The sequence below is a fragment of the Lithobates pipiens genome, unplaced genomic scaffold (genome assembly GCF_037356315.1).
Source record: "Lithobates pipiens isolate NorthernLeopardFrog02 unplaced genomic scaffold, aLitPip1_a1.2 Scaffold_25, whole genome shotgun sequence".
Lineage (NCBI taxonomy): Eukaryota > Metazoa > Chordata > Amphibia > Anura > Ranidae > Lithobates > Lithobates pipiens.
Window position 1 is genome coordinate 145,577,545 of NW_027507787.1, and position 144,179 is coordinate 145,721,723.

Consider the following 144,179-nt stretch of genomic DNA (forward strand, 5'->3'; position numbering starts at 1 on the left):
AGCTTGGCAAACATTTTCAAGTCAGAGTTAAGAAGCGAAATAGGACGGTAATTCACTGGATCATGTGGCGCTTTCCCGGGTTTGTGAATGGTGGAGATGGTGGCTTTTAAGGATTCTGTAGGGATCTCCCCGATTGCGAGCATTCTATTAAATGAGTTGCATAGATGTGGGATTAGTGGCTCAGCAAAAGTTTTGTAATATTTATTTCCAAAGCCATCTGGGCCCGGAGCCTTGTGTAATGGTAGTCCTTTAATGGCATTCCGAATTTCCTGGGTCGAGAAGGGTTGGGCTAAGTCTGCCGTTTGTGAGGCGGTTAAGGAAGGGAGGGTCACGCTGGAGAGAAAAGTCTGGATATTCGCATCAGTGGGTTGCATCTCAGTCGGGGAGTCTTTTAAGTTGTACAATTGTTGATAGAATGAACCAAAGCAGTTGGCTATGTCTTTGAGGTTAGTTAGTCTATTGCCCATAGAGTCTTCCAAATATGGGATTGTGGATTGGGCCGTCTTTCACTTGTATTGTTGTGCCAGGGTTTTCCCCATTTTATTTCCCTGAGAGTACCAGGTGAGCCTCAGTTTTCGCATATAAAACTTGCGTCTATTCTGCAGATAAGTGCTCAATTCTTACCGGAGTTTACATAGTTCTGCATGGCTGGATGCAGAGGGTGATTGCATGTTACGCTTCTCTAGGGTCTTTATGTTGTCTAGGAGGGTGTTAAGGGTTGCGGTGCACTTTTTCTTCTCCTGGCCTCCCAGTCTTAACAGGACCCCTCTTATAACCGCCTTATGAGTGTTCCAGTATGTGGTGTCATTGGAGACAGAGTGCTGGTTCAAAGTAAAGTAGTCGTCAATGGCGGATTTGACCTGTTCCCTAATGTCCTTGGTACTGATTAGGCTGGCGTTCAATCGCCACAGCATGATTGGAGTGGTAGAGGATGAGAGATTGAGGACCATTGAGATAGGAGCATGGTCTGACCATGATATTACCCCAATACTGGTGGAGGAAACTGCTTGGAGCAGCACTTCGGAGGTCAGGAACAGGTCAATCCTGGAGTAGGTTCTTTGGGCGTTGGAATAAAATCTAAAATCTCTCTCAGTACCATGTTGACACCTCCAAGGGTCATAGAGATCTTCTAGGCATGTGATGGAGGAGAGGGTTGTAGACCATCTCCTACGAGGGGTAGAGGAATCAAGCGTGTGATTTAACACCACATTGAAGTCCCTGCATAAAATGATTTGATCTTTTGGGTAGTGTTGTATTTTGGCAAGAATGGATTTAAAGAAGGATTTTTGGTGTGAGTTAGGAGCGTATATGTTAACAATTACCAAGGGCTTGTTGTTAAAGTGTGCAGCTAGTATCAGGAATCTTCCTGTGGGGTCATGTTCTACGTTGGAGACTGTAAATGCTACTGTGGAGCGAACTGCTATCATTACACCTCTGACTTTCTTGTTCGTGCGGGAGTGGAAAATTTGTGAGTACCGTTTATTGGTACACTGTGGTGGGTTAAGGGAGGAGAAATGGGTCTCCTGGGTGCATAATATGTCAGCTCGAGAAGCAGTCGCTTCCCTCCATAAGAGGGATCTTTTGAAAGGACTATTTAGGCCTTTGACATTAAGGGACGTGATTGTGAGGGACATGATAGACAGACCGCAGTTGTCAAAGTGGTACTGAGGTTGATCGTGTCCTATGTGGAGGCAAGTAGTGGTTAGTTACACGTTATGAAAATAAGAAACCGCTAACTTTAACTGCAACTATCAGGTGTTAAAAAGAGATTAACAGAAAAGCAAAAAGGAAAAGTAAACTGTTCTGAGGCTTCTATATCGTTAACCGGCTGATATAGAGGTGTAATTCACTTTGTTGAGTAGTTCCGTTAGGAACAAAGAACGTTGAAAAACGATGTGAAACTGTAACGTAGCTGTAGAACTGTGGAGGATGCCGTGTGCTTTGCACACTGTAGCAGTATGGCGTGGAAGGTTCAATGGTAAAGAGACGCTCGTCCACAATCAAGCACGCCGCGTCCCTGTCATTGCGGGCCAGAGACAGCGACGAGTCAACATCTCAAGAAGAGAAGAAGAGAAGAACAGAAGAACAGAAGAAGAGAAGAACAGAAGGCGGCGAAGACAGCGGGGGAAGACAGCGGCGAAGACAGCGGCGACAGAAGACCGGGCCACCGCCAGTAATAGAGCTGGTAGAAGGAGCGGAGGCCCGGCAAGAAGAACCGAAAAGGGGGACAAGACCCCGAAGAGGGGGACAAGACCCCGAAGTCGGAAGAAGACCCCCGGACGGCAGCGCTGACGAAGAAGAAAGCCGGGCTCCTCCACTAGTAAAAGAGCTAGCAAAAGAGCAGAAGATAGCGGAGGAGTCCTGCGAGAAGACCCCCCCAAGACGCAAGAAGACCCCTGGAGCTGTACAATAAATTATTTTTAACCCTTGTGTGTTGTGTTTTATTTACATTTTTTTCACAGGTGAACCCCATACTCATACTCATTCACATAGGGTGGGGGGCCAGTATAAGATAAGCCCCCCACCCGCAGACCCCGACAACCAATGGCCAGGGTTGTCGGGAAGAGGCCCTTGTCCTCATCAACATGGGAACAAGGTGCTTTGGGGTGGGGGGACCGCACGGCCCCCCTTCCCCAAAGCACCCCCCATGTGGAGGGCACGTGGCCTGGTACAGCTCAGGAGTGGGGGGCGCTCGCTCATCCCCACCCCCTTTCCTGACCGGCCGGGTTCGGATAAGGGTCTGATATGGACCTGGGGGGGACCGAAGGCAGCGACATTGACTTCCTTCGCTAGCCCCGGCTACCTGGAGGCGTGCTTAAAATGACTTTTCTCCCTGTGGGAGATATACGGCGGACGAGCACACACAGGGCCGTATTGTCCGCCGGACTACGAGTCCAGCGGACACATTTTGAGTCAAAACTACTTTCTAAGTCCGCCGGAGCCCACACACGGGCGGATTGTCCAGCAGACTCGAGTCCGCCGGACTTTTCCGCTGGATAGTTTGATCCTGTGTATGCGGCATAAGGGTGAAAATTTTTGATTTCACTCCTCACTATTCCTCACTCATCACTCACTCCTCACTCATCACATTTTCGAAGGCCATAAAATGCCAAATTAGCACAAACCCCCCCCCCTTTTTGGGAGCCTAGCCACGTATGGGACCCTGAAAACCAAGCACCGCCTTCAAGATTTCTAAGGGCATACATTTTTGATTTCACTCCTCACTACCTATCACAGTTTTGAAGACCATAAAATGCCACAATAGCACAAAACTCCCCCAAATGACCCCATTTTGGAAAGTAGTCACCGAAAGCTATTTGCTGAGAGTCATGGTGAGTATTTTACAGCTCTCATTTGTTTTTGAAAATGAAGAAAGTAAAGAAAAAAACTTTTTTTTTTGAAATTTCAAACTTTGTGACAAAAAGCGAGATCTGCAAATTACTCACCATACCTCTCAGAAAATAGCTTGGGGTGTCTAATTTCCAAAATGGGGTCATTTGGGAGTGGTTTGTGCCATCTGTGCATTGCATGGCCTCCGAAACTGTGATTGGCAGTGAGGAGTGAAATAAAAAATTTACACCCTTAGAAAGCCTGAAGGTGGTGCTTGGTTTTTGGAGTCCCGTACACGGCTAGGCTCCCAAAAAGTCTCACACACTTGGTATCCCCGTACTCAGGAGAAGCAACAGAATGTATTTTGGGGTGTAATTGCACATATGCCCATGGCATGTTTGAGCAATATATCATTTAGTGACAACTTTGTGCAAAAAAAAAAAATATATATATATATATTTTTGTGTTTTTTCTTTTTTACGTTTTTTTTTTTTTTTTGTAACTGTAACAACTGTAATGGTTCGGGTGTCTCTAAATTCGATGGCATCTTGGGAGACCCTGTGTAAGTGTAGTCTGTGAAATGCTGTACCCTATGCTAAAACCTCACTAGTGTGTGGTAGCGTTCAAAACATTCACCAATGCAAAGACCATGATTGCCAGGACAGCGTGGACAATAACAACAGGTGTCATGCCTATATCCGCGCTTGGAACAGACACGACATCTTCTTTGGTTCGTTGTGTAGGGGTACTCTTGAGGACATACGGAAAATGCCTCTCATACAGTCGGCTTACTGCATTTGGTTGGGAATGGTGAGGTGCAGAACCGTGTGGATACAGAAGGTCTGTGACAATCTCTTTCTGGAATAAAAGAAAGGATAAAGTCCCGCCTGAAGCTCTGTATAGCACATGAGCGTTCAGCAAAGCCAATTGAAATAAGTAAACAGACACTTTTTTGCACCAGCGTCTGGCCTTACGGGCAACTAGATACGGCACCAACAACTGGTCATTGAGGTCAACCCCTCCCATATTTTGGTTATATTCGTGGACACAGAGGGGTTTCTCCACAACACCAGTGGCCGTATGAATTTGGACTGTCGTGTCTGCATGAAGGGAGCTAAGAACGAAAACATTCTTATTATCCCTCCACTTCATAGAGAGTAAGTTATTACACTGCAAGCAGGCTCTCTCCCCCAGGCTAAGACGGGAATCTACAAGCCCCAGGGGAAACGCCCCGGCGATTAGGTCGCACGGTGCCACATGCTCCAATCTGCTGATCAAACAAATGACTAAATAGTGGCACGCTCATGTAATAATTGTCCACTTACAAGTGGGGACCCTTTCCGAATAAGGGTGACAATAAGTTCCACACTATCTTGCCAGCGCTCCCTATGTAATCTAGGTAGTTCTCCGGCTCTATGTAACTATCTTTTCCCTCATAAACCGTAAAGCTCAATACATAGCCTGTTGCCCTGTCACAGAACTTATAGAGCTTGACCCCGTATCTGGCACGCTTGTTGGGAATGTACTGTTTGAATGGATGGGGAATAAACAAGGCTGCAAAACGTTGATTGAAGTGGTTTATAAGGGGCCGAATTTTGTAGAGCCGATCATATTCAGGGTCTCCACAAGGAAGACAAAGTTCATTGTCATTGAAGTGCAAGAATCACAAGATCTGCTCATATTGTTTCCTGGACATGGAGTTAGAGAACACGGGCATATGGTCAATCTAATGCGTGGATCAATACGTCCGCAACGTCATGAATTTAAGTGTTTAAATGTTGAGGGAAAGGCCCAGAAAAGTCTTAAATTCGTAAACCGTAATTGGTTTCCAATCTCTGGCAAGGGAAGGCAACTGGGGATTAGCGGCGATGTGTTGACCAGCATATAAATTAGTTTGGTCCACAATAGATCTATAGAGATCTTCCGTGAAAAACAGTGAATAAAAATTGAGTGGCGTAACATCAGCTGTTTCCACCTGAATACCGGGTTGGTGAATGGGGGAAGTACGGGTGCTGCAGAAGTGGTGGGCACCCAATCAGGATTGGCGAATTCTGCAGGAAGGGCACTATGGGAACGACGGGCCTGCCTTTGTCTTCTTCTTGGTGGCAGCGGGACACTACTTGTGCTTGCCACCTCGCCAGCTTGAACTGCACTTATGGGACTCACCAGGTCACCATGTGTTACTGCAGTGCTGGATGTACGTCCAGGGTGTACTAGGCCGCTGGTGCTTGCCAGTTCACCAGAAGGATGAGCCGCGCTAGTACTGGCTCTCTGCTCCATACGAGGGACCTGCGGTTCTTGCACCTCAACAACATCAGAAGGGTCTGGTACCACTAAATTTAGAGCCCAAAATAGCAAATCGAAGGTACACTAGTGAAGAGGCCTACACATTTCTGAGCATGACAGCTAGTGAAGAGGAAATCACTCATCTGTCAGATTCAGGCTCAGAATACTATCCTGTAGAGGACAGCGGCTCCATGACAGATAGCTCTGATGACGAATGTGAGGTCCTTGCTAAGGCCTGGTACGCGATTGTGCCTGTCCGTACCATTGTGCCGACGTATAAGTACAGGCGGCGGTCCTTAACTGGTTAAAGTAGAATTCCAGGCTTAAATTAGTTTGAAATGGTTTGTTTGGGCCAAATTGGCCCAAATTAACTTTTTCCATTGCAGAACAATGTGGCTGCTGTGTTTTCTGTAATAGACTGTGGTAGCATTAGCTACATACAGTGAACGGTGTGGTGTTCCAGCATCAATACAGCTGTTGATATAAAAGTGTTAATTGTGGTCACTGTTCATAAATTTGCTGAAGGCCATGTTTCTTGAATACAATCTGTTTTAGGCTCGGTTCACACTGGTGCGATCCTGGAACCACTGCGATTCCTGTGCGGATTCTCGCATCGCATCTGACTCAAAGGCAGTTCACACTGCTCTCTGCGAACCGCTGCGGGTGTCATAAAGTTACTGATACCCCCAAATCGATTCATAGAATGCAGTGCAAACTGTGGAATTGGATTGCATGGGTCTGAACACCCATGCGATCCGATTCAAGTGCAGACCAAAAAAAGGTTCCTGCACCATTTTGGTGCGAATGCGATGCATGTGTTTTGCACAGCAATGTGGTGTGAATCACATGCAATGTTTGGCATTGCATTAGTGTGAACCCAGCCTTAAGGTGCTTCCAACATTTATGTACACTGCCTGATGTTTGAGTCATACATTGCCAATGCCTACCACCAGAGAGAGTGCTTTTTGAATTTTTTAATTCATAATCTTCTCCAGTTTCTCAACAGTCTAATTGTTTTGAAGTTGTGCTGGCAAAATGTATTTATGTTACATACATGTACTATGTAAGACACCAACTATTTATTTTTTTCATTATAAACAAAATGAAAGAAAAGCGGAGGAAAAGGCATTCCCCCCCATCAGACAAGCCCCCAGACCCATCCCACAACCACCATGAAGGTGATGCTCATTATTAACATGCTTCCTACCCTCCCTCCTTTCCTGGCTTACGTCTGCATATATCTATACTATGGGGTTAAACACCCTGAATCATGTATAGACAAACGTTCCAGTATTATAAAGCTTTCCCCTTTCCCTATTTTGGAAAACTAGATCATATTACAATTTTTCTGTTTCCAATGTATGGACAAGCTATTAGGAGGACTAAGCCATTATTAAAATAAGTGAAATTTTGGTCAGATGAAGCTTTGTGGAATTTTTTTGAATGCACCAATTAGAATGTGTTTAGGAAAGCTGCAACCATGGTAAATCAAGGCAGTCTTGAGGAGCATACGTCAGCAATCACTGCATACATTGGTGAATGTGCTGAGGATGTAGCAACTATTAAAGCAGGTAAGTCATGCCCCAGTCAGAAATCTTGTGTAGCACCCTCTAGTGTGCTAGGTGTCCATAGTTGTTAGGGTAGGTAAATTGATCTGGCTGAAAGCTAGGCCTGGGTTGAATCTAGGTCAGGGATGAGTGACTCAGGGAGGCTGGGTGACTCATTAAGCAGCACCTCTGGTAACTCCCCCTGCTCCCTGGAACCTTGGAGAAGCTTCCAGAAGTAGTGGGTGGAGTCTAGGAGGAGCTACTTGGAGTATCGAGGAGGGCAGGGGGTGGACACCTCTTAAATACTCTTGAGTCATGCCAACAGGGGTAGTTGGATGGAAGATAGAGATGGAGTGCTGAGGAGGCTGTCAGTGGCCCTTTAGGCTGCCCCCAGTCTGGGGGGATGACCTCGGGCCTGGTGCTTGGGTGCTGGAGGGACCCTCTACAACACACAGGGGAATCCTTGTCTGTATACACTGGAGCAAGTGTAAGGACAGCAGGAGAGAGAGTCAGAACATCCGGGAGATCTCCTGAGTGTTAGTCTGGAGGGCTGGTGAGTGTCAGTCTGGAGGAATGGGGTGGTTCAATCAGGAGGACTGTGAATAAGTAGCCGAGAGGGCTAGTGAAAGGAGCTGCTGCAGCCAGGAGGGCTAGCAGGGCCTGAAAAGGTGGTGCTGGGACCAGTGACCACAGGAGGAAGTGCAGTAAATGTGTTAGAGGTGTCACTCTACATACTACAAGTATAGGGGCTGCGAGTCCCTGCCTGTAATGGGCTAGTGCTGCAGATTTTTATACAGTGCTGCTAGCATTAGTAAATAGAAAAGTATTTCATATTTACATGTTTTAAACTTTTTTTTTTTTACATTTCCTTAGTTACTTCCTGGTTTCCAGGCATATGCCACAATTATGTCATACATCCACGAAGTCTTTAAGAGGGGAGAAGGGGCCTTCTCAACTAAGCACACAAAGTTACATAGTTGGCAAGGTTGAAAAAAGACACACGTCCATCAAGTCCAACCTGTGTGTGTGCTTTTATGTCAGTATTACATTTTATATCCCTGTATGTTGTGGTCGTTCAGGTGCTTATCTAATAGTTTTTTTTTTAAATTATCGATGCTTCCTACTGAAACCACTGCTTGTGGAAGAGAATTCTACATCCTTACTGCTGTTACTGTAAAGAACCCTCTATGCAGTTTAAGGTTAAAACTCTTTTCTTCTAATTTTAGTGAATGGCCGCATGTCTGACAGCGTCATGATTGGACGCTGTCATGATGACTGTATACAATCATGGCTCATTGCTCTTAACCCTGCCCCACTCTATAAAAGTATTCTTTCTATAGCGGCCATTAGGGATGACCCCGCGGTTGAAGCCGAACGTAAGTTCGACTCGAACATTTGTTGTTTCCCATTCGATGAATTAAGAACATTGTGGGGTGTTCACGGGAAATTCAAGCGCCCGCAGAACGCCCAATAATGCACTGCAAGTTCGCAGTGCATTGATGGCTGCTGGTTGACCAAAGTATGCACCTGACCTGCATGCTTTGGCCAATCACAGCGTGCTCTGCTATGAGAGCCATGATTGGCCAAAGGCAGAGTGCCTTTGGCCAATCATGACTCAGGGGGCTAAGTCCACACCTCACACTATGTAGGGCTGCTTACATAGAGGCTATACATAGTGTAATGAATGAGAGCAACAAAATGACATTTCTAAAGGAAAAAATGTAATTTAAAACTCCTTGCGGCTGTAATGCATTGCCAGATCCCATCAATATACTTAAAAATCTTAGAAAAAAGTGCACCAAAATAAAAAAAAAGGTGCGGGGATCCCCCCAACATCCATACCAGACCCTTATCCAAACACGCAACCTGGCAGGCCATAGGAAATGGGAGGGGGATGAGAGAGTGCATGTTTGGTTTTTTCGTTCCGTCAGCGCTGTGATTGAAGATGGATTTATATCACGGGACACTTTTTTTTTTTTGGGTGAATGAGTAGGGGTACAATGTACCAAATATAATAAAATAAATACCGGGGCTCAAATAATATTCTAATGATATGCTGCACTCAAATGAGCCCCTTCTAAAGCCTTGTACACGCGGTCGGAGAATCAGTCGGAATGCGTCTTATCGGACCGTGTCGTCGGATAATCCGACTGTGTGTGGTATGCATCGGACTGATTCCGTCCGAATCTCCGTCCGACCCAATTTTCCAACATGATGGAAATATTTCCCGACCAACTGGGCCAGACGGACCTAATCCGATCATGTGTAGAGCATTTTCATCGGACCAAGTGCCACGCATGCTCACATTCAAATTCCGACACGGAAGCGCTCGTTCAGGTAAAACTAATGCTCGTAAGCGATATAGCACATTCGTCACGCTGCAGTGTTAAAAAATCATTAATCAAGCGCATTCTCTTGTTCTTTACAATGCTGCAAGAACCAACTTCTTTTGATGCTCATAGTCACACACACTTCTCCCGAACGGATTTCATAAAGCCGCGTACACACGGGGCAGACTGTCTGGCCAACTTAGTCCGTCAGACAATCCGACGGACAGTCCGTCATACTTTCGAATGAACGGACTTGCCCACACACGGCACTTTTTGAGCGGACTAATACGGCGTACTAAGTCCGCCATACTATCCGCCCTACTTTTGAAATGAACGGACTCGCCCACACACGCGGAGGAAAGTCTGCTCATTTCGAGCGTGTCTCCAGGTAGGCGGGGCCCGCGAAGGAGACGTCGCTGGCCCCGCCGCCTGGTATGGACTTAAAGGGGAACCCCAACGCCAAAAAAAATTGGCGTGGGGGTCCCCCCCAAGTCCACAACAGACCCTTGTCCGAGCACGCTACCCGGCCGGCCAGGAAAGGGGGGCGAGCGAGCGCCCCCCCTCCTGAGCCGTACCAGGCCGCGTGCCCTCAACATGGCCCCCCCACCCCAAAGCACCTTGTCCCCATGTTGATGGGGACAAGGGCCTCTTCCCGACAACCCTGGCCGTTGGTTGTCGGGGTCTGCGGGCGGGGGGCTTATCGGAATCCGGGAGCCCCCTTTAATAAGGGGGCCCCCGGATACAATGTACCCCTACCCATTCACCTGTAAAATAAAAGTACCAAAAAAAACACAACACACGAGATAAAATACTTTATTGCACAGCTCCGGGGGTCTTCCGTCTTCGGGGGTCTTCTCGCCGGACTCCTCCGCTATCTTCTTGTAGCTCTTTTGCTAGCGGAGGAGTCCGGCTTTCTTCCTCGCTGCCGGCCTCTTCTCCCGACTTCGGGGGTCTTGTCCCCCTCTTCGGTTCTTCTGCCGGGCCACCGCGCCTTCTTATAGCTCTTTTACAGGCGGTGGCCCGGTCTTCTGTCGCCGCCGTCGCCGCCGCCTTCCGTTCTTCTTCTTCTGTGGGTTTGGGGCGGGAATGGAGGCGTGTGTGAGTGAGTGAGAGTGAGATGAGAGCACCCGGGCTCTCTGCCTCTGTCTCTCCCCTCTCCCTTTGATTGGGAAAATGTACGCTGCTTGTGTGACTAGCGTCCCTGCTGCCTGACTTTTTCGCCCTCACTCTCCATCGATGTCTCTCCATTGAGCCCTACGGTCTTCGGGACGCTTGCTGTGCCTACTTCCGTCTGCTTCTGCGGACACAGCCGAAAGTATCCGAAGGAGGTCCCGCTGTTGACTCGGGTTATCGCGAGATCCCGAGCAAATACCCAAAGCCAACTCGAGGTCAGGTCGGAAGAGGGCACGCTGCCGACTAGAGCCGACACAGGACGCCCCGCGGAAGACCAGTGGAACGGGGCTGCTCCCGCTAGCTAGCTGGCTTATGTGCTATGGGGGACGCCACTCGAGTTCTGAGCCTCGCATGACTCGCGAGTAAGAACGGATGGGAGCAGTGGAGCACCTGGACGGCGTATAGCCTAAGACAGCAGTCTAGGCGAACGGTAATTCGAGCTGCCAAGGAAAAAAATAAATCATGCTTCAGCAGCAGCAGCTAAACTTGAGCGTTTTGCCCATGCGACTTCTCCAAGTAGGAAGGGACGCTCCCATCCAGCGGGTCAAATGGGGCCACAGGTGACAACTGGGGATAGGAAAAGCACTGGTTATCCGCCCTTAAATCCTGTTACTCCATCTTCAGGAAGCAAGGCAAGCAATCTACCCCCAGGGGAGAATAAGGCGCTTTACACGTCCGTGGAACCGCCAGAACCCCCTGAGTCGGGGGCTGGCGAACCCACGTTGAGAGAGATATTGCAGGCAGTTAATGAGTGCAAGGACTTTATTTCAGGTCTTGATAATCAACTGAGTAATATCAAAAATGAATTACACTCTATGAGCCAATTGTTGAGTAACACTGTTGATAGAACGACTGTACTAGAGGGAAGATTAAGTACGGTGGAGGACGAGCTCCTCCCATTACAGCAAAAAATAACTGGACTACAGAAACAAATCACCACAAAGGCATCAAAAATAGATGACATGGACAATAGAAATCGCAGGAACAACGTGCGTCTAATTGGCCTGCCAGAGGGAAGTGAGGGCACTAACCCCATAGCCTTCCTGGAGAGTTGGTTTAAGGAGTTATTGGGAGATGCCTCTTTTTCCCCACTCTTCTCTATAGAAAGGGCCCACAGAATTCCCTCTAGTGCCCCGTACACACGAGCGGACTTTTCAACATCCAAAGTCCGAAGGACCGAGTCCGTCAGACTATCCGATCGTGTGTGGGCTGCAACGGACTTTTGATTCGCCAAAGTCTGACGGACTTTAGAAATGAAGCATGCTTCAAATTTTCCCGACGGAACTCCGCCGGACCCGGTCCCCTTCGAAAACTCCGCTCGTGTGTATGCTACTCCGACGGACTAAAACCGACGCTAGGGCAGCTATTGGCTACTGGCTATGAACTTCCTTATTCGAGTCCAGTCGTACGTCATCACGTTCGAATCCGTCGGAGTTTAGTGTGATTGTGTGTGGCCAAGTCCGTTCGGCCGAAAAGTCTGTCAGAACTCCGTCGGAATTCCAGCAGAACTCCGACAGAACTCCTTTGGAAGTCTGTCGGACTTAAGTCCGCTCGTGTGTACGGGGCATAGGTCTCGGTCATTGGAAGAACGCTGTAGGCCGTTGATATTGAAATTTGTCAGCTATAATGACCGAATGATCTTAATGCGAAGAACTCGAGAACTGGGAGACATTTTTTACAAAGGGACTAGAGTATCATTCTACCCGGATTATTCATCGGACTTGCAGAAACAGCGAGCTGAGTTTATTTCCATCAAACGTACCTTGCAAAAATACAAGATATCATATGCATTATTGTACCCTGCTCGACTGCGAGTGTCTGCTTTGGGCTCAACCCTGTTTTTTAATACACCACTTGAGGCTGCAAGTTGGTTGGAGGAACATAAAGGGACCCTGTAGAGCTATGTAGCTATGTAGCATTACTTTGCTTATAAGGTTGATCTTAGTGAGGAGGAGGGGGAGGGGGGGTGGGGGGGTTTCCCCCCTTTTTTTTTTTTTTGCACTGTGGGTAACATTGAATTTATAAATAGTTGAGATCAATTGATAAGGTATGTTATGTCACTAATTGGTATTTACTATGGGGTAGGGTGGAAGGAACGGATAGAATTGTGGCACAAGTAGTATTATGTATGTCCTTTAAGAGCGTGACATCGGGGTGACACGGGGGGCAATTAAGATTAGGGTGCTAGCTACAAAATGATTAATTAAATAGTGTGAATTACATTGGAATTTGATTGGTAGGGGGCTCCTCCCCCTTTTATTTTTATTTTTTTATTTTTTTATTTTTTGCACTATTGGAAATATTGATTCCACAAATAATTGTAATTGATTGATGGAACATGTTTTGTTATCAACTGGTATTTATTATGGGGTTGGGGGGGAGGGGGGGAGATGTGGATAGACTTGAGGCACAAATAATATTATATGTTTTTTTTTTTCTTTCTTTTTTTTTCTAGGAATGTAACATTTGAGTGATGTTGGGGTTAAATAGATTGGGGAGGGTGAATATTTTACTGATCATTGGGTGTTAGGTAGGAAATGAGAGACTACGTAGTGCGAACGACTTGGTATACTCAAGCTGTGAAGGACGTGACAGACGGACTTTGATTAGCGGGGGACTCTCATTTACCGGATGGGGGGTGTTCCCCCCCTCTCTTCCCTCCCCCTTTCTCCTTTTTTTTTTTTTTTTTTTCTTCTCTCTCCCTCTCTCCTTTTCTTCCTCTTCCTTCTTTTCCTCTATCCTCCCCTTCTTGTGATTGAGAGATGAAGGGGGATTAACTAAACGCTACAAAAATGGCCAGGACATTTGGTGTCATTCCTAGCTTGGGGAGGCTGGGCCTACAGCCCAATTAGGGGGGGGGGGGGGGGGTGGAGGGTCCGGGTGATGTTTGATGTGTATTGAGTAAGAGGGCCACAATAGAGACCCCTAGGGGACGCTCTGATGGGCAGGGGTGGGCGGGGGGGTGGGTAGGAGGGGTGGGTGGGTTTCTTCGAATACAAGCTGTGTGCAATGAGGGAGTGGCGGACGCGGGGGGCGGGGGAGGGGGTGCAGCCCTCTTCCCGCCGCCCTTTTGCCCCCTGCTGATTTAGCAAATATCAACGTCAATGAGTAGAGCAAGTATTATATCTTGGAATGTGAGGAGTTTGGGAGACTCAAGAAAGAGAGCTGCGGTTATATCAGAAACAGAGGGAAGTGGACCCGGTTTACTTTTTCTACAGGAGACGCATTTGACTCCTAATACTGCCTCACAGTTAAATAGTTGGAAATTCCAGGCATATTATCATTCTTTCCACTCATCGTATTCAAGGGGAGTGAGTGTCTTAGTAAGGAAGGGAATGGATTTCCTATGTAAGGAGTCCTCTGTTGATGAGGAAGGTAGGTTTGTCTTTCTGTACTGTATGATTGGTAGGCAAAATTATATTCTTGCTAATATCTATATACCCCCTCCTTTCAAGCTGGAGGTTATGTATAAACTATTTGCATTCAGCTTGGACAAACCAGGTGTGCCGTGGATAATATTAGGCGACTTTAACGAAATATTGGACAGGAGCTTGGATAGATTTCCTAGCCCTGATGGGATTAGGGTAGGTCGGTTACAAGGATTTTTATCAGAAATAGGACTGAGTGATTTATGGCGAACGCGACATCCCCAGGAGAGGCAATATTCCTGCTTTTCCAACACCCACCATACTTTATCAAGAATAGACATGGTTTTTGGGAATAAGGAGGCTTCGGGGTTGGTACAGGACATAGAATATGGTGTTAGGGGGATTTCAGATCATTCCCCTCTGTCTATCACCGTGAGTAGGGATGAGCTTCGTGTTCGAGTCGAACGTACGTTCGACTCGAACATTGGCCGTTCGTGCGTTCGGCGAATTCCGAACATTTTGGCCGTTCGCGTCAAAATTCGAGTGACGCGCGCGCGGACCACAATGCACTGCGTTGGCGCAGTGCATTGCTGTCCGATGATTGGCCAAGCATGCACTGTGACCCCGCATGCTTGGCCAATCGCAGCGCCGGCAGCGAGGAGAGCCATGATTGGCCACAGGCATCCTGCCTGTGGCCAATCATAGCTCAGACTGTGTAGTGCATGCCCCACACTATATAAGGCCGCCTTTAAGGCGGCCTCCTGTAGTGTGTTACTTTGCATCTGAAGCAGTGGGTGTTCTGTGTACCTTCAACACAGTACACACCAATCGTTTTTGGCTGATTTCCTATCTTGCTGCTGTGTAGTGGTTGTTGTCTGTGCCCTGACTGCAGTATACACCACTATATTCACCTCACCTATATAGCTAGTGATCTAGCTTTAACCACTTAACAACTGCCCATTGCCGATTAACGGCTTCAGGGCGGTTGTTTAACTCAGAGAGGCCATTAATTAACGGCCTCCCAGAATTCTGCTCTCGCGTGCCCCGAGGTGTGCGCACTCGAGAGCATCCGTGACCGCCGGGTCCATAGGACCCGGCGCATCACGGTAAACGGCCGCTCATAGCGGCCGTTTACCACGTGATTGCTCCGTCAAATGACGGAGTGATCACTTGGAAACAAACCGGCGTCATGTTATGACGCCTGTTCCTCCCTCCCCTTTCTGTACCGATCGGTACAGCGGAGGGGAAAGAGATCGGTGTCAGCAGCGATGTGGGCTGCATCTGCAGTGCCCACATCGCTCCTCACCGAATTTAACCCCTCAATTCCCTGCCAATACTCTGCAATACCAATGCATACTCTGCAGTACCCTGCCATTACTCTGCAGTACCCCGCCATTACTCTGCAGTACCCCGCCATTACTCTGCAGTGCAGTACCCCGCCATTACTCTGCAGTACCCCGCCATTACTCTGCAGTGCAGTACCCCGCCATTACTCTGCAGTGCAGTACCCCGCCATTACTCTGCAGTGCAGTACCCTGCCATTACTCTGCAGTACCCCACCATTACTCTGCAGTGCAGTACCCCGCCATTACTCTGCAGTGCAGTACCCTGCCATTACTCTGCAGTACCCCGCCATTACTCTGCAGTACCCCGCCATTACTCTGCAGTGCAGTACCCCGCCATTACTCTGCAGTACCCCGCCATTACTCTGCAGTGCAGTACCCCGCCATTACTCTGCAGTGCAGTACCCTGCCATTACTCTGCAGTACCCTGCCATTACTCTTCAGTACCCCCCATTACTCTGCAGTAACCCCCATTACTCTGCAGTACCCCCCAATACTCTGCAGTACCCTGCCATTACTCTGCAGTACCCCCCAATACTCTGCAGTACCCTGCCATTACTCTGCAGTACCCCGCCATTACTCTGCAGTACCCCCCATTACTCTGCAGTAACCCCCATTACTCTGCAGTACCCCCCAATACTCTGCAGTACCCGCCATTACTCTGCAGTACCCCGCCATTACTCTGCAGTAACCCCCATTACTCTGCAGTACCCCCCAATACTCTGCAGTACCCCCCAATACTCTGCAGTACCCGCCATTACTCTGCAGTACCCCCAATACTCTGCAGTACCCTGCTATTACTCTGTAGTACCCCGCCAATACCCCGCCAATACTCTGTAATACCCTGCCATAAATTGCCATACCCAGCCATACTCAGAGATACCCAGCCATACTCGGTGATACCCTGAAGTACCCAGCCATAGACGCCCCCCACCCCTCACCGCCCTCTGGTGCTTCTACCAACTCGCCAGTACGATCAAAGCCAGAATCTTTTTTTTTTTTTTTTATTTCAGGCTTCCCAGCCTAGAGGTGAGATGTGGGGTCATATTGACCCCCCAGATTTCACTGTAAAGAGGACCTGTCATCCCATATTCCTATTACAAGGGATGTTTACATTTCTTGTAATAGGAATAAAAGTGATCAAAAATATATTTTTGGGAAAAAAAATGTCAAACTAAAATAAAGTAAAATGAACAATAAAAAAATAAAATAAAAATTAAAGCGCCCATGTCCCCATGTGCTCGCATGTGCCACACATGTGAGGTATCGCCGAGAATGTTAGAGCGAGAGCAATAATTCTAGTCCTAGACCTCCTCTGCAACTCAAAACATGTAACCAGTAAAAAAATATTTAAAGCGTCGCCTATGGGGATTTTTTAAGTTGCGACGTTTGGCGCCATTCCACGGGCATGTGCAATTTTGAAGAGTGACATGTTTGATATCTATTTACTCAGCATAACTTCATCTTTCACTTTATGCAAACATTGGGCTAACAAGTGGTTAATAATAGAGCTAGTCTGCGTGCTCTGTACCCAGTACATACCGCTATACTATAGGGCAGGCCCCTACTTTCAAACATCCAACTTACAAACATCTCCTACTTGCAAACGCAAGGAGACAGCAGCAAGTGAGATGAAAAAAGATGGACAACAAAACAAAATTATACAGGGGTGATAATCCTTCCCTATGTTTTCCAAAAAGCTTAAAGATATTTTTTTTGACTGGAGCTACACTTTAAAAATGTACCGGTTGAAAATGACAAACAGATTCAACTTAACACAACAAACCTACACAGTCCCTGTCTTGTTTGCACCGCCTGTATACTGCTGTTCTGAGTATATAGGGCCTGGGGGCCACACGCATTTCCTTTTTTTAATATGGGTACGGGGTTCCCCTTAATATGTGTACAAGACCCAAATAGGCTGGTAATGGGCAGGGCTACCCATGCCATTTTTCTGAATGATTTTCAACCATATTGCAGGAACCAGATATAACATTAAAACCGCAAGCAGTTTTCAATTATGTTATTTCTGTTTAATGTCATTTTGTGCAGTCACTGTTCTAAACACGGGAAACATGTGGCACTTCACAGGCATACTATAGACACCCCCCAGGCACCATATTTAAAGGAATATTTCACTTTTTTTTTTTCACTTTAATCGTCATTAAAATCACTGCTCCCGCCAAAACGGTAGTTTTTAAAACTTTTTTTTGCAGTGACCCATGTCCCCTGAGGCAGGAGGCAGGTCGCCAAACCCTTTTTAGCACACTATCTTGCATATTAGCCGTTAAAATTAGCACTTTCCAATTCGAACGTTCGAGTCCCATAGACTTCAATGGGGTTCTAACGTTCGTACCGAACGCGGGGGTCGTTCGCAAGTTCTGGTGCGAACCGAACCGGGGGGTGTTCGGCTCATCCCTAACCGTGAGTATGGGAGATAGAATTGGCCCGAGGGAGTGGAGGGTAAACCCTGCCTGGTTGGAACTGATCGGCAGTTCAAGCTCCCTTTTGGATAAGATTAGGGAATTTCTTCAGGTCAATAAAGGTTCAGCAGCGCCTGGAATAGTTTGGGATTCCCTAAAAGCCTATATCAGAGGTATACTAATACAGCAAATTGCAATAACTAAGAGGAAAACTCGAGAGCAGGAGAAGGCAATAAGAAGCGAGGTTACTCATGCAGAGCGAGCGTACATAGAAGATCCATCATTTGATAGGCAGAAGGTATGGCTGGATAGTCAGCAAGTATATAAAATGGCACTCCTGAAGAAGGCGGAAAATAGGCGCATATTTCGACGCCAACATTACTTTGGCGAAGGGGAGAGGGTGGGTCCTGCCCTCTCCCTACTGGTTCAAACCAATGGCTCCTCTACAGCGCTACAGGTGATTAAAACACCGGATGGGGATCTTGTTTCCAGCCCTTCAGAGATTATGAAGATACTTGCTGACTATTATAAAAAGTTATATAAATCAGTCACATGGGGCCAGGGCAGTCCAGTTATTGATTTTTTACATCAAACAGCAATTCCAACTCTATCAGAATATGATAGAACGAGTCTTGAATCTCCACTTACGCTGGAAGAGCTAAAAAACGCAGTTGCTGAAATGCCCAACTACAAATCCCCAGGCCCGGATGGGCTACCAATAGAGATCTATAAACGCTATGGTGAAGTATTGTTGCCAGAACTCCTGGAAACACTAAATCATGCATTGGCGGTGGGTGAACTTCCCGCCTCAATGCTGGAGGCTAACATCACTCTAATACTTAAAAAGGGGAAGGATCAACAAGAAGTCTCATCATATCGGCCAATATCCCTACTATGCTCCGATGTTAAAATACTATCTAAGGCCCTAGCGGCCCGTTTAAACAATTATATCCATAAGCTAGTACACCCAGACCAGTCTGGTTTAATCCCGGGCAGGGCAACTAGTACTAACATCAGGAGAGTTTTCCTCAATATTCAAATACCCAGGGATAATGATGGACCTGGAGCTATATTAGCTCTAGATGCCATCAAAGCTTTTGATAGCCTGGAATGGAGCTATTTATGGGGGGTGTTGGAGCGTTTTGGTTTTGGCCCTTTGTTTATTCGATGGGTAAAATTACTCTATAGAGGACCTAGGGCAAAAATTTAAATGGGAACTGCATTCACTGAGGCGTTTCAGTTGGAGAGAGGGACGAGACAGGGGTGTCCGTTGTCTCCCCTCCTGTTTGTTCTGGCTATGGAACCCCTGGCTGTCCTGACGAGATCGCGCCCGGACATCCAGGGATTCCGACGTGGATCGGGGGAGGATAAGATCGCCTTGTTTGCGGACGATGTTCTGTTCTTTATTGGGGACATGAACTCTACCTTGAACAATGTGGTGCAGATGATGGGGGAGTTTGAGCAACAATCGGGGCTGGCAATTAATTGGAGTAAATCAGCCCTCCTTCCGCTGATCAGATCCGGGGATCTACTACCGCCTATAATTACTTGCCTAGAGGTGGTATCTAGGCTGAAGTACTTGGGGATTTGGATCTCCGGAGAAGTAAATCAGTATGTTAATGATAACTTGGCGCCACTATTGATGAAAATGAAACAGAAAGTTAATACTTGGTGTTGCCTTCCTCTTTCCGTGGCGGGGCGCTGCAATTTAATTAAAATGATCTGGCAGCCACAGTTGTTATATATTCTACATAACTCTCCAATTTGGATTAACCAGAAATGGTTCAAGAAGTTGGAATCGTTATTTCGGGACCTAATTTGGAAGAAGGGGCAAGCTCGGATCAGATTGCAGACAATGCAGCTACCCGTCGCGGGGGGAGGAGTGGCGATACCACATCCGAGATCATACTTTCTGTCAGCCCAACTCCAGCATTTAGCTGGGGCGGGGCTCCAAGTTGGAGAGTGCCCAAACCACAAATTGAGGATTGAGAATGCGCCCCATAAAGTATTGGCTGAAGTTTTGGAGGCCAATTCATTTGCCCATAGGTGCGCTACTAGTGCATTAATGAGGAAGGTGTGGCAGATAGCAAAGCAACTCATGGGAAATGTGGGAGTGACCAACTATACTCCATTATGGCACAATAGAAATATGGTTGAATTATATAGCATAGATAGATCCGTGGAATGGGAGAGGCAAGGGATTAGTAGGCTAGTGCAATTATATGAAGGGAACCTAATGAAATCCTTTGAAGATCTTAGGCAAGAATTTAGTATTTCCAACAAGACATTTTTTAAATACCTACAGTTAAGGCATGGAATTCAAGCCCAGTTTGGGTCATTAGTTATTGAGAGGTCTGAATCCCCCTCGCTCCAGGGACTTATTGACCAGAAGCTAGTAAAAGGTCAGATCTCTAGGTTATATATTAAACTTAGGGATAAAATCCTGAAGGGAGAGGGACCTGAAAAGAGCAGGAGGGGATGGGTAAGGGATGTAGGACCGATATCTATGGAACAATGGGACAAAATCCTAGAACAGGGGAGCTTGGTATCCATATCTCCATCTCAGCGAGTGTACCACTTGCTCCTTATCTATAGAGCATATTACACCCCACAAAAGATGTGGAAAATGGGCAGGAAACCTAGCGATGATTGCCCCAGATGTGGGGCGTCAGGGGACCTTCTCCATATGGTGTGGAAATGCCCAAAATTGTATAGGTACTGGATAGAAATAGTAGATAGAATAAACAGGATCTTTAAGACTACTTTGAAACCAGAAGCTAAGACCTGCCTATTGGGGATTTTAGAGGGTGGAGCCTCCTCCCCAATGAGGACGTCTGTACTAAGGTGCCTGTACCAGGCTAGGCGGTTAATAGCAATAAACTGGCAAGCCAGAAATCCCCCCGCATTTGAAACATGGGTCAATGAAATTAGTTCTACAATTTGGTGTGAAAGAGTGATGTTTATAAAGCAAAACAACTTAAAGAAATTCGGAGCACTGTGGAACCCTTGGTTGAGCGACATGGGCTACCCCCTCGGTGGGGCCACTGAGGGGCTGGCCTAGCACCCATTCGGTTGGTTTGCGTTTGGGGGGGGGCTCCTGCCGCGCTCCCCCTGTTGGACCACCCTATGGATGGGTCGCTCGGGGGTGTGGGGGGGGGGTCTGCCTTTTACCCCCTTTTCCCTTGCTCTTGGCGGCGTCCTTTACTACCCAACCAGTCAACCATTACTGGAGTGGCTGGAGCTAACAGAGTGTATTCGAAGAGGGGGGTGGGTTGGGCGGGGGGGTTGGGGGATAATTATATTGCGAGTTTTTCACAACTTGTGTGTTGAATACAGCTTTGTTTTTGTGATATTTATGCACGAGTTGAAGGCTTTTATGAAGTGTGAAACTTTTATTTTACAGGTGAATGGATAGGGGTACATTGTACCCCATACTCATTCACATAGGGTGGGGGGCCGGTATCCTCATCAACATGGGGACAAGGTGCTTTGGGGTGGGGGGGCCGCGCGGCCCCCCCTTCCCCAAGGCACCCCCCCATGTTGAGGGCACGCGGCCTGGTACGGCTCAGGAGGGGGGGGCGCTCGCTCGCCCCTCTTTCCTGGCCGGCCGGGTAGCGTGCTCGGACAAGGGTCTGTTGTGGACTTGGGGGGGACCCCCACGCCGATTTTTTCCGGGGTTGGGGTTCCCCTTTAAGTCCATACCAGGCGGCGGGGCCAGCGACGTCTCCTTTGCGGGCCCCGCCTACCTGGATACCCGCTCGAAATGAGCGGACTTTTCTCCGGGCGGGAAAAGTCCGCTCATTTCAAAAGTACGGCGGACTGGCACACACACGGGCGGATTGTCCACCGAAATGCGAGTCCGACGGACAGTATTACGGAAATTCCGAAATACTTAGTCCGCCAGACTGCACGCTGAAAAAGTCCGCTGAAGCCCACACACGAGCGGACTGTCCGCTGAAATGTGTTTCGGCGGACTAAGTAGGCGAGACAGTCCGCCCGTGTGTACGCGGCTTTACTCTTTTTTAACCATTTCAGCAATACAATTTTAGTTTGCGTCACATCTACACAATGTTTGATTTGTTTTTTTATTTTTGGGATGTTTTTTGGGGGGGGATTCCCTAAAAATCTCCTTTAAAGACACTTTGCTCATTTCTCCTTTTTTTTTACTTTTTATTTTTGGGTGTAAACTTACAACAACAACATTATTGTATTTTTTAGATTTTCTTTTTTAACCACTTGCTTACTGGGCACTTAAACCCCCCTCAGTCCCAGACCAATTTTCAGCTTACAGCGCTGATGCACTTTGAGTGACAATTACGCGGTCATACAACACTGTACCCAAATGAAATTTTTATCATTTTTTTCCCACAAATAGAGCTTTCTTTTGGTGGTATTTAGTTACAGCTCGGAGTTTTATTTTTTGCTAAACAAACAAAAAAAGATGCAAAAAAAAAAAAAATCATGTTTTAATAGTTTGTTATAAAATTTTGCAAACGGGTCATTTTTCTCCTTCATTGAAGTGCGCTGATTAGGCGGCACTGATAGGCTGCATTGGTGGGCACTGATGGGCTGCATTGGTGGGCACTGATGGGCTGCATTGGTGGGCACTGATAGGCTGCACTGGTGGGCACTGATAGGCATAGTTAAGGCGGCACTAATAGGCACAGATAAGGCGGCACCGATGGGCACAGATAAGGCGGCACTGATGGGCAAAGATGGGCACAGATAAGATGGCACGGATGGGTGGCACGGATAAGTGGCACGGATGGGTGGCACGGATGGGCACTGATAGGTACCACAGATAGATGGGACTGATGGGCACTGATAGGTGGCACTGATAGGTGGCTCTGATAGGTGGCACTGCTGGGCACTGATGGGCGGCACTGCTGGGCACTGATGGGCGGCACTGCTGGGCACTGATGGGCGGCACTGGGGTGCAGCACCTGAGGCAGATTTTGGGTGGCACTGTGGGTGGCACTGCTGGGTGGCACTGTGGGTGGCACTGTGGGCACTGCTGGGTGGCACTGTGGGCACTGCTGGGTGGCACTGTGGGCACTATGGGCACTGCTGGGTGGCACTGACAGGGGGGCACTTACTTTATTTCAGGATGGCACTGCGGGTGGCAGGTGGGCACTGGCAGGGGGCAGGTGTCCTTTTAAATTGCTGGCCGTGATCGGGACTGATGTCCCGAACACGGCCGCCGGCGATCGGCTTTTTTTTTTTCTCCTCGCGCTGTCAGCGCGAGGAGGAATACTAGCCGATTACCGGCTCCGTTTTATCACATGATCAGCTGTCATTGGCTGACAGCTGATCACGTGATAAGGGGTCGGGATCGACCCCTTACACGGATCGGTGATCAGGCGAGTCTCACGGACTCGCCGATCACAGAGCGCGCCGCGCGCGCCCCTCAGGGGGCGCGCAGGCCGCTCGTAACCGGGACTACGTCAATAGACTTAGTCCCGAAAATGTGGGTCCGCGCTATTGCCGTCATTTTGCAATAGCGCGGATCCCAAGTGGTTAATATACAGGAGGTTGTTTAGTGTTGGTACCCCTTGTTCTTTAGTTCACTTTGTATTTTGGAAATGTACCTGCCTGCTCACAAATAAACTCTACTTTTTGAAGGAAAACACATTACACAAGTATTTCATCAAACAAAAATAAAATTTATTTTGTTTGCTCGAAAATAAAAAGAGGAACGCAGCACTGGAGAAACGTCTTAACTTTGGTGCAGCCTTTGGCCCCCAGGGCAGACATGACTAAATTGGTGGCCTGAGGAATACATATCTCAGGGAGAGAAGTCTGCTCCTGAAGTCCTAGAGAGCAGGAAATTCAGATGCCATTTCTGTCCCCAGGATGGTGATCTTCAAGAGGCTGCATCTTCTGGCACACCAGACTCAACCCAGGCCATCACTCTCTGGTCTTCCTTTGTGACTTCCCACCAAGCATCCTTTCAGGCTGTGGCTGGGCTCCTGTAGCTGGGGCAGGAGGAGAAGGAGGGCGTTGGTGGACCTCCTGGCTGCCACTTGCCACAGCCTCCCCCCGACTGAGCTCTTCCTGTGTATGAAAAGGGGACATAGTTTTAGTTTTTTGATCATCAATCACACCATTTTGTGCTCCTGGCTTTTGCTAATTGAATGTTACCAAATAGAACAGACTATCATTCTGACACCAGCATTTTTCTTTCCCGTCCCAATCATTTTTGGTCACTACTGTCTATTAAGATGTAAACCACTTTGAAAAATCTCAACTTACTGATCAATAAGAACATCTAGTTAACATCATTAAATGTAACACAAGAAATATGTTCAACAATGCAATACCTGTCTCAAGCTGGGCCCCACCACATGGTGCTGCCTGGAAGGCCCAGGTTGGACATCAGAAGCCTCAGTTGGGGGTGAAGGATGCCTTGGAGGAAGCCTGGAGAGTGGTGGCCTGAGTGGTGGCCTGGGTACCCCCTGGTCTACCAGAAAATGCAGCCTGTCAAAGTGCACCATCCTGGGGTAATAAACAGCATCTGGATCTCCTGCTCTCAAGGACTCCAGGTGCTTCTTTCTCTCCCTGAAATATGTAAGCTTCATGGCCACAATTTTGCGATTCAGATATGTCATGTCTGCCGTGAGGGACCCTGATCTGCACCAAAGCAAGCAGTTTCTCCAGTGCTGCGTTCCTCTTTGATCTGTCATAATAAAACTTGTTGTGGAACTGCCACAGGCAGGGCATCTCCATGTAGAGCTTGAGGAATAGCCCCATAAAGTTGGCATTGGTGAATGGGTCCATTTTGTCTGCAAGACACAACACAAGACAAACCCTCAAATACTAATAATGCAATTAAAATCCCTCCTAATCTTGTCCCAACAGCGGCCTAGATACAAGCAGTCTAGTCTAGTGAAGCACAAAGTTAAAAATGTTACCTTAGTTTCCACGTTCGCCGCGTTCGTGACTCACACTCTCCTCCCAGATCGTACGGACGATACACATGTGTGGCGTTTTATATACAGTGTGCATGCGTGAAACTCCGCCCGCCCCTGACGTTCTTTCCAGACTATTCCCTGCCCCTTCGCTTCCTGCGCAGTGGGGAGAGCACATGGCGGAGAGAACGCAGTTGCACAATAATAGTTCCACTAACGAGGAGGAGGGTGAGGAAAGCCCGGAGCCTGAAACATCCCGATCCAGGAAGAGAAGATTTAAGGCCTCAAATATGTCTTTTGGAGAGATGTTGGAGATGGTCGACATATTGAACAGGACCGACTATGATGGGAAGTATGGACCTTACCCAAACCCAAATATCAGAAAGGCCAAGATCATGAATAAAGTTGTGAAGAGTCTTCTGAAGAATTTTGGGGTACGCCGATCCAAGGATCAACTGAGAAAACGCTGGTCAGACCTGAAACTGAGGGAGCACGAGCAGTACCTAAGGATCAAGCGTGTTCTTAAAAAAAGTAAGTAGTTGTCGTGTGTTCATATGATTATTCTTGCTTGCATACATGCTCCATGTGCTTTGATTTCATGTTGTGCATTTTAAAATGGCCACTTTCAAGGTCATGGTTTTGTTCGTTCGTATGAAACATCGTTCTGCAGGGAAGTATTCCAGCTTAACAAAGTGGCCCCAATAATGTTCTCACCTTGTAACTCGGCCCAAAAACACAATTGTACAACACTTGCAAGCAATGTTTCAGATTCCTATTTATGCCCTCTGTGTGCTAATTAATCTTTGTTTACATTCTCATAGGGGAGAGAAGACTCGGCAAGTATGAGGACACCAGGGACCATGAGGACACCAGGGACCACACCCCTCCCAAAGAAGGGCAACTTCCAAAAGAAGAAACAGAGGAGCAGGAGCAGGAGGAGGAGGAGGAGGAAGAAGGAGAGATTGTGGAGGTTGGCCAAATTGTCACCACAACAGTTGAGTGTCGGAGAACACAGCTTCCGGTAAGCTCATCAATGTATATCACCATATTTGGATTACATGGTGTGTTTGTTTGTTTTTTTTCTAGGTGATGTGGAGGAATATTCCTGTTTTACCAGTGAAAGTGCCCAGATCTTGATCGGGGAGATAATGGGGTGCAATAGGGATTTGGAAATTGTACAACAAAACATCAATGATGTTAAAAATAAAATGAAGAACATCATTGATGTTTTGGGGAGAGTGTGAAAATGAAAAAACTAGATAGGGTTTTATTTTTGCTTTTTAATAAAAAAATGTTGCATTTTGCATAATTCCAAATTTGGAAGATGCACAGAGTGTGTAAACATGTGCTATCTCCCATCATGGGGGATCAATGTACATATTTTGTGTAAAGTGTCTGAGATGAAGGGGTTGCAGCCCCAAAGCATGTACATTGATCCCCCATGATGGGAGTTAGCACATGTTGACACACTGTGTGCATCTTCCAAATTTGTATTTTTCAGGGGTCACACCCCATGTGATGAAGGCAATATCAGCCCAGTTTGTACATACTCATGTCTGATATTGTCTTCATTTTTCCAAGTTGAACTTTGTAAGTTCCTGTGTTCTGTATTTTACGGTTTGATACATGCCTGTTTACACAAAAAAACAATAAAAAAAAAAATATGATTAAACTCGGTTTTGGATACCCAAAATATCTTGGTTTGTTGTAAAAAAATTTCTAAACGCACATATGAATGTGCTTGTATTAAAAAGTTGAATTCTCAACAATGTGTGGCTTCCTTTTTCATTGGGCTTAAAATGTATTTGTAGTGAAATTTGAGTTTGTGCTGAGAAGGAGTGCGATTTACTAAAGGCAACTCCACTTTGCACTCCAAGTGCAGTTTCAGGTGTACTTTTGCAGTGCACTTGTAGTGCATAGTGGATGTGCCTTTAGTAAAAAGCACCCACAGTGATGTGTAAATTTGGACAATCATGCCCTTTTCCTGCCATGGTGCTGAAAATGAGCATGATTTAGATCAGTAATGCACTACACATTAGTTAACAAAAAGAAGGTGTGTGTGTAGCAGACCCACAACATAATAAGATTATCTGAAGAAGAGACTGTCCCCTCATCTCGCTCTGAACTTGGGTTTGCACTGTTGGTGAAAAAGGCACAACTTGACAAAAAATGGCAAAGTGGGGGGCCACAGTCTGTCATTCCTGTTGCGTTGAAGGACACTGTGTAGTGACACAAGAAAAAAAACTAGTAATTTTACAAATCAACATTGCATGCAGATTAGACACCCACATTTTTTGACAAAATTAGTATAACATTTTTTTAACTGAGTATTTAAAGCCTAAAGTATAAGGTCCCCTTATGAGAGTCATAACCCCCCCCATCCCCCCCATCTGGTGGGCCCTTGCTAAAAAATGAGGGCGGATGTTTAGGACAGGTAACCCTCTCCACTTGATTGAGAGCTGAATGCCTAAATAATGTGTGATACTTTGTGAAGCCCCTCCTTAGTTACACTATTGGCAGCCCACTGGACAGGTAAGAAGTGTCAGAATAACAAAATGGAAGCACATTTTGACATTCTGCTATTACATAGCAAGAAAATTAATGTGTTAAAAAAATCAAAATAGCATTTGAAAGTATTGAGGCAGGCCCTTACACTACATGCTTTGGTGAATTCGTCCATAAATGTGATCATGAAAAAGGTATTTAGAGTGTGTATTGGGTTGGGTCAAGTCATCAGATAGAAGATTGCTATCAGCTGAGGTAGCAGTTGGGGAGAGGGGGGTTCCTAATGAGTTTGGCACAACTCCAAAAAACACAAAAAAGGTCACTTTGCATGAATTGAAGCACACACATCACATTTGAAGAGATTTTAGGGGGTGTTTAGGGGAAAGCAATATTATGGAGCTGACAAAAGACATTGTCAAGTGACTAGACTATAGTTTTAGGGGCCAAGAAGAGCATGGTGGGGAAGTTAGTGAGGCAAATCTGCATGAGGACAAAGGGGCAGAGCATATGAATTAGAGCATATTGCAATGAGGGTAATTAGGGATTGAGGAAAGAAATGCAAGACATTAGCAATCATAAAATACATAGAATGTGATGTTTAAGGATAAAACTTAGCAGAATATAGTCCTTCTGCAGGAGCTGAATGATGGCAGAACAGGTCTCTGGAATAATGATCCCCAGAGCCTGGGGGGAGATGCCTGTAGAGAACTTGAGGTCCTGAAGGCTTCTCCCTGTCGCCAAGTAGCGCAACGTGGCGATGAGCCTCTGCTCCAGAGTGATGGCTTACTGCATGCAGGTATCCTGCCTGGTGATATAAGGGGACAGCAAAGCCAGCAGACAGTGAAAAACGGGGTCCGTCATCCTGAGAATAATCCAGAAATGATCAGGATTATTCTCGCGGATCTCACGGAGAAAAGGCATGTGGGCGAACTGGTGACGCTGGCGCAACCAATTCTTGGTCGTCCAAACATGTTTCGTCTACGTACTCATCGTACAGTTTGTGCTGTGCAGGGGTTATTACTTTGACTTTGACACAAGCCCTTTGGCTTGTGTCAAAGTCAAAGTAAGAACTCCTGCACAGCACAAACTGTACGATGTGTACGTAGACGAAACATGTTTGAAAAACGGTCGGCTGGTCAGAACGGACACCAGAAAGCAACGCTAAACAGCAAGGCCTGAAAGGACGACCTGAATAGCAGAAGCAAGCAGACAATAAAAAATGCCTTTCGAAGCGTACTATACCAATATAGAGTCCACAATGAGAAGCAAATACTTAATGACTGCACGCACTGATTATCAGATACGCAAAGACAAGCAGAAACTGAAGAGCAGTAGCGATCTGAATCACTAATCTGAAAAGCGCGAATCGTCTTTCACCAAACTTCTACTAAAACACGAGATCAGCAGAACGAGCCCAAAGGGTGCCGGACGTGGTGCTGAACTTCCTTTTTCTAGTCCCGCCGTACACGGCTTACGTCGCCGCGTTCTTGGCAACCGCGAAATCAGACAACTTGGCCCGACCGTGTGTATGCAACAGTTTCGGACACAATCCGTCGGACTAAATCCAACGGGCAAAATCCGACGGATTTGGTTGCCAAAATCTCCGACCGTGTGTACGTGGGCTTAGAAGTGAGAAAAAATGTGTGACAAATTATAGATTGTGCCACCTACCCAACCATTACTCAAATTTTTTTTTATATATATACTGTGCTCGAGGGAGAAAGAGGTTACCTGTGGAACAATACTGATTGGCCCAGAGCGCACTTTCATTCATGGCTGGATATGCTTAGTGTCGGCTAGATGACACCGGAACATGTGAGTGCAATTGGTTTTAAAGTTTTTTTACAATAAAAGTTGGAACGTTTTACACTATGTTGGTTGCATATGTTTTTACATAATCGGTGGATTGCTAACCGGAGAATAAGCATGTATAAGGAGTGGTTATCCATTGAATGAACCAAAAGCGAGCTTCCATTTATTTCTGGTGAGTTACTATTTCGTAAGTTGGTGGTGGCACGAAGGGAGACTTGTGGTGAGGAGTTACGCACATGAAAATTGGAAGATCTATTTAACAAGGAACTGTTACCAGAATTGTGGAGGGGGAGACTAACCCCATTTTTACATACACATCTTTGATATAGAGAGTATATATGGACTTGTAGTAGGGGAATACCTTTGGTGTTTTGGGTAGCACCTGTTTTTGTTTCACATATGTATTTAATAATTTTTTTTATCTCTTTTTTATCATGAGTATTTGCTTTTGTTAAAGTTGGCATTGGAGCACTGAATCAGCACAATAATTAACAAGCGGTATTATTAAGGTCTGCATGTGATACATACTGAAGAATAATTTTGAGCACAGTATCTAAAAATGTTTTATTTTGAGTAATGGTTGGGTAGGTGGCGCAATCAATAATTTGCCACACACAATGTACCCAATACCCATTGACATAAGGAGGGGGCTGGGATCTGGGGTAAGCCTCCTGCCGCTGACCCCCACAACGACCATCAACATGGGGGCAAGGGGTTCCCTTTGTTGAGGGCATGTGGTCTGGTAGGAGGGGGGGGGCGCTCTCTTGTCCCCCCACTTTTCCTGTGGCCTGCCAGGTTGCATGCTCAGATAAGGATCTGGTATGGATTTTGGGGGGACCCCCCACACCATTTTGTTTTATTTTGGCACGGAATTCCCCTTAAAATGCATACCAGACCTGAAGGGCCTGGTATGGATTTTGGGGGGGACCCCTACGCCATTTTTTTCAATGATTTTTAACTATATTTTTCTGGGATCCGACAATACATTACAGCCATGAGCAATTTTAAATTACATTTTTCCATCTGATGAGGCGGCATTGAAGGGCACTAATGGGGGGGCACAGATGAGGTGGCACTAATATGCAGCACTGATAGGTGGCACTGATGGGCACTGATAAGGTGTGGACTGTGTCAGTTTTTTTACAATTGCTATATATTTTTTTACAATGGTCTCTTTTTTGAGGGGGGGGGGGGGTGAGTGAATGGTGTCAGTGTTTTTTTTGTTTGTTTTTTATTATTTTTACAATGTAACCTTTAAATATTTGTTATAATTATTTTAATTTTTTAGCAGCCCTGTTGGGGGGGGGCTTTGGTGAGATATCAGGGGTCTAAACAGTCTCAGCTGCACTGAAGATGAATTAACAGGAGACGGAGGCTCCTTCTCCATTCATAAACGGAAGCACCCAGGAAGCCGAAGGAGGACACAGGGGACGATCAGTGCGGCGGTGGGGGGGAGGAATAGCCTGTATAGCTTTCAGTAAAGCATCTGACAGCTGCGGGAGGGTGAGGAGGAGAATTGGCCGTCAGATGCTTTATTGAAAGCTATACAGGTAGATTGTTGATTGTACCTCCCACCACCGCTGCACTGATCAACTGTGAGCCCCCCCCCCCCCCCCCCCACACACACAGAGAATAACTTGTCCTGATACAACAGGTATCGGATCAAGCATTTGCACGAGTACCAATACTCATGGAAATGCTTGGTATTGGAACTGATATGAATAATAGTATCGGAGCAACCCTAATGAATACCTTCAGAATCACTTTAAAGATTTTGGTAGTAAAAATACTACAGGTAACAGTGTTTGTCTTGTCATGTGCGTGCAGTTATTGTCATAGGTTAGGTAAAAATCTCTGTGATATGACCGCTCTTATGTCTAGAATTAACATGGACTTTGTTGCAATTATAGAGACATGGTTCAGGGTTTGAAAGGACTGAGTAATAACTATACCAGGGTGCACACTATACAGGAAAACAGGATAGGAAATAGGAGAGGTGGAGTTGCCATTTATGTCAAGAATAGGGTGCCCGATTTCAATTCAGGGGACAGTCCCCAGATTGAGGACACTGTCCCCGGACCAAGTCTGTCCCCTGTTTTGTCACCGGATTGGACTTCAACAGGAGCAGGGGCAATTTTCAAAGACAGTCAGTGCAGAATAAAAAAAATAAAAAATCTGAATTGCACACCCCCACTCCTACTAGCTTAGGGGGGGTGTATTTTTTCCATTATCTGTGTCCCTTTCTGATGATGATGTGCTGGTCAGAACGGATGGACTATTTCTTCAGTTTCCGGGACATGCCCATTCAGCTCCGCTCACATGTTCTTCTGCCTTGGCTCAAATCCCTGCCTGCTTATCTCCTTGTCTTCACGGGCAGAGTCATTTTCCTCCGCTCCCCACCCAGTAGTAGTCGGGGCCCGAAGAGTGAGACCTGAGAGGCTGTGAGGCCGGCGGAGGCAGCACCGGGCAGAGAGAGGCAGCTGAGCTCAGCTGATGATGTCCAGCAGCAGGAATAGAGGGGAAGCCGATCCAATTGTGGAGCTGCCAGTGTCTTCAAGGCTTCAGCACAGATGTGCTTTGGGGGTGTCTGTGAATAGACTACATTGCACTGTGTCTGTCTATCTGGCATAATGGATGGTATCAGAACTCACAGGCAGCAGGCACTTATTGGTCAGAAGTTAACAAAATCAGCACCCAGCAGCCATGTTATGTTACACACTGTGACAGAGCCAGCCAGAGCCATGATAGAGTGCCTGCTGCCTGTGAGTTATCATAAAGCTGATGATCTTAATCAGTTTCCGATCGCCTGATAGCATATTTACTGCTACAGAGCAGTCGCGCTGCGCAGGATCACTTATATACGTGAGCTTGCATTTCTGGGTATCAGAGCCAATCAGTGAATCCGGCGGACTCGCCTAGTGGTCTGCCTATGTAAACAAGGCAGTTTGCCATTCTGCCAGTGTGGAAGACATTGATCCTGTGTTCCTGCAAAGCAGGTATAGGGATCTATGTCTTCCCTTAGTAAAAGCACCTCCCCCACAGTGAGAAAACACTTGTTAGGCACACAATTAACCCATTGATTGCCCTAGATGTCATCCCCTTCCCAGCCAGTGCCATTAGTACAGTGACAGTGCATATTTTTAGCACTGATCACTGTATTAGTGTCACTGGTTCCCACAAAGTGTCAAAAGTGTCACTAATAACACGTACACACGAGCGTAATTTTCGACAGAAAATAGAACGTGTTTTAAATATTTCCAACGGAACCAATTCCTATAGGGAAAATCGCTCATCTGTATGCTGTTCTAATGGACCAAAAACGACACATGCTCTGAAGAAAGTACGAGACGGCAGCTATTGGCTACTGGCTGTTGAACTTCCTTTTCTAGTCCCGACATGCGTGTTGTAAGTCATCGCATTCTAGACAGTCGGACTGTGGTGTGATCGTGTGTAGGCAGGACAGTTTCAGCGGAACTCCGTCGGAAAAAACTTCGGAGTTTATTCCGACGGGAAAACCGATCGTGTGTATGCGGCATTAGTGTCCGATTTGTCCACCGCAATATCGCAGTCCCGCTATGAGTCACTGATTGCTGCCATTACTAGTAAAAAAAAAATATGTCCCCAGATTTCATTTTAGAAATCTGGTCACCTTAGTCAAGAACAACATAAAACTAGCAACAATTCAGAAAACAAATGAACTTAAAACCCTCTGGCTACAAACTGGATAGGATCTTCCGATAAGTTCTTTTGGAACTGGTGTAGTATAGAGGCCTCCAGGACAGATTGAGGACTAATAAAACCTGTTGGTTAACAAAATAACCATAATAATGACAACAAAGGGGTTGATTTTAGACATGGTTGACCTCAAGATGCCTGATATTAACTGCAATTTTCAAACTGGACGTACAAGCAGGAGCAGGGTGGAGGCATTGAATGGAGGGTCTATCTACAGTTAGTAAATAAAAAATAAAAAACTCAAGGAAATCACATTCTATACCAGGTTCTGACAAATAGGAATTTATTTTCTGATGCTGAGGTGCGAGAAGATTTGGTTTCTAGTGATCACCAATGTCTTCAGTTTGATATTAATACAAAAGCTGAAAAATCATTAAAAAAAAAAAGTTTTCAGACAAATTTTGCTGAAATTAAGGAAATAAAATGTTAGAGACAAATGGCAGCAGTCAGTAATCAGTGGGCATTATTAAAGTCTACCATCCTGGAGTCAATTGTAATATACACGTGATAAATTAGTGAGAGTAAGGCAGGCCATACATGGTGTGAGTTTCTTTCCTGCAACCACAACTTACAGGAAAGCAAATTTGCACAATTCCCCTATCAACACTGGTAGAAAGCAGCAATTGTCTTCTACCAGCAGGGCGAGGGCAGGCGGCAAGATAATCTGGCAGGCTGGTTGTACCCAAGTTGATCGATCAATCAACTTGGTACATTCAGCCTGCCCATTAACGCTTCAAATCTCGGCCAGTTTCTGCTTAGTTGGGCGAGATTTAAACCATGTATGGTAGGCCTAAGTGGAAGAGAAAATTATTACGATTTACTACACAAATAATGCACTTAGGAAAAAATTACTCCAATAGAGTGCCTTTAGCCAATCAAGTCCATGCCCCACACTATGTAAGGCTGCTTACATAGCAGCCGTACATATTGTAATGGATGAGAGCAGCAAAATTACATTTCTAAAGGAAAAAATATAATTTAAAGCGGCTGTAATGCATTGACGGATCACGGCAATATACTTAAAAATCATTGAAAAAAAACACGTGGGTTCCCTCCAGTCTATTACCAGTATTACCAGGCCCTTCAGGTCTGGTTTGGATATTAAGGTAAACTCTGCGCCAAAATGAAAAAAAATGGTGTGGGGGTCCCCCCCCCCCAATATCCATACCAGACCCTTATCTAAGCACGCAACCTGGCAGGCCACAGGAAAAGGGGACCAGAGCGCCCCCCCCCGAACAGTAGCAGGCCACATGCCCTCAACATGGTGAGAGTGCTTTGGGGTCCCCCGAAAACATCTTGTCCCCATGTTGATGGGAACAAGGGCCTCCTCCCTACAATTCTTGACCCGTGGTTGTGGGAGTCTGCAGTCGGCGGGACGCCTTCCATCAAGGTGGAGTTTTTCAGTTTTTGTTTTTTTTCAGTCTGTTGGCGCTGTGATTGAAGATGGATTTACATCACGGGACACTTTTTTTAATATACTTTTTTGGGTGAATGAGTAGGGGTCCAATGTACCTGATACCCATTCACATAAGGAGGGGGTCGGGATCTGGGGGAAGCCTCCTGCCTGCAGACCCCCACAACCACCGGGCAAGGGTTGTGGGTATGAGGCCTTTGTCTCCATCAACATGGGGACAAGGGGTTTTGGGGGACCCCAAAGTACCCTCGCCATGTTGAGGGCATGTGGTCTGGTATGGTTCAGGAGATGGGGCACTCTCTCGTCCTTCCACTTTTCCTGCAGGCTGCCAGGATTCATGCTCGATAAGGGTCTGGTATGGATTTTGGGGGGACACCAACACCATTTTTTTTTACATTTTGGTACGGGGTTCTCCTTAATATCCATGCCAGAGCTGAAGGGTCTGGTATCGATTTTGGGGGGGACCCCACACCTTTTTTTATTTTAGCACGGGGTTTGCCTTAATTTTCATACCAGACCCAAAGGGCTTGTTATGGACTGGGGGGAGGGGGACCCACACCTTTTTTTTAAATGATTTTTATCTATATTTTTCCAGGATCCGACAATACATTACAGCCACAAGCAATTTTAAATGACATTTTTTCCTTTAGAAATGTAATTTTGCTGTGGTACTGTTATGAACATGGGAAAGATGCACTACTTTACAGGCAGACTAAGGAGACCCCCCAGGCATGATATTTAAAGGAATATTTAATTTTTATTGTTTCACTTTAAGCATTATTAAAATCACTGCTCCTAAAAAAATGGCAGTTTTTAAAAAAAAAATTTGCATTGATACATGTCCCCTGGAGCAGGACCAAGTGAGGTCCCTATACACTTTTTTGGCAATAACTTGCATATAAGCCTTTAAAATTAGCATTTTTGATTTTTCACGTTCGAGACCCATAGACTTTAACGGTGTTTGCACAATTTTTTTGCCTATTCGCATGTTCTGCAGCGAACCGAACCAAACTGAACCAAACCGAACCGGGGGGGGGGGTTCGGCTCATCCCTAGCGGCCATTTGTAGTGTGATAATGGCATAGAACAAGGCTCTGTTCAGTGCTATTAGACAGTGTGCTATAGTGTTCTATTCAGGTTATATTGTCAGTGTAGAATATCAGTTTAGTGTGCATCTAGGGATAGTTTATTGTGAGTGTAGAGCGACCATTCATCTTTACATTAGTGTCAATGTAGGAATAGTTCAGTGATAGTGAGTGTAGTGCGACCACCATTCATCTTTACATTAGTGTCAATGTAGAGATAGTTCAGTGATAGTGAGTGTAGTGTGACCATCATACACCTTTACATTAGTGTCAATGTAGGGATAGTTCAGTGAGTGTAGTGTGTCCATCCACGATTGCTCCTGAGAGAGACAGAATGAAACAGATCTTTGTTCTGTCAGGGGAGGAGAGATAGATCTGCTGTTCCTAGTAATTAGGAATAGCGATCTGTCTCCTCCTCCCATCACTACACTCCCCCCACAGTTAGAAACACCTCCCTAGGGAACACTTAACCCCTTGATCGACCCCTAGTGTTAACCCCCCTCCATGCCAGCGACATTTATACCTTAATCAGTGGCTATTTGTAGCACTGATTGCTGTATAAATTTCTCTGGTCCCAAAAAAAAGTGTCAATAGTGTCCTATCTGTCCGCTGCAATGTAGTATTTCTGCCTAGAATGCTGATCGTTGCCATTACTAGTAAAAAAAAAATTAAATAATGAAAATGCCATAAAACTATCCCCTATTTTGTTGATGCTATAACTTTTGCGCAAACCAATCAATATATGCTTATTACGATTTTTTTAACAAAAATATGTAGAAGAATAGATGTTGGCCTAAACTGATGAAGAAATGTGTTTTGCTTTGTTTTTTTTTTGGGGGGGGGGGGGGGGGTTATTTATTATAGCAAAACGTAAAATATATTGTTTTTTTTCTTCAAAATTGTCAGTCTTTTTTGTTTATATTGTATTGTTTAAAAATAAAACAAACACAGAGGTAATCAAATACCACCAAAAGAAAGCTCTGTTTGTGGGAAAAAAGGACATAAATGTTGTTTGGGTACAGTGTTGCCTGACTGCATAAATGGCAGTTAAAGAGACGCAGTGTCGTATCGCAAAACATGGCCTGGTCATTAAGGGGGCAAATCCTTCCGGTCCTTAAAGCGAAGTTCCACCCATTTAAAAGTGTAGCTGCTGACTTTTTTATAATCAGACACTCACCTGTCCCATGGTCCAGCGATGCGGGTGCACAAAACCCCACTCCTCTTCCCAGCACCGGCATTCCAACTGTGGGTGCCCGGCTGTGGCTTCACAGCTGGGCACACGCTGCGAATGGCCGGGCAATATTCTGGGACCTATAACGTGTACCAGAAGATAGCAGGGAGGCAGGGGCGAGAGATGATATTTATTATAGCAAAAAGTAAAACATATTGTTTTTTTTCTTCAAAATTGTCAGTCTTTTTTGTTTATATTGTATTTTTTAAAAATAAAACAAACACAGAGGTAATCAAATACCACCAAAAGAAAGCTCTGTTTGTGGGAAAAAAGGACATAAATGTTGTTTGGGTACAGTGTTGCCTGACTGCGTAAATGGCAGTTAAAGAGACGCAGTGTCGTATCGCAAAACATGGCCTGGTCATTAAGGGGGCAAATCCTTCCGGTCCTTAAAGCGGAGTTCCACCCATTTAAAAGTGAAGCTGCTGACTTTTTTATAATCAGACACTCACCTGTCCCCCGGTCCAGCGATGCGGGCGCACAAAACCCCACTCCTCTTCCCAGCACCGGCATTCCAACTGTGGGTGCCCGGCTGTGGCTTCACAGCTGGGCACACGCTGCGAATGGCCGGGCAATATTCTGGGACCTATAACGTGTCCCAGAAGATAGCAGGGAGGCAGGGGCGAGAGATGATCTTCCTTCCCACGCCAGGGGAGAAAGTGGGAGCTGGGTGCCTGTAAAAAACAGGGTACCCGTTCCCCCCCAAAAACATGTCAGGGGGTCATCAACACTTTTTTGGGGTGGAACTCTGCTTTAACTAGTTTTTACAAACTTTTTTCAGTGATACATGTCCCCCAGGGCAATACCCCGACCCCCATAACCATTGTATGCCCAATTACTTGCATACGAGCCTTCAAAATGGGCACTTTTGATTTTTCACATTCAGGCCCCATAGACCTCAATGGGGTTCGTTTTTCAGTTCTGAACTTTCCTGATGTTTGAAAGTTCTGGTAAAAACCGAACAGGGGGTCGTTTGGCCCACCCCTAGTCACCTCACCAGTATGGCATTTGTACATTGGGATCATATCCTCTCTCAAGTGTCTCTTCTCCAGAGAGAATAAACTCAGTGCTCGTAATCTTTCTTTTTGAGGTCCACATAGCTAAGGTCCTCCAGTCTCTTAATTAGCTTTGTTGCCCTTCTCTGGAACTACTCCAGCTCCAGCAAATCCTTCCTGAGGACTGGAGCCCAGAACTGGATGGCATACACCAGGTGCGGCCAGACCAGAGTCTTGTAGAGTGGGAGAATTATTGTTTTGTCTCTGGAGTTAATCCCCTTTTTAAAGTATGCCAATATTTTGTTGGCTTTGCTTGCAGCAGCTTGGCATTGCATGCCATTGCTGAGCCTGTCATCTACTAAGACCCCCAGGTCCTTTTCCATCCTAGATTCCCCCAGAGGTTCTCCTCCTAGTGAGTAGAGTGCATTCATATTTTTGCCACCCAAATGCATTATTTTACATTTTTTTTACATTAAACCTAATTTGCCATGTAGTTGCCCACCCCATTAATTTGTTTAGATCTTCTTGTAAGGTTTCTACATCCTGTGGAGAAATGATTGCCCTTCTTAGCTTAGTATCATCTGCAGATACTGAGATTGAGCTGTTTATCCCATCTTCCAGATCGTTTATGAATAAATTAAATAGGATTGGTCCCAGGTCGGAACCCTGGGGGACCCTACTTTCCACACCGGACCATTCCGCATACTCCCCATTTATTTCCACCCTTTTAACTCACCCTTTGGTCCATGCTGACAGACCTTAGTTTGTACAGTAAACATTTATGGGGAACTGTATTGAATGCCTTTGCAAAATCCAGATACACCACGTCTACGTGTCTTCCTTTAGCTAGGCAAATCACCTCATCCTAGAAGGTTAATAGATTGGTTTGGCAAAAACGATTCTGCATTAATCCATGCTGATTACTGCTAATGATACCATTTTCATTACTAAAATCTTGTATATAATCCCTTATCATCCCCTCCAAGAGCTTGCATACTATTGAGGTTAGGCTAATTGGTCTGTAGTTCCCAGGGATATATCTTGGTCCTTTAAAATATTGGTGCTACATTGGCTTTTCTCCAATAAGCTGATACCATACCAGTCAGTAGACTGTTCATAAAAAATAGGAACAATGGTCTGGCAAAAACTTAAGGACCCTCAGGTGCAAACCATCTGGTCCCGGTGACCTATTAATGTTAGGTTCTTCATATCTATTTCTAATTCTATGCTGTTAGCCATGAGGATAAACATTGCAGTTTTGGTTACTGAAGCCCCCCGTTTCCCTTGTGAAGATTGAGAAGAATAAATTCAATACCTTTGCCATCTCTCCATCCTTAGTAACCAGATTCCTTTCATTCTTTATGGGACCAATATGATCTGACCTCCCTCTCTTGCTATTTATATTCTTAAATAATTTCTTGGGATTATTTTTACTCTCCTCCGCTATGTGCCTTTTGTGTTCTATCTTAGCCGCCCTGATTGCACCCTTACATTTCTTATTGCATACTTTGTAAAGTTGGAATGCTGATGATGACACCTCAGCCTTGTATTTTTTTGAAGGCCTTCTCCTTTTACATTGGTGTTAAGCCACCTAGGACTTTTATTAGTAAATTTAAATGTATTATTGCTATTGGGATGCACTGTCTAATACCCTTATTTAAAGCACTCCCATTTTTCCTGTGTTCTTTGTTCCCAGGATTTTATCCCATTTAATATCTTTTAGCAAAGAGCGCAGTTTAGGGAAGTTGGCTGTTTTGAAATTCAGTGTCTTTGTATTCCCAACACCTTCTTGCCGACATGCCTGAAGATGGATTCCAGGAAGTAAATGCTACATGAATCATCTGACCTTGCTCAAGATTGCCATAGCCATAATGCTAGGGATTGTTTTTCAAAGTGATTTCTCTGCAAAATACAGCATGAAGACATAGATGAATGGCAGAGTTTGAATAATAAAACTGAATTAAATTGTGTTTTTGGTTTGTGCTCAGATGCAGTGTAGTTCCACTTTTAGACTGGAATGAGGTTTACTGTCAAACTATCCTAAGGACATGTGGCAGGTTACACAGGATGTAATGAGGCATAAAGGGAACAAAGCTTGAATAGTGGGGCTGTGTATCCTTTCTCCCAGATGACCTAAATCATAATATGACCATGTAAATAAGGATGTGCTAGTCGAGTTGCTCTTATCTTTAGTGGACACAGGGCCGTTTTTAAGGCAGGGCAAAGAGGGCAGCTGCCATGGTCCCTGTCATTGTGGTGGGGCCCAAAGCAGCTGCCTCATACTTGCCAACTATCCTGATTTAAATTCCCTTGTCCCTTGAGGTTTTAGTCCTGTGCTGTGTCCTGATATCTCAGTGTGAAGTGCTGCTACTAATGCTGCCCAGCTCTGCCCTATTGTTGTGTACAAATGACTCACCTGCAGATCCTGTGTTTACATGTAAATTATCGGCATTCATATGTAAATAGCGGCGGCCGTCGGCATTGTTATGTATACCATGCCCCCCAAGGTCGTATCCACAGTAATCTCTAACAACCAATCAACAAGCAGAAATCATGTGCTGTAACCTCTAGCAACTAATCAGTGAGCCGTAATGTGTGGTGTAACCTCTAGCAACCAATCAGCGAGTGGTAATGATACACTGTAACCTCTGGCAACCAATCGCAATAGCTGCCTGATCTGATTCAGTAAATTGATTTTGAGTCTAGCTGCTATTTATTGTATGTCTCAGAGCAGGCGGAGAGCAAAACCACATGGGGGGGGGGGGGGGGGGGCAAGAAAAATTGTGCCCAGGGTCCAATCAATATTAAAGACAGCCCTGAGTGGACGTGAAGTATCCATCCCAAACGTGAGGTGGGTTTTGCCGGAAGAAATTGTGAGAAAGGCAGCGGAGTCTGATAATACTGTTGAAAGCGTTCTGAATGGTTGTGCTTCTCAGTTAGCCCAAGTTCTTACAGATGTACCGTACTTAATATCTTAAACCCCCAGAAGACATATGTTTGAAGATATCAAAAATTGTCCCCGTGCCAAAGAAGTCCACTGTATCCAGGTTGAACGATTATTGTCCTGCAGCACTTACACCAATTACTGTAAGCGGGAATGCTTTGTAAAAACTGGTTTTGCATCATAATAAGGAAAGCATACCAGTAAGTTTGGTTTTCAGTTTGAAGTTCACGCAAAGGATGAGGATGTTAGATTGCTGATTGTAGACTCCAGCTTTGCTTTCAATGCTATTTCTCCAAAGAATATTGGTTATAAGCTTGTTTTTTGGCCTTGGGCTCCTCGATCTAAGCTGGATGTTTTTTTTTACACAGTTTTTTTTACATAGTCTTCTTCGGTTTCATTTTTAATAACCACTACTCCACAAGGATGAATATTAAGCCCACTATTATTTACCTTTTATACATCCGATTTTGCTGCTCTTTATGAGGGAAATCGTGTCATTATATTTGTGGATGACACTACTATTGTAGACAACATTACATAAATTATGAGGCTCTATATCGGACAGAAATAGATAGTATGTGGAGATGGTGCAAGGAAGTAATCTGTAGTTAAATGTAAAACTAAGGAGGCAATAATAGATTTTAGAAAGGGGGGGGGCATATTTCAGTGGTTATAAATAGGGAGGAGATTGCCTTATGTTGCTCTTTAGTGTAGGCCATGCAGGGGAGGGCTGGCAGCCTTAGGCCTGGGGGGCAAGTCCAGTCAAGTGGCCCATTGAACCACTTAATCAGCTAGGTGAGTCCACTGGTTGGGGGGGGGGGGGTGTTAGATAAGTCCGCTGGTGGGGGGAGGGTGTTAGATAAGTCCGCTGGTTGGGGGGAGGGTGTTAGATAAGTCCGCTGGTGGGGGGTGTTAGATAAGTCCGCTGGTGGGGGGAGGGTGTTAGATAAGTCCGCTGGTGGGGGGGTGTTAGATAAGTCCGCTGGTGGGGGGGAGGGTGTTAGATAAGTCAGCTGGTTGGGGGGAGGGTGTTATATAAATCCGCTGGTTGGGGGGGAGGGTGTAAGATAAGTCCGCTGGTTGGGGGGGAGGGTGTTAGATAAGTCCGCTGGTTGGGGGGGGGTGTTAGATAAGTCCGCTGGTTGGGGGGGAGGGTGTTAGATAAGTCCGCTGGTTGGGGGGGAGGGTGTTAGATAAGTCCGCTGGCTGGGGGGAGGGTGTTAGATAAGTCCGCTGGTGGGTGGGGGGAGGGTGTTAAATAAGTCCGCTGGTGGGTGGGGGGAGGGTGTTAGATAAGTCCACTGGTGGGTGGGGGGAGCATGTTAGATAAGTCCACTGGTGGGGGGAGGGTGTTAGATAAGTCCGCTGGTGGGGGGAGGGTGTTAGATAAGTCCGCTGGTGGGGGGAAGGTGTTAGATAAGTCCGCTGGTGGGGGGTGTTAGATAAGTCCGCTGGTGGGGGGGAGGGTGTTAGATAAGTCAGCTGGTTGGGGGGGAGGGTGTTAGATAAGTCCGCTGGTTGGGGGGGAGGGTGTTAGATAAGTCCGCTGGTTGGGGGGAGGGTGTTAGATAAGTCCGCTGGTTGGGGGGGAGGGTGTTAGATAAGCCCGCTGGTTGGGGGGAGGGTGTTAGATAAGTCTGCTGGTGGGGGGAGGGTGTCAAGTCCGCTGGTGGGGGGGGGGTGTCAAGTCCGCTGGTGGGGGGGAGGGTGTCAAGTCCGCTGGTGGGGGGGAGGGTGTCAAGTCCTCTGGTGGGGGGGAGGGTGTCAAGTCCGCTGGTGGGGGGGTGTTAAGTCCGCTGGTGGGGGGGAGGGTGTTAAGTCCGCTGGTGGGGAGGGAGGTGCTAGAAAAAAAAAAACCAACACACGCTGTCACTGCCAACATTTTAAATTGTCATGATGACTATGCATTATTAATTAAATTTACAACTGAAGCGGATTAAGCTAGCAACTGCTCCCCATAAGCCCAGCAGGTCACGTGCGACGTGACGTTCTTGACGCCGGGCGTCCCCTCCCCTGACGTGCCACACACCTGGTCTGCCTCTGAGACTCCTGGGAGGTAGGAGTTGTAGTCTGCTGTGCTCACACCAGGGGCGTACCTAGAGCATTTGACACCCGGGGCGGATCCTATATCTGCCACCCCCCCACCATAAAATGTAAAAACACCCACTGTGTCCCCTGCATACCTCTGCATCCTTCAATATCTTTTTGTCACTACTGTGTACCCCCCTCTCCACAACCCCTTTACATTACACAGGACCTTGCGCCTAAGGACCTCTTTACATTACACAGCACCCTGCACCTCTGGACCCCTTTACATTACACAGGACCTTGCACCTAAGGACCTCTTTACATTACACAGCAGCCAGCACCTCTGGACCCCTTTACATTACACAGGACCTTGCACCTAAGGACCCCTTTACATTACACAGCACCCTGCACCTCTGGACACCTTTACATTACACAGGACCTTGCACCTAAGGACCCCTTTACATTACACAGCAGCCTGCACCTCTGGACCCCTTTACATTACACAGCAGCCTGCACCTCTGGACCCCTTTACATTACACAGCTCTTGTACCTCTGGACCCCTTTACATAACACAGCACCCTGAACCTCCTGACCCCTTTACATTACACAGCCCTTGTACCTCTGGACCCCTTTACATTACACAGCACTCTGAACCTCTGGACCCCTTTACATTACACAGCCCTTGTACCTCTGGACCCCTTTACATTACACAGCACCCTGCACCTCTTCACCCCTTTACATTACACAGCCCCTCACAGCTCTGGACCCCCTGCATGTTACACAGACCCCCTACAGTGCAGACCCCCCTCCCTACCATACAGACCTCCATCTACAGTGTAGACCCCCCTACAGTACAGAATCCTCCCCTACAGTGCAGACTCCCCTACAGTACAGACTCCCCTACAGTACAGACTCCCCTACAGTACAGAATCCTCACCTACAGTACAGACCCCCCTACAGTGCCAAATCTTCCCCTACAGTACAGACCCCTCCCCCTACAGTGCAGACCCCCCTACAGTGCAGGACCCCCTCCTACAGTGCAGACCACCATACAGTGCAGGACCCCCCTACAGTGCAGGACCCCCCCTACAGTGCAGACCCCCTCTACAGTGCAGGACCCCCCCTACAGTGCAGACCCCCTCTACAGTGCAGGACCCCCCACAGTAAAGAAGGACCTAAGGACCCATAATGTACCTCGAGCCAAAGGCAGTGGCATTGCAAGGGGGAGGTGTGAGCAGCACCAGAGTGGAGTGACATCTGTCGGCTCAGTGATCAGGGACCCGGCGCAATAATCCCCTTCTCTCTGTGGTCGCGTGACTCACGTCACGCCGTTCTGATCAGTCCCGGCAGCGGCTGTCACTCACAGCCGAGCAGAGTGTAGCCGCCTCCCCCCTCCTTGTCTACACAGTGCTGTACATGGAGGAGGGGGAGGCAGCTTCACTCTGCTCGGCTGTGAGTGACAGCCGCTGCCGGGACTGATCAGAACGGCGCAACGTGAGTCACGCGACCACAGAGAGAAGGGGATTATTGCACCGGGTCCCGGCTGCCCGTCACAGCGTAAAAAAAAATAAAAAAAGAAATGAACAAACAGCCAGCAGCCGTTTTAAACATAATGTAGACGCCGGCCTGGGGGGAAATTTCCACCCTGCCCCCCGGCCCAGCCCGCCCCTGAGGCCATGAGTGCTCAACCTGTGGTTTCAGAACTACAAGTCCTATCATGCCTCTGTCATTGGGAGTCATGCTTGTAACTGTTCAGCCTTGCAACGATTGCCAAAGGCAGAGACATGATGGGACTTGAAGTTCCGCAACAGCTGGAGGGCCATAGGTTGAGCACCCATGGTCTAGGTGCAGAAAGATTCCTGAGATCTATGGCTTGAGTGATATCTGCGCAATATCTCCATTAGTCCAGTGCTGGTTGTCTTTGCCATTCCTAGCAAACACTGTTTTTTAACATCTGTGGAAGACCAGTTAGTTTTAGTTACCACCATTTCTGTATCACTCCAATTGGCACAGGATTTTGACAATGGTAAGAGTCAGCCTAACCTAAGCTTAGTGTTTTATATAACTACAGCTGATTGTATGTCTAAGGCCGCATACACACGGGCGGACTGTCTGCCCAACTTAGTCCGCTGAACAGTGTTTCAGCGGACAATCCGCTCGTGTGTGGGCTTCAGCGGACTTTTTCAGCGGACAGTCTGACGAACAAAGTCTTACGGAATTTCCGTAAGACAGTCCGTTCAAACTTGGTTTTGTCCGTCCAAACTTGGTTTCAGCGGACAGTCCGCTCGTGTGTAGGCAAGTTGGACGGACTAAGTATAGCGCATGCTCAGAAAGGGTTTACACGGCCGAAGGTTGCATTGCAGTGTATAGGACGTCGTTTTTCTAGTCCCGTCGTACGTGCTGTACACGTCATCACGCACGCTTTCAGCGGACTGTCTGCTCATCGTGTGTGGTCAAGTCCGTTCATGCTAATTTTGAACGGACTGTCTGTCGGATTGTCTGCCGATCTTAGTTGGGCAGACAATCCGCCCGTGTGTATGCGGCCTAAGGCTATAGTATACGGATAGCCAGTTCTGAAAAAGTTAAACCATTTTTTCTTTTTAGAAAGAAAAAAGTATTGGGACTTTAAATGAGCCAAAAGACCAGTCTAGTCAATTGTCTATTAATATAGCAAAAAGAGAAAGGTTGGGACTTAGAATGAAGCATACAGCAGGAAAGCAACAAGGACAAGGACACTATGGGGGTAATTTACTAAGATGAATGCGCTGAGCCGGTTGAGACCTTAATTTGTGCACCAGATAAATTATTAATTGAGTGTGTGAACCGGTGCACGCATAAGCGCAGCAGATGATATGCCGGCACACGCGATAATGATATGCGATTGATAATAGCGCACGCCGTATCACTAACAGTCCATTCACACAGAGGAAACACGACTTCCAGCGTGACTTGGGGCGACTTGAGTTTGAATCACAGCGCGACTTGGGGCGATTTACAACACGACTTTACAATAGATGGGGGAGAATGTACCGTATTTTTCGGACTATAAGGCGCACTGGATTATAAGGCGCACTAGCAACGACCGGCTGATAAAATAGATATTTCCATATATAAGGCGCATCGGACTATAAGGCGCACCGGATTATAAGGCGCACTAGCAACGACCGGCTGATAAAATGGATATTTCCATATATATAAAGCGCATCGGACTATAAGGCGCACGGTCGATTTTGGGAGAAAATTTAGGCTTTTACGTGCGCCTTATAGTCCGAAGGTTTACGTCAAGATGACAGATACTGTTAACAAAGAACTCCAGCGATGTCAACAGGTCATATATAAGGCGCACCGGACTATAAGGCGCACGGTCGTTTTTGGGAGAAAATTTAGGCTTTTACGTGCGCCTTATAGTCCGAAAAATACGGTATATCTCCATATGCTGGGACTTTAAATGAAACGCACAAGGAAAGGGGGTAGTGCACCTCCATCCCTAATCTAAATTAAGAAAATAATAAAAGAGTATTGTCGTAACAACACGACAAGTCGTAACAACATGTCTTTAAGTTGTCCCCAGGCCAGGCGACTTAAATTTTTTTTTTAAAACCGGCATGGGTTCCCCTCCAAGAGCATACCAGGCCCTTCAGGTCTGGTATTGATATTAAGGCGAACCCCACGGCAAAAAAAAATGGCGTGGGGGTCCTCCTCAAAATCCATACCAGACCTTTATCCAAGCACGCAACCTGGCAAGCCACAGGAAAAGAGGGGGGACGAGAACACCGGAGCAAGAAGCAGAGGATCGGAGGAAGAAGAAGATGGAGGAAGAAGAAGACAGAGGAAGAAACTGAAGGATGAAGAAAGGAAGAAGGAAGAAGACCCGAAGAAGATGAAAGAAGACTTTTATAAAGGAATTGTCAAAAACTGTCTCTTGTAATTTTTAACACTTTTGCCACTTTTTTGGTGAAATGGTAGGGGTACAAGTACCTAATTACCATTTCACACAGGGGGGGCCGGGATCTGGGGTCCCCTTGTTAAAGGGGGCTTCCAGATTCCGATAAGACCCCCACAACCACCGGCCAGGGTTGTGGGGATGAGGCCCTTGTCCTCATCAACATGGGGACAAGGGGCTTTGGGCGGTATTCCAAAGCACCCTCCCAATGTTGAGGGTATGTGGCCTGGTACGGTTCAGAGGGGGCGCTCTCACCCTCCCCTCTTTCCCTGTGGCCTGCCAGGTTGCGTGCTCGGATAAGGGTCTGGTATGGATTTTGAGGGGGACTACCACGCCTTTTTTTTTTTTTTTGGCACGGGGTTCCCCTTAAAATCCATACCAGACCTGAAGGGCCTAGTATGGAATTTTGGGGGACCCCCACGCATTTTTTTTTCTTAATTTTTTTTTTCTTAATGCTAACATGACTTAAAAAAAAAAACAGAAGTGAACCAGCGAACCAAAAAAAAAAAGGCAAGTTGAGAGGTGTGCCTGTTCAACTTATGCAAATACATCTATGTGGCTTGACATTTACTAACATTTTGCCGGCGCAGTGAACCAAAGCACTTGAACGTGCGCAAATGCCGCTTGCGCAGTGTATAAATTGACCTTGCGCAGTTCCAAGTGTATTTGCAGGCGCAGCAGGCTTGTTCAGAGAAAGTTACTTTTCCATTCTATTTTGGGCATGTTTGTTACTTGGACAGTTATAACTATACTTCCTCACATCACACACATCACCCCCATAATATTGGCACTTCCAGTTTCTTTTAATTCTGAGTTGAATAATGCGTGTAATGCTTATGTAAGCCAAAGGGGGCTGACAGTAGGCCATTAACCCTGACTCGAGCAGTCAGGTCCCTGTAAAGGAGTTGGATCCAGGAGATGAACTTAGGCCCAAATCCATAACATTCCAGCACTTTCCAGAGGAAAAGCCATTTGACAGAGTCGAATGCCTTTTCGATGTCCAGCGCAGGCCACTATTCCCATGTCACCCTCTCTGGCCAGATCAATGTGGGTAAACAGCCTGCGGATATTGATATCCTTTCCTCTGCCAGGCAGGAAACCAGATTGATTCGGGTGGACCAAAGCCGTGATCACCCCATTCAATCGAATCGCTAATATTTTTGCCAGCAGTTTGGCATCCACATCTATCAGGGAGATCGGGTGATAGGAATTGCAGAGTTCGGGGTCTTTTCCCAGTTTGGGAATAACTACTAACACTGCCTCTGACATGGATGCTGGCAAGGATCCATCGTTTAACGAGGATAGAAGCATGGAATGAAATTTGGGTGCCAGTTCCTCGGCGTACATTTTGTAAAATTCAGTGGGGAACCTGTCAGGGCCCGGTGTTTTCCCCGCCTGAAGTGAGGAAAGGGCCTGCTGGACCTCTTGGAGGGTGATAGGGGAATCAAGTTGGTCTCTATAGGCATCAGTCAGAATGGGGAAGTCAACGTCTGAAAGATATATGTATAGGTCTTCCATAGGGTAATCAACCCGGCTGGAATAGAGTTCTGAGTAGTAGGAGGCAAAACAGTCATTAATTGCTTTAGAGGAGGTCTGCCTGATCCCATCCCTGTCAATGAGTGAGGGAACACTCATGGAGGCCGAGACTCATGCACCAACCAGGCAAGTAGCCTACCCTCCCCCCGCCCCGTGCTCTCCTGAAGTTTAGTATGAAGTCCGGGTCTTTGGTCTGGGTGTATTGGCACTCCAAGGAAACGGCCCGGATCTCAGCTCTAACCAGATCTGCCCGCAGCTGTCTGCGGACTCCTCCAATAAGCATTTAATAGTGGCCCCTGGAGGAAGTCTTAAAGGCGTCCCACACCACCCCCTCTCGAGCCGACCCTAGGTTGAGTGCCCAATATGTATTCATCTGTTGGCAAAACCCGGAGTCCACCCCAGGATCCAAGATCCAGAACCTCGACAGCCTCCATATTTTGTCCATGGGGTATCCCTCCAAAGATAACTGGAGGAGGAGTGGTGCATGATCGGAGATTCCTCTCGGGAGGATGGAAATTTGCTGGAGCCTGGGTAAAAGGGGTCTCCCCGCATACATCAAATCAATTCACAAGAGAGTCCTATGGGTGGCAGAGTGGCATGTATAGGACCTTTCGCAGGGGGTGTCTCCACCTCCACACATCCTTCAGTCCATATGTCTCCGCCCAGACGGATAGATCCAAAGTGCATCCCCCCAGGGTTCGGTGGCATATTAAAGTCATCCATGAGTATCAAATTATCTGGTGTATATTTGGCAATGAGAGGGCCCAGCTTGTGGAGCAATTTGGTTGAGGCAGGGGGAGGAATATACACACCCACCAGCATTATCTCTAAACACTCTATCATTGCATACATTATTATGTATCATTCCATCCGGGTCGAGCACCAGCCCCAAGAGCCTAAACGGCAGAGACTTGCGTACAAGCATACTGACACCCCTGGCAAATTTCGAGTATGTTAAATTATATTGATGGCCCACCCAAGGTTTTTTAAGGCTAAGGGTCTTTCTCCAAACCAAGTGGGTCTCCTGAAGGACACAAATATGAGGGCTGTATGACCTTAGGAATTGGAACACCAGCGATCGCTTGACAAGGGAATTAAGGCCCCTGGTGTTCCAAGAGACTATTGTTAGCAATGGCATTCAGCCACCCTGTACATTAGTCTAAGAGAGCACTCGAGGGCTAAGCCCAACCCAGATGGAGCGGAATTAAACAATCGTTTGACCTATTGGGGGTTGCCCTTAAAGGGCGATAATAACTTGAGCCCATATGGCTGTGTCAGGTGTACATAAGCATAATATACAATAAAACAATAATTGAAACAAAAACAAAACCACCCCCCCCCACCCTGCCAGCCCCCCCAAAACAGTAGGTGACATTCCTTCCCAAGAACAGCACAGCAAGCTGCCATGCTTTGGAGGCAACGTGTGTAAGAGGCTTACGGTAAATATATCTGCCAACCCATAACAGCTAGGGTCATCCGGATGATAAGTATGGTACTGGTCTTCCAGCAAACTGGGGGTACAAAACTTAGTATAGGCGGTCAAGTAATCCTGAGAAATGCGTGATTATCTGGCATAGACAGGGGTCCCCGGTGAAAAGGCAAATGGAAGATAGGGAGGGGTTCAGGGGAACATGTCTCCTGGGTCCCCAACAGCAAGGAAGTACAGGAATGCATGGTTCTGAGTCACCAAAAAGGTTTTAGTAGGGCCAGAGAGGGCCTCTTCCTTCACTTTAGTCACAGTGTCAGGGGAGGAAACAGAGTCCATCAGCAAGGAATAGCAGATAGCCACAGGTAAGTAATCAGCATGGAAGGGCAAGATGAAACAAAAACTGTAAAATAGATGCCTTCGTTATCCCGCACGGATCGTGTCAAGCCAGGAAGATGCCTCCTCAGGTGATGTGAAGAAATGTACCCGTTCTCCATCTTGGACCTGGAGTCTGGCGGGAAATAGCATGCTGTACTTTAGATTTTTTTGCACGGATGTGGGAAAGAACAGGGTCGAATGACTTCCTCTGACACTGCATTTTGATGAAGTAGTCTGGGAATATAAGGAGTTTAGCATTCTCATATTTCAGGTCCCCCAAGCTTCTGGCTTCTCTCAGGATAAGGTCTCAGTCCCGAAAGTTTAGCAGTTTAAATATCAGGCCGCGTACACACGCGCGGACTGTTCGCCCAACTTTGTCCGTCCAACAGTTTCGGCAAACAGTCCGCTCAAACTTAGCATGGACGGACATGGCCACACACGACAGACGAACAGTTTGCTGAAACCGTGCGCGATGACGTGAACGGCACGTACGACGGGACGAAAAATACGACGTCCTATACACTGCATTATAGCTTTCGGCGTGAAAATCCTTTCTGAGCATGCGCGCAACTTTGTTTGACGAACAAGCCTACACACGAGCGGACTGTTCGCTGAAACAAGGTTTCAGCGGACAGTTTTACGGAATTTCCGAAAAACCTTGTCCGTCCAACTGTCCGCTGAAACTGTCCGCTGAAAGCCCACACACGAGCGGACTGTCCACCCAAACACTGTTCAGCGGACAAAGTTGGACGAACAGTCCGCCCGTGTGTACGCGGCCTAAATGTCTGTGGGGTGGCCCCCTGCGATCCACTAGCTGTGGTGATCCTGTGGGCACACTCCACCACAAAGTGAGGGGAGAAAGAGGCACGGGGCAGGAGAGAGTGCAGCATCTGCTCAGCAAACAGGGTGGTGTCATTGCCTCCAGTCCCTCAGGCAGCCTTATAATGCGCAAATTATTGCATTCGTTGTGATTCTCAGCATCTACGGCTTGCAACGCAAGGTGTTTCACACTATTCTTTAGAAAATGGAGGTCTGTCGTGTGTTCCCGCTGCACATCTTCAGCCGTGGACACACGCTGCTCCACCTCTGTCACCCTGCCTCTAAAAGCATCAATGTCCCTTCTAATCAGGTACAGCTCTGTATAGACATTGTCCATTTTTTCAGTCAGAGCCATTTTCCAGCCATTAATAGCTTCCATGAGCGCTGCGTGCTCTGGAGGAGCCTGAGGAGCAGCAGCCTCGTGACGCACCTCCTCTCCCTGAGATGCCATGATAGGGGGGATGGCAGCAGCCTTCCCCTTGGTGAGCGGTGCGGTCCTTTTGTGGCTCTGGCGGAGTGCTGCTCCCCCTATTTTGTAGCCGGGAATGGGCAGTCAAAGTCAGGGACCAGAAGTGTTTGTTTCAGGTGGTGGAGAAGCACCCAGCACCGCAGGTTAGCTGGATGGATGATCTGCATGGCGGAGCAGAGTTAAAACATGTCTGCTCCCATCGCCATCTTGGACACTCCCCCAAGCCAAAATGTTTTTACTTTACATTGGATAGCGCATAGATTGCTTAAAACTAGAGAGGAGCAAACTTCTGAAAAATTTTATGATTTGCAGTTCAGCTGAATCTTTTAAAAATTTGCAAGCCTCTGAAATTTGTTTTTTCAAAACACACAAAGTCAAAGGAAGGTCAAAGGAAATCCAAACCAGGCTCCAAAAATAGTGAGTATAGTTGGGTTCGAGTCCTTCAAAAGTTCGAGTCCTTCAAAAGTTCGGCCCAAACATCTCCTGTTCGCCCATTCGGTGAACACCCACACTTAAACGGTGCTCGGCGGGATGTTCAGTTGGCGACGTCAAAAGGGCTGAGGTGCCACCAGTTGACGTCACCATGTGACCCCACACTTTACCTATTTAAGAACTGTTATGCCGCGTACACATGATCGGAATTTTGGTCTGAAAAAGCTCTGATGGTTTTCCCGATGGAATTCTGACGGGATTTTGTTCAAGCTGTCTTGCATACACACGGTCACACCAAATTCCGACCGTCAAGAACGCGGTAACGTACAACATGTACAACGGGACTAGAAAAGGAAGTTCAATACCCGGTAGCCTCCATCTCGTAGTTGAATCTGAGCATGCGTGAGTTTTTTCGCGTCGAAATTGCATACACACGATCGGAATTTGAGAACATGCTCTCAAATTTTTGCTGGTGGGAATTCGGCCAGCTAAATTCCGAGCATACATACAGTCACATTTTCCGATGAAAAGCTCTCATCTGTCTTTTGCTTACCGAAATTCTGATCGTGTGTATTCGGCATAAGACGGTGAAGCAGGCATTTGGTGGTTAGCCTTTGTTGTGGGCAGAGATTTTTTTGTTCCTTTTTTTTTGGATCTGGCGGGCATAGTGATTGACAATGGATCTACATCGGAGGACATTGTTTTTTTATTTTATTAATAAAGGATTTGTCAAAAACTGATTTAGCAAAAATTATTTTTAGAGCTAAAACACCTGAAAAGCGCCCTGTGTGAAAGGGGTCTTACAGAGCAAGTTGTAGACAAAAAACATTCTGAACCACTTCCTTAACAATTCTACCCAGGGATACCAAGATATAAGAAGAGATCTTATATCTTATCGTCATATAAGACCATAGGAGACTGGCTTGTCAAATAGGAATTCAGAGGTAATAAAAAAAATATCTAAAATGACATTCCTTGGCAGCAAGAGGAAGGGTTGCTTTCCGTGCCTAGAATGCATACAATGTAACCTATTGATCAAAGGTGATCATTTTGTACACCCCACATGCGGCAATAAGATCATGATTAATGGCTTTCACACGTGCCAATCATGTTATGTAATCTATATTTTGCTGTGCCCGTGTGGCTTATTGTATGTTGGGTAGATAACCCAGAAAATCAAAGACAGGATAGCGCAACACCGCAGCACTATCCAACTTAAACAACCCAGTCTCCCTGTGTCCAAGCATTTTTTGGATAAGGGACACTCTGATTCTGAATTCCACTTTATGGTCCTTGAGGAGGTTATGAGGGATAAAAGAGGTGGGGACTGTATTTTGAAACTGAGAAAGAGGGAAGCCTGGTGGATTAATCACTTACAGACATTGAGCCCCAATGGGATAAATAAAGACTATGATTTGTACCAGTTTCATGGCCTTATGACGAGTTTTTTGTGAAATTATTGTTCAAACGGATCAACAGGAGAGTAACCTTCCAGAGGTTTGATATATATATATATATATATATATATATATATATATATATATATATATATAAATAAAAGACTTTGGTCTGTGTATAATACAATTTATAAATTATAGCTATCTGAATACTTGAATTTAAGGTGCTGGTAGTTCTGCCATAAACATTTGCCCTGGAGGGGCTGGTAATCCTGCCATAAATAATTGCCCTAGAGGGACAGACATTTCAGAGTTAATTATGGGGATATATTATCTTTTAAAACTTGTTTGACTTGATTCTCTGTCTCAATGGAAGTACAATACAGAGATATTTCTCGCTATATAAGTGGCATCATCTCTCTCACTTCCATCTCGCCAGATCCAGTTCACCTGATCAAGACCAAGGTGAGTGACCAGAGAACACACATTAAAGGTTATAGCAGACTATAGGACCTGCTCACCGCTATCTGGATCCGGCATGGAAGAATGCAATCTGTTTATCATTTCTTATTGTACTATGTATTTTTCTAATCTATTTTTTCCTTTTTTTCAACTTATTTCTCATTGATTTTGGATCATAGAGTACAATGTGATGTTTATAATTTTGATGCCTATTCTTCAGCCCAATGGGCACACAAGGTAGACTCCAGTAGTGGGAGTGAATTTGATCGTTCATTTGAAAAGGCATTATAATGACAATGATCTCTTGCAGTCTCTAACTGTCTTCTGCAGCATGTTTTTACTTTCCAAGAACACCTGTATCATGTCTCTAACCATCTCCTGTAGTTTTCATTCTCTGACATTCTGCTGTGCTATGTCTGCAGTCTCTGACCATCTCCTGTAGTATGTCTGCAGTCTCTGACCATCTGCTGTAGTATGCCTGCAGTTTCTGACCATCTCCTGTATCATGTCTGCAGTCTCTGACCATCTCCTATATTATATCTGCAGTCTCTGACCATCTCCTTTAGTATGTCTGCAGTCTCCTATCATCTCCTGTATATAGCTGCAGTCTCTGATGATTTCCTTTAGTATGTTTGCAGTCTCTGCCCATCTCCTGTAGTATCCCTGTAGTATCCAACCATCTCTTGTAATTTGTATGCAGTATTTGACCAACTCCTCTAATATGTTGACAGTCTCCTGTGTATATACAGTAAATACCACCTACACAGCATAATAGAGGTCAATTGACAATACTGTATGTAAAGAAGATTTTTGTTTTCTGTCCATAATTCCCACACAAAATACTGAATTTCTATATTCTTTCCAGATGTTGGGGAAAATTTTGCTGTTCGTGTTCATTATACAGTCAGTCAAGACAGGTGAGTGATATGTTTGGATCCATATTTATCGATCTGTGTAACCAGGGCAAAAATAGAAGTATCAAACTATTCTACTCAACTGAGAATCCCAACCACCTCTGTGTGTTCCGGCTGCTCCCTTTTGTTCCATAAGATCAACTACATGACCTGTGTAGACCAGATTTCCCCAACTTTACCCAATCTCTGCCCGACCCTACTCATACTCCAACCCATCCCCTACAGTTACCTATAATTAATGGAGGCCACACAAAGAATGGAGTACAAATGGCCATAGCAGCTTCTTTATTAACAAATATTAACTTAACATGACCAATCAAACATTCCTTAGAACAGAAACATCAGAGAACAAACTATCAGTCACTAAGCCTGTTGGTCCTTGACTGCACCCCAAAAATATAGTATGTTCCACTTCTGACCTTTTACCATGATAGGCCTCCAGCCGCAACACACTGGCTCAGAAACACACTACCCGCAGTGCAACCCTTACCATATTCCAGCTAAACCATTGTTAACTGAAATACACCAGAGGGACACATACCACTGATGAGTCCCGAACTCTTACTTATCGTAGGTTTTCTTACCACCATCAAGGACCAAAAATCGGCAACTGTCCAGCTGCCATGACATCCCATGTTCTTTCTGCAATAGGGAGGGTGGGTGGGAAGCTGCTTCCTGCATCCGTTAAAAAGTACAAAGCAAGAGAGAGCGCACACCAGCCCTAGTGCATTAATGTTTATTAAATCTAATAAGAAAGTAAAAAGCCAAGTATCACACCAAGTCAAAAGCTGAAAGTTGAATTTGGATATATAATTTTGCATTTTTCCTGCATCCGTTGACCTCCACTGGAAGCTGGGGTTGCTCACCTCCCTTTAAATCCCCTAAACCCCACCATGATATACCCCCCAATCAGGTAATTCCTCTCACTTCTCCCGAATCCTGCTGTTAACTCTTTGTTGTCTCCCCTTTCCACACTGTCATGCCTGCCCTGGGCTATGCTTGCTTTTTTCTTCCTCGCTTTGGGCCTCACTGGAGAGATCCAGCTGTGATGGGGGCAGGTGAACAAACAAAAATCCCCCCCCTCCCTGTACAATTCTCCTATCGCTGAAACCCTTCCTGCAAGTGCGACTCTTGGTCCCCATCCCTCCTCCCAGCTTAAATGCTCTCTTTCTCTCCAAATCGCCCCGCCTAAAAAATACCCCCCCAAGAATCACCATTCTAAATACCCCCAATAATCCCTACTAGCACAAATCCTCCCCCCAAATCCCCCTTCCCAAGACAAATATCCCCCCCCCCCAATTTCCCCTCCAACACAAATCTTCCTTTCTCCCAAATCACCCCTTTTAGCACAAATCCACTCCCCCCCATTTTCCAACACAATTTCCCCAAATCACCCCTCCTAGCACACACACACACACAAATTTTCCCTCCTAAAACAAGTCCCCTTCCCCAGTGGAAATCCCCCTTCCAGCACAAATCCCCCCAGGACAAATCCTTTACCCCTATTCCTCCTCCAGTACAACAAATTTAACCCCCAATCACCCCTCTTACCACCCCCACCAATTCCCCCTCTCAGCACAAATATCCCATACCCCTCTCCCAGGACAAATCCCCCAATCCCCCTCTTAGCTCAAATCCTTCCCCCCATCCCTCCTCCCAGCACAAAACCACTCCCCCCAATCCTCCCCTGCTAGCTCACTGTCCCCCAATTCTCCCTCCAAGAACAAACCATACTGTGTTAACCACCATATTGACCCCCCTACCCCTCTTCTAGGAAAAATTCCCCTCAACCCCCCCCCCCCCCCCCCCACCTAGCAATAATCCTCTTCTTCCTCCCCCTCCTAGCACAAATAATCTCATCACCAGCACAAATGTTTGCATGTCTGTCTAGACACCCCCCTCCTCTTTTGTATCTTCAGTGCAATTCTTTACTCCCTCCATCATACAGACTTCAGATACAGCATGGCAGAAGGCTATGGTTGCTGAGGCTGACCAGACATATACTCCAACCCACAAGGTTTTGTGGTGGACTATCACAGTACGGATACACAAAAAAATACATCTTGGATAAAAATTCAATAATTTATTACATATAAAAAGACATACATAGATCACATTTAAAAAGTTTCAAAATACAGTATACAAATACTCAAAGGTTTTCCCAAGAGATATCTGTTGATGGAGTTTTTCTCATAGAATAACCAGTCCTCTACTAGTTTCACAGTATAGACCGCTTCGTCAGGAGGAATAAGCTATAAAACAAATAATCAAATAAAACACAAGAACACGTAATTAAAAAATGACAGAAGCATAATATATTCAGATAGGGCTCAGCGGGAACATTGAGAAGTTGCTTACCCAACAGGTCAATCGCCAGGTACAAAGCCCAGCCACTCAAAAAGCTCCTCCAGTGATGGACAAGGGGCATTATGCGAAATTGAATCTAAATATGGGTAGAAATAGATAAATAAAGAACGGTTGGTAACGTATTCCTCATAAGGGGATTGTATAGTGCACCGGGAGGGGAAGGAGGGGGGTAAAGAGGGGAGGGAAGAAAGGGGGAAAGGAAAGGGGGATGAAGAAAAGAGGGGGGAGAAAAGAGAGGGAAAGGGGAGGAGAGAAAGATAAAAAGAGGTAGAAAAATGGGGGGGTGAAGAAGGGGGGGGTGAGTGAAAAAGGAAAAAGAAGGGAAGCCTGGGGGGACGGGGGGGGAGAGAGAGAGAGAGGGGGAAGGTGTTGGAGGGTAGGATAGGTTAGTTGTTGGGTAAGAATGTGAATGGGGGTAGCAGGAAGATGGGTGTGAGGGGAATGGGTGGTGAGGGAGAGGAAGTGCATATATACCTAAATGGTTAGAAAATTATAACCTACCTGATTAGATATCTTTAAAGATCTATTCAAATAATATATACAAAACTCCAGGGGGGAGAGAAAAGGGCAAAGCAGGCAGAAAGACAGAAGGCAAGCAACGAGACCATATATAATGTATCTCAGGTGGTAGTGGCTGGAATATGCCGTAATCCTACATCACCAGTGGATTATTGCAAGCTAAAGGTTCATTGCACATGAAGCAAGTGCCTGGTAAGGGATCTCTCTATCTGTAGCCAAGCTAAAGCCTATAGGAGTCAGATGGGTCTGTGAAAATAGAACGAATATAGTGCTCATGCGAGAAAAGAGACAGGGAGTAAACCCACCCAGGCCTGGCTGCAAAGATCCCAGTCCTAACTTCCTCCTGGTTGCCGGTCAGAACCCCCCAGGAGAAAAATATCCGCTGTGCTCTCCAGTAGGCGTAGGCCCACTAAATGAGCTCCCCAACCCGGAAGCCATGCACATGCCATGTGACGTCATTGGGTCTGGCTCCCTGCACTGCACAGGTGCGAGATACCGCGCTACTGCACAAGCGCACACCGTCTATGTCAAATGAGCTGGAAAGGCGTGCAGGGAAAGCAACGACCCAAATGAATTTCATCAAAATATACACAACATTAGTATATAGAAAAAACACATTAATAACAAGAAATAGTGAGGAGCTGAAAAGTCCCAAATCAATAATACAGAACTTTATTTGTAAACAAAATATTTTGGAAATGTGACTATTATTAACCTAGTTCAAGGGTAGGTATGAACGGCCAGGTAACCTGAGGTGTAGGAGGCCAGTGGGGAATTGCTGCAATAATTGACAGGGGTACACAAAGGAAACCCATGGGATAAGGGTGACTTGGATAGGACAGGGCCAGGAGGATAGGGAGGGGGAGGGAGGGGACGGAGTAGAAGGGAGGGAGGAGGGGGGAGAGGGAGGAAAATAGCAAAAACCTACAAGAACGATTTATTAGATATCATCTCATTGAGGCCTGTAATATCGTCCTATCCCAATCCCCCCCTAGGGCTCTGTAAGACTACTTCAAGAGCCAAAAATTTGACAGCCATAACATCAAAGCAGTGGTGCAGTCCTATGTGTTGGCCTACGGTGATAAGTTTACCATTGCCGGAATAGTATAGGTGGTCCCCGATTCTCGGTCGGAGTTCTCATATTGTTTTGCATACATAGAAGGCATTACACTTACAGAACATAAGGTAAATCACCCCCATAGTGCCACAATTGGAAAAGATACGAGGTGAAAACGTTTCATCATTGGGTAACTGGATCCTCCTCCCCTCGAGAATCCAGGGGCAGCGGGGACAATCCCCACATTGGAAGGTTCCACTAGTTCCTGCGACAGAGCTCTTGGATGGTTGGTAATGGCTGTTACTCACACGGTTTCTTAATGATGATGCTCTCCAGAACACCAGTTATGGAGTAGATCTCACATGTCTGCTCAGGACATGGTGGTCCATCAGTAAATACCAATGGTTGGCTTGTATCAGTCTGAGTTGTTGATGATGGGCTTAGTGATGAATTTAACTGTATCTGTTGATGGGGGTTTGGGTGAGGTATACAGTGAAGAGCTCGTGGTATATGCTAGTGCTGGATTAAACGCTTTTCTTAGATTAGTACACGAATAACCTCTGAGCAAAAGATGGTCACGTATAGGGATGAGCTTCGTGTTCGAGTCGAACATACGTTCGACTCGAACATCGGCTGTTCGCCCGTTCGGCGAATTCCGAACGTTATGGGCCGTTCGCGCCAAATTCGTGTGGCGATCACGGCCCACAATGCACTGTGTCATCGCAGTGCATTGCTGGCTCATGATTGGCCAAGCATGCACTGTGACCCCGCATGCTTGGCCAATCACAGCGCCAGCAGCGAGCAGAGCCATGATTGGCCACAGGCAGGATGCCTGTGGCCGATCATAGCTCAGGCTGTGTAGTACACGCCCCACACTATATAAGGCTGCCAGCGCGGCGGCCTAGTGTAGTGTGTTGGCGTCTGAAGCAGTTAGTGGGTGTTCTGTGTACCTTCAACACAGTATACACCGATCGTTATCGGCCGATTTTCGATCTTGCTCTTCTGTGGTGGTTGTTGTCTGTGTGCCCTGACCGCAGTATACACCGCTATATTCACCTCACCTATATAGCTAGTGATCTATCTTTTATAATAGAGCTTGCAGTAAGTAGTGTTAGGAGCTTGTGCGTGCTGTCTGTGTGCTCTGTACCCAGTACACACCGCATTATCCACCTACATAGCTCTTCTCTATTTGAGCCATCTGCCATCTGCAGGAGTTATTGGAAGTTGTGTGTGCCTCCAGCACAGCACAGTATACATCTGTATATACCCCTTTATCTCTGGTGTTCTATAATAAAGGCATCTGCAGGAGTTAGTGGGTGTTGTGTGCCTCCAGCACAATATACACCTGTATCTACCCTTTATTGCTGTTCTCTAATAGAGCCATCTGCAGGGCTTAGTGGGTGTTGTGTGCCTCCAGTACAGTATACCCCTTTATCTCTGGTGTTCTATAATAAAGGCATCTGCAGGAGTTTGTGGGTGTTGTGTGCCTCCAGCACAATATACACTACCCAACTGCTGTTTTACCCAACTCCCTTCAGGCCATTACCATGTCTGGAAGGCAAGCAAGGAGAGGCAGACAGGCGCGAGCCGATAAAAGAGGTCAAGCAGGCTCTGTGTCTAGAGACAACAGTGCTGGTCGTGGACGCAGTGCATTATCATCAGCACGTGGCCATGGGACACACTTGTCCTTTTTTTCGGCAGCTGGACATGTTGAACCGCAACATGCCAACGACTTGGTAGAGTGGATGACCAAGCCCTCTTCATCCTCCTCATCCTTTCTCACCCAGTCTCAGGGTACTAGCAAAGCAGCTGCCAACGCATCGTCTTCCCTCCTCTCAATGTCATCATCAGTGACTCCTTCCCTAGACCCACCACGTCCTCCTGAGGAGTCTCCTGAACTCGTTCAGCACAGTGTTGGGTACATGCTCCAGGAGGATGCCCAGTGTTTTGTAGGCTCTGATGATGACACTCAGCTAGAGGAAGGCAGTAGCGTGAATGCAGAGAGAGAGGGGATGCTCAAGAAGGACAGCAATCTGGCAGTCATGTTCCACAAGCTGCAGCCTATTGCCAGGTTTGCTACAGCGATGAAGAGGGAGGGGATGATGAGGGCTCTGACTCCACTTGGGTGCCTGGTAGGAGAGAGGAGGAGGAGGAGGAGGAGGCACATGTCCAACGAGGCAGGATGCCCTCTGGGGGCCAGCTTAGGGGCAGCACACCGACTGAATCACACCGCAGAGCTCCGCCTGTGCAGGGCTCTGCCTCTGCGCGTTATTCTAAAAGTTCTTTGGTGTGGGCCTTTTTTGAGACGAGTGCATCAGAACGCACCGCTGCTATATGCAACATATGTCTCAAGCGTATCTCACGTGGCCAAAACATCAGCCGCTTGGGCACCACATGCTTGACCAGACATATGTTGACCTGCCATGCAGCTCATTGGCAAGCGTACCTCAAAGACCCACACCAAAGAACAAAGCGGACCTCTCCTTGCTCCTCATCAGCTGGCATCTCCAACCCCACTAGACCTTCAGTCCTCTCTGAAACCTGCTCTGAGAGGAATGAAGGTGTAGAATTAGGTGTGTCACAGCCAAGTGCTTCCGGGCACTCTGCTAGCAGTACACCCACGTCCGATTATAGCAGGCAAATGTCCCTGCCCCAGCTGCTGGACCGGTGAAAGAAGTTCACTCCCAGCCATCCACATGCCCAGCAGTTGAATGCTAGCTTGGCTAAATTGCTAGCACTTCAACTGCTGCCTTTTCAGTTGGTAGACTCGGCCCCCTTCCGTGAGTTTGTACAATGTGTGGTTCCTCAGTGGCAGGTCCCCAAACGCCACTTTTTCTCACGGAAGGCGATTCCGGCTCTCTACCGGCATGTGGAAGGCAATGTCCTTGCCTCACTGGACAGGGCGGTCAGCGGTAAGGTGCATAGTACTGCTGACTCATGGTCCAGCAGGCATGGACAGGGACGTTACCTGTCTTTCACGGCCCATTGGGTCACTCTTCTGGCAGCTGGGAAGGATGCAGGACAAGGTGCAGTAGTGTTGGAGGTTGTTCCGCCACCATGCCTCTAAAATGCTACTATTGGTTGTGACACACCTCTCTCCTCCACCCCCTCCTCTTCTTCTTCCTCCATGGCCTCTTCCAGTGCTCTGTCCTCAGAACCAGCGGTGCTCCGTAGGCGTTCCAGGGGCTATGCAAGTACGCAGGCAAAACGATGCCATGCCGTGCTTGCGCTGGTTTGTTTGGGGGACAAGAGCCACACTGGGGTGGATGTTTTGTCAGCTCTGCAGGGGCAGGCCGAGAGGTGGTTGACGCCACGCCAGCTTAAGCCAGGAATGGTGGTTTGTGACAAGGGCACCAACCTCCTCTCCGCCCTCCGACAGGAACAACTTACCCATGTGCCCTGTGTAGCTCACGTCCTTAACCTGGTGGTGCAGCGGTTATTGGGCAGGTACCCCGGCTTACAGGATGTCCTGAAGCAGGCCAGGAAAGTCTGTGTGCATTTCCGCCGATCATTTAATGCCTGTGCTCGGCTGGCTGAGCTCCAAAAGGAGTTGAACCTGCCCAAGAACCGCCTTATATGTGACATGCCCACCAGGTGGAACTCAACGTTGGCCATGCTGTAGCGGCTGCACACGCAGCAGAGGGCCATCAATGAGTACCTGTGCGACTACGGTACCAGGACAGGGTCAGGGGAGCTCGGTTTTTTCTCACCACGCCAGTGGGGCATGATCAGGGATGCATGCACTGTCCTGTCACCGTTTGAGGAGGCCACAAGGATGGTGAGCAGTGACAGTGCATGCATCAGTGACACAGTACCTCTTGTCCACCTCTTGGAGCATACGCTGCGTGGAATAATGGACAGGGCACTTGAGGCAGAACAGAGGCAGGAAGAGGAGGACTTCCTTGCCTCTCAAGGCCCCCTTTATCCAGACAGTGTTCCTGCTGTGCCAACCATCACACAGGAAGAGGATGAGGAGGAGGAAGAGGAGGAGGAGGAGGATGATTGTGTCAGCATGGAGGTGGAGGCTGGTACTCAGCAGCAGCAGCAGTCTTGTAGGGATGATTTACAGTCCCAAGAAACACGTGGACTTGTACGTGGCTGGGAGGAGGTAGCTGCGGATCATGTTGTCCTTAGTGACCCAGAGGACTCCGGACTGAATGCCTCAGCTAACCTACGCTGCATGGCCTCCCTGATCCTGCAAAGCCTGCGGAAGGATCCTTGTATTCTTCAGATCAAGGAGAGGGACCATTACTGGCTGGCCACTCTCCTTGATCCACGGTACAAGGGTAAGGTTGCCGACCTTATCTTGCCATCGCAGAGGGAGCAGAGGATGAGACATCTCTGGGAGGCCTTGCAGAAAGGTCTGTGCAACGCGTTCCCAGAGACTGGGAGGTTACAAACTCCTGATCCTGGACAACGTGCTGCTGAGGCATCGGTCAGAAGGAGCGGTGGAGAAGGTGGCCGTCTGACTGATGCTTTCAGACAATTTTTTAATCCGCAGCCCCAAGGTATGATCGGTTCCAGCAACAATCGCCAGCGTCTGATTTACATGGTGCAGGAATACCTAGAGGCAAGGTCAGACTTCGACACCTTTCCCACCGAAAATCCTCTGGCTTACTGGGTCTTGAGGATGGATCACTGGCCAGAGCTTGCACAGTATGCAATTGAGCTACTGGTCTGTCCTGCATCCAGGCTAATTCCTGCAATAAAACTAGAGTATATGGGAGAGGTTGCAGTGTCGTGGCACCAGCACCAGTGCCTAAGGCCCAATTTTTCTGCCCCTGTTTAACAGGGGCGTTTAATTACAATTTATGATGCAATGCTTTGCAGCAGGGCTAATTCCTGCAATAAAAATAGAGTATATGGGAGAGGTTGTAGTGTCGTGGCACCAGCACCAGTGCCTAAGGCCCAATTTTTCTGCCCCTGTTTAACAGGGACATGTAATTACAATTCTTGATATAATATTTCATAGGAGGGCCCATTCCTGTGCCCACCCAGAGTAACTGTGAGGACTTATAGTGTTGTGGCACCAGCACCACAACCACCAAAGTTCAATTTTTCTACCACTGTTCAACAATGGCATGTAATTACAATTCTTGATATAATCGTTCACAGCAGGGCGCTCCAGCGCCCACCAAGAGTCACTTTGAGGGCTTACAATGTTGTGGCAAAACCAACACCTTGTTCCGCCATTTCTGCAGAGCATATAGGGCAGGCCCTTACTGTCAAACATCCAACTTACAAACATCTCCTACTTGCAAACGGAAGGAGACAACAGCAAGTGAGATGAAAAAAGATGTACGACAAAACAAATTATACAGGGGTGATAACCCTTCCCTATGTTTTCCAAAAAGCTTAAAAATAGTTTTTTTGACTGGAGCTACACTTTAAAAATGTACCAGTTGAAAATTACAAACAGATTCAACTTAACACAACAAACCTACACAGTCCCTGTCTTGTTTGCACCGCCTGTATACTGCTGTTCTGAGTATATAGGGCCTGGGGGCCACACGCATTTCCTTTTTTTGATATGGGTACTGGGTTCCCCTTAATATGCGTACAAGACCCAAAGGGGCTGGTAATGGGCAGGGGGGGCTACCCATGCCATTTTTCTCAATGATTTTCAACCATATTGCAGGAACCAGATATAACATTAAAACCGCAAGCAGTTTTAAATGATGTTATTTCCGTTTAATGTCATTTTGTGCAGGGACTGTTCTAAACACGGGAAACACGTGGCACTTCACAGGCATACTACAGACACCCCCCAGGCACCATATTTAAAGGAATATTTCACTTTTTTTCACTTTAATCGTCATTAAAATCAGTGCTCCCGCCAAAACGGCCATTTTTAAAAACATTTTAGGCATTGACCCATGTCCCCTGGGGCAGGAGCCAGGTCCCCAAACCCTTTTTAGGACAGTATCTTGCATATTAGCCGTTAAAATTAGCACTTTTAATTTCAAACGTTCGAGTACCATAGACTTGGGGTTCTAACGTTCGTACGAATTTGGGGTCCGTTCGAAAGTTCTGGTGCGAACCGAACCGGGTAGTGTTCGGCTCATCCCTAGTCGCGTAAAGCATTGGCTTGAATCCTGAAATCTGTCTCTAGAGTGCAATTTCTTCGTAGGCACAGATATTGCGCATAAGGAATGTTCTGCACTAGGCGCGTGGAGAAGCGTATTACCAGCCGTTGGTTTACGGAAAAGGTCTGTGCCTATTACCGTCCTGTTGGTTGACGATAGAGAGAGCCAAAAAACGGATCCAACTATTGTCAAAACTAAATGTAAAGTTGAGGTTAAAACTATTGTCGTTCAGGGCCTGAATAAACTCCAACAGTTTGTCCCTGGTACCGGTACATACTATGAACAGGTCATCTGTACCATAACAGAACATGTTCAAGGAAATGTGTGTAACGATTGTCAGAAGTTATATGTCTTTTCCACCCACCCAGATCCAAATTAGCATATGTCGGGGCACAAGATGTCCCCATAGCGACTCCTTGAGTCTGTAAATACAATTGATCATTGAAAGTAAAATAGTTTTTAGTCAAAACTAAATGTAGTATTCGCAAAATGAATTTTACCTATCCCTTATTACTCCGATTGTCACCTTTGTAAAGACTTGAAAATCTCTCCAACTAGAACAAAGATAAACATAAATAGTGAGCAGAATGGTAAGGGTTCAAACTTCTGATAAATTTATTTTTATTGCGGTTTGCGTCTTTTTGTCCTGATGACAACCACTACTCCCATTACTTCTAATGATGTCACTGGGACAGGTAATGAGGGAAAATATCCCCAAGGATAATATAGTAGGATAGTAAGTAAGTAACATTCTGTTCTGGCAACACATTGGACAGCCAGACCGTCGCTCGCACACATTTAGGCTTAGGCTGACAATAGATGAGCCACTGAATTTCAATCCATCTATGGCCGTTCCCGTTCAAGAGGAGTCAATCTAATGATCACCTCCTCCCGAAGAGGACTGTTGGTAGAAAAATTTCTTGATCAGCGCATGCAGCCAATCGAATCAGTGTATCCTGACAGAGGAGGAGTCCCACTGCTAGAATACAACAGCACAGCAGGCAGGACTTTTCCATCCACCTTGAATGTTAATGTTACCAAACTATCGGACAAAGGTGGTAACAATGTTTTAATGACACATACCCAGTATCAATCAATATGCCTGACTGTTTTGAACAACCACAACTGGTACAAATCCATTGCCCCGCCCTCATTTCCACCTTTGCCTCAGAACTTCAGATCTTTGCACTGGGTCCTTCTATGAGGGCCTCATTGACAAGTATACGCTGGAGTTCCTGGTTTCAAATTTCCACATGTCCCAACCTTCTATGCCCTTACTAAAACCCACAAAAATTTCCAGACACCTCCCGGTAGACCAATTGTCTCTGGAAAAGGATCATTCAAAGACAATGCCAGCAAATTTGTAGATGCTTTCTTAATACCTCACGTCCAGAGCCTCCCCTCCTGTAAATGTGATACTACCAACCTCTTGAAACATATTGAGGGGATCTAGATCCCTCCGGACGCCCTGCTCGTGTCTATAGATATTGAGGCCCTGTATTCGAGTATCCCCCACAAGCAGGGTGTCCGGATGGCTGGTTCCTTCCTCAGAGAAAAAGAACAGACCTTTTGGCCCCTGAACCAATTAATTTTGCAAATACTACATTTAATTTTGACTTAAAACAATTTTACTTTCAATGATCAATTGTATTTACAGACTCAAGGAGTCGCTATGGGGAAATCTTATGACCCGGCATATGCTAATTTGTATCTGGGTGGGTGGGAGAGACATATAACTTCTGACGATCGTTAAACACAATTCCTTGAACATGTTCTGTTATGGTACAGGTACATAGATGACCTGTTCATACTATGGACCAGTACCAGAGACAAACTGTTGGAGTGTATTCAGGCCTTGAACGACAATAGTTTTAATCTCAACTATACATTTTGTTTTGAATATAGTCGGATCCCTTTTTTGGATCTCTCTATCGTCAAACAACAGGACGGTACAATAGGCACAGATCTGTTCTGCAAATCAACGGCTGGTAATGCGCTTTTCCATGCATCTAGTGCCCACCCATGTCCACTAGTGCTGAGCATTCCGTATGTACAATTATTGAAATTGCACTCTAGAGGCAGATTTCAGGATTCAAGACAATGCTTTACGTGACCGTCTTTTAATCAGAAGTTATTTGCATACTAATCTAAGAAAGGTGTTTAATCCAGCACTAGCATTTACCAGGAGTTCTTTACTGTATACCTCACCCAACCCCCCCCCCCCCCTCCATAAACAGATACAGTTAAATTCATAACTAAGCCCATCATCAACAACTCTGAATGATACTATCCAACCATTGGCATTTACTCATGGACCACCATGTCCTGAGCAGACATGTGAGAACTACTCCATAACTGGTGTTCTGGAGAGCATCCTCATTAAGAGACCATCTGACTAACAGCCATTACCAACCATCCAAGCGATCGGTCACATGAACTAGTGGAACCTTCCAATGCGGGGATTGTCCCCACTGCCCCTGGATTCTCGAGGGGAGGAGGTTCCAGTTACCCAACAGGGAAATTTTTCACCTTATATCTTTTCCAAATGGGGCATTATGAGGGTGATTTACCTTATGCTGTGTAAGTGTAATGCCTTCTATGTAGGCCAAACAATACAAGAACTCCGACAGAGAATCAGAGACCACCTATACTATTCTGGCAATGGTGAACTTACCACCATAGGCCGACACATTGGACTGCACCACTGCTTTGATGTTATGGCTGTCAAATTTTTGGTTCTTGAAGTAGTCCAACAGAGCCCTGGGGGGGGTGATTCAGATAGGACGGTTTTACAGAGAAACTCTGTGGATCGAACGTCTCAATACTACCACCCCCCAGGCCTCAACGAGATGATATCTTATAAATTGTTCTTGTAGGTTTTCGCAATTTTTCCCCCCTTTCTCCCCCTTCTACTTTTTTTCCTTCCCCCCCTTCTTTACAACCCCCCTTTTTCTCCTTTTTATCTTTCTCGCATCCCATTTTTCTCCCCCCCTGCTTTCCCTCCCGGTGCACTATACAATCCCCTTATGGGGAATACTTTACCAACTGTTCTGTATATATCTATTCCTACCCCTATTTCGATTCAATTCTGCATAATCCCCCTTGTCTATTGCGGGAGAAGCCTTTTTTTAAGCGGCTGGGCTTTGTACCTAGCGATTGACCTATTGGGTGAGCAACTTCTCAATGTGAGCCCTATCTGAATATATTATGCTTCTGTCATTTTTTGATTATGTGTTCTTGTGTTTAATTTGATTATTTGTTTTATATAATTATGTACCATAAAGCTAGTAGAGGACTGGTTAATCTATGAGAAAAATTCCATCAACAGATATCTCTTGGGGAAACCTTTGAGTATTTGTATACTGTTTTTTGAAACTTTAATGTGATCTGTGTATGTCTTTTTATATGTAATACATGATTTAATTTTTATCCAAGATTTATATTTCTGTGTATCAGTACCAAGATAGTCCACCACAAAGCCTTGTGGGTTGGCGTATATGTCTGGTCAGTCTCAGTAACAGTCCTCTTGCTCCCATCCCTTTCCTTCCCTCCTATATCATTTTTGGATGATGGTACTTTTTATGTCTAGGTTTACGCCTTGTTACTTGAGGCTATACTCAAAAATTTCCCATAGAGTTGGATATATCATATGTATTATAGATTTTTCATATTCTTCCCCTTTTCTTAGCTAAAGTGTGTTATGATCGTCTTGGCTGTTTCTCCAATGACTATCCCTGGTCATGGACTCTGCAGAGACCCATCCCCCGCTTACCCTGGTCTCCGGAGAGGATAAATACTAGATTTCTGCTCTACACCCGGGACAACCTCAATACCTACCAGGTAAGATCTAATGTGTGTGCTTAAAGAAAACTGAACCTGTACAATTCCTATCCTTTAAAAACAATCAGCAAGGCAGTATATGTCTAGAAAGAAATGTTTGTATAAGGTCCCTGTGACTTTAATTCAGATGTCCAGCATGACAGTGGAGTTTGGTCATTTGATGACCTCCCACAGCTTGGGCCTGAAAAACCTTGTGAAGGATTCTGGGGGCATTTAAAGTGTATCTATTGTCAAAATCTTAATTTTCCGACGCCCGACGGCTCGGCTCAAAATTAATGGGACCCTTTCAGAACCAGTACTTATACGAAACGGCACGCATCAAGGGTGCCCTCTATCCCCTATATTATTTATCCTAGCATTGGAACCCTACATCCGCACAATAAATGCCAACCCATCGATTAAGGGCCTCACGTTGGGACAAACGCAATTTAAAATAGCCGCCTACGCGGATGACCTTCTATTTGTCATAACCCAACCCCACACTTCAATTCCCAACCTCTTGAAGGAATTTGAGCTATTTGGATACATCTCCAACTTTAAAATTAATTACGAAAAATCTGAGGCTCTGAATATCTCCCTTAACCCTACACGCCTGCTGTCTGCCAAATCTAACTGCCCCTTTAAGTGGGTAGACCACAGACTTAAATACTTGGGGATCTGGCTCACACCCGACCTGGACAATCTTTATGCGCAAAATTTCCAACCACTCTTAAATGACCTTCGTACAGATCTTCAAGACTGGCACCGCCACCCACTGTCATGGTTCGGAAGGGCGGCGGCGGTTAAGATGACGGTCTTGCCTAGGGTGCTGTACCTCTTCCACACTCTGCCCATCAAACTACCTAGGCGGTTCTTCGCACTTTTGACAGCGCTAATAAGAGACTTCATATGGGCCAGGAAGAAGCCCCGAATTAGTTTATCGACTTTGACATTGCCAAAGGTTAAGGGGGGGATTAATTTACCGAACTTCAAATATTACTACTACGCGTCGCACCTGGTTCGCATCCTGGACTGGAATTGCCACGCTGCGTCCAAGGACTGGGTGGGACTGGAGGGCCGAATGACAGAGACTCCCTTGAGGTTTCTGCCATGGGTCACCAAAGAGGCTCGCTCGGCCTCACTGTCCTCACACCCCCTGATAGGGCCCACCCTAGAGGTCTTTGGAGAGGCTTCACGCCAATGCGGACTAGCCTCCGCCCCGGGCCCTCTGACACCCTTAGCTCACAACCTTGGCTTTGCGTCAGGACACACTACGGTTTCGTTCCCACACAGAGATGATGGGACACCTGTGACAATAGCCCACTGCGTTGAGGCAGGCAAGCTTAGGTCTTTCCAGGACCTCTCCAGAGACTTACGAGCAAAGCATTTTACACACTGGCAATACAGACAACTACACGACTTTGTACACTGTCCGACTAACAGACCGTATGTTCTGAGGGAACAGACATGGTTTGAGCAGTTGTGCATCACGGGAGAACCGGTACGGAAGGCGACCTCCCTGATTTACAGTTGGTTACAGGCGACCAGGACAGACCACTCGACCAGACATAAACGAGACTGGGAGAGGTTCCTCTCCACAACCTTCACTGATGAGCAGTGGAAACATGCCTGCATATTAGCACACAAATGCTCCATAAGCACTAGTTCCCAAGAAACGGCATACAAGGTTTTGTCAAATTGGTACTTTACACCAGTCAGACTTAGCAAATGGTATCCAGGCACGTCAGAACTTTGCTGGAGATGTGGAGGGGCAGGGGGTGATATGATACATATATGGTGGGATTGTCCGCAGTTGCGGAGTTTCTGGGACGAGGTTTGTGCGCAGATTCGGGCCATCACCGAGACCAAAATTACCCTCACGCCCGAGTGCTGCCTGCTCCACATCTCCAGCTACTCTTTGGGCAGATACAAAAAATCAGTGGTGCGCCACATGCTGAATGCGGCTAAGGCAATTATTCCTCGACACTGGAAATCGCCCCACCCCCCTTCACTGCGGGAATGGCTCTTAGAAGTAGACTTCCTATATAAACTGGAAGAAACTGTGGCGATGGCCTCAGAAAAGACTGACAAATTTCACACACTGTGGAGACCCTGGTTTATTTTTAAACTTAGATGGTTATGCAAAACTTTGTACTGGATGATTTGTGACAATTGGCTCGACTAACTATATCTCTGTCTACTGTGATTTTACCGAAGCTGGTTATTATGATATACGACTATGCAAATTGATATCTCTGTCCACCCCTCGGGTTTGGGGCCTATGGAATTAGTGCCCCATTAACTGCCCCCCCCACCCCCCCCTCTTTCCCCTACCTTCTTGTTCTGCTCCTTACTACCCTCCCCCAACCCTTTTTAGACACTTCAAAAATTTCTACCCCCACAAATGAAAATATCATATTGCACGGGCTTCAGGGGGTTTTTCACTTTGACATTGATGTTTCATTCTTTGGTTCTCGCTTCTATGAGACCTCCCTATGGCTTGTCTTTCCTATGTATCAACTCTCAACACTGAACTGTGAGGTACTCTATAGCGGATTTATGTAATAGAACAACATGTTTTTCTTTTTTTTTTTCTATGCCCTGTGGGCTGAATGTTTATGGATATACTTGTTCTTTTCCTGTAATGTATCAAGCTGTCAATTGTTCAATAAACTATATTGTTATAAAAAAAAAATCTTAATTTTCTATTGTTCAATAAAGCAGGTAATGATTAAAACCAATCATTTCTTTTCTCTTTGCTTCCCAGAGGGAACATTTTCCTTCATTTCCTGGCCCTGACAAGTAAAAGGAAATCCATCAGAAAAACACGCCATGTCAATATTTAAAAAAAAAACTGAATGGGCCCCTCCAAAATCCATACCAGATCGTTATCTGAGCAGTCCGGCAGGACAGGAAAAGGGGGGGGGGTGAGCATGCATCGCTTTTGGGCAGATGGGGATAAGGGTCTCTTCCTCACAACCCTGGGCTGTGGTTTTGGGGTCCGCAGGAAGTAATTCAATTTTTTTATTATTTCACTTAAAGTGGGAACCATCCACTTTGAATGAAACAATAAAAATGAAAATTTCCTTTAAGTATAGTGCCCGGGTCCCCTTAGTCTGCCTGTAAAGTGGTGCATCTGTAGCATGTATAGAACATACTGCAGAAAAAAATCACATTTGTAAAGAAAGATGGGGACAAGGGCCTCTTCCTGACAACCCCGGGGGCAGAGGGCTTATGGGGGCCCCCAGATCCCACCCCCCATGTGAATAAGTATGGGGTACATTGCACCTCTACTCATTCACCAAAAAAAGTGTCAAAAACAAAGATAAACAGTTGACATTTTTTGACAAGTCGTTTATTTAACCACTTGCTTAGTGGACACTTAAACCCCCTTCCTGCCCAGACCAACGTTCAGCTCTCAGCGTTATCACTCTTTGAATGACAATTGCGGAGTCATGCTACAGTGTACCCAAATTAAATCTTTATAATTTTTTTCACACAAATAGAGCTTTCTTTTGGTGGTATTTATTTGCTGCTAGGTTTTTTTTTTTTTTTTCTAAATAAAATGAAAAAGATTTCATAGTTTGTTGTAAAATTTTGAAAACAGGTAATTTTTCTCCTTCACTGATGTGCACTGATGAGGCGGCACTGATGGGCACTGATAGGTAGCACTGATGGGCACTGCTAGGCGCTGACAGTGTGAGGGAAAAAAATACAGATTACCGATTTTCTGTTTACATCACTTGATCAGCTGTCACTGGCAGACAGCTGATCACGTGGTCTTGGGCCGGGATCGATCCCTTACTCTGGACAAGAGACCCCAGTTGAAAGAATTCGGCCAAATCCAGTTTACATAGTTACCACCCTATAGCGCAAATGTATCTAAAAACCTTATATGGGAATTGAAACCAGGCTCCCTCAGTACCATCATTAATATAAAATCTGGTGAATACAACAACAACAAAAGTGAAAACAGGAATAAAAAATAATATAAATGCAGGTTTAAGAATTATCTAAAAAACAATTCACATCCCAATCAACGTTTAACCCATGTGGGGTATAACGTTTAAGAAGATTGATCCACTTGGTTTCAATCTTAGACAATTCTCTGACTTTGAGTCACCTTCTCCAATGGGAAACAAAATGGCCTACTCCCATGAAGAGGGTCCCTGCTGGTTCCCTACCATACACAAGATCATAGTGTCGAGGGACACTATGATTCTTGTATCCCTTTTGGATATTGGCTATAGGTTCATTAAGTCTGGCATTCAGTGTGTGAGTGGTACGGCCCACATATTGTAACCCACATGGGCACTGGAGTAAACTACGAATGTAGTACTACAGGTGATAAAGGGTCTCACAGTATATTTTTTTAAAGTGATAGAGGAAAATTCAAGCTTTTTTTGGGTTTACATTTAATAAGACTACACACCTGGCATCTCCCACATTTATGATACCCAGAGAGATTGTGGAAGAAGGAGGGTCTAGAAGGGGGGGTCAAAGAAATTTTGTGCAACTTTATTTTTCAAAGAAGGGACACCTCTATAAATAACTTGAGGGTTTGGTAAAAGCAGGGGGCCAAGAATCCTGTCATTTTGTAGAATATGCCAATGTTTTTGCATTTTGCATTTAATAGCAAGATGCTGTGTAGAAAACAAAGTAATTAGGGAAAAAGTTACCACTCTCATTAATAGATTTCTCCGTTCTCTCTCAGCAATAGAGCCCTATATCCCTATCGGTATTTCTAACTTGATTCAATGTATTATTCAAAGAAGCAAGATCATAGCCTTTCTCCAGGAATCTTTGAGTTAATACTCCACTCTGGTTATCAAAATCCTCCTAATTGGTGCAGTTCTGTCTGATTTGAAGGAACTGTCTCTTTGGAATCCAATTCAACCAAGGCTGATGGTGACAGCTGTACCTCAAAATATATGCATTTGGCCCTCCTCCACTCTAATGGTGAGATCCAAAAAATGGATCTCCTTTTGGCTCATCTCATAGTTGAGTTTAATATCTCTATTGTTCTGGTTCAATGTTTCCAAAAAGCCCACCAGAGAGGTGGGGTCTCCCTTCCATAGTAGGAGGATGTCATCTATATATTGTGGCAACAAGGCTAATTCAGGCCTTTGTTGGACATAGATCACATCCGCCTCCCATTTGGCCATAGATAAATTAGCCACACTATGGGCATGCTTAGCCCCCATCGCCACACTTCTGTTTTAGTGGTAAAAATCTCCCCCTTATCAGAAGTAATTATGTGTAGCTACAAATTTTAAAAGGTCCACAATAATTTCTCTCAGTCCGCGGGAAGCATTTGACGAGGCCAAAGGTTTTTTTTTTGTGTTCTGCGGCGACATAAGTGGCGTGAGATGGATCTACATCGTGGGGCATAATTCCTTTATTAAAAAATAAAAACTATCAAAAACAAGTTTACTGTCTCCGTTCACTTTTTACACATTTTTGGTAAATGGGTAGGGGTACAAAGCACTCCCCCCCCCATGTTGAGGGCATGTGGCTGTTTTTTTTATTTCCTGGTATTGTTTAGTTTACATTTGAGGTGTCAGTGGGGAAGCCCGCTGACAGCTGATGAGTCATCAGTTGTTAAGGAAGCGGCGGCCGCCTTCTTGGCATGCTGCTTAACAATCAGCTATACTTCACACAGATAACTTTCTGCATTTACCAAAACTTTCTGTCTGGTGACACCAGGACAGAGAGAGGGTGGGTCCTCAGAGAGGGCACAGAGAAGTAATAGATATATGACAGGGGTATTTAACAGCGGGTCCAAACTTTTCAGACTCCATTCAATCGCTCTAGCTTTTAATACACTTTCAGTGCTGTTCAAACGCTAATACAAATTGTACTCCTTGTATAGGTCTTGTATTTAATTGTTATTCATACTTTCATCTGCAGGAAATCAGTGCCATCCAAAACAAGACTATTGAAGAGTCCAATTTCAAAACTTTTCGGAAGACGCGATTTATTATTCATGGCTTTCTGGACAATGGCGAGAAGAGTTGGATGATTGAGATGTGCCAGGTATGTAGATACATCTCTACAATGTCTTTTCTGGATGTCACTCCACCATGTTCTGCTGGATGCCACTCCATCATGGCCTGTGGGATGTCAGTCCACTGTGTTCTCTTGGATCCCACTCCACCATGTTCTTCTGGATGTCACTCCAACATGTTCTGCTGGATGTCACACTGCCTTGTTCTTCTGGATGTCACACCGCCTTATTCTGCTGGAAGGCACTTTACCATTTTTTACTGGCTGTCACTCCACCATGTTCTGTTGGATGTCAATCCACCATATTTCTTTGGATGACCTTCCACAATGTTCTGCTGGATGTCAAGCCACTATTTTCTGCTGGATATCACTCTACCATGCTGTGGATTGGATGTCAATCCACTATGTCCTGTTGGATACCACTGCATTATATTCTGCTGGATGTCATTCACCAGGCCTTGCTGGTTGTCACTCCACCATGTTTTTTTGGATATCACTCAATCATGTTCTGTTAGATGTCATCCACCATGTTCTGCTGGTATGATTTGGAGAATGTAACTCTGAGAGTCTGAATTACATGCTCTGGTCTCACTAGACCCTCACAGTGGGCAGGAAATTAGGGATGTTTCAGGGTCTAGTGACTCCTATGTCTTAGACTTTTTTTGGCTCACCTGTTCCTCTCTAACTTACTAAATGTCGTTTTGCATCACCAATGGCACCATAATCTGTAACAATTCTGCTTCCAGGCCATGCTAAAAGTGGAGGATGTGAACTGTATCTGTGTGGATTGGCACGGTGGTTCTCTGGGGCTCTACACTCAAGCTTCAAACAATATCCGTGTTGTCGGGGCTGAGGTGGCTTATTTCACGAAAACTCTCCAGGTAGCAAAAAATACCTCTTTTTAATTCTTAGATTCTGCATGCCAATGTAAAAATACTTTAGCTATCAAAGCAAAAAACAAAGCAAAACCATCAGTTTGTTTGCTAGAACTTGTCTTCTATCTTCTCACTGATATATCACAATAGGTGGCATAGCACTGCTGGCCTGCTGTATTTTATAATTTTATCTTATACAAAAAAACCTGTAGTGTGAGAACTAATAAGCTTCAATTCCTGACCTGCTACCCAGAATGCTAGTTTCCTGGCTGTAAGGTTCTCCAAGTCAGTGGCACAGAACAAACAGGTCAGGGAATTCAAAGTAAGGTCAGAACACCTGCATGATTATTCCAGGTCAGAAAGTACCGAAGCCATTGGAACTGACAGATATGCAACTAGCATTTTTAGTAGAGACCAGCAACAGCAGCATAGACACTGTCCTACTACAGGTTTTCTTTGGCAGGTAAAACAGTTTCCAAATACTTAGTTCATATGTGTATTTAGATTTTTAGTTGGAGTTAAGATTTAAGAAAATTATTTGCTAAAATTTGTATGTTTTGTGCTTTTTTTTTACAAGAATGTTTTTGACTATTCTCCATCCAATGTCCACATTATTGGGCACAGTCTGGGGGCACATGCATCGGGTGAAGCTGGGAAGAACCACCCTGGAATTGGCAGAATAACCGGTGAGTTCCTTCAAATGGAGCACATACAGCACACCCAAGTTCTTTCTTCTAAACCTTTCTGCAACTTTTTACTTGAGGGACCCATAAAATACATTTTAAGGTCTCGGGGGAACCTTTACTAAAGCAACATAGTGCAAAGTAATAGTGAAGTGCCTTTATATAAAGCAAAAAACGTAAAACAAAATTATTCCAATAGTCCAATAGTCCAAATAAAATTACAATATAATGTCCAATGGTAGTGAACAAGTGTCAATCAGTAACGTTGTTGGTGTAACAGATCTACATAAATGTGCTTCAGTGATCTCCCACCACCAACTGAAGTGTGTAGCTGCCATCACAGCAGCAAAAAATGCTCAAAGCTGTGTGTTGATCCAGCAAAGAATGTAACAGCATAGGGTCCCCAAGGACCTCTCTTTATGAAACATTAAACTGCAGATAACTGAAGCTCACTGAGAGCCAAAAAAAAAGGTTCCAAAAGGTATCAATTGCCACCACCCCCTATTCATGTTCTATTATCCACGGCCGCCACCCCCTGTTCATACTTTATGATACACCACCTATTCATGTGTTCAGCACCTTTCAGGACATTGGGTGCATGAATCACAGTGGCTGGGGTGTTTTTTTGAAGCACCTGATTAGAGCCAGAGGCTCTAATAGGCTTCAAAATAGGATGGGCTCGTGGTGCAGAACATTGCGCCAAAAGCTCACCCGGGTGTTAGAACAGCAAATGAATATTCACTATTGAAACACTGAGCCTCATCTGGACAATCAGAAACGGCCCGTTTTCTGATTGGCTGAAAACAGAAGAATCACAATTTGCAGCCAAGGAGAAGCAGAAGCTGCCACAATGCCCGTGGAGAGCAGGGGAAGGGGAAGCTGCAGCTGAGCAAGGGAAGGGGAACAGCAAGGGAAGCCACCGGTGAAGCTCGGCAGAAGCGGATGGCGTAAGTGCTCCAGACTCAACTGATCTGGGGGGTGGGTGGGTAGTGGTACTCTTTGCTGCCCCCCTCCCCCCCAGAAAAAATTACCACCGGCAGCCACTGCAAAAGAGATAAAGGACAGTAAAATGAGAATAACTCACATCTGAATGCCGCTGTCTACTCAGAATTGAACAGTGGCATGAAGTCAGCACCAAAATCTCCTCCTCACAGCAAATTCATCAGTGGTCAATGGGAAGAATTGCCCATTACATTGGCAATCAGTAGGATAAATACAACCCTTATAGTGGTGGTCAGAATTTCCCTCTTACAGACAGATCTGTAAAAAAGATGATTGAAAAAGATCACTGGTGTCATGATACTGGCTCTACCAAGTGGTGTTAGCCCTGGAACTATGTAGGCACCATCAAATGGGAAGTCGTAGCTCATGAAAACCTCTAGCAACCTCTGAAAAATGGCCGTTCTAAACGGTCATATCAATCTGTTACTTTATTTGACCCTAACAGGTCATTTTTAGAGGCAAGTTTTTGTACATGTGCTTAGTCCAAGCAGTGCTGAAACACAGAGGCATCTATGTATCAGTACTGCTTGGACAAGTAAAAGGAGACGGTCCACTAAAATATTTTCCTTAAAAGTTAACTTATTATAATTAAAAAATATATAATTTCCAGTACTCAAGTGGCACTCATATGCTATAATCATTAAGTGTGCAATAAACATGTAGCACTACCCCCCTCCCCCCCGGGAGCCGCTGGATTTTTAGTCCTATATTCCTGCATAGCCAGGCAACACACATTTTCAATTCTTATCCAGACACAAGAAATCTATCCATGGGCTTGTTTTTGTTGTTTTATCGGGGGAAACAACTTGGACAGGGTATAGGGTTTATGGGATGCCCAACTTGACTTGAAAAACAACAGTTGATAGTTGCAGTCTCTATGAATCAATGGCAAGGTTCTTTACAAACCAGGAGCTCTCAGTCCCCTTTAATGAAAAAGTGCAAAGTTCCAAACTGTATGCCGAAGTATCATGTCTCCTCAGTAGAACCTCAGACAGTTCTTACACTCGCTGATATTACCAGCCCACGTGGCTGCCTTGATTACCAGCCCACCTAGGATTAGGATTAAGCTCAACGCTGTCTCTAATAAAGTATGCTATGTCTGGAATTCTTTTGCTTTTGTACTCTCATGGGTGTGCTGAGGCACTTACCCTATCACTTGATTCCTGCTGCACTGGGCAAGACTTCTGTTCAGGCCTCCTACTGTCCAGATCCTCCCATGCCAGTCAGGACGTCTTCTGCACAAGACCCAAAGGTAACAGAGATTCCTCTCTTAGGATTCCTCTCCTTCCTTTCCTCAGCTCCACGACAGCTAGCCTAGCCATCCTGCCAGTGCATTCTACCTGGATACTGGCCAGATTCCCTCAAGTAAACAGATCAGAACCACCTACCCTCTGCCCACTAACTTCCAGAAGCTTCCCCAAGCTTCTAGAACCAGAGGGAGGTACCAGAGACATGCCCTGTAGAGCCCTCTAGCTTGACCTAGAGTAACCCGAATCAATTACAGACTCATACAGACAACTACCATGAGTCACAAAAATAGATTTACCCATCAACCCCTGTAAGCCTCCACACTGAGGTCTAATCTGCGGAAAAACCCTGAAGCACAGTCTGTCTTTAACCTTTTTCTAGCTTTATCTGTCTCTACCTCATCTCTAGGTTCTTATTTTATTTCTCTCTCCTCCCAAGTTCTTCTTACTTGACCATCCTTCTTATTTGTTTTGAAGATAGTAGTTACGAAAATGTACTGTATTTGGATAACTAGGACAGGGTTATCTCCAACTTACGATAATCAATAATCCTACTAGGATAATGACATCATTTTAGCTGAAGGGGATATTATGTCTCTTAATATTCAAACCTGTTAGCAGCTTTCTTTCTAACACTATGCTAGAAACACTATGCTGTGTACCTTTTTGTATTTTCTTATATTCATATTTGATTACCTCAAATAAAAACTATTGAAAAGAAAAATTTACCCACACTAGAGGGTGCTACAAACATATTTCAGATTTTTAAATAAACAGAGGATTCCGCGCTTAGGATGAGAATCTATAGCGGCAGCCTCCCCCAAAAAAAAAAACACTGGGTGGTGCCCAAAACGTTATAAATCGAAAAAGGGAAATGGCGCTGCGAATGGTTATGTAAATACCACGTGATCAAGACAATTATTAATCAGCAATAGGAAACATTAGTATGCAACGGATATCCCTATGCGATGTTACAACTGGTTGGAAACCAAGAAGGCAAACATAATGTGTACATAACCACCATAAATATGGTAACTCTTCTATTAAATAAAATAAACTATATGTGAAACATATAAGAGTGGTCGAGATGGGTGTCTGATCTGCAAATGACAATGGACTGTGCGGCAAAAAGTAAATAATAAACTTTCTGTCACCACAGACAACACATACAGAGTGTATATAAAAAAGATAAATGAGTGATTAGTCCATTCAAAAAAATAATATGAAAAAAAGTCTCTTAAAAATAACAGTTCATATTCCCAGTGATGTGATTAATTTCAAGTGATGCGATTTTTCAACTTCTGTGCAATAAACAAGGTGACTTGTGCAAATTTTCAAGTGATGCGTCTTAATTGCAACTTCTGTGCAGCAAAACAAAATGACTTCTGGTGCTCCTCCTTAGGTATATGCACTCACCAGAAGCCCTCACCCTGCAGGGGTAGAGAGCGTGTAGTATATGTGGTATGCAATCTCCAATTTGTCACAATTAAAAAATAGAAAACTGTTTTCCAACAATAGAAATAGCTAGGTATTACCCTAGAAAGTGCTGCACATTCTAGGGTAATACTTAGCCTTTTCTATTGTTGGAAAACTGTTTTTATTTTTTAATTGTGCCAAATAAAATGATTCTTCAGATTTACACTATGGATGCCCATTTTTAATTTACATGTGGATATCGTGTTACATGCACCTTGATCTGGAGTGAAATAAAGGATTGACAAAGATTGGAGATCATATACCACATATACTACACGCTCAGTCTCTACCCCTGCAGGGGTGAGGGCTTCCGGTGAGTGCATATACCTAAGGGGGAGCCCCAGAAGTCACTTTGTTTTGCTGCACAGGATTGTTTTTATACTCTTATATGTTTCACATATACCGTAGTTTATTTAATTTAATAGAAGAGTTACCATATTTATGGTGTTTATATACACATTATGTTTGTCTTCTTGGTTTCCAACCAATTGTAACATTGCATAGGGATATCCGTTGCACACTAATGTTTCCTATTTCTGATTTTTGTTCACCTGCAAGTTCCAGTTGGCAATGTTCTTCTATGGAAACTATACCACTTTCATTTTGAAGAATTCCATTAATATATTGCAGCATACCAGTCTCGTACTAAGTATTTACTCTGCCACATAGGATAGCAAAGGAAGAACACATGGGCAGTTCTTATTCCAAAATACTTGAAGTATAGAAGCTTTCCAGTTCCGGATGGCACCCGGGGCCCAAGGCAGGGCACATATTTTTCCTATACTGGGCTTCCTGTAGTGTCAGCAGTAAACAATGACCACTGAAGAAAAATGGAAAAGTGAATTAGTGATCATAGGGTTGCCGTATTTGTTTTTAATTCTGCTAAATCAAGCGATACCACACACTTTGGCTATAGCAGATTCTGCCACCCGACCCTGTCTACAGCCCTTAGATGCAAACAGGTGTAGTGGTGCTGCTACCTTTCTTCAATCCTCAGCTCTACCCTGTACTCAGACTGAAAGGCTGCTGATACATCTATGTACAGTGAACCACTGGAGGGACAGTTCCCACTCAGGTTAATGTCAATTGGCAATATCCCTTTTTTGAAATTACATGAAACAGCTGTAAAACACCTAATGCGTTTCAGCCATCAAGCCTTAGTTATGGCTGCAGCCCTTAGATCCTCGTCCTGTTCTGGGGTGACAGTGCTAACTTACTGTACTGAATTTATAGAGGAGCCATGTTGTCTCCCTTACCTAGTATAACAAAAATACCTCCCCTTTTTCTTCTCTAAAGCAAAGGGGGAAGTGCTTTGTAGTCAACAGATAGCTCAGAAAAAAGTAATTGATAAGAGTGTAGCAAAGGCACAGAGCCTGGAAATTATCAGCTCACAAAATTTCCATGAGGACTAACAGGATTTTTAGTAATTATCAAACATATATAACAAAACACTTTCAATGGTATATTTAGCAGACCAAAAGGGAGCAAATAGGAGAAGATCAATGTTAGAGTTTACATACGCTTTAATAAAAATATATGTGTGAACGATAATTGCCCTCCCACGCTGCTTACAGGATCAATTTGCCCCTAATGGTCATACACATGTGCAATCACTGTCCTTAAATAGTGGGGGGAAAGGGGATTGGGGGAAAGGACAAATCATCACTCTAGGTAAAGGGAATCTCTCTGTGTTTATATACTGACCAGTAGGGATGAGCCGAACACCCCCCTGTTCGGTTCGCACCAGAACCTGCGAACAGACCTAAACTTCGTGTGAACTTTAGAACCCTATTAAAGTCTATGGGACTCGAACGTTCACAATCTAAAGTGCTCATTTTAAAGGGTAATATGCAAGTTACTGTCCTAAAAAGTGTTTGGGGACCCGGGTCCTGCCCCAGGGGACATGGATCAATGCAAAAAAAAGTTTTAAAAACGGCAGTTTTTTCAGGAGTAGTGATTTTAATAATGATTAAAGTGAAACAATAAAAGTGTAATATTCCTTTAAATTTCGTAGCTGGGGGGTATCTATAGTATGCCTGTGACGCAGGTTTCCGTTACATCAGAGGGGGCGGGGTCACCCACACGTCACTGGGGAACCCCTGGCTTCCCTCTCCAGCGTCAGAGGGGCGGGGTCAGGTGACGGGTGGCCCCGCCCTCCCAATATAAGAAACGTCAGCGCTGTGCTCTCTGCAGTGTCTCCGGAGAGGAGACAGAAGAAGGATGTATGGACAGCGCTGGACTGAGAGATTCCCCCGTCGCTGGATATGATCATCCATCGCTGGACCCCGGAGATCCGTCGCTGGATAGCAAGAGTGGATTAGCACCGTTGGAATCTTTTTTTTTTTTTTTTTCATTTTTAATAAAGGAATTTTTCAAAAGTGTGTTTGTCTTATTTAACCATTTTGACACTTTCTTTGTGAAATGGTAGGGGTACATTTGTACCCCCTTACCATTTCAAACAGGGGGGGGCCGGGATCTGGGGGTCCCCTTGTTAAAGGGGGCTTCCAGATTCTGATAAGCCCCCCGCCCGCAGACCCTCACAACCAACGGCCAGGGTTGTGAGGATGAGGCCCTTGTCCTTATCAACATGGGGACAAGGTGCTTTGAGGGGTCACAGACCCCCAAAGCATCCTCCCAATGTTGAGGGTATGTGGCCTGGTACGGTTCAGGAGGGAGGGGGGGGCCGCTCTCTCGTCCCCCCCCTCTTTTCCTGCGGCCTGCCAGGTTGCGTGCTCGGATAAAGGGTCTGATATGGATTTTTAGGGGGACCCCCACGTCAATTTTTTTTTTTAATTTGATGCGGGGTTCCCCTTAATATCCATATCAGACCTGAAGGGTCTGGTATGGATATTTGGGGGGACCCCCACGTCAATTTTTTTTTAAAATTTGACACGGGGTTCCCCTTAATATCCATGTCAGACCTGAAGGGCCTGGTAATTGAATTTAGGGGAACCCCCACGCTTTTTTTTTTTTTTTAAATCAATGAATGAATGAATTGTCGGCTAATACAGAGAACACTCATTGAGTGTTCTCTGTATTACGGAGACCCGACAATTTAGCCGCAAGTGATTTTAAAGGACTTTTTTTCCTGCACAAATGACACTTTGTGCAGCGACAGTTCTAAGCACCAGAAACATGCGCCCCTTCACAGGCATACTATAGATACCCCCCAGCTACGAAATTTAAAGGAATATTACACTTTTATTGTTTCACTTTAATCATTATTAAAATCACTACTCCTGAAAAAACGGCAGTTTTTAAAACTTTTTTTTGCATTGATCCATGTCCCCTGGGGCAGGACCCGGGTCACCCAAACACTTTTTAGGACAGTAATCTGCATATTACCCTTTAAAATGAGCACTTTAGATTTTTCCCATAGACTTGTATAGGGTGTTCCGGCTTTTCGAATTTGCTGAGAACAGCCCAAATTGTTCACTGTTCGCTGAACAGGCGAACAGGCAATGTTCGAGTAGAACATGAGTTCGACTCGAACTCGAAGCTCATCCCTACTGACCAGTTCTCGTATGTTATGATGCAGGATTGGACCCGGCTGAGCCATACTTTCAGGGCACGCCCATTGAGGTCAGACTGGACCCGTCAGATGCTAAGCTGGTCGACGCCATCCACACTGATGGAGCTCCACCTCTGATCAATATTGGTAAGTCTTTATTTTTATCTATAACTAGCAAAAGTGTGTTCATTCTAGAAAGAGCAAGTTCAGGGAGCAAGCATTGATAAAGAGGTGTCCTAGCTTGTACTAGTGAACTGTGAAGGTGTGGTAGGAGAGGAGTGCGAAGGGTATGACAGTATGCACAAGAGAGGTGTGCAGAGAGTATGATAGTGGGTAGTATGTACAGAAGAGGAGTGCGAAGAGTATGACAGTGGGCAGTATGTACAGGAGAGGAATGTTAAGGGGTGTGTCAGTATGTACAAGAGAGGTGTGCAGAGGATATCACAGTGGGCAATACGTACAAGAGAGGTGTGTAGAGACAGTAGGCAGTATGTACTGGTAAGGAGTGTGGAGGGTATGACAGTGGGCAGCATGGACAGGGGAGGAATGTTGAGGGGTGTGACAGTGAGCAGAATGTACAGGTAAGGAGTGCGGAGAGTATGGCAATGGACAAGATGTACAGGAGAGGCGTGCAGAGGGTATAACAGTAGGCAGTATGTACAGGAGAGTAGTGCAGAAGGTATGATAGTGGGGAGTATGTACAGGAGAGGAGTGCAGAGGGTATGACAGTAGGCAGTATTTACAGGAGAGGAGTGCATAGGGTATGACAGTAGGCATGCAGAAGGTATGATAGTGGGGAGTATGTACAGGAGAGGAGTGTGGAGGGTATGATAGGAGGCAGTATGTACAGGAGAGGAGTGTGGAGGGTATGACAGGAGGCAGTATGTACAGGAGAGGAGTGCAGAAGGTATGATAGTGGGGAGTATGTACAGGAGAGGAGTGCAGAGGGTATGACAGGAGGCAGTATGTACAGGAGAGGAGTCTGGAGGGTATGACAGGAGGCAGTATGTACAGGAGAGGAGTATGAAGGGTTTGACAGTGGGCAGTATGTCCAGGATAGGAGTGTGGAGAGTATGACAGTGGGCAGTATGTACAGGAGAGGAGTACAGAGAGTATGACAGTATGCAGTATGTAGAGGCGTATGGAGATCATGACAGATTGCAGTATGCACAGAAAAGAAGTGCAGAGGAGTGGCATTGGGCAGTATAAAGAGGAGAGGAGTGTGGAGGGATATGACAGTGGGCAGTTTATACAGGAGAGAATTGTGGAGGGATATGACAGTGGGTAGCTTGTACAGGAGAGAAGTTTGGAGGGTATGACAGTGGGCGGTATGTTCAGGAGTGGTGTGGACTGTATGACAGTGGGCGGTATGTATAGGAGAGGAGTGTTGAAGGTATGACAGTGGCAGTATGAGAGGAGCGCCAAGAGTATGAAGGATGTAGTATGTATTGGAGAGGAATTTTGCGAGGTATGACAGCAGCATTAAGTACAGTAGAGGAGTGCAAAGGGTATGACAATGGGCATTATACTCAGGAGAGGAATATGGAGGGTATGACAGGAGGCAGTATATATAGGATATGAATGTGGAGGGTATGACAGTGGGCAACTTATGTAGGAGTAGGGTGTGTGAGTTGGAAATGGGGATATTGCACTGTGAGGAGGTTGTGAGGATAAACCTAGTACTGTATGACGAGGTGAAGATAAAACGGTAAGACAAATTTGATTGCTGGAAAAGGAATTTCACTACTAGAATTTGTCCAGGTGAATTCAAGACAGGATACATATTTCCTAATGAGAAAGTAAAAGTGGAACTTATGCACTATACCAGGGGTCTCTAAACTTTTCAGTAATTCATTTTTTGTAAACAGTGTGATATGATTTAGAAAAACATGAAAAAGAACTTTAGTAAAACAAAGCAAAGAAATTTCAAATAAACCTCAGCCCATCAGTCTCCCCTTAGATCAGAGTGTCTCCCCCTCGAAACAACATTACCATGATAAAGCTTATATGAGATTTCAGTGACTGTGTTTGCATTTACAGTATATATATATATATATATATATATATATATATATATATATATATATATATATATATATATTTTTTTATTATTATTATTTTTTTCTTCTTTAGATTTTGGAGGATTTGGAATGAGTCAGACTGTCGGGCACTTGGATTTCTTCCCAAATGGTGGACAACACATGCCAGGATGCAAAAAGTCAGAGATCCTAAAATTTGGAAGCCTAGATAAAATAACCAATGGTAATTGTACTATATGAGAAAAACAAAAACGCAGTTTTGATTTCAGAATCTACCAAATTTTTGTGAGCCATAGAACTTGTGGGTGGTACAATGCTTAGATACTGGCAAATACTTGAGGATTGCATTTGCAATTCATAGTAGCTTGAAATTAGTTGAAATTGCCTGAAAATGCCTATGTGTATGGCTAACATTATAGTCTGTCTCCGATTTATTTATTATCTTACATTTACATTCTAAAAACAGATATAAATCTTACACTTTATAATTTACAAGATTTATATACCCTATGATATAATAAAGGAGCAACAAAATAATTAAACATATAAATTGTTAAATTTAAAGCATATCTAATCATTTAAGATGTTACTGCTTACCTGTCCTTAGATATGGTGGATTCATTTGTTTACTTCTTTAACTCTCTTAATGCCTCCCAGCCCTTTATGGAGTTTTGGATGCCAGGAGGTGGGGCAGGGTTTATGATCATGTGACCACCGTGATTGGCTGTTAGCGGCAGGTAAGTGTGCTGGAAGTGTACAGGGCGCACACTCTCAGCACAGCTGTTTTTGCAATAATGCATGCAAATATGTGACCGCACCTCGCCAAAACCCACCCATCGAGAGACTGCATATTTGCATGCTGTTGGCACCAAAAGTTTAACCACTGCCCACCCGGCCTATAGCAGAATGGCAGCTGGGCGGTGGTTCTGTTATCCTGACTGGGCATCATATGATATCCAGCAGGATAACATGCCAGCAGGGCTGGACTTACCATTGGGCTTGACTGGGCTCAAGCCCATGGGCCCCGCCCAATAGGGGGCCCCACAGAGATACATAGCCGAGTGTACTCGGCTCAGCTCTGCTCACAGTCACGCCCAGTTCCAACCTATGATGGACATAACAAAGGGACTGGGCGTGACTGTGAGCCGAGCACACTCGGCTACTCTCGGCTCCGCTCAGGACTGCGAGAAGACCCGAGATACACAGGACTCTGTATCTCGGCGGCGCCATTTTTTAACTTCAAGACTGCAATGACAAGGCTGCAAATGACAAGTCTGCATATGACAAGGCTATACTGACAAGGCTGCAGATGGATGGGCAAGGCTGCAGATGGACACTGATAAGGCTGCATTGATGGGCATTTAAATGTAATTTTTTTTCCTTAAAATTCCCTCCTAAACGGAGGGTGTGTTATACGCCGGCACATGTTATATGCCGATAAATACGGTAATATATATAGAAGGTAGGGCCCGAAAATTACTCAAGCCCAGGGGCCACCACCACCCTAAGTCCTGCCCTGCATGCCAGTGTGCCCCCCGCGGGGGGACATGCAGCACAGCAATTGGAGGTGCTATGTGTCAGTCTGAGACTGCATCTCCAATCCTGGTATGGAGCCTCTGATGGAGGCTCCGGGTCAATCATAGCTGATCATCGCATGAACCAGGAAGTGCTGGAAAACGGTATTGTTCGAATTCGCGCTGACAGGGAGAGCCGATCAGGGGCTCACCTGGTCAGAGGGGGGTCTATGCTTATAATCAGAACATTGATTATCAGCACAGCCCCATCAGATGTGCCACCACAGCTGCCAATAAGTGTCCATCAGCTGCCAGTCAGTGCCCCATCAGAAACGGATGTTAGTGCCAGTGATCACCACAGTGCCAATCAGTGCCCAGCAGTGACACCTGTCAGTGCCGGTCAGTACCCATCAGTTCCGCCTATCAGTGCCCATCAATTCTACATATCAGTGCCTCCTCATCAGCAGGCATGTACTGGCCATTGGGACTACCGGGAGTTTCCCGGTGGGCTGATGGCTCAGTGGGCCACTCTGATGTAAGGGGGCTGGTGATGGGACACTCTGATGTAAGGGGGCTGGTGATGGGACACTCTGATGTAAGGGGGCTGGTGATGGGACACTCTGATGTAAGGGGGCTGGTGATGGGACACTCTGATGTAAGGGGGCTGGTGATGGGACACTCTGATGTAAGGGGGCTGGTGATGGGACACTCTGATGTAAGGAGGTGCTGATGGGACACTCTGATGTAAGGAGGTGCTGATGGGACACTCTGATGTAAGGGGTGCTGATGGGACACTCTGATGTAAGGGGTGCTGATGAGACACTCTGATGTAAGGGGGTGCTGATGGGACACTCTGATGTAAGGGGTGCTGATGGGACACTCTGATGTAAGGGGTGCTGATGAGACACTCTGATGTAAGGAGGTGCTGATGGGACACTCTGATGTAAGGAGGTGCTGATGGGAGACTCTGATGTAAGGAGGTGCTGATGGGACACCCTGATGTAAGGAGGTGCTGATGGGACACCCTGATGTAAGGAGGTGCTGATGGGACACCCTGATGTAAGGAGGTGCTGATGGGACACTCTGATGTAAGGGGTGCTGATGGGACACTCTGATGTAAGGGGTGCTGATGAGACACTCTGATGTAAGGGGGTGCTGATGGGACACTCTGATGTAAGGGGTGCTGATGGGACACTCTGATGTAAGGGGTGCTGATGAGACACTCTGATGTAAGGGGGTGCTGATGGGACACTCTGATGTAAAGGGTGCTGATGGGACACTCTGATGTAAGGGGTGCTGATGGGACACTCTGATGTAAGGGGGCTGCTGATGGGACACTCTGATGTAAGGTGGTGCTGATTATGGGACACTCTGTTGAAAGGGGGCTGGTGATGGGACACTCTGATGTAAGGGGGCGCTGATGGGACACTCTGATGTAAGGGGGCTGGTGATGGGGCACTCTGATGTAAGGGGGATGGTGATGGGACACTCTGATGTAAGGAGGTGCTGATGGGACACTCTGATGTAAGGGCTGCTCATGGGACACTCTGATGTAAGGGGGCGCTGATGGGACACTCTGATGTAAGGGGGCTGGTGATGGGGCACTCTGATGTAAGGGGGCTGGTGATGGGACACTCTGATGTAAGGAGGTGCTGATGGGACACTCTGATGTAAGGGCTGCTCATGGGACACTCTGATGTAAGGGGGCGCTGATGGGACACTCTGATGTAAGGGGGCTGGTGATGGGGCACTCTGATGTAAGGGAGTGCTGATGGAACACTCAAAATGTAAGTGGGCCGGTCTGGATGAAGTCCAGGGCCAAATTTCTGTCCCAGTCCAGCCCTGCTCATCAGTGCTCATCAGTGCCACCATATCAGTGCCAACTGATCAGTGTCCATCAGTGAAGGAGAAAACAAAATTTTATAACCGAAAAAAAAAGAAAATAAACGTTTTTTTTCAAAAATTTCATTTTTTTTTAGTTTGTTTAGCAAAAAATAAAAACCCCAGTGTTGATCAAATACCACCAAAAGAAAGCTATATTTGTGTGAAGAAAATGTTGTTTGGGTGCAGTGTTGCATGACCACGCAATTATAATTTATAGTGCGATGGCGCTGAAAGCTGTAAATTGTCCTGGGCAGAAAGGGGCGAAAGTACCCGGTATTGAAGTGGTTAAATGTGCTCCTTTATTTTCACCTGGTAATCCTACCAAAGACATGATTCCTGTCTCAGGCTGGCAATGCTTACTCACTGTACTGTATCTATGGAGGAGCAGCATTGCCACCCTAGAACAGCACTACAGAACACCTACCCCTTTTTTCACTTCTATAACAAAAAGGGGAGGTGCTGTAGTCCTTGGAGAAAGTTGGGAACAATGTACTTGATCAGTCAGCCCAAGCAGGGAGCAGAGGAAGATATCAGTTCACAGGATCAACAGGTATTTTTTTTCACTTATTAACAGATATAACAAGATGCTTTTAATGGTATATTTAACAGATCAAAAGGAATCAAATATGAGTGGTTTATAGTACAAGATGGCATACTTTTTCATCTGTAGGGAAAGACTGCCAAGATGTAATGTTACTGTATAGATATTATTGGCTATATGGACGGTTTTGCAGTATATGAACACATGACCCTGTATAGATTTCACCTTCATGGATGTGGAGAAATGGAAATGCTGAATGTTGGTCTCAATCCTCTTTTCAGTGGTAGATGACATGGCCGCATGCAATCACCTGCGCAGCTACAAATATTACACAGAGAGCATTCTCAATCCTGAAGGGTTCATGGGGTACAAGGCATCATCCTACAAAGCCTTCCTGGAGGTAAGTTCAGAGCCAATATGAACTGTGTCCAAAAACAGCTAAATTAGGGGGACTAGTGAGTAGGGAGGAGACCATCTGGCTTCTCTGCTTATTGTCTATGTGGAGCTTTGAGAACCCGAAGAGAAATACAAAACTATGGTGAACTCTATTGTAAGACCCCCAGATATACAGTGCCTTGAAAAAATATTCATTCCCCTTGAAATTTTCCATATTTTGTTACAACCAAAAACATAAATGTATTTTATTGGGATTTTATGTGATAGACCAACACAAAGTGGCACATAATTGTGAAGTGGAAGGAAAATGATAAATGGTTTTCAATATTTTTTACAAATAAATATGTGAAAAGTGTGGCGTGCATTTGTTTTCAGCCCCCCTTACTCTGATACCCTAACTAAAATCAAGTGGAACCAATTGCCTTCAGAAGTCACCTAATTAGTAAATAGCATCCACCTGTGTGTAATTTATTCTCAGTATAAAATACATCTGTTCTGTGAAGCCCTCAGAGGTTTGTTAGAGAACCTTAGTGAACAAACAGCATCATGAAGGCCAAGAAACACACCAGACAGGTCAGGGATAAAGTTGTGGAGAAGTTTAAAGCAGGGTTAGGTTATTAAAAAAAAAAAACATCCCAAGCTTTGAACATGTCACAGAGCACTGTTCAATCCATCATCTGAAAATGGAAAGATTTTGACACAACTGCAAACCTACCAAGACATGGCCACCCACCTAAACTAACAGGCCGGGCAAGGAGAACAATAATCAGAGAAGCAGCCAAGAGGCCCATGGTAACTCTGGAGGAGCTCCATAAATCCACAGCTCAGGTTGTCCACAGGACAACTATTAGTCGTGCACACCACAAATCTGGCCTTCATGGATGAGTGGCAAAAAGAAAGCCATTGTTGAAAGAAAGCCATAATAAGTCCTGCATGCAGTTTGTGAGAAGTCATGTGGGGGACACAGGAAACATGTGGAAGAAGGTGATCTGGTCAAATAAGACCAAAATTTAACTTTTTGGCCTAAAAGCAAAATGCTATGTGTGGCGAAAAACTAACACTGCACATCACCCTGAACATACAATCCCCACCGTGAAACATGGTGGTGAGAGCATTATATTGTGGGGATGCTTTTCTTTTACAGGGACAGGGAAGCTGGTCAGATTTGATAGGAAGATGCATGGAGCCAAATATAGAGCAATCTTAGAAGAAAACCTGTTAAGAGTCTGCAAAAGACTTGAGACTGGGGTGGAGGTTCACCTTCCAGCAGGACAATGACCCTAAACATACAGCCAGAGCTACAATGGAATGGTTTCAAAGCATATTCATGTGTAAGAATGGCCCAGTCAAAGTCCAGGCCTAAATCCAATAAATCTGTGACAAGACTTGAAAATTGCTGTTCACAGACGCTCTCCATCCAATCTGACAGAGCTTGAGCTATTGTGCAAAGAAGAATGGGCAAAAATGTCACTCTCTAGATGTGCAAAGCTGGTAGAGACATCCCCAAAAAGACTTTCCACTGTAATTGCAGTGAAAGGTGGTTCTACAAAGTATTGACTCCGGGGGGCTGAATACAAATGCAAGCCACACTTTTCACATATTTATTTGTAAAGAATGTTGAAAACCATTTATAATTTTCCTTCCATTTCACAATTATGAGCCACTTTCTGTTGGTCTATCACATAAAATACCAACAAAATACACGTTTTTGCTTGTAACATGACAAAATGTGGAAAATTTCAAGGAGTATGAATACTTTCTCAAGGCACTGTAGATCCCCTTTTTAATATAATATAGTATTTCTATATAGGGAAACATTTGTATTTAGGTATTGAAGAAAGCTTTAGAGTAGGGATGGGTGAATCTGTCTAGGTTCAATTTACAGGGGGTTGGTAAATCCTAATTGAAAACCCAAACTTAACAGTGAATCCCACTGAAGTCTATGGGAGGGCAAACCTTGATACTAAATTCTGGCCGTATAAGGCCAATAGGCAAGCTATTGTCTAAAAATGAGAGCTGGGCACTGCCATGGGGGACACTTAAAGCAAAAAAAAGGTTTAAAAATACCATACAGTGGGGAGAAGGTTATTTTCCTGTGGCTTTGATGGTGACATGAAAAAAACATCACTTTTTTTTAAATGGCATGGTACACAATATTGTCAATGGGCCTTTAGCCCTTTACACGCACATGAATTTTAATTTTTAATGGCATCCCAGTCTTAGTCCGTAGGGTTCACAATTGAGTTGGCCCACCCTTTGCAGATATAACAGCTTCAACTCTTCTGGGAAGGCTGTCCACAAGGTTTAGGAGTGTGTCTAGGGTAATGTTTGCCCATTCTACCAGAAGGCTATTTGTGAGGTCAGCCACTGTTGTGGACAAGAAGGCCTAGCTCATTGTCTCCATTTGAATTCATCCCAAAGGTTTCTATCAGGTTGATGAAAGGACTTTGTGCAGGCCAGTCAAATTCCTTCACCCCAAACTCGCTCATCCACGTCTTTATGTACCTTGCTTTGTGCACTGGTCCAAATCATTTGGTGCAGGGGGGATAATGGTGCAGGGTTGGGATTGGCCCCTTAGTTCCAGTGAAAGGAACTCTTAAGGCATCAGAATACCAAGACATTTTGGACAATTTCATGCCCCCAACTTTGTTGGAACAGTTTAGAGATGGCCCCTTCCTGTTCCAACATGACTGTGCACCAGTGAACAAAGCATGGTCCATAAAGACATCGATGAGAGTGTTTGGGATGCAGGAACTTGATAGTCCTGACCTCAACCCAATAGAACGCCTTTGGGATGAATTAGAGCATTCTAGGTCAGGCAACGCACTGACACCTCTGTATAAGTCATATAAGACTTTTAGCTAAATTAACTGTAAGTCAGTATGTGAGCAACTTGGAAGGGAGGAGAGATGAGATGAAATGGCTATTTGAGCACTTTGTGTTATGGGGAGGTGACAATGCTCTGACCAAAAGTGTATTTTTCTCATCCTAAAATGAAAATATATATTTTTTAATGACTACCCTCTCCATGTCATCTATGCAAGTCTTATGAGACTTTTACCTAAAATAACTGTAAGTCAGTATGTAAGCAACTTGGAAGGAAGGAGAGATGATATAGGCTTTATCTTAAAATAAGCATTAGCCCTTGTACACACGGTCTGACATTCCAACGGAAAATGTCCGATCGGACCATGTTGTCGTATAATCCGACCGTGTGTGGGCTCCATCGGACTGTTTCCGTCGGAATATCCGACCAACAAAGTTTTAGAGCAGGGCTATAAAATTTTCCGACAACATAATCTGATCGGACTTTGTCCGATCGAGTGTAGAGAATTCCGATCGGACAAAGTGCCACGCATGCTCAGATCAAATTCCTAGACCAAAGCTATTGGCTACTAGCCTGGACGTAGTCCCATCATAATGAAATAACGTCATCACGTTCTGAATGATCGGATTTTTTTCCGACAACTTTGTCCGACCGTGTGTATGCAACAGTTTCGGACAAAATCCGTCGGACAAAATCCAACGGATTTGGTTGTCAGAATGTCCGACCGTGTGTACAAGGGCTAAGATGTACCTGTATGTATTGCTTGAGAGACAATAACCCCAAATATTACACAGTAGCTGGACAGTATCAAAGCAGCAAGAAATGATCAGTCTATAATTTTAATGGTAGATTTATTTTAACAGTGAGAGACAGAAAAACAACATAAATATCCAGAAAAATGCAAGTTATAAATTGATTTGCATTTTAATGGTGAAATAAGTATTTGACTCCTTCACAAAACATGACTTATTACTTGGTGGCAAAACCCTTGTTGACGGTAGAGGTGGTGTTCTTGGGGTCATCATTCCTCCCTCTCCAAACATGGCGAGTTGAATGGATGCCAAAGAGCTTGATTTTGATCTCATCTGACCACAACACTTTCCCCCAGTTCTCCTCTGAATCATTCAGATGTTCATTAGCAGACTTCAGACAGACCTGTAAATGTGCTTTCTTGAGCAGGGGGACCTTGGGGACGCTGCAGGATTTCAGTCCTTCACGGCGTAGTACTGTATGTTACCAGTTGTTTTCTTAATGACTATGGTCCCAGCTGCCTAGAAATCATTCACAAGATTCTCCCGTGTAGTTCTGGGCTGATTCTTCTCTGTTCTCATGATTGTTGAAACTCCACAAGGTGAGATCTTGCATGGAGCCCCAGATCGAGATAGATTGACAGTTATTTTGAGTTTGCTCCATTTGAGAAAAAACGCATAAACTGTTGTCACCCTCTCACCAAGCTGCTTGGCGATAGTCCGTTACATCCTTGTGTAGGTCTACAATCTTGTCCCTGACATCCTTGGACAGCTCTTTGGTCTTGTCCATGTTGAAGAGATTGGAATCTGATTGATTTATTGCTTCTGTGGACAGGTGTCTATTATACAGGTAACAAGCTGAGATTAGGAGCACTCCCTTTAAGAGAGTGCTCCTAATCTCAGCTCGTTACCTGTATAGAAGACAACTGGGAGACAGAAATCTTGCTGATTGATAGGGGATCAAATACTCTTTTCACTCATTAAAATGGAAATCAATTTATAACTTTTTTGAAAATGTCTTTTTTCTGGATATTTTTTGTTGTTATTCTGTCTCTCACTGTTAAAATAAACCTACCAATAAAATTGTAGACTGATCATTTATTTGTCAGTGGGAAAATGTACAAAATCAGCAGGGGAGCAAATACTTTTTCCCCCAACTGTATGTGCTGGGTGTTCAGTGTGTCCCTGTACCTTTAAGGAGGGGTGAGCTCCCTCCAGCCCATCTGCACTTAAGCGGTTACAAAGTAGATGAGGTTGAAAAAAAGTCCATCAAGTCCAACCTGTGTGTGTGCTTTTATGTCAGTATTACAGTGTATATCCCTGTATGTTGTGGTCGTTCTAATAATTTTTTGAAATTATCGATTCTCCCTGCTGAAACCACTGCCTGTGAAAGAGAATTCCATATCCTTACCACTCTTACAGTAAAGAACCCTCTATGCAGTTTTGTGAATAGCTGCGTGTCTTTTTAAATACCCTTTCAAGGAAAAGTTTTATCCCTATCGTGGGGTCACCAGTATGGTATTTGCACATTGAAATCATATCCCCTCTCAAGCGTCTCTTCACCAGAGAAAATACATTCTCTCTCGTAAACCTTTCCTCATAACTAAGGTCCTCCAGTCCCTTTATTAGCTTTGTTGCCCTTCTCTGGACTCTCTCCAGTTCCATCACATTCTTCCTGAGAACTGGTGCCCAGAACTGGACGGCATACGCCAGGCGTGGCCAGACCAGAGTCTTGTAGAGCGGGAGAATTATTGTTTTATCTCTGGAGTTAATTCCCTTTTTAATGTATGTCAATATTCTTTTTGCTTTGCTTGCAGCAGCCTATCATCTACTAGGACCCCCAGGTCCTTCTCCATCTTAGATTCCCCCAGAGGTTCTCTCCCTAGTGAGTAGATTGCATTCAAATTTTTGCCCCCCAAATGCATTATTTTATTTTTTTTCTACATTAAACCTCATTTGCCATGTAGTTGCCTACCACATTAATTTGTTCAGCTCTTCTTGTAAGGTTTCCACATCCTGCGGACAAATTTTTGCCCTAGCTTTGTATTGTCTGCAATTACTGAGATAAAGCTCCCATCCTCCAGATCGTTTATGAATAAGTTAAATAAGATTGGTCCCAAGACAGAACCCTGGGGGACCCCACTTTCCACACTGGACTATTCTGAGTACTTCCCATTTATCACTACCCTCTGAACTCGCCCCTGTAGCCAGTTTTCTATCCATGTACTCACCCTATGGTCCATGCCTACAGACTTTACTTTGTACAGTAAGCGTTTATGGGGAACTACTGTATATCAAATGCCTATGCAAAATCCAGATACACGTCTACAGGGCTTCCTTGATCTAGATGGCAGCTGACCTGCTCATACAAGGTTAATAGTTTGGTTTGACAAGAACAATTCTTCATAAAACCATGCTGATTATTGCTAATAATACAGTTATGACTACTAAATTCTTGTATATAGTCCCTTATCATCCCCTCCAAGAGCTTACATACTATTGACATTAGGCTAACTGGTCTGTAAATCCCAGGGATGTATCTTGGCCCTTTTTTAAATATTGATGCTACATTGGCTTTTCTCCAATCAGCTGGTACCATTCCAGTCAGTAGACTGTTTGTGAAAATTAGAAACAATGGTCTGGCAATTACTTGACTGAGTTCCTTAAGGACCTTAAGGACCCTCGGGTGCAAGCCATCTGGTCCCAGAGAACTATTAATGTTACGTTAGGTTTTTCATATCTATTTTTAATTCTATCCTCTGTTGGCCATGAGGGCGCTTCCTGTGAGGTGTCATGAGGATAAACATTGCAGTTTTGGCTACTGAAGCCCCCTGTTTCCCTCGTGAAGACTAAGGAGAAGAATAAATTCAATATTGTTGCCATTTCTCCATCATTAGTAACCAGATTCCCTTCATCATTTTTTATGAGACCAATATGATCTGACCTCCCTTTTTATTTATGCACTTAAATTTCTTGGGATTCTTTTTTACTCTCCTTCGCTATGTGCCTTTCATGTTTTATCTTAGCCGCACCCTTACATTTCTTGTTGTATTCTTTGTAAAGTTGGAAAGCTGATGATGATCCATCAGCCTTGCATTTTTTAAAGGCCTTATCCTTTGTTTTTACATGCATTTTAATGTTGGAGTTAAGTGGCCCAGGACTTTCATTAGCTCTTTCTCCCACATCCACCTCTTATACGGTATCTCACACAAGTGAGTACACCCCTCACATTTTTGTAAATATTTTATTATATCTTTTGATGTGACGACACTGAAGAACTGACACTTTGCTACAATGTAGAGTAGTGAGTGTACAGCTTGTATAACAGTGTATATTTTCTGTCCCCTTAAAATAACTCAAACACACAGCCATTAATGTCTAAACCACTGGCAACAAAAGGGAGTACACCCCTAATTGAAAATATCCAAATTGGGTCCAATTAGAAATTTTCCCTCCCCAGTGTTAAAAAGTCTCAGGTGTGAATCGGGAGCAGGTGTGTTAAATTTGGTGTTATCGCTCTCACTCTCTTACTGCTCACTGGAATTTCAACATGGCACCTCATGGCAAAGAACTATCTGAGGATCTGAAAAGAAAATTGTTGCTCTATATCAAGATGGCCTAGGCTATAAAAAGATTGCCAAGATTCTGAAACTGAGCTGCAGCATGGTGGCCAAGACCATACAGTGGTTTAACAGGACAGGTTCCACTCAGAACAGGCCTCGTCATGGTTGACCAAAGAAGTTGAGTGCACACGCTTAGCGTCATATTCAGACGTTGACTTTGGGAAATAGATATGCGAGTCCTGCCAGCATTGCTGCAGAAGTTGAAGGGGATGGGGGGCCAGCCTGTCAGTGCTCAGACCATGCGCCGCACACTGCATCAAATTGATCTGCATGGCTGTCATCCCAGTAAGAAGCCTCCTCTAAAGATGATGCACAAGAACCACTGGAACTATGTCCTGTGGTCTGATAAGACCAAGATAAACTAACTTGGTTCAGATGGTGTCAAGCGTGTATGGTGACAACCAGGTGAGAAGTACAAAAACAAGTGTGTCATGCAGACAGTCAAGCATGGTGGTGGGAGTGTCATGGTTTGGGGCTGCATGAGTGCTGCCCGCATTGGGGAGCTACGGTTCATTGAGGGAGCCATGAATGCCAACATGTACTGTGACATACTGAAGCAGAGCATGATCCCATCCCTTCAGAGACTGGGCCGCAGGACAGTATTCCAACATAATGACGCCAAACACACCTCCAAGATGACCACTCCCTTGCTAAAGAAGTTGAGGGTAAAGGTGATGGACTGGCCAGGCATGTCTCCAGAAGTAAACCCTATTGAGCATCTGTGGGGCATTCTCAAATGGAAGGTAGAGGAGTGCAAGGTCTCTTACATCCACCAGCTCTGTGATATCATCATGGAGGAGTGGAAGAGGATTCCAGTGGCAACCTGTGAAGCTCTCGTGAACTCCATGCACAAGAGGGTTAAGGCAGTGCTAAAAAATAATGGTGACCACACAAAATATTTACACTTTGGGCCCAATTTGGACATTTTCACTTAGAGGTGTACTCACTTTTGTTGCCAGGGGTTTAAACAATAATGAGTGTGTGTTGAGTTATTTTAAGAGGACAGCAAATTTACACTGTTATACAAACTGTACACTCACTACTTTACATTGTAGCAAAGTGGCATTTCTTCAGTGTTGTCAAAATGTGAGGTGTGTACTAATTTTTGTGAGATACTGTAAGTTAAAAGGTAGGACTACAGGTAACAGGGTGCCTTGCTGTGGCCTGTAGCTTATGCATTTGCTTGCCTCTGTTTTAATTTATTATTTATTTCATCATTAAAGAATTTTTATTGAAATGTTTATACAAATAACAGGAAAAAATTTAAGGCAGCTGGTTCTGGTATATAACAATCAGGTATAGCAGTAAAACATTTACATTCTAATCTCAATCAAAGTAATAGACGATAGTCATACAAATTATCAAATAAAGCATACCTACACAGTATAGTAACATCCCTGTTTACCCCATTGGGCGCTAATATAATGACAACATTATCATGGACAATTCAAGAAATTAGAAAAAGAGAACTGTGAATCCTTGATATTACTCTTATTCTGAGGTAGAAGCTCTAGGGCAGGAGTCTCAAACTGGCGGCCCTCCAGCTGTTGCGGAACTACAAGTCCTATGAGGCATTGCAAGGCTGACAGTTGCAAGCATGACTCCCACAGGCTGAGGCATGATGGGACTTGAAGTTCCGCAACAGCTGGAGGGCCACCAGTTTGAGACCCCTGCTCTAGGGTGACTAGTCCATATTTGCCATAGTTTCTCAAACTTGACCATGTTGTAATTTTTATTCGCCAACATTAACTCATATTGATCTTGTGTATTCAACCTTATAACAACATCAGATAAATTTGATGCTTCATTTGATTTCCATAGTTTTGTTATAGTCTTGCTGCTATTAATGCATTTGCTACTCCAGATTTATACCTAAAAGGGCCATTGAGGGAGTAAGGGCAAATAAATTAGTAGTGAGGTTAGCAATAAATGTTGAAACTGATTTCCAGAAGCAACTAAGATTTTTGAAACTCCATAAAATATGATAAAGGGAACCAGTTTGTTCATTGTATTAACCCCCCCCCCTTTTTTTTTTAAACGTATACTGTTAGACAGGTCAATTTGGTTGGTCGCAGGCTGGTCAGTAACTAGAGTTTGGAATTTTCCTTGGCCTTTCGTGAGATGTAAAAACAAGTAGAGGGAAACTATGTACATTTAGGCTATGAATACATTCCATTAGACATGGAAGGATTGGTGATGACAGTAACCACTTTTGTTGCAATAGTTGTACCAATCTCTCTTCTCTCCCCGCAGGGTGCTGGCTTCCCGTGCCCCAGCAATGGGTGCCCAATGATGGGACATTTTGCAGAAAAATATTCTGGAATCACCTTGCTTACTCAGAAATTTTACTTGAACACTGGAGAGGACAAAATCTTTTCTAGTAAGTTTCAAATGGATTAGCACTGCTCTTACCAGCCCTCATAGTTCACTATTACAGTCCCTCTCATTTACACAAATTAATGTCTAGCCTGAAAATTGTGTAGGTCTCATGTAGACGTTTCTAGGAGGGGGCAGGATACCATTGACTGCAATGACCTAAAGGCAAAAGTGGACTTTTCTCATCCTAAAGTTAAAATCATTTTTGTTTAATAACTAACCTATCCATGTCATCTATATTGGTCATTTAAGACTTTTTACCTAAATCAACTGTAAGTCATTTTGTAAGCAACTTGGAAGGAAGTAGAGATGAGGTGAAAGAGGTTTTATCGTAAAATAAACATTAGAGTGTATTATTTGAGAGCCAATAGCCACAAATATTACACAATGGGTGGATAGTATCTAAGCAACTTGATTAGGGCTATTTGAGCACTTTGGGTTATGGGGGAGTGACGATGCTCTGACCAAAAGTGGATTTTTCCCATCCTAAAGTGAAAATCTATATTTTTTTTCAATGACTAACCTATCCATGTCATCTATACAAGTCATATAAAACGTTTACCTTAATTAAAGGTAAGTCAGTATGTGAGCAACTTGGAAGGGAGGAGAGATGAGATATAATAGGTTTTATCATAAAATAAACATTAGTGTATTATTTGAAAGACAATAGCCACAAATATTACAGTGGCTGGACAGTATCTAAGCAGCTTGATTAGGGCTGTTTGAGCACTTTGTGTTATTCGGGGGAGGAGTAAAAATGCTCTGACCAAAGATTATGTACTGCCTTTATTCTGTACATAATAAGACATGTACATATTAAGATATTATTCCTATATGCTTGTTGGAAGCGAATGCTTATAATCACATCGTGTGACCCTATATTGTAGGAAGGAAACACTTCACCACTTTGGTATCTTTTTTCATATGGGGTTTATGTCAAAATATGATATCTTCACCACTCTGGTATCCCCTAACTTGGAGCTTAGCAGAAAATGTGGCTTGTGGGAGGGGCCAGCAAGGATCTGTATATAGCTTCCTGATATCAGGAAACTGGTAAATCCCACATGTAATGCAGATTCTGACTGAAAGAACTAAAATCTAATGAATGAAAGGGATGGGCCAGGGACAGTGAGGCTGGGGAGAAAAGGCAAGATAATGCTGGATGTCCTCCAGCCAGGAAATTAAGTGACTTTATTGGCTTTCCATCAGCGGCTAAACACAACATTTTGCACTCAATAACTTTTTAATAATTTTCTACATTTGAGTTAGCAAATATTTGGAATTGGGCAATGTGATTTTTTTTGTTCTCAATTTCCATCACAGTTTTGATTACATGATTACACAAAACTACACGATAACTGAAATGGTGTGCAGCAGATTGTTCTGGATCAAATTAAAATGATAATGTCAAACTTTCAGAAACCATTCCATGTATTAGTGCAAGGTTATTGGGGATGGTTGTATTGTAGGCCAAAACGCTATACAGGCAGGAATTCTGGGAAGACCCATGCACCTTTAACTGCTGCCATGATGGGTTTTTTTTTTTTTTTTTGCCATTTAATAACATCACACTTGGATGCTTCAATGGAATGATTTTTAATAAAATTATATATTTGTTTCTTAATGAGTCGCAAATTTCCTTTTAGCTGATAACATCACATTGAGGGATGTTTATAAAAAGAAATGCTTGTCCATTTAAACTGCATATGTTATATCTATTTGAATGGGAAATACATTTAATGTTCTCAAGTTATATTCTTTGCAATTCGAATGTGTGAGTGTGGAAAATACTGAAGAATGCCCACTAGATGACACTGAGGAGCATACTTATGTTCAGCACCATCTTGTGGCCATAATGCAATATTTTCCAAACTCACGCAGTTGAATTGCAGAGAACATAGCCTGGAAACGCTTGATTTTGCCCCATTTGCACAGAACACATTTACATGCAGTTTAGATTGAAGAATAGCTATGCATTTTTTTAAATATCATATAATATTTCTGCAGGTTGGCGATACAAGGTCACTGTTTGCGTTAAAGGTGATATTATTGTGTTTGGATCAATGGCTGTGTCCTTAGAAGGATCTGGTGGAAAGACTCAGCAGTACAAAATACAAAGGTGAGCAACATTCATCAAAGACCAAACTATTTTGGTCACTCCAGGTTGCCCTGAATGTCATTGGTTTAGAACCACTTTAAGCTTAAAACCAAAAATGTAATATATCGCAGCTTACCAATCATTAGTTGTGGTGGCTGCATTCATTTTCTTTTCTTTGGCTTTTTCGTTTTCATCTGGTGATCTGGCCAGTAACACACCTCCTGTACTAGAGTGCCTTCACTCTGGATGAAAGAGAATTGGAGGCCCAGCAGACAGCAGCATTGTCAGTCTGAGGGGGTGCAGGGTAATGTTAAATGTACCACTAGATTTAAAAATAATAACAAATTGAACCCAAATTCCAGCTCAAATTTTCTAATCAGTTACAGCAAATATTTTTTTTCTCTCTTGGGATAAAGGTTTTACATGAATAAATAAAAGCTGATCACTTTAATTGCCCCTGCCAGCGTTAAATGGTTTGTCCTATCCATGTAAACTGATACATTCTGCTGGTGAGCTTGTGCTTCTAAAAAAAACAACAGATTTAATGGCCAGATCACCAGGTAAATATTGTTTTTTATATTTTTTTATCACTGAAAACCCTGTGCATTTTACTTTTGAATTTTTTTATGTTATTGTATTTTAATTTACCGGTAATCAATTAATGTATTTTAATTTTACAGTGGTAGTATCATACTGGGCACGACATACACAGCTTTTATTGATGCCAACATAGATGTTGGAAGTGTCAATAAGGTCACTTTTGTTTGGCGTGGGGACCTACTGAATATTAAGCGCCTAGGAGCTTCCACAGTGACAGTGCAGTCTGGGAAGGATGGAGTGATGTGAGTATTTCTCTTATATTGTTACTGTAGAAATGTCCCCAAACTAACGCAGCCCTAGCTGTTAGATATGTGCAATTCATTTAGTTCCATATTTGTTTTTTTTAACAAATTTAGACAAATTTGTTAATTCTGAAATATCCGAATTCCTGAATTTTCAAATTTCCGAATTGAAAAATGTGAAAATTCGTAAATTCAAAGCTTTGGAAATTTGGAAATTCAGAATTTAAGAAGTTTGAAAATAAGAATGAAAATCCGAAAGTTCAAAAACCTGAAAATTTTAAATAATAACTAACAAATAATAACTTAACTATTACTAATTATTAAATTCTAGGTATTGGAATTTCCTTTCAAAGTTGACTGTTAGTGAACATAATGAATAAACTAATGGAATGCAACAAATTTATAATAATAAATAATAATAATAAAAACGTATTATTATTATTTAATTCCATTCCATTTGCAGCATTCTTTATTTCCAATAATTTGTAACTTCAGATAAAGTTTTATTCGTTACGTTCACTAATAGACAAATTTGAAAGAATTTTCTTTTAAGTTTTTATTTTCGGATTTCCGAATTCTTCTAATTTTCAAATTCCAAACTTCCAAATTTTTGATTTTACGAATTCCGAATGGAATGGTTTAGATCAAAGCATATTCATGTGCTAGAATGGCCCAGTCAAAGTCCAGACCTAAATCCAATTGAGAATCTGTGGCAAGACTTAAAGATTGCTGTTCACAGACGTTCTCCATCCAATATGACAGATCTTGAGATATTTTACAAAGAAAAATGGGCAAAAATGTGATGTGCAAAGCTGGTAGAGACATCCCCAAAAAGACTTGCTGTTGTAATTGCAGTGAAAGGTGGTTCTACAAAGTATTGACTCCGGGGGGCTGAATTCAAATGCACGCCACACTTTTCACATATTTATTTGTAAAATATTCTGAAAAACATTCATTTTCCTTCCACTTTATGTGCAACTTTGTGTTGGTCTATCACATAAAATACATTTAAGTTTGAAAAATGTGGAAAATTTCAAGGGGTATGAATACTTTTTTCAGGGCACTGTAGTACCATCTATCCAGCAATTTTTTGGTGCAGATGGATTGCCTTTATGATTGTATGTTACCTTCAGCATTTCAGTTTTACTCCAAGCATGTTCAGCTATTAGAACATTCTTCAAACTTTTATATCTACATTGGCTATTTTTTATAAATACCCTGCCATAAGCCATATTACAAGTTTGTAGACTTCATAATATTAAAGACTAAGAATATCATTAATATGGATATAACAATGTCATTAATGTCCTGTTCTTTATATTCAGATATACATTTAATGACGATGCCAAAGTGGCAGCTGGAGTCTCCCAGGTTCTCACTCGGATCTAACTGCTGAGATCATCCAAAGATGGCACTTTTCTACCTGTTTACCTACAAATGACTGAACAACCAGTAAATAAAGTGTATATTTGTTTTGAGAAATGTTATTTCAAGAGCAGAACGTTTCTGGATATGTGTTGTATATCAATGGGATCAATGATATCAATTATGTGACCTCCAACGGCCTTTTTTTACAGTCTTCAAGTAATGATTAGTGAATGTGGTCAACTAAATAAAATAAAAAAAAACTCTTTGCAACAAGGGAAAAAATGTAATATTGCAACTAATCAGTCTTTGGATTTGAAAGTGTGTTAATTATTTCAGGCTTATTTCCTTTATTTTCATTTGGTGATCCTTCCTTGAAAAGGAAGTGAAAAAAAAATCTCCCCAACAGGACACAGAGAGTAATCCGCCATTTTATGGTGGCAAAATGCGCTCCTTCCCACTGGTCTGGGAAGACGTGGAGGGTATGTTATGGCGTGCAGGATTATGGATGGTATATACAGGTACATGTTACCCAGGTTTCTAGCCTATATATGGGGAGGGTCTCTAGGAATTATAATAATGAAAAACGTGTTGTGCTATCAATATAAAGTACATAAATTCATAACAATTAATCAATCAAGTAAAAAATTCATATTGATCAAAAACTATAAATAAGAATGTGTTAAAAAAAAAACCATTCATAAATGATCCAGTGAAGTCCTTCTTAAAAAAGAAGAAAAGTTATTTAATATACTTGTGTATCAACAAAAATCCATATTTCAGTGTGGATAACAAATTCTTCCCACCCAAAAGTGCACACCCAACTTTCAAGCTGCTTACCTGCTACTCTGACCCCAAGATGGGGATCTGGCTGCACTTTATCCCAGTATCCCCATTTGTGGATATCAGGAGCCAAGATTCCAGGATGGATTGCCTTGCTCTATCCCAGTATCTCCAGGATTTAGTAGAGTAGAGATATATACGTAAAAAAAAAAAGCAGCTATGGTTAAGATCAAGGCTACATGCTGCAATGTGTAAGCCCTGTATTATTTTGTATGATACCTGGAGTAATAAACAAATTTGTTGCGAAAGATCGAGTTGTCCGCTTTCTTTTATCTATACGCTTTCTCGGGGTGCTAGGAGGACACAATGAGCTAGTGCACCATGCGCCCACCACCTCGGGGAATTGCAACAGGTGTGTTCTACTATATTTAAACATGGAGCAGGGAAGTGCTTGGGTTCAGTCTGAACTGGGCTGCCATATTGTTTGAATGATGTCACAAGCATCCCGACCCTTTTTTTACATGCAGTTGCAAAGCAGGGGTATCTCCCACCTGCAGCTTATTGACTTGGCCCCAACCGCGGACTTACTCATTCCGCCAAAAAGAGCTGAACCCAAGCTCATCGCTACTATGTAGGAAACAGGCTTTGTTATTTATTTTCTTAGATAATGAGTTCTGACCTGGGTCATGCAGCCCGGATGCTTTGTAGAGCTTTGGGTGGGATAAAGTCTCCATGCTTAGGTCCACATAGTAGCAGCTAGCCAGACCTCACTAGTCCCAGCTGTCCATACCTTTTGATTTCAAAGGTATAAGAATTTTGTACAGATTAAACAGTCCGCATTGCAGACTTTTAAAAAATAAAAAGTAAAAATGTGCTGTGATGTAGATCCATCTCACGCCACTCGACAGACCGAATAAAAGAAAAAAAAAAAGCTGCAACAGCTCCACCTCCACTCCTCTGACTTCACGTGGCATCAGAGGGGGGCGGGGTCACCCGTTTACAACATCATACTAGTACATTATGTCTTTGCCTTGCAAGTGAGATAAAAAAATGTGCAGTGCTTTACAACTGCTTTAACACATTGCTAGCATGCTTTGCTGTTTCTGTCGGTACTTGTTTAGTGCTCCACTCAGCAAATCCAAGCTGCAAATTTAAACTATTAAATATTGATGCACTAAAGAGTTATTAGGAGGGATTAACTAAAACCAGAGCACACAGAATCTGGTGAAGCTGTGCATAGTAACCAATTAGCTTCTAACTTCAGCTTCTTTAAAGAGTAACTCCACTTTTGTTGAGAAAAAACATGTCTGCTGTTGCTAATTATTTTCGCTATGGATCCAGTCCTGAAGATGATTCAGGAAATACTCCTCTTGATTCTGTTGGGTAGGATCTTAAGATGGACAGAATTGCATGAGAGGACCAGAGTTTGTTGGTACTGGACCCATCCGTTGATGGACCAACACATATCTTCCGGATATTTTGCTAGCCTATTTCATAAGCTGCGTAACTTTCCAGAAAAGCTTTTTAACTTTACAAGGATGTCTGTTCACAGGTGTCTGTTAGATGGTCTTCTGGAGTGGCTGCGCCCTCGACTTTTTTTATACAGTGTAACCTTGGATTACGAGCATAATCCGTTCCAGGAGAATGCTTGTAATCCAAAGCACTCGTATATCAAATCGAATTTCCCCTAGAAGGCAATGGAAATGAAGATAATTAGTTCCACATTGACTTCTATTGTATGCAGTACCGCATCTGGCCAGAGGTGGGGGGGGTGCCGGAGAGACTTGGAAATACTCAGGAGGTGGCTCAGATGCACTTGGGAACTGAGTATTTCTGAGTGCATCTGAGTACATCGACAATGACTCCAAACGGCTCAGAGTGTCACTGGTGCCCCCGCACTTCTGGCCAAATGCGTTACTGTACCCTGCATAGGCTTGAATCCTGCTAGTTTTCCAAGACAACACTTGCAAACCGAGTCAGGATTTTTAAAAAATAATATCTCGTATTGCGAAACGCTCCTTAACCGTGTTACCTTATCTGAGGTATTACTCTAATATTTCTTGCTTTTTTTTTACATGGCATATTTTTTATTGGACAATTTTTTAGAACTTTTTTTGGGGGGAGATTTTTTTGAATTGAATTGCTTTTTCCTTTCTTTCTTTTATTTCTTTTATTTTTTTTAATGGTGAGGTTTTTATAATAAGGCTTAATGTACACGGGACGTTTTACAACCTCCCCTTAACGATCTAACTTGACAGATAGTAACCGACATTTAAAAATGTCAGATTTGCCACGCTTACATGTCACGTTTAGCCGCGTTTGCATTTCAAAACTTTTTCTATTTTTTTTACATAGTCAAAAATTAAAAACATCTATAAATGAAAAGTGGCTAAACGCGAGTTACCACGGTTACAAGCTGTTAAAGGCATTTCAAATGCCTCTGAACATCCATCCTGAAAGATTTTTTTTTGCTTTCCAAAAAAATGCATCTAAACTCAACTGCCTAGAAATTACTATAAAGGGCCCTGTGTGCATGTACTGATAAGATAACAGAGGAGAGTTCAGGGGCAGCTGAAAAAAACACCCAACTGCTCCTAAACGTCCGTTTACCAGCAGCTGTGTACATGAGGTCTAAGAAGACAATACCTTTCCTAAGTCCTGTCTTAAAAATAACTAACACAGACTGGGGAAACATAGAAGAAACATGGAGAGTCTAGCTAGCACTGGGGGGGGGGGGGGGGAGACAGGAATATATCATAAGTAAACAATTCCTAGTGGTCCTTAACCCCAACTAGGTGTCAGTAAATATCAGGACAACATACAAGAAAGTGGGACAATAAATGAAGTACGCGGTGGGCCAAAATATTATATTGAATAAAAATTATATTATATTTTGTCTACATATCTACAATATATTCTAGTACACTGTACAACAGTAACATGTTAATAATTCATAATCAATAAAATACATATATTTATATACATATAAAGATGGTACCTGCATAATCTATGGTTCCTCTAATCCCTATCATTAGAAAAGAATGAAAAAATGCTATATAAAAATCTATTTAACATATATAATATAAATTCATCATTCATAAAACAGTCCACAAGAAAAATAGTAGCACATGATTGGTATTGTAACCCGACATAGAATAACTCATGTTAAAATTACCGTATTTATCGTCATATAACACACACTTTTTTCCCCTTAAAATCAGAGTAAAATCGTGGGTGCTTGTTATACGCCGAATTGCACAATCGGAGGGGAAGGAGGGAACGAGTGCCACTGAAATAGACAGAGCCGAGTGTACTGTGCACTCGGCTAGGCTTGGCTCCGCTCACAGTCACGTCCAGTCCCACCTCCTAGCATTTACGTCCCACCTTTGGGCCGGTGTTGTGTCCATCATAGGAGCCGGGCAAGGGGCAGGACTGGGCGGGACTGCAAGACGCACCCAGAGGATCCGAGTACAAAAGACATCTGGCTCTGTCTATCTCGGCGGCGCTCATTCCAGTAACAGTAAATTCGATTACAGTAATTTAAAACCGATCACGCTGCAATTTTTGGCATGGACACTGTGTTGCAAGGCTGCAGATGACACTGTTGGGCAAGGCTGCAGATGGACACTGATCATTCTGCAATGATGGGCAAGGCTGCAGATGGATACTGATAAGGCTGCATTGATGGGCAATTAAAATGAAAGTTTTTTCCTTAAACTTCCCACCTAAACTTGGGGTGCATGTTATACGCTGGCTTGTGTTATACGCCAATAAATACGGTAATAAATTTATAGATCATGAACAGAATCCAAAATGATATACTGTAGTAACACATAGTTTATAATGGAATATGACATCTGTTGTCTCGATGCGTTTCATCACTGGCGTCACTTATCAGGAGCAAGCGTGTAATATATATCTACAATGACATATATGAATTCCTAGTTGGTCTAATATGGTCACAAGTACTAAGAATGGTAAAGGGAAAACCCCATATGTTACTTACAGGGTATCTATGCCCGCACTGTGCATCAACGTCATGCCTCATGCGATGAGCATGCAGTGAGATACTGCGGTGCCACTGCTGGGGGATATAATCCAACTACGAGCGCCACGCTCACATGCGTCACATTGATGGGTCCTCTGTGGCGGCACTTACACTGTCTCACAAAAGTGAGTACACACCTCACATTTTTGTAAATATTTTATTATATCTTTTCATGTGACAACACTGAAGAAATTACACTTTGCTACAATGTAAAGTAGTGAGTGTACAACTTGTATAACAGTGTAAATTTGCTGCCCCCTCAAAATAACTCAACACACAGCCATTAATGTCTAAACCGCTGGCAACAAAAGTGAGTACACCCCTAGTGAAAGTTTCCAAATTGGGCCCAATTAGCCATTTCCCCTCCCTGTTGTCATGTGACTCGTTAATGTTACAAGGTCTTCGGTGTGAATGGGGAGCAGGTGTGTTAAATTTGGGGTTATCATTCTCACTCTCTCATACTGGTCACTGAAAGTTCAACATGGCACCTTATGGCAAAGAAGTCTCTGGGGATCTGAAAAAAAAGAAAGAATGTTGCTCTACATAAAGATGACCTAGGTTATAAGAAAATTGCCAAAACCCTGAAGACCATACAGCGTTTTCACAAGACAGGTTCCACTCAGAAGAGGCCTCGCCATTGTCGATCAAAGAAGTTGAGTACATAGATGTATGAGTGCTGCTAGCAGAGGTTGTAGGGGTGGGGGGGCAGGGGAGTACCAAGTGGTTGTCAAGACCAATGTCCGCCAGGGGCGCAGGCCGAGGGGGGGACACCAATTGGCAGTGTTATTCACTTCAGCACAGGCACAGCAGCGGTGGGTCGAGCACTGCTGCTTAGTGCTAAGCTAGTGGGCTGGTCCAGTGGCGTACTAATTGGGGGGCTGTCACACACTAGGGGGGTGTTTGGCCGGTGCCACCCCTTTGCGACTGAGATAGTGGGCATGAGCAGTGGCATGGAGCGTGGGCACGGTGACAGGCACCGGCAGCTAACAGACACACGGAGAGCCTGGCTTTGTAAGGGGGGGTTGCAAGCCGCAATGATCCCCTTCTCTTGTGGCCGCGCGCGGCTCTTATAAGTCTCAGCTGTTTCACACAGCCGATCAGAGTGAAGCCGCCTCCCCATCCTCTGATATGTCTACACGTGCTGACTATGCATGTTTCACACAGCCGATCAGAGTGAAGCCGCCTCCCCATCCTCTGATATGTCTACACGTGCTGACTATGCATGTCCCACGCTGATCATCTGAGCTAAGGTACATTATGGGTCTGAAGGGGGGGTCTGCACTCTAGGGGGGGTCTGCACTGTAGGGGATCTGTACTGTGGGGGAGGGTCTGTACTGTAGGGGGGTCTGAACTGTAGGGGGGGATCTGTATTGTAGGAGGGTCTGTATTGTAGGAGGGTCTGTATTGTAGGAGGGTCTGCACTGCAGGGGGGTCAGCACTGAATGAGGGGGTGCCGGGGTGGTGCCGATACGAATTCTCGCCAAGGGAGCTGGAGACCCTAGGTACACCTCTAGTGGGGGGGTCAGCCTGTCAGTGCTCAGACCATATGCCACACACTGCATCAAATTGGTCTGCATGGCTGTTGTCCCAGAAGGAAACCTCTTCTAAAGATGATGCAGAAGAAAGCCTGCAAACTGTTTTCTGAAGACAAGCAGACTAAGGACATGGGTTACTGGGACCATGTCCTGTGGTCTGATGAGACCAAGATAAACTTATTTGGTTCAGATGGGGTAAAGTGTGTGTGGCGGCAACCAGGTGAGGAGTACAAAGACAAGTTTGTCTTGCCTACAGCCAAGCATGGTGGTGAGATTGTCATGGTCTGGGGCTGTATGAGTGCTGCCAGCACTGGGGAGCTACAATTCATTGATGGAACTATGAATGCCAACATTTACCATGACATACTTAGGCCGAGCATAATCCCCTCCCTTCGGAGACTGGGCCGCAGGGCCGTATTCCAACATGATAACGACCCCAAACACACCTCCAAGACAACTACTGTCTTGCTAAAGAAGTAGAGGGTAAATGTGATGGACTGGCTAAGCATGTCTCTAGACCTAAACCCTATTGAGCATCTGTGGATCAGCCTCAAATGGAAGGTAGAGTTGCACAAGGTCCCTAACATCCACCATCTCCGTGATGTCATCATGGAGGAGTGGAAGAGGACTGCTGGAAAATAATGGTGGCCACACAAAATATTGACGCTTTGGGCCCAATTTGGACATTTTCACTTAGGGGGTTACTTTTGTTGTCAGCAGTTTAGACATTAATGGCTATGTGCTGAGCCATTTTGAGGGGACAGCAAATTTACACTGTTATACAAGTTGTACACTCACTGCTTTACATTTTAGCAAAGTGTCATCTCTTCAGTGTTGAATGAATAAAAATTTGAGAGTGACAGTGTGTGTATGAGCTGGTCTGCCCAATCCAAAAATCAAGAAAAAAAGAGAAAGCCTAGTGCATATTGCACAGCAACACCCCTCAGGATTGTGAGGATAGACCAGACAGTATTTAAAAAGATATTTTATTTAATTATATCAAAGAATAATTACATAGTAGAAACAGTAAAAACAATAAAGATACAAAACCACAAGTATAGCATAATACCTCCAATATGTGATCAGTGGGCTAATACATACAGCCGATGAGAATGACGCCTGACATGTTTCAGACTAATTTGTCCTTCCTCAAAGGCTTTATGTCATCCATAGCAAACATGTTCTATAATGTAAACATATTTAAGTATTAGTATAATAGTGCAATCATATGTAGACATATTTATTAAATAATACAGTCAGTCAATCTAGTTCTACAAGGCGACTATGTGGTTATACAAAATGGACATGACAAATTAGGGACAGCATACTTACATGCCTGCGCTTTTCATTACCAAACAGAAGGGAAATAAAGCAGTGTGGATATAGCCTGCGCACAAGACTGCCTTGATTACCCACAAAGTATGTGGCTATGATGTAGAGCCAAACAAATAGTCTGGAAGACAGGGGCCGAGAGAACCAAATTTAAACTGCAAGGACTCCCATTGGTTGGAGTACCACTCCCATCAAAGTATGGTCAGCCAGTAAGTAAGTAGGAAAGTAAAACTGTAGCCTCCTGTCTGACGAAAGCAAGGAGGACAGCGGTAATAAAGTTATGATGTAGCAACAAAGCATTTAACAATGTTTGTTAGTATTAAATCATTGAGATTAAAACTCACATGAAAGAGGTCTAAACAGGTGAACCATTCACAGCAGCAAACGTCAGCAGTCTGAAAGTGGCTTCTGGTGCTGATTTATAAATGGCAAGTGGAGCCATTACAAACAGCTGAGTGTGGGCTGAACTCAGCCCAAACTTCATCTGTGGCTGATGAGGCAGACTGTTGCACCCATAGGCTGCTGCGGTCTGCAACAGAGTTCCCATGCGAGACGGCGCATGACGCGGTCACACCCCAAAGGGGGCGGGGCTGCGTCCCTCATCAAAACACCACTGGCACGTGTGCGGCCCGCCTCCCTGTGCTCAAGGTGGAACGCAAACAGGAAGGAGAACGGTCGAAATGGTCGAATTCCTAAGGGTCAAGAGAGCCAGAACCACTACTGAGCGGGGATCGGGCGTCTCCCACGCACCGGACAGTAATACGGAACGAATGGACAGAGGCCCCGAAAAGAATAGAAAAAAAAAAGTGTTGTCACATGAAAAGTTATAATAAAATATTTACAAAAATGTGAGGGGTGTACTCATTTTTGTGAAATACTGTATAAGGGCACAATCCCTGGATGATTCAGGCATTCGGCTTCTCTCCATTCCACTGCACACTATATATTTTTGCATCACAGCCTATACAGCAGGTAACAACAATTCACTCTATTTATTAATTTTCCTTTTCCTTGTTTCCACTACTTTCACTACTCTGGTTCTTTTGGGCTCCTTTGGGGGTTCTTTCCTTCATCTCTCGTCCAATTTTCATCCTTTCTGGCACTATTCTCTATATCCCTGCTAAGGGGATTCTATGCACATTTTGGATTATTATTATTATACAGGATTTATATAGCGCCAACAGTTTATGTAGCACTTTATTAATTCATATCACCTATTTACCACAGCTACCATGGGATTTGGCTTTACACCGGCATACCCATATTAAATAACAGTCTGTTTACACCCAACCTGGAGGTTCCTTGTGTGGGTTGTCCGTCACGGAGCATACCATCTCAGCTCCCAGGGGAGATAGTTCCTGTATGGGTAGCTTATGGCCCACGGTACCATGCCACCAACACATAGATACCCTTATGTAACACATTGGGTTTTCCCTTTACCATTCTTAGTACTTGTGACCATATTAGACCAACTAGGAATTCACATTTGTCATTGCAGATATACATTATACGCTTGTTCCTGATGAGTGACGTCAAGTCACGAAACACATCGAGCCAACAGATGTCATGTTCCATTATAAACTATGTGTCACTATGGTATATCATTTTTGGATTCTGTTCATGATCTATGAATTTATTAATTTTAACATGAGTTATTCTATGTCGGGTTACAATACCAATCATGTGCTACTATTTTTCTTGTGGACTGTTTATGAATTATGAATTTATATTAAATATTATATTTGTTAAATAGATTTTTATTTAGCATTTTTTCATTCTTTTCTAATGATAGAGGAACCATAGATTAGGCAGGTACCATCGTTGTATGTATAAAAATATATGTATTTTTATGATTATGAATAGGAATGAGCTTGATGTTTGGGTCAAACATACGTTCCACTCAAATATCGGGTGTTCGCCGGTTTGTCGAAGAGTGAACATTATGGGGTGCTCGCGGCACATTCGAGTGCCGCGGAATGCCCCATAATACACTGTGACAGTGCATTGCTATATGATGATCGGCCAAAGCATGCACCTGACCTGCATGCTTTGGCCCATCACAGTGCCCCACACTATATATCATTATTATGTTATTCGGTTAGTGGCAGTGCATTTAATATATATGTATATACACACAGTCTTGTGTATGTACCTTGTTTCCCCTAAAATAAGACCTAGCGTGAGTGTCGGTGATGGCTGCAATATAAGCCCTACCCCCCAAATAAACCCCACCCTCTTTCCCCAAAAATAAGCCCTACCCTGAGAATAAGACATAGAAGGACTTTAACTACACTTCTGGTGGTGTGCACAGTATAAAAATACATATACAAAATATACATACATACAAAATATAAAATACAGTACATCCGTTGAACAGTTGCTAATACAGTAGCCATATTACAGTTTCTACTACTTTTCTGGTGGTGTACACAGTATCTAATACATTGCGTACAATTTCTACTATACTTCTGGTGGTGTACACAGTACACAATACAGTGTAGCCAGTACAGTTGCTAATACAGTGCAGGTAGTATACACAGTAACTAATACAGTGTGTACAGTGTCTACTACATTTCTGGTGGTGTACACAGTATAACATACAGTGCATCCGTAGTACAGTTGCTAATACAGTGCAGGCGGTGTACACAGTATCTAATACAATGTGTAGAGTTTCTACCACACTTATGGTCAGGGCCGGACTGGGAATAAAAACCAGCCCTGGAAAAAATTTCATACCAGCCTCACAGCATTATTATACCAGCCCAACAGCATAACGTCATTATTTTCTTGTTCATGAAAGGGAAAACCATGCTTTTTAAAGCACATTTGATGACGAGTGTATTATAAATAGATATGAAATCACAGGGATATATATATGCAAATTCCAGTTAAAAGTGGTAAGTGGACAATCATCAAGGGGGACCCCAGGAACTCAGAACGTGGGGGGGCACCTTCCATAGAAAGAATACACTAAGGTAAGGGGGTGGGTGCCCACTAAATGCAGCTTTACTCTGCCCGTGAATGCAGTCTCACTGTGCCCACAAATGCGCCTCACCGTGCCCACCATTGCAGCCTCACTGTGCCCATTATTGCAGCCTCACTGTCCCCATCAAATGCAGCTTTACTGTGCCCATGAATGCAGCCCCTCCTGTGCCCCATGTCCCAGTCTGCAGTCCCTGTCTGTTGCAAGGTGTGTTGTTGATGCTCGGTACGGTACCTTGCATGCCAGCAGGATATCCATGACGGCCAGCAGCAGGCAGAGTCTGTTCTCGTTTTGGATGGGGACGGTGCCCCTTCCAGAGGATCTGTTTGCTGTGAGATGAAGTGGTCCCTGGCCACCTGCACCTTCAGCTGTCCCTATTTTCCGGCCCCAGTCAGCCTGTCCTCTGGTCCTGGGGAAGTGGAGAGTACTGGGTGGGAGCTGGAGAGAAGGGGAAGCAGAGAGTACTGGCGGGGTTGGAGAACACATGGGTGGGGGCAAAGAGCAGGGGGTAGTGGCGATCACAGGGGTGGGGAGCAGAGAGCGCTGGGGGGGAACTTGAGAGTACTGGGGGGCCAAAAAGAACAGGGGTGGAGAGCATTGTAGGCTGAGAGCACTGAGGGGGCTAAGAGTGTGGGGTGGTGAAGAGCACTGGGGGGGCAGAAAAACAGGGGTGGGGGGGCGTGGCCGGCCGGAACCGAGGACGGGCGCTTCGCTCTAGAGCTCCTTCGGTTGCTCGTCAATCTCTTGCCATCCTCCGCTGCGGATCGCTTCAGACGCCCGTATTCTGGCTCATCTTGTTCGCCGGGTGCTCCTCTACGACCCTGTACAGCTTTGGACACCATCCGCCGTCCGTGGGCCGCGGGATACGGCCCGTTGCGGCCGCTGCTAGCCGCCTCACCGGGCGCCATCTTGCGGCCCTCTAGGCCTCCACGGACACTGGCCTATCCTGTAGAGATCACTGAGGGCCGCTCGGGCGGCGGATTCAAGTCATCAGGGGTGGAAAAACCCGGCCGCTGCATCTCCTCAAATGTGAGCCACCTGGGGCCCCCTACTCTGCATCCCTCCAGCCTGGTGAGTTCCCTAATGGGCTGTTTTGGACTCTCCCTTTCAATCTCCTCTCCACACCGCCAGGTGGGCACTTCTTTGGAGTACTCTTGAGAGTTTTTGAGGGACTGAAACCCACGTCGGACTGCAGCAGGCCTAGATAATTTCTCCGGAAGCCGTCTTCAGGCAAGGCCCTGGCTCCGGCCTATATTGGATGTTGGTGGCCATCTTGCTACACCCTGCTACACCCAGCTTCTCATAGTTGCTATTATCACAGCCTAATAGGGTGAAGGGGAAGTAGAACCTCCTGGAATTGATTGCACCCACCATCAGTTATCAACATGATCATCACCACCTTTAACCACCGTGGCTTTTAAATGAGTTAAGGGGTCTATCTGCTCCCCACGACCCCCGCTAAGCAACGCTAGCTATTAATAGTTCCGGGGGTAAGCTTTCCTTTTCTTTACAGTACCAAAGCACCCCATGGGAAAAATCGGTCAGCAACAGGAACATTACAAACAAATCCCTGAACAGCAGACAGGGCCTATTATGGATCGTTTTGTTACGAGATCTCAACCTGCACCCTCTCATTCCCCTCCGGATCCTTTCTCCACCATGGATTCACCTCTGGGAATTGAGGGCTCGGGCACCCCCCCAGCTAATGTTCCCCAGGCCTCTGACCCGGGTCCGCCCCCAATGCAGGAGATCCTTACACCTGTTATTTTGGATGCCAAGCTGGACGCCAAACTACACCTTTTGCTTCAACAGATCACAACTAATATCTCAGCCGAGGTAAATAAACTTGCGGTGGAACTGAGAAAGGAGATTAACCAGCTGGGAGAGCGCACGGACACACTCGAAAATAAATTTGACGAGATGGTTAGCTATGTCCAAGCCATCGAAGAGGACAACCATAACCTCCGCCTCTCAGTCTCCCAATTACAGCTGCAACAGGAGGACCTGGAAAATAGAGAGAGACGCCACACCTTGCGCTTTAGAGGTATCCCGGAGACTGTGGGAGATTCTGATTTACGTCCTTACCTCCTAGGCCTTTTTAACACCCTGGCCCCGACGGTCGTGGACATAGACTGGCGCCTTGATAGAGCACACCGCTCTCTGGCCCCCTTGCCTCCTGCTGGAGCCAGACCCAGGGATGTTGTTGTCCGGTTCCACTTCTTTGAAAGCAAGGAGGCATTGATCCAATCCACGCGCAACAAACCTCAAATCACCTACAAAGGGGTGAAATTGCAGATTTTTTGTGACCTTTCTCCCATCACCCTGGCTAAACGCAGGAACCTTTGGCCGATCACCTCCTACTTGCAACATCACAAGGTTCCATATTACTGGGGGTTCCCCTTTCGTCTGCTGGTGTCAAAAAATTGAGCTCAGCACACCCTACGGGACCTTCCGGAGAGCAAATCTTTTTTAAAGAGCCTTGGTTTCCCTCCCCTTCCTGAGGAGGACATGCACCCTGCTGAAGCCCAGATTCGCCCACTACCCAACACTCTAAGCCGCATCTGGACACCCGTGAGGAGCAAACCCAGGAGGCACCTCTCTACACCTCAGCGTCCACGCTTCTCCAAACAACCCCCCTGAACCAGTTCCCACTGGGTTCAGTTTTGTATGCTGCTTATAATCCCTCATCTTTTCTCTTTCCCCTGTGAATTTGAAAGGATAGGATCCTGTTGCTATGATAACATTAAGTTTGTCCTTTGCCTTGATTGTTCAAGCTGGGACTATTTTTCCCCATCCCATGGGGTTTCGTCCTTCTAAAAGACTATATGATGTTAATGCTATTTGTCAATTTCCGATCTCATAAGGAGAGTAGATAGCCCTTCCACTTTTAAGTCCGACCACCTCCGGTGATCGTCCGGCCATGACCCTCTTGGCCTGGGTTGATACCCTGGGTCCCCTGAGGCACATGACTCCCTCAGGTCCTCCAGATGTTCTATTCTTTTTTGTTTTTTTTCTCTTTTTTATTTTTCTGATGCTTTTGTTAATGTATTTTATTAACGTTTTTTGTTCTACTGTGTCCATTTTTATAGCTCAGTTTCACTGTTTACTTATGCATTACATAGGCTGGTTAGGCCTCAGGCTATCCTGGCTCTGGGTATTCCTACTTTTTTCCCATCGCCTGGGTATAACTGACGCCAAAGACACATTCTGTCGAATGGTGTCCTGGTTACTTATTTTTGGCTGTACTACAACCCCCAGGTACTTACACATGCTTACCTATTTAACTCAAAACTGATTTTATTGGTACAAAAATACACACAGGTCATCACATAATCAGCGCAATATACATATTCAAGCAGCATACATATAAAGGCACATTTCACTTATCAAAGTCATACACCACAAGCGATATAAGTCATCTCCCTATTCTAACATCACACCACATGTACAAATCAAGACGATCCATTCGGGCCGCAGCCCCAGTGCCCCCTTGCCCGCCCTCTAAAACACCACATTCCCCATTATAGCTTCCCTTATACTCCCTAAATAAACAACCTACCCATAACCAGCTCCAAGGGTGACAGCCCGGGGGTATCAAGCCAGGGTCCCCACAGTCGTTCAAATCGTCCCGCCCAGCCCCTGTGTTGGTAAATATACTTTTCCATGCTTAACATGTTCCCCATCTGAGTTATCCATTCCTTCAACCTCGGGGGGTCACTTGCTCTCCAGTGTTGAAGGATAAGTTTACGTGCTTGAAAAAGAGCTCTCCCTATGGCCTCCTTAACTGGCACCTCCAACGGGAGATCATCCACCACACCCAAAAGGCACACCTTTGGATCCTGTGGAATCCGTACCCGGAAGGCCCCATTGAGAGTATCAATGACCCCTGACCAATATATATGCAATTTGGGACAGCGCCAGAGCAAGTGTATGAGGTCTCCCCTATCCCTGGCACACCTGGTACAAAAGTCCCCCTCCCCAATCCCCATCTTATACAGTCTAACCGGCGTGCGGTGCACCCTCATGACAATGTATAGTTGCGATAGTCGCTGTGCCGTATTCAGTGAGCAACCCTGTATTGCCTGTAAGGCCTCCGCCCATTGGTCCTCCTCAAATACTCCCACATCCCTTTCCCATGAGGCAATTACCCTTGCGGGGAAACCCGGCATAGATGCATTTAGTAACATACTATAGGAACTGGATATAAAACCTTTGAAACTGGTAACTTCTGTCACATACCGAAAGATTGGGGTGGGAGATTGCATCCAGGGATTATTTCCAGCCTGAGCCTTAACAGCATGGCTCAGTTGCAAATAATAGAAGTACATACCCCGAGGGACGCCATATCTTTCCCTCAGTTCTGCAAAAGAGAGCAGTTTACCCCCAGAAAAAATTTGAGACATGAGAGTCACTCCGCATCGCCTCCAACGTTCAGCACAAGTCAGACCAAGCATCTCCCCGTAATACCGATTATGCCATATCGGGCTATACTCCGTGAAGCCCTCCACATTTTGCAATTGACGTGTTTTATTCCATATTTTTTGAAGTAGGGCGTACGTTGGAAAGAGCTTGTTAGACTTGGCGAACGACAAGGCTTCCAGGCCAGCCACCACCCCGTCCGAGCCCGCGCTATGTGTCAGGAGAGCAGTGGCGGGATTACCCACCCCTCCCCCAGTTTCCCTTCCGTTTGCTATGGCACGGGCAATATGTTGTAACTGTGCCGCTATATAATAAAGCCACGGGTTGGGCAGGGCCAGCCCTCCTGCCTCCTTGGGTTTCTGAAGCTGTTCCAGTCGTATTCTAGGAGGTTTGTTAAGCCAAATGAATGCTCTAAATAAGGAGTTAATAATTCTAAACATTTTAAGCGGAATTACCATGGGTGTGTTATGTAAAATATACAGTAATTGTGGCATAAAAATCATTTTAATAAGGTTCACTCTGCCTATCAGCGACATTTTCAATTTAGCCCAAACTTTTCTTTTTATCTCTGATCCTACTTAGTAACGGGGAGAGATTCAGTGATAAGTATTCACATGGTCGCGGGGTGACCCATATCCCCAGGTATTTAAATTTGTTAGCAACCGGGATATCGTGTAGCACGGGATCCCGAGGGGAGGAAGAATCTAGTAACATAAGGTGCGATTTGGTCCAATTAATCACCAGACCCGAGAACGACCCAAAGTTCTGAACCACTTTCATGGCCTCAACCAGAGACCCAGATGTATCCCCCAGTAACAGCATAGCATCATCAGCGTATAACATTAATTTTTCATGCAGCTGCCCATATTTAAAACCCGTTATCAAGGGGTTGCATCTCACCAGGGCTGCCATCGGCTCAATGGCAATAGCAAAAAGTAAAGGGGACAGAGGGCAGCCCTGTCTAGTCCCTCTAAACAAGGGAAAAGGAGCTGACACCCTTCCCGCTTCCCTTATTACCGCAGATGGAGAATTATACAATAGTTGTACCCATGATAAAAAGCCAGGTCCAAACCCAAATCTCTCAAGAGTCGCCCACAGGTATCCCCATTCAATGCTATCAAAAGCCTTATGGGCGTCTAGCGACAACAGCGCCCTGTCACCCACATTATCTGCGCGGGACTGCACATTAAGAAATAAGCGGCGGAGGTTGATTGCCGTAGACCGTTCAGGTATAAAACCCGATTGATCCGGATGGATGAGGGAGGCGATCACCGTATTCAATCTCCGGGCTAGCACTTTAGCAAGGATCTTGATATCATTCTGTAACAGCGAAATCGGTCTATACGAACCGGGGTCTAACGGGTCCTTCCCTGGTTTAAGAAGCAGCACAATGCTGGCTCTTCTCATCGACTCCGGAAGGCAGTGCGACTCCCTGGCTAAGTTTAGGGTGCGGAGCAATTGAGGCAGTAGTACATCACCAAACTGTTTATACACCTCTATCGGAATGCCGTCATCCCCCGGGGCTTTAGAGTTGGGGAACGAGTTGGTAGCTAGCAACATTTCCTCTATCGTAATAGGCGCCTCGAGAAATTCCACCTGGGATTCCGCTAAACACGGTAGCTCTATCCCCTGTAGAAACTCCCGAACCTCATCCATAGTACGTGTCAACTTGGACTCATAGAGTTCAGAGTAGAAGTCCGCCAACTCACGCACCACCAAATCAGGGGTATTAACCAGCCTGCCTGACCTGTTGCGCAAAGCCCCAATAGATGGGGAAGACCGCTGAGAGTGCACTAACGTTGCCAGCAGCTTACCCGTCTGCTCACCCTCCTCATAAAAAGCCAACTTATTAAAAAATCTTTTTTGATTCGCTTTGGAGGCATCCAGTCTATTAATGGCATCCTGAGCAGCTATCCAAGCTTCCCGGGTGGTCCCACCCGAGCCAGCAATATACTCCGCCTCCAGACGTCTGACCAACTGGTCAGCTTGTTCCCTCTGGGCAGACGTATTGTGCTTAATGGCATTGACCTCAGTTATGAACAGTCCCCGTAGGAAGGCTTTAAAAGCGTCCCAGGCGGCATTTGAGTCAGGATACTCAGCATGTCTCTGCCAGTAAGCCACCACGTCCGCTTCAATTGTGTTAGTGGGAGGGAGAAGGTGCAACCAAAAGGCATTAAGCTTCCATGGGGCCCTCTGTAAAGTGGAAGCCGGGTTAACCGTTACATGAACTAACAAGGGGGAATGATCAGAGATACTTCTAGTTAAGTACTGTACCCTTTCTACATGCTGAAACGCTGCGGTCGAGCACAAGCACATGTCAATTATAGACAATGAAGAGTGCGTCTTAGAGAAGCATGAAAATTGTCGTTCGGTCGGGTTCCTGTGTCTCCACGGGTCTGTCCAGCCTACCTCTCCCAGAAACCTCGCCAAGGCCGTAGTATGTGTACCCCCACCCCCTAGAGGAGGAGGGTGTTTATCCAAGCTAGGGTCTATAACACCATTCAGATCACCCACCGACACCAAAGGGGTCCCCGGGTTAGCTAATTGAAACGTCAACAGGGCACGTAAAACCGGGGGACTAAATGGAGGGGGTATATACACCGCTGCAAGAATAAATTGTAATCGCGAAACTCTACACATCAAAAATACATATCTCCCCTCCTGATCAACCTCCAAATCAAGTATCTGAAAGTCGAGGGTACGATGCACCATCACACTCACCCCCCTGGAATAGGAGGTGTGGGTGGAGTGGTACGCCCACCCCACCCATGCAAACCCCAGGCACGACACCGTTCCCGGAGTCAGGTGTGTCTCCTGCAGCACACAAATGCCCGGCAGATGTTTTCTAATGGCCGTGGAGATCATAGTACGCTTGAGGGGGTCCCCAAGGCCCCTCACATTCCAGGACAATATAGGAATACACGTCATCCTGTCATATCAACTAAATGAGTTATACAGAATATTTCCTCCATAAACATGTTATACTTTATTCTACATACCCGGTTCTTACACACCCCAGACCCTCTCCCAACCCCGGTTTGGAGATACCATAAAATACAGTCCCGGAGAAGCTCAGAGAGCAAGTAGTACCCCCATCTGTAGATAATAGCTGAACCCGAGCTCTCCCACCCAAATACCGTGCGGCAGTCTTTCTGCTGGACTTGACCCGGTGCGCTCATCTGTGTGATTCTTCCATAATGCTGCTTCGATGACCCCTCACACCCCGCAGGGGTGAGGATATTATTATAGAGAAAAAAAACAACCTTCAAAAACTGAACAAAAAAAAACCCTGAGGGTATAAACAAAACCCCGCACCGGTCCATGTTGCAACAGGCATACCGTGGCCAGTGGCTCTTCACATAATTTGTGGTCCATCGGTAAGGGCACTTTCATCAAGAACATGGATTGTGCTTCCATTCTGTCGATCCTGTATATATGGCTCCCGACCGAACATGTTGCCAACCGCAGAACAGTCAATAGCCCTAAGAGCCCTCAAACAGGAGCGTCGCTGATTTGTAATCCACAAGGTTCCAGTAGGGGCCACAAGCAAATATTTAGTAGGATCAGTCCGCCCCCTCCTCATTTCCTCCATCCTGGCGAAGGAGATGCTCATTCGCCTCCAGCCACGCAGAAGCCTCTGCAGCAGATTCAAAGAATTGTGCCCGTCCCCCCGCTATCCCGCGGAGCTTAGCGGGGTACAACATAGCGTATTTGGCTCCCAAACGTTGCAGCCTTCTTTTCACATCCCCAAATTTCGCTCTGCGCCTCTGAACTTCCGCTGAAAAATCGGGGTAAAAGGAGACTCTCGCCCCATTATATTGAACGCTCCTCTTCTCCCTGGCCAGACGCAGTATAATCTCCTTGTCCTTATAATTGAGCAGCTTTGCCAGCATGGTGCGGGGCGGATTGCCCGGTGGTAAGGGCCTAGGAGGGACCCGGTGAGCCCGCTCAATTGAGTAGAAAGGGGAAAACGCCTCACGGCCGAAAACTTCCACCAGCAAGTTCTCCACAAATTCAGTAGGATCTCTACCTTCCGTTTTTTCTGGCAATCCAACAATGCGAATGTTGCTCCTTCTCAAGCGATTCTCAATGTCCTCATGTTTGAGCTCATTAGCGTTCGCGATTCTGGCAGTGATCTGTAATTCCCTGACCATGGGCACCATTCTATCCTCCACTTCGCTAATCCGACCCTCCACCACCGTCGTACGCTCTCTGACTTTCTGCATGTCATGACTGATCAGTCCAACCTCCTCCTTTAAGCTCCCAAAGTGCTCCTGCAGTGTCTGCACCATGGCGGTGCATTTTTGCACCGCTCGCAGTATGTCAGCCAAAGTGGGTTGCTCCACGGTGTCCCCCTCCTCCAACACATCCATTTCAGGGACAGGGTGCTCCACCACTGCCTGCTGCGCCCGGCCAGAGGGTTCCCCCGTCTGCTGTGTGTGAAAAATAGCAGGGGTAGCGTCCAGCGCTTCATCTTCCCGGGGTCCCTCCACCCCTTTCAATTTCTGCGCATAATACAGCATGTCCTTCCCCTGGGCTTTAGGTGTCTTAGGAAGCGCCTTACCCTGTTCTCTTCTGTCCCCTCGTGCGCGCTGAGATGACGCGGCGCCATCTTGGGAATCAAGTGTAAGGCCTTCATCTCCCCGTTGCTGTTTGCGGGCCGGCATGGCGATTCCGCAACAGACGGATATTCCGGATGGTGCCCGTTGGGTACCCGGAGGTGGCGGAACAGTTCAGCGCCCGGTACAAGCCCCGGTTCGGTCGGGAAAAGGATCGGTTTCAGGATGGACACAGGGAGCTCTGTGAGACACGTCCGCTCACATGCCGCTCTTGGCCACGCCCCCCATGCTTACCTATTTAACTCGCCCTTATGGCCTTAAAACTTCTGTCTTATAATGTAAAGGGCCTAGGATCTATACGTAAGTGCTGGCTGGCCCAGAAGAAATTCAGGTCCTCCGGTGCAGACGTGATTATGTTGCAAGAAACCCATTTTAAAGCAGATGGCTCCCTTAAGTTTGCCTCCAAACACTTCCCTACCTCCTTCCTAGCCTCTGATCCCACAGGCAGGGCAGGTGTTGTGATTTTGATCAAAAAGTCATGTCCCATTAAGGTTAAAAAATCCCATGCAGACCCCCATGGTACCTAGATACCTAGTTTTAGAGTGTCAATACTTTAACACCTCTCTGACCCTCGTCAACCTGTATGCCCCTAATGTTGGTCAGATTGACTTCCTTAGTGGCCTGTTTGATTCCCCCCACTGCCAATCACAGCCTTTTATGATAGTCGGCGGGGACTTTAACTTGGTCATGTCTCCCTCTAGAGATAGACAAACTCTGTTCTCATCCACACCCCCCAGGAGGATTGCTTCCCAAGCTACCTCATTCCGTCAGCTTATTAGATCTCACCGGCTTTTCGACTCATGGAGGATTAAACACCCCACAGCTCAGCAATTTACCTTTTATTCTCCAGTTCATAAAATGTATTCACGGCTCGATCCCTCTCATTCCACACGTGGTTGATTCTGAGGTGATGCCGATTACCTGGTCTGATCATGCCCCCATTATCCTAGATCTCTTGCTCACCCAGGCCTACCCCAGATCTTGCCACTGGTGGCTTAACAATCACCTCTTACATTCTTACATTCTGAAAGCTCCCGCTCTGTCCTTGCGAAGAGCCTTACAGAATTTTTCCAACTGAATAAAGGGTCGGTCCCTGATTGTTCCACCCTGTGGGAAGCCCACAAGGCCATTTTTAGAGGCGCTTGCATTGCAGAGAGCTCTAGACTGAAGAGAGACAGGACCGAATTTATTCGATTGTTAACTTCTGCTGTTCTCTCGGCTGAGCGGAGGCTTCTGGGCGCCCCCACGGTGGAGAGGCTGCGGAGAGTCACTCTACTTAGGGAACAGTTTAAAACAGCACAACTCGATCGGGCAGCCAAATTGCTGCTCTGGATGCGGCAGAAATTCTACGAATTTTACAATAAACCTCATAAAATTTTAGTTAATAAACTACGTCCATGCGCATTCAACTCCTTTCCTGAGTTTCTCTGCCGGCCTGACGGATCTAGGACCTATTGCCCTCATGAAATTTCAAACATTTTTGGCAACTTTTACCACAAACTCTATAATTGTCTATCCCCAGAAAACCATTTTCACTTTACACAAGAGAAATTTAAGGCCTTTTTCACCAATCTGAAACTTCCCAAGCTCTCGTCGAGTGATTTAGAGGCCCTAAACAAAAGAGTAACGGCAGAGGAGCTCTCTGATGTAATAGGGGAGCTCCCATCGCATAAGTCACCTGGCCCTGATGGTCTCCCCTATTTCTACTATAAAACCTACCTAGACATTTTGGGACCACACATGCTCACTTTTTTGGATTCTCTACTAAAGGCACCCCTCCCCACCCCCACTTTTCACACTCTTTCATCTCAGTGATTCCCAAGCCAGGTAAGGATCCCTCTATCCCAGACAATTATAGGCCTATAGCCCTTCTGAATTCGGACTACAAGATATTTACGAAAATCCTTGCCTCTAGACTATTAGTTCTTGCCCCCAAACTTATTCACAGAGATCAGGTGGGGTTTGTCCCTGGCAGACACACCGGAGACAACACCCGCCGCACAATCAACCTGGTCGACCTTCTGGATAGGACCAACAAATCAGCACTTTTACTTAGTTTGGACGCACAAAAGGCCTTTGATAGGCTCAGCTGGCCTTATATGTTCACCACGCTCAAAGTCTATGGGTTTAGGTGCCCCTTTTTAAACGCACTTGAAGCTTTGTACTCAACGGTTACTGCCCAGGTACAGATGTCGTCCTTCTTGTCGCCTCGCTTCCCCCTGATAAACGGTACTCGGCAGGGGTGTCCTCTATCACCGTTGTTATTCATCTTATGTCTAGAACCCCTAGGCGAGGCCGTACGTTCTCATCCAGATATCCGTGGGGTGGTGATGCGACAGGGAGAGTATAAATTATCACTTTTTGCAGACGACATCTTCCTAACTATTACCAATCCACAGGTCTCCCTCCCCTTATTGCATAAGTTACTAACATCCTTTGGGGGTATTTCTGGGTACAAGGTTAACACCTCCAAGACTGAAGCCCTTCCCATCCACATTCCCGCTACACAACTCTCTAGGCTGAAAGAATCTTATCCCTATAGATGGTGCAATGACTCAAATACCTGTTTTTTTTTTTTGACTCCTTCTTATTCCCACCTGTTCCGTGCAAACTTTCCTGCCCTGCTTCAGGATATAAATAATTCACTATTGACCTGGTCTAAATACCCTTTGTCCCTACTGGGCAGGATCAACGTCCTTAAAATGTCAGTCTTGCCCAGATTGCTCTACCACTTTGAGACACTGCCAGTTGCCATCCCAACCCCACAGCTTAAACTTCTCTGAAGACGTTTTCTAAAATTTATATGGGCTGACAGGTCTCACCACTTTGCCAGCTCAGTGATGTTCGCGCCTAGAGATCGGGGGGGATTGGGGGCTCCGGATATTGTGAAATATTATCATGCTACCCATTTACGAATTATTGCTACCTGGTCCTCTCTTAATGCCACGAGTCTGTGGGCTGCCATTGAGAGGGGGGTCCTGTATCCGGTTCACCCATGCTCCCTGATCTGGGGCGCTCCATCCCCACTACATCCTAACCTTAGACGTCAATGTACGGCCCCAATGTCCTTTACTTTAGACTTGTGGCAAAAGTGCAACAAAAAGTACTCCTTCTCCTCGGCCTGCCCCCCCCCCCCCCCCTCACGAATGTCTTGTTTAACCCTACTATCCCTGATTGACTGTCTATGGGTAGGATTTCCCCATGGCTAGATCCCCTCTTTTCCAACTCAGAAACCTGGTGCACCCTGTTTCACGTAGACTTCATGCTTTTGAAACTTTACGTGGAAAATATGACATCCCCAAACACTCGTTTTACTTTTACCTACAGGTCAGGCACTTCTTTAGCTCCAAATCTCCGACTTTAATCCTTGACAGTCCCACGGCCTTTTAGCACCTTTGCGCTCAGGGTCCCCATCAACTACATTTAATTTCCTCTATTCACCAAATCCTCCATGAGTCGACTCCTTTAAATGAACTTACACATCTGTATATGGGTAAATTGTCTCAGTTGTTGGACAAACCTATCTCCCTACAGACATGGGATAGGATTTGGTCCTCTACCTTTAAATCCTCTAAGTGTGTCACACAAAGGGAAACGGCAATAAAAATCCTCATATTTTGGTTTAGGACCCCCGATGTCATCCACAAATACGACCCCTCAGTCTCGCCACGTTGTTGGCGATGTGGACTTGACGTTGGGTCACTGTTTCATATTTTCTGGAAATGCCCCCTGATACGGCCTTTCTGGATAGCGGTGGGGTTGTTGGTGGTGGAGGTGATGGGGGTGTCCCTCCCGATCGATCCCTTATATTGTTTGTTGGGTCTCCCTGTCCCAGGCCTACCTAAAAATACCAACCGGCTGGTCTCTTATATTTTACTAGCTGCTAAGAGGCTTGTCCCGTTGTGTTGGATGTCTGGAGCAACTCCCCCCTGGCCTAGATTTCTACAATTGGTGTCCGAAATTCAGAGAATGGAGTATCTGACGGCCTCGGTGCACGATTTGGTTCCCCAGTTTGATAAGGTGTGGGAACCCTGGGATCAGTCGGAATACGGGACCCTACTGCCTCTACATCCTTCTGATCGCAGCTGGCTACTACTCCCACCTTTCCCTACATAATCCTCCGGGTAACTCATCCCCCTGGGGATTCACTATGATGACCATCTGAATGTTTGGTTGGTTTGTCTTTCTCTGACCACCGGCCTTTTGTTGAACAGATTTTTTTGTTTTGGTTTACATAAACTGTTTGTTATTCATTGTACAAGATATGGTTATGCAGTTCACCCTTGTGCCTGCATATGTGGACATTATTCTCTGTCTTCTGTAACTAATGTTTCCACTATAATCTATACTCATTTCCGCTTACTGAATTTTCCAGTGCTCAATTGTATTGTATTTGCTTTGAAAATTAATAAAAATTACAATTATAAAAAAAAAAAAAAAAAACAGGGGTGGAGAGCACGGGGGCTGGAGAGTACTGGGGGGGTAGAAAGAGTAGGAGGGAGAGCTTGAGAGCACCAGTGGGGGCCAGAAAGAAAAGGGGGAAAAGCACGGGGGACTGGAGAGCATTATGGGAGATGGAGAGCATTGGCAGTGTTGGAGAGCACATGGGTGGGGGCAAAATGCAGGGGGGAGTGGAGAGTACAGGGGTGGGGAGTGGAGAGTGCTGGGGGGGAACCAAAAAGAACAGGAGTGGAGAGCACGGGGGTGGTAGAGAGCACTGGGGGGGGGGGGCTGGAGAGAGATGGGTGGAGCTTGAGAGCACCATAAAGAACAGGGGTGGGGAGAATGGAGGGCTGGAGAGCACTGGTGTGGGGGCGGGAGAGTGATGGGGAGAGCTGGAGAGCACTAGGGGGAGTGGAGAGCACTGGGGGGGGAGAACAGGGGGGAGGAGGGAGAACAAGGGCGGGGAGCACTGGGGGGAGTGGAGAGCACTGAGGGGAAAGAACAGGGGGGGAGTACTGGGGGGAGTGAAGAGCACGGGGGGAAAGAGCAGGGGGGAGCACAGGGAGGAGTGGAGAGCACTGGGGGAAAGAACAGGGGGGAGAGCACTGGGGGGAGGGGAGAGCACTGGGGGGTAGAACAGGGGGGAGCACAAGGGGGAGTGAAGAGCACGGGGGGTAGAACAGGGGGGAGCACTGGGAGGAATGAAGAGCACTGGGGGGGAAAGAACGGGGGAAGCACTGGGGGGAGTGGAGAGCACTGGGGGGGAAGAACAGGGGGGAGAGCACTGGGGGGAGTGGAGAGCACTGGGGGGGTAGAACAGGGGGGAGCACAGGGAGGAGAGGAGAGCACTGGGGGGGAAGAACAGGGGGGGAGCACTGGGGGGAGTGGAGAGCACTGGGGGAGAGCACTGGGGGGAGTGGAGAGCACTGGGGGGAACAGGGGGAGGAGAGCACTGGGGGGAGAAGAGGGGGGAGAGCAGAGCACTGGGGGGGAGAACGGGGGGGGCACTGGGGGGAGTGAAGAGCACTGGGGGGGGGAGAGCACTGGGGGGAGTGGAGAACACTGGGGGAATGGACAGCACTGGGATGGTGGCTAGAGAAGGGTGGGGAGAACTGGAGAGCAGGTTGGGGGGGCAGAAAGAACAGGGGTGGAGAGAACTGTGGCGGGGGAGAACAGGGGGAGAAGAGCACTGGGGGGCAGGGGTGAAGAGCACTGGGGGGGAGCACTGGGGGGGTGAAGAGCACTGGGATGGTGGCTAGAGAAGGATGGGGTGAACTGGAGAGCAGGTTGGGGGGCAGAAAGAACAGGGGTGGAGAGAACTGTGGGGGGAGGCTGGAGAGTGTGGTGGGGGAGGAGAGCAGGGGGGGCAGGGAGCATGAGGTGAACTGGGGGGGCAGTAAAAGAAGTTGGATAGGAGGATCAGCAGGGGGCTACATATAGAGGAAATTAGCTTTCTATATTCCTCCATGCAGCCACTGAATACTTGATTCTCCTCTCCCTCCTGCAAACATTCAGCGGCTGCATGAAGGAATATAGAAAGCTCATTTCTTCTATATGCACCCCCCCTGCCGATCCTCCTATCCAGGCACACAGGGCGGGCTGTACGGGCGGCATCTCATCTTGATCACAGCACTGGCTGACAGTGGCTCTGTGTTCGGCGGCCGCTCTGTAACACGGCCCCTCCCCCCCCAGACGTGATAGGCGGAATGTTGATTATATCTACTATCACACGAGCAGGTCTGGGGGGGCGGGGCCATGTTACAGAGCGGCCGCCGAACACAGAGCCAGCCAGCGCTGTGATCCGCAATAGAAAGCACCAATGCAGCCGCAACTAAAAGCGGCCCCAGGGCAGGGGGCCTATCGGGAAATCTCCCGTTATCCCAGTAAGCCAGTCCAGTCCTGCTTCTGGTGGTGTACATAGTATCTAATACAGTGCAATGTGTTGTTGCAAAACAAAATATACATGACTGGAAGGCCACCAATGTGAGGCAGACGCTAACAGGCCACTGAAAGATGGCAATCAGCCTCTGTGTCTACAGTCAACAGTGCTGGTCATGGACATGGTGCATCCTCTGCATGTGGCCGTGGGGCACACTTGTCCTTTTTTTCTGCTGCTGGCCATGTTATTGAGCCAGAACATGCAGAAGAGCTGGTGGAGTGGATAACAAAGCGTCCTCATCTTCCTCATCCTCTGTCACCCAGGCTGAGTAGTTTGCCTTCCAATGCAGCTGCCAAAGGAGCCTATTTCACCGGCTCCTTGTCCACAGTCACTCCTTCCGTAGCCCCACCATCATGCACAGAGGAGTCCCCAGAACTATTCAACCGAAGTGTCGGGTACATGATGCTGGAGGATGCGCAGCAATTTTAAGACTGATGTTGGTTCCCAGGTTGATGAAGGGAGTAATGTGAGCCTAGAGAGAGGGGGTGAACAAGAAGGACAAGAAACTGGCAGTCATGTTCCTCCAGCTCAAGCATACTGCCAAGTTTGCTACAGTGACAAGGAGGGAGGGGATGATGAGGTCACTGACTCTACTTGGGTGCTTGAGAGAAAAGAGGAGGAGGCACAACTCCAAAGAGGCAGGTACCCTAATGCATCACACCGCAGATCTCCGCAGGTGCCTGGCGCTGCTGACTTTTAAAAGTTCCTTTGTGTGGGCCTTTTTCGACACATGTGAAGCAGATCACACTGTTGCTGTTTGCATCCTATGTCTGAAGTGGATCAAACGTGGCCAGAACAGCAGACGCTTTGGCACCACATGCTTGACCAAACATATGATGACCTGCCATGCAACAGCACTTGAAAGACCCACATCAAAGAAAAAAGGCGGACTTCTCCTTGCTTCTCATCTGGGATCTCCAACCCCACTATACCTCCAGTCCTCTCAAAAACCTGCACAGAGAGGAATGAAGGTATAGGTGTCCCAAGTACTTGCAGACAATCTACTAACACTACACCAGTAACACCACCATCTGATTTTAGCAGGCAAAATTTCCCTACCCCAGTTGCTGAACCGTAAATAGAAATTCGGTCCCAGCCATCCACATGCTCAGCGTCTGAATGCTAGCTTGGCCAAATTGCTAGCACTGTAACTGCTGCCTTTTCAGCTGGTAGTCTCTGCCCCTTTCGTGAATTTGTGGAATGGGCTATACCTCAGTGGCAGGTTCCAAAATGCCATTTCTTTTCACAGTAGGCCATTCCGGCTCTCTACCGGCATGTGGAAGGCAATGTTTTGGCCTTGATGAACAGGGTGGTTAGCAGTAAGGTGCATATTACTGCCGACTCATGGTCCAGCCGGCATGGGCAGGGACATTACCTTTCCTTCATGGTGCACTGGGTAATTCTGCTGGCAGCTGGGAAGGATAGCAGGGTTCAGTATTGTCGGAGCTTGTTCCGTCGCCCTGCTTCCAAAATGCTAGTGGTGATTCTGCCACAGCTCTCTCCTCCACCTCCTGCTCTTCTTCTTCCTCTATGGCCTCTTCTGCAGATTTATCCTTTGAACCAGCTGTGCTCCGTAAGCGTTCAAGGGGAAAAAGTTGCCATGCGGCGTTCGAGTCGGGAACAGGAGCCACACTGGGGCAGAGATTCTGTCAGCTCTTCAGGGGCAGGCTTAGAGGTTTTTGACGCCATGCCAGCTTCAGCTAGGAATGGTTGTTTGGTTGTATGCAACAATGGCACCAACCTTCTCTCCACCCTCCGACAAGGACACTTGACCCATGTTTCATGTTTGGCAAAAGTCTTGAATTTGGTGGTGCAGCAGTTCTTGAGCAGGTACTCAGGTTTACAGGATCTCCTTAGGCAGGCCAGAAAAGTCTATGGTCATTTCCGCTGGTCATACAATGCCAGTGCTCGGCTGGCTGAAATTCAAAGGGAATGCAAAATGCCCACTAACTGCCTCATTTGTGACATGCCCACCAGGTGGAACTCAATGTTCGCAATGATCCAGTGGCTGCACACACAACAGAGGGCCATCAATGAGTACCTGTGCGTGTATGGCACCAGGACAGGGTCAGAGGAGCTTGGCTTCTTTCCGCCACGCCAGTGGCTACTGATCAAGGATGCATGCACAGTCATCTCACCATTTGAGGAGGTCACAAGGATGGTGAGCATCGACAAGGCTTCGTTCAGCCAGAGGAAGAGCGGTGGAGAAGGTGGCCAGCTGACTGATGCCTTTAAACAGTTTTTCAGTCCTCAGCGCCAAGGTCTGATCAGTTCAAGCAACCATTGTCAGCATCTACATTACATGTTGCAGGAATATCTAGGAGCAAGAGCAGACTTGGAGACCTTTCCAGAGCATCCATTGGGTTACTGGTTCTTGAGGATGGACCACTAGCCAGAATTTGCTCAATATGCAACTGAGCTACTGGCCTGTCCTGCATCCAGCGTTCTTTCTGTTTGTAATGGATAATAGAGTGCGCCTGTCCACAGACTCCGATGATAGGCTCACATTCATTAAAATGAATCCGTCTTGGATCAGCAGCTATTAAGCACCTGATGCTGATGTTTCTGATTTTCTGAATTTTCTATGGATTTGGGATCCCTTAAAGACTGCTGATTCTGACTATCCTATTCCTCCTTAATCTTAAAGATGCTAGCTTCCAACAATATTTTTGGTTTAGGGCACCACCACCACCACCACCACCAAAGGCCCAATTTTTCCGCCCCTGTTTAACAGGGGCATGTAATTACAATTTTTTATCTAATATTTCAATGCAGGGCCCGTTCCTGCGCCCAACAAGAGTATCATTGAGGGGTTACAGTGTTGTGGCACCACCACCACCCAAGGCCCAATTTTTCTGCCCCTGTTTAACATGGGCATGTTATTACTATTCTTGATATAATATTTCATAGCAGGGCCTGTTCCTGCGCCCAACAAGCATAAATATGAGAGCTTACAGTGTTGTGGCACCACCACCAACACCACCAAAGGCCCAATTTTTCTGCCCCTGTTTAACTGGGGCATGTAATTCCAAATCTGGATATAATATTTCACAGCAGGGCCCATTTGTGCACCCAACAAGATTAACTGTGAGGGCTTACAGTGTTCTGGTGCCACCACCACCACCACCAAAGGTCCAACTTTTCTGCCCCTGCTTAGCAGGGGCATGTAATTCGAAATCTTGATATATTTCACAGTAGGGCCAGTTCCTGCACCCAACAAGTTTAACTGTGAGGGCTTACAGTGTTCTGTTACCACCATCACCAAAGGCCCAATTTGTCTGCCCCTGTTTAACAGGGGCATGTAATTAAAATTTTTGATATAGTATCACACGGGCCCGTTCCTGCGCTCACCAAGAGTAACTGTGAGGGCTTAAAGTGTTCTGGTACCACCAACACCTAAGGCCCAATTTTCTGAAGAGTATATAGGGCAGGCCGTATAGTATATATACTGCTGTTCAGAGTATATAGTGCCTGGGGGCCCCTCACGCCATTTTTTTTTATTTGGATACGGATTCCCTTTAATTTCCGTACCAGATCCAAAGAGCCTGGTAATAGACTGGGGGGGGGGCATTTTTTTCAATGATTTTCATCTATATTGCCAGGACCCGACAATACATTACAGCTGCAAGCAGTTTTACATTACTTTTTTTCCTTTAGAAATGTCATTTTGCTGTGATATGGTTCTAAACATGGGAAAACTGTGCCACTTTAGAGGCATACTTTAACCTCCCTATCGGTATTCCAGAGTGTGACTTGGGGTGAATTTTCAGGACCAAAAGCGGAAACCCAGAGCCACACTCGGGATTGCATAGCAGGATCCAGGCAAAGTTACTTACCTTGTCCCCAGGATCCTGCGATGTCCTCCTGCTGTGTGTGCGAGCTGTGTCCTCCGCCGGATCTATCACACTGCAGAGCTCCATTCCCTGCGAGCATTGCAACGCACAGGGATGGAGCACGGCGCCAAATTCAAAAAGTGAAAAACACATTACTCATACAGTACACTGTAATCTTAAGCCGCGTACACACAGGCGGACTGTATGGCCAACTTAGTCCGTCAGACAATCCGACGGACAGTCCGTCCTACTTTCGAATGAACGGACTTGACCACACACGGATGAACAACAGTCCGTCGAAAGCTTGCGCGATGACGTGTACAGCACATACGACGGGACTAGAAATAGGAAGTCCAATACACAGCAATGCAACCTTTCGCCGTGTAAATCCTTTCTGAGCATGCGCCATACTTAGTCCGTCGAACTAGCCTACTCACGAGCGGATTGTCTGCTGAAACCAAAGTTGGACGGACAATATTACGGAAATTCCGAAATACTTAGTCCGCCAGACTGCACACTGAAAAAGTCAGCTGAAGCCCACACACGAGCGGACTGTCCGCTGAAGTGTGTTTCGACGGACTAAGTTGGCCAGACAGTCCGCCCGTGTGTACGCGGCTTTACAGATTACATTACTGTATCACATTATTTCCTTTTGTCCCTAGTTGTTTGTCCAGTGCCCTGCATGCAGTTTTATATTATAATTACTGTTCTTTCGGCCTGAAAACTGGAGATTGTCCATAGAAACCAAAAAAGTGCTCATCAGTGCAGTTTATCATTATTGCCTCATCAGGGCCATTTCATCAATGGCCCTCAGTGCTGCCTCATCAGGGCCCATCAGTGCAGCATATCAGTGCTGCCTTATCAGTGCACCTTATCGGTGGCCATTAATGCAACCTTATCAGTGGCCATAGTGTAGCCTTATCAGTGCAGACTTGTGTCATTGGAATTAGTAAGATATTTGGACTTGTGTTTGCTACCACTGATTGTAATCATAGGATTATTTCACTTATTTGTCTAAACATCCTCACCGGCTGGTATTATAATACTAGCAGGCAGCAGTGTGGCCGCTTTATGGGGGCACCAGACTAATTTGCCTTCTGGACCATGAAACAGCTTGCCCCATAAGTCTGGCGCTGCACTGAATGTAGCGCAAGTCTGAGGGGACTCTTTTCGCGTGGGAGCCAGGAGAAGGCTGTTTTTTTTGTGCGGGGGGAGGCAGCTTTTTTGCCACCCCCCCCCCCCCCTCCTAAAAAGTGCTGCCCTAGGCCTGGGCCTTTTCAGCCTAGGCCAAGATACAGTGTTGATGCTGGGATCAGTAGCCACAGGAGGAATGTAAGCTGGACACTGATCTTTTGTTACACATCCAAGGTACCTTGGTTTCCTGCCTATAACAGGCTATTGCTCTAATCTGAGTGATTTGTCAGATCTTTACAGTGTACCAGCTGGGTTTCTGCAAGCAAACAAGTGCTGGAGGAAGAAGAAGAGTGTATATAGGAAGAGTTGTCACTGAAGTTTGTTCTGAAGTCAAGTGGGCATCCCATAATCTCCCATCCCTATCCAATTTATTGTCCTTCAATAAACAAAACAAAGTCATGGACTGTTCTCTGACTCTGGAGTACCTGTAAAAATTTGGTGTGCCTGGCTGTGTAGGGTGCGGGATCCCATTCTACTTGCAGCTCTTTAGGGGGTGCGCTACATAAGCAATGGTGATAAAATTTTTATTGACATTTGACATTATTTAGGTTTCATAAAAAACGTTTTAATAAATCAGGCCATGCTATAGTCTATATGCCACTTAAAGCTTTTTCCCCTGACATCTTCCGTAGCGGGGGTGATAGCTACATTGAGCCATCCGAAAGGGATCACAAAGTGAGGATGGCACAACAGTCCAGGGGTTGAATCGCTCTGTGAAGTTTTACACATGCCCCCGCATTGCTGGTTTCTTCCCATTCTGACACCACACTAATCAGTTGTTGTAAAAGCGCCACCTAGTGGATCATAGTCTATCAACACTTGGAGAGCTAATGGAATGTTGTTGGGATCCCTCTACTTCCCAATAATTTCCAAAGTTCCATTTTTTTGGAGCTGCCATCACAAGGCATTCTGAACAAGGAGATCCCAGTCAATCAGCAGGCCATATGATGTAATGTTACAATGTAATACTAAGCTTACTTGTGCCCAGCCATTGTGGATAAATCTCTACAGCACTCAAGTTTTTCATACAGAATCACAGATTTCAATGGAAAGCACCAATTGTAAGCTCGGAAAATAAAATGTAAATTTGCCTAGAAGTTTGATACATTCCATAGTGTCAACATTTTCCCAAAATACCTTCAAAGTGAATCTGTAGTTTAAAGTAAAGCTACTGTAACACGTCAATATATATCTTTTTTTTTTTTTTTTAAGAAATCCTTGTGCAACCCCTGGCTTCTGAGATCAGGGTGTATAATGGTCCCTGATCTCAATTAGCAGAAGGTTCCATCCCTCCTGGCACTAAGCCCACCCATACCATTCAGTAAAAAATCTAAAACTGCAGTGGCACTTGACTGTTAATTGGTTGCTATTTTATTCTAATTTAGGCTAGATTCACTAAAAAGAAACAAAGGAGGTTGCAAACGCCTAGTGTATTACCTCCAATACAATAGCGATTTATTAAAAGCAGCATGGTGGATGACCAAATCACTGTAGTCGGATCGGGACATGTTTTGAGAGATGAACCCCCTTCCTCAGAGCCCTGAGGAAAGGGGTCCGCCTCCTGAAACTTGTCAGTGTCTGACTACAGTGATTTGGTCATCCACCATGCTGGAGTTGTGTTTCTATATGCTTTTAACTACCTTATGCTTTTGAGTATATTTATGGCTTTTTTTTCCCCTATTGTATTGTGCCCTCCTTTGTTTCTTTTTAGTGATTTGGAGTTTTCCCCACTCAAGGAGAGCAGCATTGCTTGGAACACTGCCTTGTACCATCGGGTGTGAGACAGGGGAGCACTGAAGCTTGTCTGAGTTTAGGCTACATTTACATTGTTGCAATCCGATTTTCAGTGAAATTATATAGCACTACTTGGATGGGGTTTGCATAGACTATGGGGCCAAAATCCCACTGGAATCGCACCAAAGTAGTGCAGGAACCTTTTCCAAAATTGCACTGTTACATTGATGTGATGTGAATGGACACTATTGATGTGATTCTGTGCGACTCAAGTCACATCTGAAATCGTGTGAGCCAGGCCTTAATATCTTTGCGTGTCTGCTGGGTCTGCAATAAACTATTTCACCAGTTGGTGGCAATACAGGAACAGCCAGAGGCTGCTGGACACAGGGAACGTGGTGATGTACCCAAAAGGTCTCGCTCATTAAACTAAAGAAATATAATTTTTATTATTATTATACAGAATTTACTATATATATATATATATATATATATATATATATATATATATATATATATATATATATATACAGTGGTGTGAAAATGTGTTTGCCCCCTTCCTCATTTCCTGTTACTTTGCATGTTTGTCACACTTAAGTGTTTCGGAACATCAAACCAATTTAAACAATAGTCAAGGACAACACAAGTAAACACAAAATGCAATTTGTAAATGAAGGTGTTTATTATTAAAGGTGAAAAAAAATCCAAACCATCATGGCCCTGTGTGAAAAAGTGATTGCCCCCCTTGTTAAAACATACTATAACTGTGGTTGTCCACACCTGAGTTCAATTTCTCTAGCCACACCCAGGCCTGATTATTGCCACACCTGTTCACAATCAAGGCATCACTTAAATAGGAGCTGCTTGACACAGTAAGGTCCACCAGAAGATCCTTAAAAGCTACACATCATGCCGAGACCCAAAGAAATTCAGGAACAATTGAGAAAGAAAGTAATTGAGATCTATCAGTCTGGAAAGGGTTATAAAGCCATTTCCAAAGCTTTGGGAATTCAGCGAACCACAGTGAGAGCCATTATCCACAAATGGCAAAGACATGGAACAGTGGTGAACCTTCCCAGGAGTGGCCGGCCGCCCAAAATTACCCCAAGAGCGCAGCGACGACTCATCCAAGAGGTCACAAAAGACCCCACAACAACGTCCAAGGAACTGCAGGCCTCACTTGCCTCAGTTAAGGTCAGCGTTCATGCCTCCACCATCAGGAAAAGACTGGGCAAAAATGGTCTGCATGGCAGAGTTCCAAGGAGAAAACCACTGCTGAGCAAAAAGAACATCAAAGCTCGTCTCAATTTCTCCACAACACATCTTGATGATCCCCAAGACTTTTGGGAGAACATTCTGTGGACCGATGAGACAAAAGTGGAACTCTTTGGAAGGTGTGTGTCCAAGTATATCTGGCGTAGAAGGAACACTGCATTTCATAAAAAGAACATTATACCAACAGTAAAATATGGTGGTGGTAGTGTGATGGTCTGGGGCTGTTTTGCTGCTTCAGGGCCTGGAAGACTTGCCGTGATAAAAGGAACTATGAATTCTGCTGTCTACCAAGAGATCCTGAAGGAGAATGTCCGACCATCTGTTCGTGTACTCAAGCTGAAACGAACTTGGGTTCTGCAGCAGGACAATGATCCTAAACACACCAGCAAGTCCACCACCGAATGGCTGAAGAAAAACAAAATGAAGACTTTGGAGTGGCCTAGCCAAAGTCCTGACCTGAATCCTATTGAGATGTTGTGGTATGACCTTAAAAAGGCCGTTCATGCTCGAAAACCCTCTAATGTAACTGAATTAGGACAATTCTGCAAAGATGAGTGGGCCAAAATTCCTCCAGGACGCTGTAAAAGCCTCATTGCACGTTATCGCAAACGCTTGGTTGCAGTTGTTGCTGCTAAGGGTGGCCCAACCAGTTATTAGGTTTAGGGGGCAATCACTTTTTCACACTTTTTCACACAGGGCCATGATGGTTTGGATTTTTTTTCACCTTTAATAATAAACACCTTCATTTATAAATTGCATTTTGTGTTTACTTGTGTTGTCCTTGACTATTGTTTAAATTGGTTTGATGTTCCGAAACACTTAAGTGTGACAAACATGCAAAGGAACAGGAAATGAGGAAGGGGGCAAACACTTTTTCACACCACTATATATATATATATATATATATATATATATATATATATATATATCCTACACCTAACAAATTATAGGGAGGCAATACAAAAAGGTTAGGAAGACCCTGATTTCCTGGTTTTTGAGAGTTGGACATTTAAATGGGGAATACTCAATCATGGTATCATTTGGAATTCCCCTTTAAATATCTGCAGTGATTTGGTGTCCTAAGAGGACATGCAGGGGTGTCAGAGCTGAATACAGAGCAGCACGGGTGCTGAGATACAGGCAGCGTCTGTTACATGCAAAATGTAAATACTTTCCCAAATGGTTACATATAATTCATGCAAATGAGCTTCATATCCGTGTATTATGTGGAAAGGGTGCCACAGGGAGCACCATTATTTTTTTTATCTAAACAAAAACATAAAATATTTTGTAAAAGGAATATATTATTAAAATATGACAAGTTTTCAAAGAAAACTATGGAAAGAACTGTTCTTGGTTCTTGGCTGTGATCAATTTTGGACACTAGATGGCGCCAGCTGCACACACAATCATGTTTCAATAAATTGAATTGCCCTAAATTTATTACTGACAAAAAAATCAATAAGAAAGTGAAAATCGACCTTTGTCCCTTAGAAATAAAAATGGAAATACAGATACATCAAATGCTGCCTTATTTTTTGGTTTCATTTACAGGATCTCTTTCTTATGTTTATAAATATTTGGGAACTTACTTCTTTCATTTAGTTATCATGTAGGTAGACTTAACCACTTCACCTCTGGAAGATTTATCCCTCACTTCCCAACTAGGCCATTTTTCATGTGCAGAATCATGTCAGTTGTAGATTAAATGGAGGCAAAGATGGCAGCTTCCTTGGCTAAAATGATAGAGGGGTTTACTTACACTTTAAGTAGCACCCATTAGCCCCTATCATTGCTCACTTCCTATCAGGCCGTATCTATGCCCATTTCCCATCATTCCTTATCTATGCCAATTTCCAATCAGGTCCTTTCTGTGCCCATTTATAACAGACCTGTATCTATTAATCCCAATAACTACCCATTTCCCATCATTCTCTATCAGTGCCCATTTCCCATCAGCCCCTGCCTGTGCCAATTTCCCATTAATGCCCATTTACCATCAACCGCTGTCAGTGCCCATTGCCATTCCATGCCTACCAGTGCCCATTTCCCATCAACACCTACCAGTGCCCATTTTCCATCAACCACTATCAGGGCCCATTTCCCATCAATGCCTTTAGTATCAGTTCCCATTTCCTATCAACGCCTATCAGTATCCATTTACAATAAGCGCCTATCAGTGCCCATTTCCCATCAATGCCTATCAGTGCCTATTTCCCCATCAATCCCGATCAGTGCCCATTTCCAATCACTGCCTATCAGTGACCATTTCTTATCATTCCCTATAATGTAAGTGTCCTTTTTCCAGCTGTTCCCTCTCTGTGCCCATTTCCCATCATCCCATTTCTGTGACTGTTTTCCATTAGTGCTTACCTGTGCCCATATATGTGCTATATGCTATAAACCACCCTTTCTCAACCTTTTTTAATATGGACAAATCCTTGAACTAATGCTCCAGTCTCAGGGACCCCCAGTTAAAAAAAATACTTTACAGATCATTGTGCATTAGTGTGATTGTCAAGGAAAAGAACGTGTCTAACATTTGTGGTCAGTGTGAATATTCCCCCTCTTACAGATAGCTAAAATGTTCATTGGTTTCAATGGCACCTTATCTGAGTGGCAGAAACCTCTGGAGGAACCCAGGTTGAGAAATGCTGCTATAAACACACCAAGTGAGAGGGTCCAGTCTTGATGCACCATTTTCAATGAGCCTGTGTAAAAACATGGGTGGGGAGCAGGGCTGGCCCAAAACATTGTGCTGCTTGGGTCCAAGAATAAAAAAAAATCACGCCCACCAAAAGGCCCCCACATCCATTATTTTATATCAGGATAATTAAAGCTAAAATTACATTATAAACACTGCTCTCAAAATGCAGAGATCAGGAGTTCCATAAACTCAGAATACAGAGATCAGGAGGGGTTATGTGATGGGGGTAGAGGACACTGCTATGGGGGGGGGCTTGCCCATAAAATTGTCCTCTGCCCCTTCACATCACCACCCCCCCTTCCCCACACACACACAGTGTCCTCTACCCCCTTTCCCCCTACAGCAGTGACCTCTGGCCCCCCTCAACCCCACAGCCGAGAGCAGAAAATAGCACAGTTCTGGACAGAGGCCGGGAGCGTGAGCCAGCAGAGTGGCTTTCCATATTAGCAACCTGGTGATTGGTTGCTTAGGACCACCATGTGTCCTGGCAACCAATCACCTGCGGTTTAACTTCAAAAGTTAATTTGGGCAGCTCCTTCTCCTACCCTCAGTCCTGAGCTAAGCAGCCTCCTGCTGTCTGCTGTTCATTGATGACAGTGGTGGAGAAGGCTTGCAAAGGCAGAAGGGGAGAATTGGAAGGAGTGGGACAAGGCCCGGCTGAAGAGGTTGGATGCTGGGTGAGCAAAGAAGGACCGGAAGCTAGAAGGCTGGGGTCGGCAGCGCAGGAACCTGTTTGCGGTTTACCCATCACTTGCGTATGGTCGTCTTGGGTGTCAATTTCCTGCCCCTCTCAAAGTGCTGCCTGGGTCAAATGGACCCAGTGGGAACCATGGTAGGGCCAGCCCTGGTGGTGAATGGATAGAAAGCACCCCCAGATTCTTATACAACTACATTATCGCAATATCTCCCCTGTGCCTTCTGGGTCCCTGCAAACAATTACGCAATGTTGGGGCCTGGTAAGTCAGCCTGGTCCCCGCACAGCATGGTGCAGAGAGGGTCTTGTAGTAAAGTCATTACTTCTATACAGAGCAGAGACCAACCCCCCTCCAAGGGATGCACAGATACACTATATTATCAAAAGTATTGTGACGCCTGCCTTTTCACGCTCATGGATTTAATGTCATCCCAGTCTTAGTCCGTAGGATTCAATATTGCGTTGACCCACCTTTTGTAGCTATAACAGCTTCAAATCTTCTGGGAAGGCTGTCCACAAGGTTTAGGAGTGTGTCATTGCATGTGTGTGTAAAGGCAGGTGTCCCAATACTTTTGGTAATATAATGTATGTTTAGACACAGGTGACAGGTTCTCTTTAAGCTGTAGAATGAGAGAAATCGCCTAATCTGTATCTCATGAAGAAGCTGTACAGAAATAAATGTGTATCCTGATGTATTTGCCACTATGGTGGAATGTATCTGAGAAATGCACACTGCAGATGTTCAGTGCCGAATATTGCAGATTGAATGTCTGTCATAAAAATGAAATATGGAGAATCCAGAATCTAACCTCGCAGATTAACCCTTCGCATCAGCGTTGCTCCTTGCTGGATGTGTATGAGATATGAGAAGTGTCTACCATTCTGAGGGAAGCCACATATACTACATGGATGTCAAAGGATGGAAATGAGAGATCTGATCCATACAACACACATAAAAGATATTGGTCGGCCTACAATCCCTGGTATACAATATTATTAGAAATATACCCTGGGCAACACTTTTGTTACTTCCCCTTTAAATCCTGGGTAATAGACACCATTCAACATTTGTATCCCGTCTGTGATATTTCTTTCCCTTCTGATATATATTGTTTTACGTCTCCCTCAATAAGTCTATTATTTTTATACCTCACTTCATAATTTTGTTTTCTCTTGTTTTTTTTGTTTTTTTATAGCTTTACAGTTTATGCACACAAAATAAAATTGATGGAATTGGTGAAGCACATAATGGTTACGTCATACCGGGTTTTGTTTATTACATAGATTGAGGTCTGTTAGCTAGAATGTCACTCAGTGAGTTGCTTTGGTAAATATAGCTTAAAACGGGAGTCCGCCGGGACTCCGCGTTTTTTTTTTTTTTTAAAAGCCAGCAGCTACAAATACTGCAGCTGCTGACTTTTAAAATAGTTAAATAGTTCCCTACTGCGCGAGTCGCGCTGCACAATAAGGACGGTCCCCGCTGCCTCTGGGATCTGTGTGTTTCCCAGCAGGCAGCGGGGCACTTGCGGAAGGGGGCGGGCACTTGCGGAAAGGGGCGTAATCTACGCCCCTTTCCGCAGAGAGCTATCCCGGAAGTGGGTGCAGTTACCTGGATTATCCAGGTAACTGCACCCCCCTCCCCCCTGAAAGGTGCCAATTGTGGCGCCGGGGGGGGGGGAGGATTCCGATGAGCGGAAGGTCCATTTTAGGGTGGACCTCCACTTTAAAAAGAATAAATAATAATCAACTTTTTTTTATGCAGTGGGTGTAGGATTTTTAAGAAGGTGTATTTAGAGTAATGTATTTAATTTAGTGTATTTGTCTTTTTTTTGTATTAGTGTTTATGTTTTCTAATTGTGTACTGTGACTTTACATTTTTTTTACTTCTTTTTCACTGTTTTTTTGTTCCTGTGAAATAAAAAAATAATGCAGTTAATAGGGAACAGTTTTTAGCTCAAGAACAGATCAAGAAAAGGTGAAAGAAGCTTCTATCAGGAGCCATGTGATAGGGAAGCAACATCTGCTCATAGTGAACTGTTTTGAATATTTATTTAAAAGAGAAAAGTTACATAATATGAGTAAAGATTCAAAATTTGGTGATCTTTACCCTACGTTCACACCTATGCATTTTTTAAGTGCGTTTTACAGTTTGCAGAAGTGCACTATGGTCCAATTAACATGGTTTCCTATGGTACACATTCACATCTATGTGTTTTGCAGCCAGTGCATTTTTTGGAAAGGGCCGGGGACCTTTTTCCCGAATTTTGCGTGTAATAGTCTTCAATGGAGTCGCACCAGAAACCGAAGTGTTTTGTTTGTGATGCGATTTTTGATACGTATTTTTTTTCTCTTTAAAAATACTGTCGGAGGGACATACTTCATTTTTAATAAAGGACTTATCAAAAACCATCTCTTGTTTTTTGTAATACTACACTGCTTTTTTTTTGGTGAATGGGTAGGGGTATAATGTACTCCATACTCATTTACATAGGGTGGGGGCCAGGATCGGGGGGCTCCTTTTCTTAAATGGGGCTTCCAGATTCTAATAAGCCCTTTGCCTGTAGACCCCTGGCCAGGGTTGTGGAGAAGAGGCCCTTGTCCCCATCAACATGTTGAGAAGGTGCTTTGGGGTGGGAAGGGCAGAGCCCCCCCTGCCCCAAAGTAGCTCTCCATGTTGAGGACACGTGGCCTGGTATGGTTGAGGTGGGGGGGGGCTTCCAGATTCTAATAAGCCCTTTGCCCGTAGACCCCCGGCCAGGGTTATGGGGAAGAGGCCCTTGTCCCATCAACATGTTGACAAGGTGCTTTGGAGTGGGAAGGTCAGAGCCCCCCCGCCCCAAAGTAGCCCTCCATGTTGAGGGCATGTGGCCTGGTATGGCTGAGGTGGCGGGGGCGCTTGCTTGTCCCCTCCCTTCTGCTGACCTTCTGGGTTGCATGCTCGGATAAGGGGCTAAGGATTTTCTTTTACATTTTGGCTTGGGGGGTCCCCTCCAAATCCAGAATTAGCATTTTCACAGTGGCCACACTTCACACGCGGATGCCCTCTGAGGGCTGTTATCCACTCACCTCACTCGGGTAAATATTTACTCTTTCATTTGTTTACTTTCAGCACTCATCTTTGAGACTGACATTGGATTCTCACAGGTCCTTACACATTTGCCATTTATGCCTCTCTTACTCTTCCATTTTCTTTCTAGATTGCCGTCACTGACACTGTTGTCCTTTGTTCTTCTCTATAATTTTCCCTTGATCTCTATGTCTATACCACCATTGGACTAGGCTGTTTCATCCATGTATATCAATACTTCAATTATGTTAACTCTGTCACCATAGTAACCTTCACTCTGTCACTATTGTAACCCCTCACATACACATTTATGTTCACAGCTGACATCCACAATGGACACTATGAGACTCTGTAGGGACACTTACCTTTCATCCTCGCCATGTTGACCTCTGATGGTTTTCTATTCAGCTCTGTCTCCTCGGCTCCCGGGCGAAACTGAT

At 45.3% G+C, this 144,179-nt stretch overlaps 1 protein-coding gene across 1 annotated transcript; it reads left to right on the plus strand.

Moving 5' to 3' along the window:
* The first annotated feature begins 7,096 nt into the window (after nt 1-7,096).
* LOC143929786 (pancreatic triacylglycerol lipase-like) lies at nt 7,097-103,158 on the plus strand. The gene is made up of 15 exons (XM_077453764.1): nt 7,097-7,187; nt 11,291-11,683; nt 53,233-53,321; nt 54,184-54,235; nt 67,950-68,101; nt 73,991-74,116; nt 74,833-74,967; nt 75,539-75,647; nt 82,908-83,027; nt 85,014-85,142; nt 89,140-89,258; nt 98,707-98,833; nt 100,837-100,948; nt 101,608-101,769; nt 103,095-103,158. Exons 1-15 carry the CDS (start codon nt 7,097-7,099, stop codon nt 103,156-103,158), a joined length of 1,980 nt encoding a protein of 659 aa, XP_077309890.1.
* The last annotated feature ends 41,021 nt before the right edge of the window (nt 103,159-144,179 follow it).

Excerpts from the sequence above, each read along its gene's own strand:
- LOC143929786 (XM_077453764.1), top strand. The coding sequence starts at position 7,097 with ATGGTAAATCAAGGCAGTCTTGAGGAGCATACGTCAGCAATCACTGCA. Across the intron at positions 53,322-54,183 it reads TTCACCTGATCAAGACCAAG|ATGTTGGGGAAAATTTTGCT; the intron begins GTGAGTGACCAG and ends TATTCTTTCCAG. Across the intron at positions 68,102-73,990 it reads ACAACCTCAATACCTACCAG|GAAATCAGTGCCATCCAAAA; the intron begins GTAAGATCTAAT and ends TTTCATCTGCAG.